This window comes from Saccopteryx leptura, chromosome 1 (genome assembly GCF_036850995.1).
Source record: "Saccopteryx leptura isolate mSacLep1 chromosome 1, mSacLep1_pri_phased_curated, whole genome shotgun sequence".
Lineage (NCBI taxonomy): Eukaryota > Metazoa > Chordata > Mammalia > Chiroptera > Emballonuridae > Saccopteryx > Saccopteryx leptura.
Window position 1 is genome coordinate 157,569,390 of NC_089503.1, and position 136,019 is coordinate 157,705,408.

The window sequence follows — 136,019 nt, forward strand, 5'->3', positions numbered from 1 at the left end:
TCTCAATGACCTTTGCAAAGTTATATCTCCAGATATTAAAACTGAACAGTTATTCTTGATAGCCTGGGAAGAAAAGAACAATTTCTACAGTAAGTCTAATTGGGAATAGGTTGGTCAGGGCCACACATGATGCAGAATGATCTCTCCTCTCTTCACGCCATAATCCATGCCACTGTGCACGGGACACTGTACAAGCCAAGATGCCACATTCTGAGGGGAGCTCACCCCCAGAGCTTCTGATGACACTGCTTTTTCTTGACAGGGGCGGCTGACCTTCCAAAGTCAAGCAGACCCCATCGGTAAAGGGGTGCCTTTTCTACACGGGGTAAAATGGTGATGCTTCCCACATCAAGAGGGTGAAAATATCATTTGGGATTGAAGGAAATAGTTATTTTTAAGTAAAATGTTATACTGTGGCTTACTCAACTGTAATGAAAAGTTTCAACATTGGCTGTCTCTGCAAGTGACAGCCTTAGTATATATGAGTTGTAATATATGACCTTAGTAATGAGTTGTGATAATGGGTATACTGGAGTTAAGTGGCAGGAAGTGAACCTAAATGCAACCAGGCACCTTCTGCCACATTCACCCTTCAGTCCTGTGGATAAAAGTGTTCCTGGAACCACCTGGAGCTGTTCAGCAAGGTGAACCACATTCAGTTCTAGAAGAGGGCTCAATGCTGTAGGGGGCAGGGAGAGGAAGGGGGCTAGACCACCACCTGCTGGTGGGTCCTTAGCACTTCTTGGAGGAACACTTACTCTCCTCTCACCCTCCTTCCCTCATAGGAATGTGTAAGCCTGAACTCCTAGGGTTTTATTGAGAAATAATTAAGAAAAAATATTTTGCCTCAATACAACCACTCAGCTATCACTAAATCATGCTCTTTCATTTTGGGGGTAGAGTGGAATGGGAAGGGCCTGCAGACTGGTTTCTATTTTGGCATGGGGAGAAGGCAGAAAAAAATAAATTAGAATCAATAATTATTTTCTCACTGGACTATAAGATTATTTCTGGTTGATTGAATCTTTGAAGAGGCACATCTTAGCTCTTTCATTGTCCCCATGGTGTGGCAGTTATTGAAACATGTTTGGAAACAATGAAATTAATTTTAGACACTCATGCAATGGGAGGAGTCCTTGAATAGGATGCTGGGTCCACTAGCTGCAGATACACATGTAAGAACCAGGTGAACATTGCCAGATCTTTCTAGAAAAAGAGCCTGGATTGAAACAGGGCTTCCTTTAAATTATCAAGGTTGTACTGCACAATGACAGCAGAACACAGACATGACCAAAGGTGATATCCATATGGGTATCCCTTGTAACAAGTGTTCTCTCATAGAGGCCCTCAAATGACCTTACCAACTATAATCCTTCACTATCTAAGTGGCTTTCTTATTTCATTTCTGGCGGGATAGGATTTGAGCCATTCTGCATGGAAATAAAGATGTGGAAGAGCATTGCCTAGAACTTTATTGCCCTAAGAAGTGGCAAAGGCCAAGATTTCCAGTATGGAAGGACATATTTATAGACAAACATTTCACAATACAAATTAAATAGAAACAAGAGGCTCATCTTACAAAACATAGTTCAGGTATAAACTCTCAACACTGACTTAGGTGGCATTTATAGGGTAGTTTAAAAATACTTGCTATACATTATGCTTGTGATTAATCAAAGCTAATGATTCACAGATGAAGAATAATTATTATATACTACAAGTAAAAAATGTTAAGATATATTTAGACATGTGTAGGTTATTTGTTCACTCAATAAACACTTGTTGAGGGACCACCATTTGACAGACCTTGTGTAGTATCTATATCGGAGGTTACAAAGAGAAATAAAATATTAGTTTTTTTCATTGTGGAACATCAAGTTTTAGGGGAAGAAACAGATAAACATCCAAGCATAAGTACTAGAGATAAATATGTATTTCCATGAGAACATGTAGATAGGGTCAGTTAAATTGGTTGTGGATGATGATATTTGAGTTTGGTATTAAGGAATGAATATGCCAAATGGAAAATGGTGAAAGTGTTTTACAAGCATAAGACATGGCATGGCAAAAGAACAGCAGAAGGAAAGACTGTGTTGAGCTCAGAGGCTAATATTAAGGTATGTAGTGGGAAATGGTAGAAGGGTCAGTCTAGAATGGTGGGTTGGGGTTTTATGTATTGTGCCATGGGTTCTATCCTGCAAGTAAGGAATGTGATCTGATATGTTCCCAAGAAGAAGGTGAGGCTTAGTCTGGATATCTGCTGAGCAGAATAGTTACCCAAGTAGTCATAGGACTATTGCAAATCATGTTCAAAAGAGAGTACACATGTTCAACATTAAGAAAGCAGAATACATCAAGTTTGAGAGGTTGAGCATGACAGAAGAAATGAAGAGCATCACAAGGCAAATGGTCTCAAAAATGGGTGGATAACAAAAAGCAAGGATAGAGTAAAATCAAGGGTCTCAAGACTGGGAGAACCAAGGATTGGCTTAATTGGCCTCAGGCTAGAACATGGATGAGTTGGCCTGGTTAAAAGGTATGCAGGTGGGGGAGCTTTCACTCAGGGAGACAGCGATGGTTGTTAAGCAAGGGGCTAACATAATCAGGCTGATATTTTAAAAGGATTGCACTAGGGAGTAGGGAACGATGGAGGAAAGAGGCAGTCAACAGGGGTCAGGAGAGCATTCTTTTGTGAAAGTGAAAGAGGGAAAGGCTTAGTTGAAGGTCTGATCTAGGGCCATGTCCATGGGCTGCTGTAGTTTAATCAAGAAGGGGAAAGGTGACATTATGCCAGAGTGTTTGGTCATGATGTCAGGGTCACTTGCAGGATGGGTAGAATTTAGCTTAATGGTGAGGAATAAGGAAGGGACTCTAGATTGGAGAAAAGGAGAGCAGAACACTACAGGAGAGCCGATTTGTCAGACTCCTGAGCCTGAACCCATCTGGTGCCAGATGGGCATTGATATTCACATCTGGTTCCTGGTATGAGCTCCATCTCCTGGAAAGAACTTGTAAATGAGCCATACTGCCTACTGTTCCATGGTTTCCTGTGTCAGTCCTTTTTAGAAATTTCAGTGCAAATGCCTGTGGTTGGAAACAGAAACATTAAGAGCTACTCAGTGGGCTTGCATTTATTGGAGTCTACTGAGACACTTCCAAAGGTCCTCCACTCTACATTCCCACCATGTCCACAGGATATGAGCACTCCTCATCTGTGGCTGACCTTTTGTATGGGATTATGTGCCATGGTCTGGTGGGGAAGAAAACAAACAAAAATAAAACAACTTGAGCTTTAACCACATATTAGCTAAATGATGGATGAAAATTATCTTACAAGAGGAAAAGATGTCTGTCTGTTCAAAGAATGGCCTTGGTATCTGCATGTTGAGCTTCAGTTGCTTCCACGGAGTCATTCTGCAGACTGGTCACTGCTTTTTAATGATTCCACTGACGTCAGACTCTGTCTAGTGCAACCAGCTATTTTTATATATCAATTGAAAATGCAGCAGCTATCCCTCCCCTGAATTAAATCACAGAGCAGCAACGAAGCGTGTGCCTCGGCCGTAAGGTAGCTGAACAGACACTTCTGGGTTCTGTTAGAGAGAATATGAGTTTTTCTCAATCTGCCCTGGGGCAATGGTTTCAATTGTCAGTTGTACAAATCACACGGTGCTTTTTTCTTGAAGTATTTGTAAGAAAGGAGGAAAGGGAATGTTTTGCTTTGCTGATCATCTGCAAGAAAGTTGAGCACAGTTGAGCACAGTGCACAGAGCAAACCAATCTTTGGGGGAGCAGCAAGGTTTTAGTGAGAGACAAGGACAGGAGTGAGCATTAAAATGGTTGATGTTCTTTCCTCGATCTTAACGATGATTCCTTTGATGAAAAAACAAGTGAGTGATTAGGTTCAGGGCCAAGGAGATTATCTGGGCCCCAGGTTCTGCAGGTGTACCTTTATGACTTTTTAGGCTACGATTTTCAAAGAATTTCTCCAGTTGGATACATCTGATGCAGATTTGCTGACAATTCCTGTGACCAGAGAGGAATCTCTGGACTAGAAACCCTTATGATAAGCACATAGCACATCACGACTATCATTGGTATTCTGAGCAAGATCCCTAGAGTAGCTCTGAAAATGTTTACATGTGCTTTCATATTTTGATTAGAAACAAAGCAAACAAATGATCAACAAACAGCACATGATACATGTTCAAGAAAACATTCCTAGCTATGATGGCGAAGGTCATCTAGTAGATTTTTAAATCTCCCTATTTAAAATCAGTTTCTTTTACATACAATTTTGTGTGCTTCAGAAGGTAAAACTCATTATTTCATAAACATTGAGGGGGAGTGAGCTGGGGAGGAATAAATATTCCAGTTTAAAACCACCAGCTTTCTGTGGCTCCATGTTGTCTTCCCAGGTAGTACAGAAGTTTCAGCAAGGCCCTGTGTTTGTTGGGCTGTATTATATGACTGCACTTTCACATACTCTGAATTTTAAATTGCCGATGATAATATCAGCTCCCAAATGTCAGATGTCATAATGAATTGGCTTTTCAACTTTTCAAGACATTTATTTGCTTTCCTTGCTTCTGAAATGTCAGAAGGCTCTTGATAAGAAAGCTGTGCAAACTATGCTATTTATATAATGTATTTATTTATTTTACAGCAATCATCATACTTAACGGACAATTCTTCCAAAGCTTGTTTTATATGTAAAACCTGTGTTCTTTGTTTGATATTCTAATTGTTCAGACTGAATCAGCTTTTAGGTAACTAATCAATAAAACCAAAACCTCCCAATATAGCACATTTGACATGATTGATCTCACCACTTCTAGTACCGAAATCTGTGTTTTAAGAAAATGTCGGTATAACAGTGTGGTGATTATGGGAGGGAAAAGAAGGTGGAGGAGGTGGAGGAGGGTAGAGGGGGATAAATGGTGATGGAGGGAGACTCGACTTGGGGTGAACACACAGTACAATATAGAGATGAGATATTATAGAATTGTACACCTGACACCTATATAATTTTATTAACCAATGTCACTCCATCAATTCAATAAAAAATAAAAATAAGTGAAAATGTTTCATCAGTCTTATAAGGTCAAAAAATGTCAGTTTAGTGCTTAATTAATCTCTTATTTTTAATTTGCCTTTTGTTCCAGACACACAGCTGTTCCATTGCCCTTTTGAAAGTGAAGGTTGAGTCACTAATAAAAGCATTTCAAGGCTCATTGAATTTTTCTTTGTTAACATCTCAATCTAGCAAAACTGACATAAGAATTGCACCTTATATCTCAAGGAATGCTATTAGAAAGCAGGATTAAAAATGGACTGTGTTACCTCTCTTCTGTTTTAATCAATGCTCAAATGAAAATGCTCATTGTTGAAAGTACAGAAATTAAACCATAGATTGTGCAGTGGTTGGCTGATTTACTTACGTACTCATTTATTCAGCATATTTCTAGAGTCTCCACCCAGTACGACTAAGTTGGGCAAGAAACACATGGATAACTAAAGCACAGTTTCCGGCTTCAAGGAGTTAGAATTTAAGGTGGGAAGAGGCTAGATCATAGCCATAGGTAATAACTCGATAGGTCACAGACTATGTCTCCTTATGTCTCCTTTGTGTCCTTAGTGTCTCCTTCTGGACATGCCTTTCATATTAAATTTCTGAAATTCTAAAACTGAATAATACACGAGTAATTCTTGAAAAACCCACCTAAACTACGACCTACTGTAGCTCTCCCAGACTACTCCCCTCTGTTCAGCTCACTCTACCTTTCAGCTTCTATCCTGCAATTCGCTTGTGCTGCTTCTATTTTAATGTGTCCACTTCCGTGAGGCTGGGCACAGTGCCCTAATACCTTCCACAATACACACAGACACGGATTTCTAACGGTGACCCTCAGCAAAATGGCTGTCTGGATTGCTCCTTTTTCAGCAAAAGGAGCAATATTTCCCCATTTTCTTCTCTTCCTCTTCCCCCTCTTCCTTTGTTTTCATGACTTTTCTCAGCCTCTTTAATGTCTACCATCCCCAGCTTCCCATTCACCTCACCCCGACCCCTGCCTTTTCTCTTTAGGCTCAAGGTCGTTCAAAATCTCAGGGAAGCTCCCTTTGTCAACTAAGTCAGGAGAACAATATTTTTTAGAACCTGCAGGTGGTACATGAACATCGGTTTCTCCTACCCTCTACTCCTGCCCTTACCAACCAAGTAGAAATAAATATTTTTATAAAATTAATTAAAATCCACGTAGATATATGAAAAACATGTAAAATGTTGTCTCTTCTATCTGGCTGTCTCCATACTGACCTGTGATCTTAGGTGAGGCCGCAGATCTATGAAATCATTAGGTGCAAAGATGACATAAGAGCACACATTGTCTTAAAACTGAAGGTGGTCAGCCTCCCTCATCTGCCCCCGAGATGTCAGCAAGAAAGGTGCTCTCTCTTTTTCCTGGTTAAGGACTGCTTGGGTCATGCAATTTATTCCCCATCCGAGACAACCAGTAAGTAACCTAAGAAATTAATTTTTCCCTTCCTACTTTAAAAAAAGAGTATCAACATTTTTCTACCTGAAATATCTTTTATAGAGAATACTTCTGTCCTGGCCTGATTGAATCCAGGCTTAACTATTACACTAAAATGATGCTTTAAGTGAAATATTAGTTATATGTTTCAGGAAGGAGTGCCTTTATTTTAAGCAATTCTCTACTTTGAGTGGGTGCCAGAAAAAATGAGTCTAAAATCAGAGTAAATCTATTGTAAGAATCCTAGGAAAAGAAGAAAATATCATTGTTTAGTAGAATTCATGATTGTATCACCTTTTCAGATCTCATTCTAAAAGAAAATAAATATACTTATTGCTTTTCTTTTAAAGAAATTTGGGGGCCCTGGCTGGTTGGCTCAGTGGTAGAGCATCGACCTGGTGTGCAGAAGTCCCGGGTTCAATTCCCAGCCAGGGCACACAGGAGAAGCACCCATCTGTTTCTCCACCCCTCCCCCTCTCCTTCCTCTCTGTCTCTCTCTTCCCCTCCTGCAGCCGAGGCTCCATTGGAGCAAAGTTGGCCCGGGTGCTGGGGATGGCTCCATGGCCTCTGCCTCAGTCGCTAGAATGGCTCTGGTTGCAACAGAGCAACGCCCCAGGTGGGCAGAGCATCACGCCCTGGTGGGCATGCCGGGTGGATCCTGGTCGGGCGCATGCGGGAGTCTGACTGCTTCCCCGTTTCCAACTTCAGAAAAATTTTTTAAAAATTTAAAAAAAAAAGAAATTTTAAAGAGATTTGGGAGATGTCTTTTATTAGAAATGTGTATGCTGCTAGGAAATTAAGGACAATATAATTGTATCACTAAATTGGGTCTGTCGTATTTGACTTCTTTAAACCTCTTAATGAAACTCACTGTAGAAAGTTTATATAGAACATCTTCAACTCTTATTTAAAGTATGTATTATGTAGTTTTATGTCTTATCTCTCCAAATATACTTCCTGCTCTTTGAGAAAAGGAACCAAATCTTATTTAATCCACAGCATTTGTCTCAGTATGACAGATAATATATCTTCAAGAAATGGTTGTTGCCTGACCAGGTGGTGGTGCGGTGGACAGAGCATTGGCCTGGGATGCTGAGGACCCAGGTTCAAAGCTCCGAGGTTGCCAGCTTGAGCATGGGGTCATTGGTGTGATCATGAAGTCTCCAGCTTGAGTGTGGGATCATAGACATGACCCCATAGTTGCTGGCCTGAGCCCAAAGGTTGCTGGCTTGAAACCCAAGTTTGCTGGCTTGAGTCCAAGTTTGCTGGCTTGAGTCCAAGTTTGCTGGCTTGAGTCCAAGGTTGCTGGCTTGAGTCCAATGTTGCTGGCTTGCACAAGGGATCACTCACTCTGCTGGTGACCCTCTTCTGCCCCCCTATCAAGGCACATATGAGAAAGCAATCAATGAACAATTAAGATGCCACAACAAAAAAATGATGCTTATCTCTCTCTCTTCCTTCCTGATTGTCCCTGTCTGCCCTTGCCCCCACCACCCTCACTAAAAGAACAAAGAAATGGTTGTTAAATAACTTTAAATAACTTGAGAAATAGAGTTGAGAAACTGTAGGAGTTAGCATAATATAGCCTGGAGGAGAAATAGTTGGGCCAGTAAGAAAAAGCCATTCCTTAAGGCAGGGGTCCCCAAACTACAGCCCGCGGGCCACATGTGGCCCCCTGAGGCCATTTATCCAGCCCCTGCCGCACTTCCGGAAGCGGCACCTCTTTCATTGGTGGTCAGTGAGAGGAGCATAGTTCCCATTGGAATACTGGTCAGTTTGTTGATTTAAATTTACTTGTTCTTTATTTTAAATATTGTATTTGTTCCTGTTTTTTTTTTTTTTTTTTTTTTACTTTAAAATATGTGCAGTGTGCATAGGGATTTGTTCATAGTTTTTTTTTATAGTCCGGCCCTCCAATGGTCTGAGGGACAGTGAACTGGCCCCCTGTGTAAAAAGTTTGGGGACCCCTGCCTTAAGGATTAGTATCCTTCAAAGGAAAAAAATCAATTGAGTGTAATAAAAAAAGAAGAAGAAGAAGAAGAAGAAGGTCTGCTTTGTACACAGAGGAAAATATTCAATCTACCTGCTTTTAAAAGTAAAAATGTTTATTTATTAAATGTGTAATACACTTAAAAGAAAAGTAAGCTACTGTAGTTCTCAAAACATTATTGATTAAAGCAAGAAATGTAGGGAAGCAGAAGAATCAAAAAGTAGCAGATAAGGGGGAAAGCAGGTGAAGGTGAAGGTGAAGGTTAAAGTAGATCATGGCAGGAGTCAGAGGCAGGAGCATGCAGGGCGGAAGTGAGGGTATAGACAAGTGGACATTTCCAAGATGTTGGGTGGTTGCACATTTTAATTGTTTATTCGGATTGTGAAGCTCAGAGAAAATGACCATTAAGTAGCTTACCCAGCTATTTAATATTTTAAATGACAGTTACTACATTGCCTTAGTAATGAATTAGTTAATTGATCACTCTTCCGTGTTCACCTGCTCGATTCTTGAATCAGAAGCTGCTGCTTTCCACTGCTGCATTATGGGAACAGACAAATACAGCCCCTTGTTCCCATGAAATCACCCCCAGAATCAACCTTTCTTGAGAACTAGCTTGCCATCACCACAACTCATTCCCCAAATTGAGATTCAGAAGGCCTCTATATTCAAATGAAAACTCTTCTGCATCAGAAGAATAGAGAGTCTCATTTGCTGAATGAGGGAAGCAGTATCAATTGAAGGTTGTTAGTCTGATAACGACCACCCATTAAATGACTAGCAGACGATAATGTACTGACTTCCAGGTCCTGTGATTGGCTATTTGCATTCATCATCTCATTTCATCCTCACAAGGGATCTCATTTTCACTGCTACAATCCAAAAAAAGAGCCAGGGGGCGGGAGGTAGCCTGATGAGATATGCTGTCCTCAGAACCTGCCAGGGAGATCCCAGTGCCACCCAGCCGCTCAGGTCAATGCAACTTCCATATGCAAAGATAACTTCTGTAGCAGGGCCAAAGATAGCTTTATTACTTTATTTTTGAAATAGAGAAGCCAGAAATATTGTAGGGGGTGAGAGGGTTTTAGAGGGAAAGAAATGAAAAGGCAATTGCTAAGAAAATGTCTCCAGTGGTTTGATGGCTAAGGAACCGTTAGGGGCGGGGCTGAGATGTGTCAGCACCAGGTCACTGGTTTCAAGATGCTTACACCTCAGACCCTCAGAGGCAGAGGTGGAACTGTAGAATTTGTATAAGTTTCTTTTCTGTTATCTGTTCTTTCTAGTTAAAATAAAATAAAATAATATATATATATATCTAGTTAAAAAAATAAAATTAAAAAAATATATATATATATATCCAAAGAGGAGAGGAGATGATGGCTGTTAGATTAGCTTCTTGTTTTGTTTGAGACTGTGCTTTATAAATAATTCTTTTCTGCATGTAGGAGTCAGAATCCCGGCTCTGACACTTGCTAGCTGTTATCATAAAAGTTCATTAGGCAACATCAATTAATTTGTACCTGTAAATAGTCATTTTTTAGGCTACTGAGTTCTGTGTATACAAAGACAGCAACAGCATAAGACCTTTACTTATACTCTGGATTGTTTGTGTAAATGTATGTCGGTCATTCCTGACTTTGATTTGTTTGGTGAGAAGAGAGACTACCCTTGAGCTAAGGGAGATGATGTAGTAGCTTTAGGATGTAAATGTCAGTGATTTTAAAAATCCCAGTTCACTTTTCTTGTATTATTCCTTTCTAAAATGCAATCAATCATCTAATCAGTAGATTATGCTAAAACTTGTGAATACAGTTTAAAAGAAAATGTTTTCTGGGAAGTTTAATGTGCAACTGCACTATTCAAATGGGGGTGAGCTACCAGACATGGGGAAGGGTTTTGGGCTGGGCAGGGAGGCATGGAAATTGTTGTGTCAGCAGCCGAGGGCTAGAGTCACCACTCCAAAGACTAAAGGGAACCCTGCTTTTCCTGGGAGACAAGGCCAAAGGCAGCAAAGCAGTGAGATACGGAATGAACCATTAGTGGGAAAAATGGTCTTTTCCGGAACGGAACTCTGTAAGACACTTAACATACTATCCTTATATGAGAGACAAACAGCTAGATTTGCTGCCATAAAACTGGAGCAACTCAGATAAAACTGGTTTGAATATATTAGCAGCTGTCTCTCATGTAAAAGAACATGAGACACAAGGAATCCCATCTTGTTTGGAAAATCTTCATGGCATCATGGAGGACCCAGTCTCCTATTTCCTGATCCATCATCCTCAAGATCTGTGGTTTCCATCCTCAGTTAGCCATTACGTCCGAGTTTCAGGCTGTCAGCAAGACAGAGTAAGCCCCAGTTTCTTCCTGTGTAAGAAAACTTTCCAGAAATTTCGCACAAAGCTCTGCATCTATTTTATTGGCTAGAATTTAGTCACATTGTATGAAGATGCAGGGCTGGCTGGGCAATTTAGTCTTTTTCTGGGTGGCACCACTACAAATGCTTGACAGATCTTTAGGGACTTGCTCCTGGTATAAATACATTGAAGAGAAGTGTGGGGTGATTTTCACCACATTATACAAAAAAATTGCAAAAAGTACAACTTCATTTTCATTAGAACATGGTTCTGACTGTGCTCTTTGTGGGTGGATAAAGTTGTGCTTGCAGCCGATGATTTTGACAAAGCTGCTGTCAATAGGAAAAGAACGTTACGTTTCCTTAGGGCAATCTCCTACTCCAACTCAAAGATTTTTTTAAACGGATTATTTGGAAAACAACTCAGTAGAGCAAGGAAGGGTATTTTTTTCCCTAAGAAATATCCTGAAAGGTCAGAGTGATAAAGGGCTTAACTTCTGGACCTACGTTCCAGTGTCCAGCATTGTGTTGGGCCCTCTATCTACCCCTCGGTCAGCACATGCCTTAGGTGATGATGTCACGCTTGTTTTTCAGTGTCCTTCACTGGCGACTCTCCAGGGCAGGGATGACAGCACAGTGCTAGGAGAATACATGTGTAGTGGGGACTCAATAAATGCCAGCATATTTAACCTCCCCAGGACTGTCCAGAACTCAGCGGATAAGAAAGCAAGTCAGTTGATTTCCCAGCCTAATACAAAAGGCTTATGTCACAGAATCTGAGATGAGATTCACATGTAGGGAGTTTATTAGAAAAATAAAATATGAGTTTCTAATTTGAGTCCTTCTGGGCAGTGCCCTGCGCACACCCACACTTGATCTATTCTTTTACTTAAAGATTTACAATCTTCCTCTACATTCTCCTCTACTAGCCACTCATGTTTATTTAATTACGTTATGTTTTCCTAGCTTGATGTGGTTCTTGGTCTTTTGACTACCCCCTCCCTCTAAATGAGTAGAAAATTAACACACTCCTTCATTGATAAACTAAAAGTAGTTCCAACAGCAATAAAAATAGGACATGCTAATTAAATGTTAAAGATGATTGGGCAGGTGGGCATGAATGGCAATCTCCCATAAGACCTGGTCCCACTGCTGAGCCCTCAGGGCCTAAGCACCAACCCCCATAATGCATTTGCCATCCTGTTATGGGAAGCATATAAAGTATGAGTGTTTGTTAGTAAGCAATTATTCTAATTAAGAAAGATTAGTCTAATTAGTCCTTAAATGGATTGCCAATTTCCAAAGAATTTAAACACAATAAATAATAAATGGGAAAAATATATTGTGCAAATGATTTTTTTCAAAATCCAGAAAGCAATTCCTGCTTATATGTAGAGATTTTGGCCAACCCTGGAACATAATGTTTTCAACTTGAACTGGAATCAGTTTTATATAACAATGGGAATTGCTATGTTCAGACAAGCCAGTAAAAAAAGAAGTACCAATAAAGGACTCATTATATTTATTCAACCTTGAAAAAAGTATATAGATATGGAAGGAATGGAAGAAAGACACTGAGAAATAAATAAGGCATGATGCGGTAGTATCTATTTTTAAGTAGCTTCATCTAATAACAATTTATTAATATCAAACTATTAGGATATCCAAGTAGAGACTCTGTAGGAATAACAGGATATAATACCTGGATTCTACCCTAAAAAAATCTTGAGTGATAACCTACTTATGAAACAACAATATATTGGCAGAATAAGACAAAACACACAAGCCAAATTACAGGAACACCCAGAAACTCTTTATAGGTCAGAGGCAGGAGAGTCTTCTTCTGAGCAAAACTCATAGGCCACCACCTGCCCTGTGGTGGCGCAGTAGATAAAGGATCAACCTGGAACACTGAGGTTGCTGGTTTGACACCACAGGCTTGCCTGGTCAAGGCACATACGGGACTTGACGCTTCCTGCTCCTCCCCCCTTCTTTCTCACTCTAAAGATGTATAAATAAAAATTTTTAAGAAACCTCATAAACTTCCAAGAAAGGTTAAATAATTTTAACTGAAGCTAAAACTTCAAGAAGTCAGCCCATCCTGCCCTCAAGCTCCAGTTCCCACCTCCCTCCCCAAACCCAATCTTACTCCCTTACTGCTCTCATCAGACCAACATATTTAACCTCCCCAGGACCATCCAGAACTCAGTGGATAACAAAGCAAGCAAGTTGGCTTCCCTGCCTAATACAAAGGGCTTATGTCACAGAATCTGAGATGAGATTCACATACAGGAAGTTTATTAGGGAATGTTCCTGGGGTCAGCAGTGGGGAGAAGGAATCAGAAGTGTAGAGAGGGGGAGTTGGGGCCATGATGCATTCAGTGCAAGATCTCAGCCAACCCCACTGGAAGTCCCAAATTTAGCTGGGAGTCCTTAACAGTTGTTTCAGGTTGGATCAATAGGCCCAGGCCATTACTATCCCCAGTCGACTACTCAGTGGATCAAGCTACCCTGAGAAAGGGTTGTGATCTTAGGCAAGGTTGGCTCTCTTCAGTCAAGGGCAGACATCTCTCCACAGCTTGGGTGTTACCAAATCAAAGTCCTGTGCCCAATGCTTCAAAAGGCCAAGACCCAAAATATCAGGGTTTGGAATAAAGAAATGATTTTTGATTGAGAAGGCATCAACCAAGAAGATAAGAGACCTAATCGTGTCTCAGATCCATCTTGCTCACTGGACCAGGCCAAGGGTTTTTAAGGAGCGGGAGAACAGGTATGTGGAAATGCTGGTGGGGCAAGTTTGAATTGGAGGAACTTAGAACTTGGCCACTTATGGTAAAGGGATGTCAACACCAGATCTTCCTGGAGAACAGGCTCTTGGCTTCTGAAAGGGTTCAGGGTTTCAATTATGTCCTGGTCCTTTGGGTCCCTGTGTGTGTTGGGTGAGAGGAGAGTACCAGACTTTGGTTTTCGATGTAGCTGGTTTTCAATCTTCTCTTCTTTGCATATGCTTCAGCTGTGTGACATGTGATTTTGGTCTGTGGTCTCTGAAAAACAATTCAGCACCTCATCAAACTGAATAGTTCAGCAATTACAGAGGAAATAAATAAATTTTTCGGTCCTGCGGGGGGAATCAGAGTAGCACAGACCAACATTCACTTGGTTATGCATTTTTTCCATTTAAATTTCCCTAAGTTGGTTGATATTTTTAGAATGTCTTTACTTACTTTACGCATGTACTCGATATATTGATGTCTTCTGAGTAACATAATTAACAATGCTAAGTAATCAAAAGTATTATAACCTTATAAATGATAAAACTGGAAAGCATTGGGTCATTATACTTTCTTTTTCAAATAGAGTATCTTTTTATTCTCTCTGGCCCAGCTGTTGCTAAGTAATTTACAACTCAAGAAAGGCTAATGGAGGTCTAAACAATGCACAGATGTCTCTGATTTCTTTATGGTATTCCTCTGGGAGACATTACGGAAGCCATTCCTCAGCTTTGCCTCAGTTCCTTGTGGAGGTCGATCATAGGGGAAGGGAAGTGCATGTGAACAGAAAGTAATCCCACTCTTCCTGTCAGAGGAGGCAACCAGAGGTGCTAGTGTCAAGATACCATTAGAAGTTGGACTTCTGGGAAATTATTTCATTGAGAACTTAACTATGACATATAAGCAACCATTTGTACCACAGAACATGCAGAAAGATACTAATAGCTTGCTGAGTTTCTCAATCACTTTCTCCATTATTAACAAGTTTCTGTGGGCCCACTAAGAGAGTTAGAAATACAGTAGTAAATACAACAGATACACCGACTGTTTTCGTGGAGACTACAGCACAGTGAAGGAAACAAACACTCTAACTAAGAAACACCATCAAGTCCACAGTGACACAGGACACAAGCAAGGCTTCTAATCTCCAGGGGGAAGTGACATTTAAGCTGAGACCTGAAAAGTGAGTTGGATTTAGACTTTTAAAGAAGTCAGGGGCAAGTGTGTCTTAAGTAAAAGGAATGACATGTGCAAAGGTCCAGAGGAAATGGGAGAATGACATACTTTAGAAAATGACCAAATAACACTTTTTTCAAGGGCGATATTGAGGGGAAGGAGTTGGAAGTCACAGGGGAGGGAGGTACTGAATCATGAAGGAAACTGTAAACCACATTAAAGGGTTTGGACTTTATTGTCCAAGGGACATAGGGAAGCCATTGCAAGATTTAAAGCAGAGAGAAGGTGTGACCACAGTTTAATTTTATTAAAATTACTTTGGTGGCAGTGTGGAGAGTAAACTGCGGAGAGCAAAACTGCAGGTAGAAATCAGGAAGGAGGAAAGAGATAATGATGGTCTTCATCAGGGCACAGTATTGGAGATGGAGAGAAGTGATTATAGTGAAGAGATAATTGGCAATTGGAATCTGAGTGCTTAATGATTGTTTGAATCATGCGGGGAAGGGGAGGGAAGTCAGGGAACATTCCCAGGTTCCTGATGAGGTAATTCAATGAAGACTATTACCATTTACTGTGTGTCGGGGAAGGCTGGGAGAAGGAAAGATTCAGGATGGAGCTGACAGGTTCACTTCTGCACTCGTTCTTTGTAGTCGAAATACCTTTGAGACATTGAAAGGTAGCTTTTCAGTAGCAATTGAACATCACTCTGGAGACTCGCTGGAGTAGAGCTGTACATTAAATTCATGTGAAAGATGAGAGTGACCAGGGAAAGTTCAGAAACCAAGAAGAGTAGCAGACTTAGAACTGAGCCATGAAGAAAGTCAATGTTCTAGGATCAGGCAGAGAACAAAGTCACAAATGCATCCGAGAAAAAGCACAGGAAGAGGTAGGAGGGAAATGTGGAGAGTTAAAGGCAGGCATAATTCGCTGAAGACCAGCCTGCTTCTTTTTCCTAGAACTTTTCCAATCTCCCAGGCATTTCAGTATTACCATCTGGTTGAGTTCTAACTAAAGAAATAGGAGCAAAAGTGATAAAGGCCATGTTCAAAGCTGACACATAAAAATCTCCCCTAATGATCTCTCTCTTCTCCTTCTCATGGTTCAATGTCAACCCCTAGAGGAAGCTGGAAAACTTCCTTATCCCCTGGAAGAAAACATTATTGGACTTCACATGAGTGAGTAGTAAACTTTTTGTGTTAAGCTGCTGAGATTTGGGGGTTTATCTGCTGCAGCAGAAGAATGACGTTCACTTATATAGTGTGGAATCCCAGAAGGCAAGAAAAGAGACTATTTCAAAGAGGATGGAGCATTCTACAATGTCAAATGGCTGCTGAGAAGCCAAGCAATTAAGTACTGAAAAGGGTCTCTTAGGTTGAGCAACATATAGGTCCTGAGTGACTTGCATGTATCAATATTTGCAAATGAAGATCTTTAGGATAAACTGAAGCATATCTACTACCTTGATGGTAGTGGTTGTTTTAAAGATATTTCTGCATTCATAAATCAAAAGTAATTATTTTGACAAATTTTGTGTATGGAGTGTTTCGTCATTTTTTCAGTCCAATAAGACGTCTTAGATTGGTTACACAATTGGATTGCGATTCATTGTCCTCAGTTTCTGACCAAAACTAGATTACTTGTCTTTCCTGAGTAGATTTTTTTTACTTTCTTGAGTCAATTTGGATGGAGTAAAAAAAGGCTATCCAATCTGGCAGAGAAAACCCTGAACTCTATACTAATCAGTCAGTCAGTGACTGGTTTGCCTGACTACAACAACCACACCTGTTGTGAATTCTCTGAATTTTCTAAATCAGTGATTTAAACCTAAATTTTATACACACAGTAAGCCTTAGTGTGTTTAACAGACGTAAGGACCTTGTTTAAAATGTAGAGGCCTAACCCCCCACATCTAAATATTCTAATTCAGTAAATAGACCTGGGGTCTGAGAACTCACCTTTTTTAACCAGTGCCTCAACTAATTCTGGTCAGCTTAGTCCTTAGCCCACACCTCACTAATCAGTGATACACATCTATTGAAATGCTTTAAAATTTATTTTCAGAAAAGAAACTAGCACTAAGCCTCAGGTACTTAGCACCAAAGTGAAAATTTGAAAAACGAAATTAGAAAAGTGTTTTTGTCAAAATAAAATGGAAGGGGGAGTTGCAAAAGGCAATGTCACATTTTCTGCCCTTCTACATTTACAGCATTATTTTCTCCATTTTTATACAGTACATTGTTCCCTGTAAAGCCAGTAGCAATGGCCACCATCACAGCTGTCTGGCTTGTACAGGTTCGCATTTGATTCCAACAGATGGTAATGAAACAACGGAGCCAAGAACTGGTGGGCCATTACCTTTAATCCTAGCTTGCACCCAACAGGTGAGAAATACACACAGTGGGGAAACACTTCCCTTCCATTCAGGGCTCCCAAAGCCACTGACTCATCCGAGTTTCCTAGAATCAAAGATTTCTACCTCACCAGCCTTATTCACCTCTGTTCCCCATCTCCTTCTCTCTGCACAAACTGCACAAACTGGCTTCTCCTTCAGCACTCTGCCATCTTGGCTGCTTCTCCTCTGCAATGCTAATTTCAAAAACAGAGAAAGAGAGAGAGAGAGAAAGAGAGAGAGAGCGCCCCTGGTCTCCCTTATTTTATAGTGTAGAAATTAAAGCCTTTAAGCCAGTATACAAATAAGGAAGTCTCTGATACAAAGTCACTTATCTGAAGCATAAATGGGATTCCTCATAAGAGTGCAACATGACTGTTCCTCATATCATGCAACAGTTAGGGGTGTGGGGAAAAGCTTAGTGTTGAAAAGATCTTAGTTTTAAAAGGGTGGGAAAGACTTAGTCTTAAAACTAAGCCTTAGGCTATAATGACTTTGCCAGTTTACAGCCTTTCTCCCATACCCCATGCAAACTATAAGTGAGCAAACATATATATCATATTTATAAACTTATTTGACCTACATTCCCTCACTGTGAACTTTTAAATAAGATGTTAATTCAATGATGACATTTTCTTCCTTCAGAGCCCCAGAATGCAATTAGCAGGTAACATGCAAGCTCCTGTAGTACTTGATGCATTATGAACGCATGAAAACAAGAATGGTTTTTACTAAGCCTCAGATGTACAGAAAGGCAGTCGAGGACAATATCACCTCCGTGTTACATTCTGCCTGAAGCCTGTGCTGTACACAGCTCCCACAAAGCCTGTTTACCATTAAAATTTCATTTACTCTCATTAAATCAATTTCTGAGAGAGTTTATCCACAGAAATGTCATGTAGAGGAGTAAGCAACTGAGACGTTAAGAAGCTTGTGTACACAAGTTTTATACAAAAAGTGTCCATATTCGATGTCTGGTCTGGTTTTGTGCAGAATTTACCTCTGTAGCTAATCCACTCTGGAAAAGGAAGAAGGGAGGGAGGGAGAGAGAGAAGGAGAGAGAGGGAGGGAGGGAAAGTAAGGTAGGAAGGAAGGAAGGAAGGAAGGAAGGAAGGAAGGAAGGAAGGAAGGAAGGAAGGGAGGGAGGGAGGGAGGGAGGGAGGGAGGGAGGGAGGGAGGGAGGGAGGGAGGGAGGGAGGGAGGGAAGAAGGGGATAGTTTAGCATAAAGGACAGTATAGCAAGTCTTCAGGCCACTAAACCAGCCACTAGATTGTACTAAGGAAAAACATTTGAGACTTTTTAGCTTTTTCTTTTCAACCTCTTCAGATATCATTAAAGTTCTGTTTTAATTAACTGTGAAAAAGGTTACTTTTGATCATTTCAAACAATGACTACAATGGGCCAGTTTGTTTCTATTTCGGGCTGACATCATTTTCTAATTACCAATTGCATATGAGTTAATTTGCATTTAAAATACATGCTGTAGTGGAACAGACTGTAAATGTAATTTTAAAATCCAGGGACTTTGAGAATTGCACTATAATAAATAGTGTATTAGCCTGACCAGGCAGTAGCGCAGTGGATAGAGTGACGGCCTGGGATGCTGAGGACCCAGCTTAAAAACCCCAGGTCCCAGCTTGAGTGTAGGCTTATCCAGCTTGAGCGCAGAGTTGCTGGGATCATAGACATGACCCCATGGTCGCTGGCTTGAAGCTGGCTTGAAGTCCAAGATTGCTGGCTTGAGCAAGGGGTCACTGGCTCGACTGCAGCCTCCAGTCAAGATACATATGCGAATACAATCAATGAACAACTAAAGTGTAGTAGCAAAAATAGATGTTTCTCATCTCTCTCCTTTCCTGTCTGTCTGTCCTGTCTGTCCCTCTCACTAAAAAATAAATAAATAAATAAACGAGGTCTTAGAAGTCCACCCCCTCCCAATATTCTTTTAAAAGTGGCTTGAGCTCAATTATTCAGAGCTAAAAACACTGATCTTATTAGAAGTTGGGAATGGCGTGTGCGATGGTGCACCCTGGTGGTAAGCAAAGGGCGGCCAGACTTGGTGTATTTGATTAATATACTCACCACAGAAAGCAGCTCTATTGTTTTAAGTTTCTTTGTATCTCAGGCAGTAATAAACAAATAATACTCCGCTCTGAGCTTTCTCAGAGGACATTCTTTCGTTGTGTTTTTTCCTTCCTTTGGTCATCACTCATTGCTTGTTTTCTTTCTTTCTCATTTCTCCTTCAAAACTGGGAAAAAATAAAAGAAAGAAGGAAAATGTGAAAGATTTCTACTGTCTTAAAAGCAGAAACTGTTCTCCTGAAAATTTTAGGTCCAAGATCCTTAGAGGGGAACTAATGGGAATGTGCTATTGTAATAAACAGCAGTCTCGAATACCTTGTGAACCCTGTTTTTTTTAGTTAAATATTTATTAAAGTATATCATATGTACAGAGAAGTGAGCATATCCAAAGAGTACAACTCAATAAAATTTCACAAAGTGAATATACCTGCATGACCAGCACTCTGATGAAGAAATAAAATATTATCAGCTCTCAGAAGCCCTCCTGTTCCCCTGCCAACCACCCCACACCCTGTAGGAAATGTCATCCTGACTTCTCACACTATACCATGAATGTAATTTTTAGTGGCTTTCCAACAGTCTATGAATAGACCATATTTTATGTAACCATTTCCCATTTTTCTAATGTTGGACCTGGAAGATGCTTTTTTATTTTTAACCGCGACACCCTCTGGGCATACATCTTTATTGTGGACCCTCTTAAGGATAACAGACATGCTCCTATAGACCGCTGGTCACACCCACTCTTCCTGCTCTTTGTTGGGAAGTAATTATCACAAGATAAAAGGGAAAACCAAGGACTGCTGTGGATAAGACATCAACTGCTGTGCTGGCCACAAGAAAAGAAGTCTTGTTATGTTTTCGGCTTTTGTTCTGTGAGCTCTGCAGCCGCAGCCTCCATAGAGCAGAACCACGCTCTGAGAATCCCAATGACAGAACAGTCACAATGTAAAACCTAGCTCACCTCACTCTGCCTCTCCACAATCAGAGGCTATACAAGTGTCTTTCAAAGGGATAGTTTTTTGAGATCCTACATCTTATCTTTCAACCTACAGGTTGGGGCAAAAGTAAGAGAAATATGAGAAATAACACAATAATAATCCATAAATAATAATACAAGAATAAACTTTGTTTTGCGATGCACAGCTGTAAGCCTACTTTCTTAGACTAAGTGGGGACTTGCTGAGTTGTGCATAGGTGATGTAGATGGGACATCAACAGTGTTAGTTGTGATCATTAATAAAAGAGAAGGCAACAGATCCCAGGAGAACACAGAGCTCAACCCCTTTTCAAATTAAGGGAAATCTAGTGGAGGAAAGAGCATCCCACCACAATGTACTTAGAGAAGGACGGCCCATTTGGACACATTTTGAATCCCTTGGTCCTTGCAGCCATTTCCCATGGCCTCACCACTTGATAGGTGAAGTCATCACTGTCGAGATTTCATTTGTCTTATGTCTCCTACACTCCCTGAGCACCAGAACTCTACATAATAGTGTCAAGACTCTGGCCGCATGATCCCTGAGACCGTATTTCTTTTTCTTTTCTTTTTTTTTGAGGTCAGTTAAAATTGTCAGATCTAATGGATAAAACCAAGTCCTCATCTGGCTGATGTCTCTATTACATTTGGCCTAAGTGTCCAATCTCTCAGAAGTGTTGCCCTCACGTCTTTTTTTGTGGCCTTCCACCCACAGCTCTCTCTCCCATCTTCACTCTGATTGCATGTCCCTTCATTTCCGCCTCTCTCAGCAGGACAGCCCTGTCTTCTTATCCACGAGCACTACATGCAAGCATTTCTGCAGCTGTGTAGCATGAACCTGCTGTGGTTTTGGTTTGGCATGAGGTCAGAGCTGACATGAGGTCATGTCATGGCATGGCATGGCCATTTGATCCAGTGTACAATACCGTATGGTCACACAATCACCAACCACATTGCTTAAGGGAAATATCTGGGGTAGAAAATCTGCCGAGCTATGGTCGAGCTAAAGGAGGGAGTGACTTCGGGCCAGGTCTACACCAAGCCTAATCAGTTATAGATGGCAATGGGCATGCTACTCAAACGGTAGGCCCCATGAGGAGCACTGGGTGAAGGCCAACAGGCTGCTAGTTTATGACATAAGCATTCTTCACCCTGGGCCCCCAACCCATCTCTCTCACAACCATTGCTTACCTGTCGTCAGTCTCCCGCCCTGCCCTTTGCTTCATCCACAGTGGACATTTTGCACTTTTGCCCTACTTTTTCATGCCTCTGCCAAGGTCGTTCTGTCACCCTGAAATGCCCTTTACCATTTTCTTGTCTGCTAAAATGATCTTTTAAGTTCTAGCTTCACCTTCCCTGGGATAACGTCCCCTACTTTTGCGGGCACTGGTGTTCACCTCTATTTTCCAATTCTCCTGTGTGCTCACTTCCATTTTAGTAGTTCCTATGCCCTACAGGCCCTATTTATCAATACAGCTATCATAGTCACACAATTTTTTTCACTTTGAAGAAGATAATGTGATTTAGGTCTAATTCAACCAGTGAATAGTTGCTGAGTAGTTACTGGGCATTTTTCTGTCTGCTCAGTTTTATGTGGCCTGCTTTAAAGTCTAGAGAAGGCCTGTTTTCATGAAAATATGCCACTGTGACTTATTTATTTTTAATTGAAAAAATGATCTCGATTTGGCCTTAAAGAAGAATCCTCCTCCTTGGGTTGGGTCTCACAAAGGCAGAAACTCCATTCGAGCTATCTGTGTGGCTTTGAGCAGCTTAGTAGGCTTTTTGTTTTTTTAGCTGCAGAATTTATTTAATTAATCTTTACTTAGTACTGACTCTAGATCTGTAGTGATCTAAGTACTATGATACAAAACAAAAACAAAAACCCCAAAAGACTGTTTATGCCTTCAACAAACTCACAAGGAAAGGGGGACATTCATAAACAATTATGGTGCAGTTTTATAACAGTTAGGACTAAGATCTCTTTCATGATTAAAGTTATGTGACTCTATGAGTTTTAATTAAGTTGTAAGTAGTTTACATGTAAATGAGTGTCTTTGAAGACCTTATTCTCTTAAGGATTTAAAATATGCATCTGTACAATTTGTTTACATTTCCAATTCGTAATTGGCTGTTTTGAAATCTCTTCTCATAAGACTCTAAAACTGTAAGTGGTTGGGGATGCATCTGCTCCAATCCCTTCTTGTACAGATGAGAAAACTGACACATGGAGAGGCTGAGGGACTCACCTTCCATCGGACAGCTTGTCACTGGCAAAGGCAGACCAGACCGGCAGGTCCCACACTTCACGCACCTGCTTGCCTATAAAGACGATTCATCCTGGTACCTCTTTGCCCGCTGAGGTGCCCTGTCGGTTTCATTGCATTTTGTTTACCTTCTCCAAAATTATTACTGTGCCATTTTGAGGAGTAGATCTTTAGTCTTCACATATTTTGAAAATTATACAGTGAAAATGTTGATACGTGCTCCTTTAGCCAGGGAGGAAGGTCCGTAACTAGATCCTCACTAAGACACAGTTACAAATTCTTTCTACAGTGTGTCTGTAAAGTCATGGTGCACTTTTGACTGGTCACAGGAAAGCAACAAAAGATGATAGAAATGTGAAATCTGCACCAAATAAAAGGAAAACCTTCCCAGTTTCTGTAGGATGATGTGGCAGCATGTGCGCATGTGCAGATGATGACATAACACCGTGTATACAGCGGAGCAGTCCACGCCATGCCAGTCAAGATGTGGACGGTACACAGAAAAGTTCAGTGTGTTCTGCGGCTCGCTAAATTCGAATCTGTGACCAAAGTGCAACGTGAATATCGGCGCGTTTATAACGAAGCACCACCACATACGAATAATATTATTTGGTGGGATAAGCAGTTGAAGGAAACCAGCAGTTTGGTGAAGAAACCCTGTTCTGGTAGGCCATCAGTCAGTGACCAGTCTGTAGAGGCTATACGGGATAGCTACCTAAGGAGCCCTAAAAAATCTGTGCATGAGCCCACATCGAACTGCACTGAATAAGTATGAAACTGGGAGAGTTTTCCTTTTATTTGGTGCAGATTTCACATTTCTATCGTCTTTTGTTGATTTCCTGTGACCTGTCAAAAGTGCATCATGACTTTATGGACACACTGTATTTGGTTGTTTACAAATACAAAAATGTCTTCATTACTCCAACCACAGTATTATCCTAATTATTTTATTCCTCATAACCAACAAGATGTACTGAAGACATGGTATTTATGAGTCTTTTCCTCTGAGCTGTCAGGAAGTATAGATTTCCAGACTATTGGCCTTACAAGGGGTCTTAGAATACATGTAAGCTACTCTCCACGTTTTAGATGTGAAAGCAGGTGCCAAGGGGTTAGAACCTTTCCTAAGGGCCCATAGACTGTCACCAAAGCTTAAACCGGGGTCCAGTTTTCTGATTCACAGGCAGTGCCCATGTCTAAATCAAAGAGTTCTACTGAAACACTCTCAGAAAATAGTAGTCTCACTTTGGATGAATGCAAAAAACTGCAATTAAAGCTATTTTCCTAAAAAGAAAAAAAATCTGCTATCTGCTCTACATCACAGCAAAGCTTTGGAAACCGCTCCTAGCCTCTCATTCATAGTTATTTTCTTATCCAGTGGTGCAACGGATCTATATGTGTTCACCCTGGATAATAGGTAAACATTTGATTTGTCTTAAATGAAAGTAGGAGAAAAAGAGTGAAACATCCATGTTTGCCTTAATGATTTTTGTTGTTGTTATCAAAATAGCTTGTTATAAAAATTCCTTGAGCCATATTCTTGTCCACAGATGGTTTCCTCAAAATATTCCAAATAAAAAAAAATTGCTGACATTATATCTTAAGGATAAATAACTGTACAAATAAGATCTTCCTTTAACTTCAGCCAAGACCAGCACGGACACACTATGGGCCAGAGCAGCCTCGCAGGAGGCAGCCCCCGACCCAGCAGCTGCGAGTTCTTCTGTGCTCAGTACCAGCATCACAGGTCTTCTTGCTACTTCTCTTCAGTTAGCCCCCCAGAACATCAGATCTTCCTGTCTGAGTCTCTTCAGCTCCGGCTCATTCTTCTCTCGAAGCATCTATCTCCTATCTCACTGCGGCCTTTGTCATGTTTTCTGTCTCCTCGGGCATCAGTACAAACCTGTGCTAAGACAGGACGTGTTCAGGTGCCACCAAACACTTATATCACATAAACCAGCGAATTCCCACCTTTATCATCTCATGGCACACTAAACTAATGACTAAAAATTCTGCAGCACACCAAAAACTATTTTTTGTCAGTCTGACCAAAAAAAGAAAAAGTATCATTTTGATTGATTCAGGCACATGAGGAAATGCAGGACAGAACTATCCCAGTCTTCGAGTCTTAGCAGATACCTGATCTAGCACAGTTACGGTGGGTCTTTTCTTGGATAACTTCGCTTGCTGTCTGCCACACTCCGGTGTCTCTGGCTGACCGTGGGAAGTTGGGACCACTGCGCTTTGTGCCCTATCTTCTCTCCACAGCACGACCGTGGTGGAGACGTAGGACGCGCCAAGGCCCTGAGTGACGGTCCTTCGCTGTTATCTGGTCCTTGGCGCAGCTGCGTACCTCACCTGAGAGCCTGGCCTAATAGCTTTATGCAGTCAGATAATTATTCACCAGACTATCTCCACCCAGCACATGCTGGGGAGGAAAATAATAGCAGGAGACAGAAACATTATCTGCCTCAGTTTCAAAATTGGCTTCCAGGGACTGGATTCTGGTTCGTGTTAGGAAAAAAAAAAAAAGAACAGTCTGCCTTTTACTTCTGCTGAGCCCCTCCCCCATAACTGCACCACCACACACCAGGAAATGCAAGTGATTCAGGGCAGTTCCCAGGGATGGGGATGGAGATACAGAAACCTCAAAATTCCCCACTTGCTCTACATGTCTAGGAGGCCTCCAGGAGTGTCAGAGTGTGAATGGACAGAGCCCCTTCCCGTGGGGGGCTGGGGAGGGGGTGGGGGAGGAGCGGAAAGCAGGATGTGCAGGGCGAAGGCAAGTTGGTTTCAGGTGGTGCATTTCTCCTGGACCCTTACACCACAGTATAAACCTGAGCTCCTGCACCGTATTAAATTACTTTAAGCAGCTTCTACCACCTTAGAGTTTGACAGCGGACTTTATAAACTGTCTGTTTGCTGCAAGTTTCTCTCTCTTTGTTTTCTGTTGTACTGTTCCCTCCTCCCCTCCCACTTTAGCTCTTCAATTCAGGTTTTGAGAGACATGCATTAGGAAAAGTGGATTTTGAAATGAAGGAAAGACAAAAGAAGAAAACAAGAAAGAGAGGAAGGGAGGGAGGAAGGGAGCGAGAGAAAGAGAGAGAGAAAGGGGAAAAAAAAAGAATTTATTTGCTGCCTGACCAGGCAATGGTGAAGTGGCACAACAGATAGAGCTTCGGCCTGGGATGCAGAAGACCCAGGTTCAAAACCCCAAGGTCGCCAGCTTGAGTCCAAGGTCACTGGCTTGAAGGGTCACTTGCTATGCTGTAGTCCCCTGATCAAGGCACATATGAAAGAGCAATCTATGAACAATTAAAGTGCCACAATGAAGCACAGGTGCTTCTTATCTTTTTTCTTTCCTGTCTGCCTATCCCTATCCCTCTTTCTGTCTCTCTTGCTAAAAAAGAAAGAAAGAGAATTTACTTGCTCACTTACATAGTGACAAGACTTTTTGCCACAAGTTTTTCTCCTTAGAAAAGGATTTCTTGCTTATTACAGCATTTAATATATTTCATTCAATGAGATGTTTTCTAATTATTTTCTGTGTATTCCAAAAGCCAGTCAGAAACACAGAATTTGAAAGGTATTTTGAAAGCAGATAAAATCACCTTCTGGTATAGGGATATTGGTATTTTTAAAAACTTATTAAATATAAAATAAACAATGTTAATAATTTTGGGATTGGTAAGTGATCATTAAACAATGTAGAAACAACTATTTTCACCATTTGTAATTTTTAAAATATTTTTCTACATTTAGTGAAAGGAGAGGAGGCAGAGACAGATTCCTGCATGCACCCCAACCAGGATCCACCCAACAAGCCCAATAGGGGGCGATGCTCTGCCCATCAAGGGCCCTTGCTTCATTGCAACCAGAGCCATTTTTTAGCATCTGAGGTGGAGGCTATGAAGCCATCCTCAGTGCCTGGGGCCAACGTGCTCCAATTGAGCCATGGCTGCAGGAGGGGAGAAGAGAGAGAGAGACAGAGAGACAGAGAGAGAGACAGAGAGACAGAGAAAAGCAAGAGGGGGAGGAGTGGAGAAGCAGATGGTCACTTCTCCTATGTGCCCTAGCCAGGAATTAAACCCAGGACATCCACACACCAGGCCAATGCTCTACTACTGAGCTAACCGGCCAGGGCTGTAAATTTTAATTGTAAGATTTTAAATATTTGGATGTGACTCCAATATTCTTTTCCTGAATTTATGATTTTTAAAAATAAAGTAGAAAATCATTTTATTTTTAAGTATATTTGTTTTTTAAATGAATAAATAAAATCTAAAAATTTTTAAATGATGGGAAGAAGAAATGTAACAACATAGTTATGCCTTTGTTTGCTCTACTAATATCTTTTAGAGAAAAAAAACTTAAAAATTTAGACATTTCAAATTGGGTTTAGAGTATATAGAAATTTCTCCCTAAACTATATTTGAGTCTCTCTTACTAATATCTTCAGCTTAACACTTATTAAATTTTATTCTGACACTAAGTCTAGAAAACTGGAATGCTTTTGCAGAGAAATGCTTCAATAGTTTAGTATGTATTGAGATTCCTGACAAGAGTCTGTAAGAAAAAACATGAACTTAGTCACTCGGACTAGGCTGTTGTACTGAAGTATTTGCTGGTGTTTCTTCAAGTCATTGGTAAGTTTTTTGCTTCTTCATTATTTTTCTTCCTTTATTGGTGAGCATGCGTGTGAGGTTTGTGTTTCTTGGAATGGCTGGTTACAAAATTTTTTCTAGATGAAATTATACTAAGTTCTATAGGCTATGTTTTATTAATACATAGTATCCTTTATAGTATGTGACTGCTAGGTGACAAGGGCTATGTGAGGTGACTGGAGATTTCATTTGACACGTTTGGGAAGCAAACCTTTGTACAGTGTGTTGTCATCACTAATTGAAGTGCAATAATCTTGTCAAATCTAACTGGTTAATATGTTCATTCATTAATTCTGTTGTTTCTACTTAGTGTTCATCTTTAAGACTAATGTTTAAGACAAGAGAAGTTGCGGGGTTATTGGGCTCATTTTAGTGAACAATTCTGAACTCTGAAAGTTGTGATGTAATGTTATATATTCAAAACTGAATTTCTCACAAACTTGCCATGTGTCCTTTCCCTGCACAGAATTACGTGACTGAGTCACCCAGCTGTTGTGTGTGTATACCAGCTCAGTTTACCACTGGGGAACCACATCATTTGCCCATACTAAGAATTTAAAAAACATTTTTTTAGAGCTTATGTTAAGTGTGGGGTGGAGTAAAAATAAAATGTGGACCCGAGTTACCCTTAAAAAAAATTAACCTTCGGGAAACTTTGGCTATAATTTGAGAATAACGTAGAAGTCATCCTCTGTATGTGGATAATAAACAGATACATTAAAAAATAAATTAATTCTTCCTCTTCTGAGGGTTAGGTTTCTAGATGGGGTTGTTTGCTCCCAAGAGGACATTTAGAAATGTGTGGAGGTGCATTTTGATTGTCATAATGACTGGGGACAGCCCCAGGCATTTAGTATGTGTGGACCAGAAACCCTCAGTGCATGTGACATTATGGCTGATGAAAAACTGTCACATCCTAATGCCAATAGCACCCCTGTTGAGAACTGATGGTGGCCCTATTCTTAGTAAGTATGATATATGGGGAGATATTAGGAAACCAGAATGTTTTTCCTTGTTCTTTCTTCTTTCTTCTTCCTTTTTTCTTCCTTTCCACTTCTGCAGTATAACCTCAGGCCAAAAAAATGAACTAATTAGGATATAAAAACTTCCTTCTTGCAAAAACTATAGTTAACACCCACTAGAAGCAATTGGCAGTCTAATGCTCAGTGGTTGTGCCAAAGGGCTTGATGGTTTTATGTAAGACGGTAATGTGCTACAAACAGTTTAAATCTTATTGTAGGAAAACAGTGCTATTATCTCGGAAAACAAAAGATTTTTTTAATTTCAAATGCTCAAAATTAGGACAACTGTGGAGGCTTAAAAACATTGAACCTGAAAAATAGGATTTAAAATTCAAGTGAACCCTGTTAAGAGCCCAGATACCATTGTTATGTTGATATGGAACAAACATAAGAGACTCTAGAAGCCCACACATATGTTAAGGAATGAAGTGGAAAATCAACCATGTGTTCAGTTCATCCTTGGCCAAGTAAACATTTTTATTTTTTGTTTTCTCCATTAAAAAGAACTAAGGTTGGATACACATCTTTAAAAATTTCATTTTGGTTAATCTCATTGTATGTATATAAATACACTTACTTTTATTTAGTAAGTTTCTTGCTTTAAAACCTATTTATTCATAGACATGACCCCATGGTCCCTGGCTCGAGCCCAAAGGTCGCTGGCTAGAAGCCCAAGGTTGCTGGCTTGAGCCCAAGGTCACTGGCTTGATCAAGGGGTCAGTGGCTTGACTGGAGCCCCCCACACCCCGTTAAGACACATATGAGAGGCCCTGGCCGGTTGGCTCAGCGGTAGAGCGTCGGCCTGGCGTGCGGGGGACCCGGGTTCGATTCCTGGCCAGGGCACATAGGAGAAGCGCCCATTTGCTTCTCCACTCCCCCCCCCCCCCTTCCTCTCTGTCTCTCTCTTCCCCTCCCGCAGCCAAGGCTCCATTGGAGCAAAGATGGCCCCGGGCGCTGGGGATGGCTCCTTGGCCTCTGCCCCAGGCGCTAGAGTGGCTCTGGTTGCGGCAGAGCGACGCCCCAGAGGGGCAGAGCATCGCCCCCTGGTGGGCAGAGCGTCACCCCTGGTGGGCGTGCCGGGTGGATCCCGGTCGGGCGCATGCGGGAGTCTGTCTGACTGTCTCCCCGTTTCCAGCTTCAGAAAAATACAAAAAAAAAAAAAAGACACATATGAGAAAGCAATCAATAAATAACTAAGATGCCACAACGGAGAATTGGTGCTTCTCATCTCTCTCTCTCCTTTCCAACCTGTCCGTCCCTGTCTGTCTGTTTCTCTCTCACACTTAAAAAAAAAAATAGATTCTTGTGAGCCTTTGGGTTTTAATTGTGCATTTCTCTGTTCTTAACTTTTTGAACTATTATGAAAAAACAAAGTGGATACTAAAAAAATTACTTGGCTTGTGACTGAGTTCAGGTTATTACACTACATTCAGTTGAACTGTACTTTAGTTTTATGTTATAAAACTGAAATTATCACAATAACCATTCAGGTTCAATGGTATTATCACCAAACAGAGTGTCAGAGCACTAAATGACTGGGTCTCAAGGTCTAACATTTGGAAAGAGGCTTATCAGCTTTCCATTTTGAAGCTTTTTCTGTAATATTATATAAGCTTCTCATTTTTTTTTAAAAAAAAGTGATTGTCTCATAATTTAGCTAATAAAAGCATTACAGAAAATTATGGGACTACTCCAGTGCAGACACCTAAACCTCAAAAGAAAATGATCTTTGTTGTCTTCCATACCTCTAAGCCTAAAAGAACACTGTATTCAAATGGACTGCTTCAAAACTCACCTATTAGAAAAGACTGAGACAATGCAATTACACAAAAGGTCAATTTGGCATATTCTGTCGTGTCAAGGAAAGGTATTTTGAGCTCTTTTCTTGAAGGGTAGGCTATTTGGTGCCATGTCCACGCTGTCTTGGGAGTTTTGCTTGGTGACTTGGCATCTGGGATTGCTCATCAACCCGGCTGGCTGTATAATTGCTGTTCCCCACTGATTTCCTCTAAAATCACTGGAGATAAGACCAGGAAAGAAAGCACTTATTCAAGCACCATTCCATTCAACCATCCAGTCCTTGTAGAATAATGAGTTCGCCCCAGGTTTATGACTCATTCACTGCTGCTCTTTTTGTTCTCTTGCTTCCTCTAACATGTATTTCCCAAGTGCCATTTGGGGTAACAATACCTATTAATTCCTAAATATCACCCATAGGAGAAACCAGAAAAAATCAAAAAGCATTTGTTTATTACAATAGCGCCTGAGGCAAGTTCAGCTTCAAACTGAATGGACATCTCTCCCTCACATTCTCATGAATGAGAATCTTTATATCTGTAATCTAATTGGATTGAAAAGCATAATTTAAAAGTGAATATCAAAAGGATTTATGCATGTTTAAGTTTCTAAAGATGGGAGGAAAGATTGGGGAAAGTAATTAGATGAATATGGTTGAAAGGTTAAATTCATTCCCATCTAAAAGGCTACATGAATTTCTATTGAACAAAGCAGTTGGTCATATGGGGTTATTTCATCAATCTCTCAATATAATAAGAAAGAAATATTGTAAGCCCCAAAAGGACAAGGAGAATGGAGGTGATCCGAATAGGCTACTATGCATTTTAACAAAGTTTGGAAAATAGCAAGCCCATGGAAGAATAGCGCAGACTTAGAGCACAAGAAGCAATGTGCTAAAAGGCACCCAAGGTGAATACCAAAGAGAGGGGAGTCAGTTTTCCCCTGCAGACCACTGTGCAGGCAAAAGACTGGAGGGACCAGATTGCCTCTCCCAAGATAAGTAACTACCTCCTGGCTTTTCCCCAGCAAGAGACTCTAGGCTTGGGGACACAGGTCTTACACATGGAATGAAGAACATCAGAAGTGATAAATATGGATGACGTATATAAAAATGAACTATTTCTTCCTTTCAATTTCTCTGAAAAACATATTTTAAATTACTTTCCCAACCTTTTTTAAATTATCACCCCCGGTGCCCCAGTAGAGCCCGAGCTCTACATCAATCAGACGTCCCTAATTCGACTTCCCCATACAGTGGGACACTCCTGCTTAACAGCGGAGCTGGTGGCCTCTTTGAGACTGTACTTGAGGCAGCTATGAGGATTCTACTTATTGTACCAAGACCAGTCGCCACCTTAGGAAAGACATGACCAACACACAAGTTAGTTGCAAGAATCACACAGGCAGTTTATTACTCACAGATCCTGTGGCATGCCTGGGTACAGTTTAAGGGGGCCCCACTGGCTTGATCCTCTTAGCTGTCCTTGGTCAGAGCGGTATGGAGACAGTCCATGTTCAATATTGGAGTCTGGGTGACTAACTGCAGCAGGGGGACCCCTTACCTTAAGTACCTTTTCTGGCCTATGCCTTCTAACAGTTGTTAATCTATTAATTTTATAAATTACAATTTATATAACTAAATAATTACATAAAAATTTACTTAGCAATAATCATGCAGTTATAAAGTTAAGTTATATCTTAATAGCCTTTTAATTTTTTAACTTAACATTCTGAACATTGCATTACACAAAAGAATATACTGTATATTTTTCTTGTTATGTATAAAGCACAGATATATATACAACATATAAATATGTATTCAATATATCTTAATATTAAAATATATCACATCAAGCCACTTTTAGGGAGTTTCTAGCAGGGAGCTCTTTTTTATCTATATAATTTCACACACATACTAGCTGGGCTCCACACAAAAGGGATATTCTTGCCTATCATATCTGTACACACTAGATTAGTTCCCACTCAGAAGGCATAGCCTTATTCACTTGCTTTAATGGCTTTCAATATTATATTTCTATATATTATATTCTATATATATCCTATATTCTTATTTCTATATTATCTTCTATATTTTTCTATATTTCTATATATCTAATTACTATGACATTATATTACTGTAACATCCAGGAACTCTTTTAGACTTTCTTCCTCCTAATCACTCACTGTCCCCCCACCAAGTAAAATTTTAATATTTAAGATATATTGAATACATATTTATATGTTGTATATATATCTGTGCTTTATACATAAAAATAAAAATATACAGTATATTCTTTTGTGTAATGCAAGGTTCAGAATGTTAAGTTAAAAAATTAAAAGGCAGAGCAGCTACAGCTTGGGCACATTGAACCATCTAATAGCCCATGGAATACACTTCCATATTTTGATCTTGTTGCCTCCTAGATTATCAAGGGGCATAGGCGACCCTTACAGCTTATAGGTTTTGAGCCTCAAAATTATGGTTGTTCCTTTTTTCAAAGGATCAACATGGCTCTAGGAAACTTCCACTAAATGGCAAATCACTTCTGCAAATCAATGGACAACTTTATACTGAAACAGTCAACTTAAAATCAGCTTAAAGACTAGAATTATATGCCATTTTCATGGCTTTTCAGCATTTGCCATATTTCTCCTTTAATCTATATACAGACAACAAATATTTACTTATGGTTGTTTCCACTATAAAGACTGCTGTCTTAGGGACAAATGCTGATGAACTATTTCAGCAGTTCCTCCTTCTTCAAAGACTTGTATGTCAACATAGAGCTCCATGTTTTATAGGACATACTCGAGCTCACTCCATGCTCCCTGGAGCTTTAACACAAGGGAATGCCCTTGTTGATCAAGCTACCCAAAAGAAAATTATTTGGAGCAACCATGACAGATCGAGCAATTCAGTCTCATACTATTCATCACCAGAATGCTGCAGCCCTGTGTAAACAGTTTCAACTTTCTCGGGAAGCAGCACACAGATTGGTAAATCCTGTCCAAGGGGTCCTATACTACAATATGTCCCTTCATTTGGAGTTAACCCTCAAGGACTCCAACCAGGACAACTTTGGCAAGTGGATGCTACTCATATACCTTCATTTGGCAAACAGTCCTATGTCCATGTTACAGTAGATACCTATTCTGGATTTATAGTAACCTCTGTCAGAACAGGAGAGGCTGCTAAGCATGTTATAGCTCATTGTCTATATGCATTGTTCTATTATTGTATTTCCTAAACTGGTTAAACTGACAATGGTCCTGCATATGTAGCAAAAGCATTTACTGTATTTTGTCAAACCTTTCGAATTATGGGTATTTCTTACAAACTTTAAAGTCAAGGTATTATTAAAGTGTACCCAGAAAATATTTTAAGGTCAATTTTAAAAAATTTAAAAGGGGGGGAGTCATATTCTGGAACTCCTACGGGTCTACCATATCATGCTTTTTACTTAAAAATTTTTAAATTTCTTTTGAATGCTGATGAACAGGAGATGCCAAATTTTTTTCTCCTACAAACTTCTACCTCCTTTTATTTGACCCAGCTAATAACACTGTTTTGTCTCTTTCCAAATAGCTCCAGATATATGGAAAAGGTTTATATAGGCAGATGGGGATCCTCAAACCCCTCAGCGAGATCTTCTGAGCATGGCTTTTAAGGTACCAAGAGGCAGAAAAAGCCCAATAGAGATCAGGTGAACTACCAGCTTTTAGGATACTCCCTTAAAGGCTCCAATGCCCCAAAGGGGTCTCATAGGCTTCCATCTGGGTCTTGCTTCAATAGTGAATAGGAAAGTTATTGAGTTAAAGCCTGCCAGGCTTACATGCCTTTGCTGTGAGGAAAAAGGGACACTCGAAGGTAGGCTTCCCTCTCGCTCCTCTAAGGGAGAGTTCAGTCTCTTCCAGCCCTGCTCCAGCCACCTATGACCTAACCTTGCCCAGAATGCTGGGGTTTGCCACTGAAGGCTGAAGGTGCCCAGGGCCGTCGGCCCCATCTACAACACTGTGGACGAGCCTAGGGTATTTCTTCCAAGAAGCAGGTAAATTGATCTCATTTGCACAAGGGCCACTTAACTATGTCTTGCCTGAATAGTCAGGTTTTTTGTTCTTCCCTCGAAGATCTCTGTTGTGGGTGTTGATAGTTCTATTTTCTGCTGCTTTGTTTAATATATAGTGTTTCCTTTATTCTCCTACCTCAATGCCCCACTCATATTTCAGGCTGGGACCTACTCCTAATTTAGAGCTCTCTTTCCCCCTTTTGCCAACTTCTATTATGAATTTACCTTTGCCACCCAGCTGAGTGTATCCCAAGGTTCTCTTTACCATGCCACAGTCACAGAGCTCCAGGGAAAAGCAACCTGGTCTCATCTCTCCAGGCAGAGGAGAACAGAAGCTCCATCTCCACACATGCTGCAGATGGCTTTTCAAGTCTACCTGAATCATTACCAGCTAGAAGCAGCAATCATTGGGACTTGGATGTGAGCTGCAAAGTATAGAATTGTGACAACAATTCCAGTGCCATGTGGACTTTTCCTGGATGTGGACTTCTCCTGGACTCCTGCTCCTTGTGACAGCTCCTAACGGACTGAACTGGGGTTGGGTTGCATTTGCAGGGATTTGGAATGGTGTTGGTGCCAACTTGGACTTGGTGAACATGTTAAGGACACTACTTTTTTATGGATTCTTGCTGTACTGGCCAAGAGTTTGCTTAAAGGCTTTAATCACTGTAAAAAAAATAGAAAAAGAAGATGGATAAAGAAGATGTTGCACTATGGTATACTACTCAGGCATAAGAAATGATGACATCGGATCATTTACAACAAAATGGTAGGATCTTGATAACACTATATGGAGTTAAATAAGTAAATCAGAAAAAAACAAGAACTGCATAATTCCATACATTGGTGGGACATAAAAATGAGACTAAGAGACATGAACAAGAGTGTGGTGGTTATGGGGGGGGGGGAGGGAGAGAGGGGAAGGGGGAGGGGCACAAAGAAAACTAGATAGAAGGTGACAGAGGACAATCTGACTTTGGGTGATGGGTATGCAACATAATTGAATGACAAGATAACCTGGACATGTTTTCTTTGAATATATGTACCCTGATTTATTGATGTCACCCCATAAAAATAATGAAAATTTATTTATAAAAAAAATTAAGAGGATATTAAGATACTAGAAAGCCCGGCGGTCATACGAAATGACCGCTGTTCTAGATATTATAAATTGTAATTAAAATGATTTGTGCAAAAGTGTCTGCTAATTCAAACTGAATTACCCAGGGCAGGCGGCAAGGATGCCCCTTTGCTTACTGCCCCATGGGGTTTCCCCCTTCTACTTGCTTAATTGCTTAAAGTAGAGTGCAATGAAGGAAACCACTGGCGGTACATTTCTTAAGAGCCACCACTAGCTCAATAAATAAAGGTGATTTAAATAATAAAATGTTAATTCACATGTCAAAGATCTCTTTGTACACAACATTTCTTGTGTAGATCTTTCCATCATTTTTAAGCTCGCCTTGCAGAGGACCATCAATTATTTTTAATTTTACGTGCGTTCTTTCACGAACTCTTAAACAGGCAACATAAAGTTGACCATGTCCAAATGCAGGCTCAGGTAAAAAAATGCCAACACGCATAAGCGTTTGGCCCTGAGACTTATTGATGGTCATAGCAAAGGCAAGTTTTACAGGAAATTGTCTATGTCTCAATTGAAACGGCAACCTGTTTGAGATGGAGCCAAATCAATTCTTGGAATGACATGTATTTCACCTTTAGAGGAGCCAGTCAAAGACTTAGCTATTATGACATTATTTTTCAATTGGAGAACCTCTAGTCTTGTACCATTGCAAAGACCCCTTCTGGTGTTAAGATTTCTTAACAGCATAATAATTGCTCCAATCTTTAACCTCAATTTGTGAGGTGGCATGTCAGAAGGCGAGACTACTTGAATGCCGTGGCAACTTCACCCCATTGGCTAGTACAGTTACACAAGCAACCAATAAGCTATTGGCGACAAACAGACACTTAAGCTGCATATAATAAAGATAACAGCTTTATAACTGCATGATTATTGCTAAGTAAATTTTTATGTAATTATTTAGTTATATATAGTAATTTATAAAATTAATAGCAAATTAGCAACCTAAGTAATACACAATAAGAAGAGCTTATGAAACTTAATTGTTGAAAAGTAATATAATTTAAACATTAGATTTCTTAAAATTATTTTTAATAAACAACTTTAATTTTTGGTTGTTATGTGAAAATAAATAGCTGCTAGATAGCAATTTAGATATAGGCAACATTTTTTTTCAACACTTGACATAATGGGTTGAATTTTTTTTTTTTTTGTATTTTTGTATTTTTCCAAAGTGTGTGTGGGGGGTGGGGGGTGGATAGACAGACAGACTCCCGCATGCGCCCAACCAGAATCTACCTGGCATGCCCACTAGGAGACGATGCTCTGCCCATCTGGGTCGTTGCTCCATTGTTGCTGGAGCCAGTCTAGCACCTGAGGCAGAGGCCACAGAGCCGTCCTCAACGCCCAGGCCAACTTTGTTTCAATGTAGCCTTGACTGCGGGAGAGGAAGAGAGAGACAGAGAGGAACGAGAGGGGCGGGGTGGAGAAGCAGATGAACACTTCTCCTATGTGCCCGGGCCAGCAATCAAACTCAGGACTTCCACACGCCGGGCTGATGCTCTACCACTGAGCCAACCAGCCAGGGCCTGGTTGAATCATTTCTATAGAATTGAATAATAAAATACAAAATATATTTTATTTAATTATCAAAGCTTAAGTCAATAGCAGCCAATAGATGTGAGTAGGCCACCTCTTGCCTCAAAACAGAACAATCAACAGAAAAAAAGGCATCTACTCACCAGGGTTATTTAACACTGACTTGTGTACACTACATCCATCTTCTACAAACTCAATGCCACTTGTGTGATCTGTAAGAAAGCCCAACAAAAGAAATTAAATTCTTAGGAATAAGGTTCTGTTGGGTAGGGTTAAGCTTTGTGGGGCCACAGACTACTGTAATACCTAAGATTTTTTTGTCACCCCCACCAACAGCCAATTTCCATTCTCATCCTTGTAAGGGCGACGATATTCCTGTTGTGAACGCACAGTTTAGAGCAAACATGACAATATTTGTGGGGTTTACATGGAAACTAAAGCATCAAGACCCATGGCCGGGATTAATGAAGTTATAGAGGTACTGGTACTAAGAAAAATGGAGAGAAAAACAAAACAAAAACCCAGCTCTAAACTGAAAATGATTGGAAAAAGGACCCGAGAAAAGATGGAGAAAGTGGGCAAAGGTGAGAAGCAATGGCTTTGGTTTGTCGTCAAAGACTTTTGTTTCTATTTTTTAATTATGTAAATAGATGACTTTAATAAAATAAAGAAAGTATTTTAATAGAATATTAAAATTAAACTATCAAGAATGTTTATTATATCCTTGCCCTTTTAAAAAAATCTAGTTTATAAAAATACCTTTTTTCTAATTACACTTAAAGCATTAGTAAGTCCGTTAAAAGAAAATAGCATAACAGAATGATTTGGGTGCTCATGGGAATATTGAATAACAACAGAAACTAAAGAAAACAAGTTCCACTAGAGAGCAGCAGATGGCTAATTCCCCTTTGACCACTTATTTTTTGCATTAAGTTGGATAATCACTGAAGTACACAGAACCTTAGATTCTCCTTTCTTTATAATACTACCTGCATAAAAATTAGGGCTTTACACACAGCCAACAGGTACATGAAAAGTGTTCAATGTCACTAATCACCAGGATAATACAAATTGAAACCACAGTGAGATATGACCTCACACCTGTTAGAATGAGTATCATTAAAAAAGAAAGAGAGAGAGATAACAAGTGTTGACCAGGATGTGAGGAAGCATTGTTGATGGGAATGTAAACTGGTGCAGCCACTATGAAAAACAATATGGAGATTCCTCAACAAATTAAAAATAGAATTACCATGTGATCCAACAATTTCACTTCTGGATATATAAAGGAAATGAAATCAGGGTATTCAAGAGATCTGTGAACTCCTGTGTTCACTGCAGCATTATTCACAATAGCCAAGACATAGAAACAACCTATGTCCCTCAGTGGATGAACGCACAAAGAAGATGTGGTATATATATACAATGAAATATTAGTCAGCCATGAAAAAGAATGGAAACCTGCCATTTGTAACAAAATAGGTATATGCAAGTGAAATAAGTCAAACAGAGAAAGACAAATACTGTACCATGGTATCATTTATGTATAGAACCTAAAAATAAAAAAATAATAGAGCCTAATTCTTAGAAAAAGAGAGTAGAAAAGTGTTGCTGAGAGCTGAGGGTGAAGGAAATAGAGACTGGTAAAAGTGTACAAACTTTCAGCTGTAAGATGAATGGTCTGAGGATCTGATGTGAAACATGGTTACTACAGTTGATAACACCGTTTTATATAATATAATGGAAATTTCCTAAGAGAGTAGAACTTGAATGTTCTTGCCAAAAAATAGAGGTATATGTGGTGATAGATGTGTTTATTAACTAGAATGGTGAGACTCTTTTCACAGTGTACATATATATCATTAAATCACCATGATCAATACTTGAAATAACTTACAATTTTATTTGTCAATTACCCCTCAATAACCTGAAAAAGAGGGGCTGTCACAGTGAAGCTTACAAAGTCTTTCTAAGCTTGAAGAAAATAACTCCATAACCTTTTATCTGTTTTCTTCTATTCTACTTACTAATTTTTTTCGTCTAATAAAATCTCAGCTCAAATGTTTGCTCTCTATCCTTTCATGACCTCCAAACTAAACTCCATGTTCTTCATACTTTCTCATAACATTATTATTTTTATGGCACATACCATATTTTATTATATACTTTATAAAATTATAGCTTAAAATATGATATACTTTAAGTTATTATATACTTTTTGTGCATTTATTTGTTGGAATCACTTTTACTTAGTATACTGTAAGCAAACTCATGAAAGCTAGGCTCATAATCTTGTTTTATTCACAATTTCTTTAAGGATTTAATTAATTCTCTCATCTATAGGAGGCACTCTATGAATATTTTAAAAATGAACCTGGAAAACAGGCTTTTAAAATAGTTCCAAATTAAGGGTAGATTGATTGGGAAATAGTTTAAGTTCCTTATAAATTCTCTGGAGAAAAAATTTTTATAAATTTGTAAGAAAAAGTGTTTTTTTATCAAGTCATACAAAGAATAAACACAGCTAAATGATCAGTCCCATATTTGCAAATGTTTGCAAAACATATCAAGAAATCAAGAAACTCTTTGTCCATGTCAACAGAAGTTGGGTTTTTTATACATTTACAGAAAATACTACTATTCATCAGAGTTTGGTTTTTGTAAAATGTGACCTTGCCAAAAACACTTTTTAATTTGTTCCATTTCTTTCATTTTTATCTCTACTTGGCCACAGACCTAGTGAAGGGTAGACGGGTGATTGGGAACTGCTGTCTCCCAGTGTTGGGGTAAACTTCCTGGACATGTGCTATTAATGTGCTTGATAAGCTTCCAAGCATTTGGCTGAAACAACGTCCTCCTTGAAGAACTTGGAAACAATTGATAAGCCAAGTCTCACTGCCTTTTACTCTCAGACGGTTGTTAGAACTTGGACTTGTCTACGTGACCCAACACAGCATTTCTTCCTTTGCCTTGCAGCCATAACTGTGCTCGTGACCCCAGTGACATGGGACCTGGACTCATTTCTTCCTTTGTTTCATGCCTCAGGTATCATCCTTTGCCCAGAGGATCAAGCCACTGCTCTCATTTGCTTTGCAGTAGTTTTCCATAGCTTCAGAATTCAGAATGAAAGCTTTCTCTCGGAGTGCCTTGTCACACCTGTCTCAACGACTTCACATCTGCATTCATTGTTTTATTGCCTCATTTATTTGCTATTCACAACCCAGAAAATAAACAGTGCTTCATGCAGCCCACACAAAGCTCTCCCAACAACCAGACCTGAACTTGGGATGACCTTCTTTTCTCAACCTCTTCTCTTCCACTTGATAGACTGACCTTCCATGACCTACATCCAGAAAGCTGTCCTGATTTGAAAGAACAGTTTCTACCTTTCACTTTCCACTCTATCCTAGGAGAGAAAAGAAATCATTTCTGCTAAATATTTCACTGATTTATTCATTTCTACCATTGCTGCTGGTTGTATGTAGCTCAGAGAAAGCAGGCCCGACACACCATCCACTTAATGGCAGACAGGGCTCAGGGCTGACGTCAGCGCGGACACACAGGGTGAACTGGCTAGGGTACATTTCGATTGAGCAGTGCCATGCCACACCACCATGAAGGTGTTCAAATATCTCTTTTCAAATTGTTTAAAATCACAATTATTTGAAATTCACAAAACTTATCTTAGTTAAGGATCATTTGTTTATAAATAACAAATGTACATTCAAAGAATCACAGGCAAGAAATAAAGACGATTTATCAAAAGGAAGCGGTATATTTTATGGAAACCCAGGATAGTATGCCTGGGCCTCGTGAGGGACAACATTTACGTTCTCTGGAGCTGCGTGATCTCACATCTGTACATGTCTTCAAATTTCCACTTCATTCTTTCTTTCTGCAGAAAGGCACTCTGCTTCTCCTTACGTGTAGCTTAAGTAAGCTTCGCAGTTTGTCTAACTAGAGTCTCAGTCCCCATCCCCAGTCTTGGCACATGAAGTCTAATTGGCTCAGTCCCAGTTCTGGCCCACAGCCTCACCAAAAGGCAGAAATGTGAGACCTGCAGCCAACTCAGCAGGCCCCACAGCCCACAGATCAAATTTTCTTAGACAAGACTGGGCAGGTTTTTCTTTTTTTCTTTTTTTTTTTTTTTTTGTATTTTTCTGAAGCTGGAAACGGGGAGAGACAGACAGACTCCCGCATGCACCCGACCGGGATCCACCCGGCACGCCCACCAGGGGGCGACGCTCTGCCCACCAAGGGGCGATGCTCTGCCCCTCAGGGACGTCGCTCTGTTGCGACCAGAGCCACTTTAGCGCCCGGGGCAGAGGCCAAAGAGCCATCCCCAGCGCCCAGGTCATCTTTGCTCCAATGGAGCCTTGGCTGTGGGAGGGGAAGAGAGAGACAGAGAGGAAGGAGAAGGGGAGGAGTGGAGAAGCAGATGGGCGCTTCTCCTGTGTGCCCTGGTCGGGAATCAAACCCGGGACTTCTGCACACCAGGCCGACGCTCTACCACAGAGCCAACCGGCCAGGGCCTGACTGGGCAGGTTTTTCTCCAAGAAAACCTCCTAGCACAAAATAAATAGAGGCAGAGAGAATGGCCTGCATTTTAAGAAGATACATTATTTTAAAAAAAACATTAAATAAATATTATATTAGCTAAATATTACATAGCTCCTAAAAAGCTATGTAATTTACATATTTACTTTGTTTGTTTTCTCTCTCGTCTGCCAAATAGGCTGTGAATTCCACAAAGGAAGCATTTCCTTTCTGTCTTATTCACTGTCCAAGTGTCTGGTCTAGTGCCTTGTACTACACTTTTGCTGAACGTGTGAATAAAAGGCCTTGGGTAATGCCAGTGGTAATTACAGTGAGTATGACCTGCAAAAGAGAATAAGTGACCACATACACAGGGGAGGCTATAATTTCTGTGACAGACTTCTTATATTTTCACTTCTCATATTCATGTTCTTGTTTCCAACTATCATTATCTTTATTTTTTCTCTTTCTCAGCGAGAGGCGAAGGGGTGAATAAGCAGGGACAGAGAAGAAGGGAGAGAGATGAGAAGCATCAACTCATGTTTGTAGCTTAGTTGTTCATTGATTCCTTTCTCATATGTGCCTTGACTGGAGGCTCCAGCTCGGCCAGTGACCTTTGGGCTCAAGCCAGTGACCATGGAGACATGTCTATGGTCCCACACTCAAGCCAGCAACCTCAGGGTTTCGAATCTGGGTCCTCAGCATCCCAGACCGATGCTCTATCCACTGCGCCACTGTCTGGTCAGTGCCCCTTTAGCACTTTGAAAAGTATTTTGCATGCCATAAAATGCTACCCACATAGTAGATTGTTGTCATAGTGGAACCTTAAGAAAATGTTATATATTAAATGCTTGTGTCCTCTCCCCTCAATTTATATGTTAAACCTAGTCCTCATTGTGGTGGTATTTGGAGGTAATTAGGTTGTGAGAGCAGGGCCCTCATCAATGGGATTTGTGCCTTTTTATAACATAGACCTCAGAGAGCCCTCTGGCCATTTCCACCCTGTGAAATAGAGAGAAGACAGCTGTCCACGAACCAGGGGGTGTGCTCTCCTCAGATGCCGAGTCTGGAGCACCTTCAACTTGGACTTTCTAGCCTCTAGAACTATGAGGAATGAATTTCTGTTGTTGATAAGCCACCCAGCTTATGGGAGTTTTGTTTCAGCAGCCTGAATAGACTGAGACAGAAAATTACCTTGGTAACAAAGGATAAGACACATGGGAGAACTAGAGGTCAAGGAGCAAACTAGGAAGTTGACTCAGAGTTTACCATATTTCCCCATGTATAAGATGCACCTTAATTCAGGGGCCCAAAATTTGAAAAAAAGACAAGCACAAAAATGCAGGATATGCAAGTAAAAAAAATCTACAACCACTGTATAACATGCACCCGGTTTTTAGACCCCAAATTTTTAAAAGGTGCATCTTATACATGGGGAAATATGATAGGTCAGACCTATTTGACCTTAATCAGCATTTTTTGTTACCTTTTCCCAGAAAGCCCTGAAATTAAAATAATCCAGATTTCTCTAGAATCCTAAAAGGGACAAGAAGTTACAGAGGCATAACATAGAAATCTCAAAATAGATTTTTATGACAAAGGTGTTTATGTTAAGTCAGTTTTAGATTAGGATATTAAACAGCAGTGCATTTTCTTTTCATTCTAAAGAATCCCCAAAGGGTTTGTTCCATTCATTAATGTGTTACACAACAATTCTTAAAATATCTAAATAAAAACAATTCTTGGAGCATTTTGATACAGGAAAGATTATTGCTTCATTCCAAGTGAGTGAGAAGCTACATGGTGGAATTTTAGCTAAGGGCATGTATGTAAAGGCATAATGTAAAAGTCAGCATTTTTCTTGCAAATTCATCATGTAGACAACTCAATTAAACCAGAATTTATTTAATTTCTAGTTAATTAGTTACAAAAAATAAATATTATTTAGGTCCTATTATTAGGAACTTTGTATCTATTCAGTGGAGGAGGAAAGAGATGATAATATACCATACAAATAATCATAATACCTGGCAATTTCAGGTGAGTTTTATGTAAGGAGGTAGAAAGCTAGCTAAGCTTAAAGAATGGAGCAATTATATAGTATCTGATCTTAAGAGTGAAAGTGTTTATAAAGGACAGGAAGATTTAAGAAGGAAATACATTTGAAATGGCCCTTGAAAAAAAAGATACACAATGCATTAATATTCCATAATTTCAAATTAGGGAAGAAACATTTTTGAAAAAAGCTACATTGGCAGAAGAAACTGTAGCACATTTTGAGGAACAGCAAGTTGTTCAACCTGGCTGGATGCTGATTATGCAAAAAAAAAAGGAGAGAAAATAAATGTCAAGAAGTAATATAGGATCAGAGGATCAGATTGTTCAGAGTTTCAAGTGTCAAGTATTTGAATTGTGGACAGTCTTCTGAAAAGAGAAACATTAAGATTGTGAGTAGAGTTGGTCACTGAGACGTGAGCTCTAGAAGGAATAACCTGGCAGAATAGTTTAGGAAGAATTAGAGGACTAGTGAAGTCACTGATGCAATCTCTGATTTGTGCATTCATTCGGGCTGGACACGGAGCTGTAACCATGGACATGGTGTGGAGGTGGAAAAGATAGAAAGTACGCTGACAAGAGACACTCCCGAGATAAGAGCTGCTAGACTTAGCATCCAGTAGAATAGAGGAAGTGTGGAAGAGAATAAGACATCTCTGTGACAAGGTTTTCTGTTGGGATACTATTAGCAAAGGACACTATTAATAAACATTAGAAGACAGGTTGGCAGACTAGGAAGCATTCAACACGAATGTGATGGCTAGATCCATGGAAGTAGATAAAATATCTGATGAAAGGAAAGAGGTTGAGGACAAACTTCTAGATGGGAGTAGGAAGAGAATCATAGTGGGAGGAAAGAGAAATTTCCTGAGTGTTCAGAGAAAAAGATGCTTCCTGTGTCAAAAAAAACCAACAGTGGATTGAGAAGTGGCCATTCCGTTTGGCCGTGAGGAGGTTACTGGTGGTCCCTGAGAGAACAGTTCTTGTGGACTGTTGTATTTATAACCCAGATTGCAAAGAGTCAATGAGGAGTAGATGTAAGTAATCAAATGCAGCCAATTCTGACTCTCCTAATAATTTTAGTAGTAAAGAGAAAGAGAAAAATCATGGTGGCCTGAAACCCAACAAAAACTTCTATTTTCTTCACCTGAGAGTTTTGATCTATGAAATAATTTACAATTTCACTGTATCTGCTCACACATTGAGTGACAAAGTACATGCTAAAGTACTTGTGAAGTAGATGGGGTCATCAGCCTTGGCTCTAATGAGAAATCACAGTATTTTTGCTGCAATGATTAGTTGGCATGTGAACACTTAGCATATGAAAGCCTTCAGGTAATCGGCAGCGTCCACTGTTCATTGTCTTATGCTAGGGTTATTTTCTTGGTAGAAAACGCCATTTGTCTGTAAATCTATCCTCATTAGGAGAGGAATAAAGATTTTGAACAAAATACATATTCTCCTTCTAGAAAAATTATAATGGCCCCATCTTAACTTTCCTATACCCTTCTGTTCTTTTACAATGAAAGGCTTTTTCCACTGGTCAGTCTACATGTGAGCTCACCAGCAACTTTCTATGTTATGAAAATAGGGAGTATTTTGTGGGAAAATGATATTCATGTCACCAGCCAACACATTAGAGGGCTCAGCTGGTGAACTTCGTAGGATGTGCTGCTTCTCAGCAACAGGCATCCAAATATTGCATAGAGCACTCGTGTTCTTAGGCATGCCTGAGCGTAACTGCACATGAACATTCAATTCCTAGCTCTGGAACAATCATTCATTCTTTAGTCCCAAGTAAGGCTACTTCTACCTCCTGGAACTGGACACTGTGGTTATATTGATCAGACCAGAAACTCAGAAAAGTTTTCCTGTAAAGAGCCATACAGTAAATCAGTAAATATTTCAGACTTTGTTGGCCACACGGTCTCTGCTGCAGCTACTCAACTCTTCTGTTGTATCACAGAAGAAACCATACAAAGTGACGCTGTGTAACTTTATTTACAGAACAGGTAGCTGGCTATAGTCTGCCAAACCCTGCTGTAGAAAAGGACCCTGAGTGGACACAGCCATAAGGACCCAAGATGGGGGACCCAAACATACACCACTGAAAAGAAGCTAGATTCTCAGTTGATACCATGTCAGTTGTACACTTGGATCACAGATGTTGGCACTGCATCTGAAGAATTCCTCCATACTACCCTCAACTCTCTCCCCCTGGGTTTTCCTATGCCGAATGAAAAGCTCACAACCTTCTCACTTCTCTGTCCTTGTAGCCCGTGTTGCTCAACAATACTATGTAGGCTCATCTTATTGGCTCCTGACTTTCATCTTTTTAGGTTATGACTGCTAGAATTTTCCTTGAGCGCTAAACATCATGACCTATGGAAAACGTATTTAATTTTAGGGCCTCCAAGAACCAACTAAAAAAAAAAGTGTATTCACCAAATATTTTCCCTCTTTATTTATCATCTCTGATAGTCAAGGTGAAACTGCTACACCAGCCCCAAAGTGTCTTCAATCCACCACGCTGCCTTCCTTCTTAGCCTGAGATTTCAATCTTTACAGTCTCATTCCAGTACAAGAGAAAGAAAACAAACTGGAAATCAGATACGTGTATTCTGGTTCTGATTTACTCTGGTTTGGGACAAGTTACTGCCATGCATGTTAAAGCGTGTTGCTTGGAGTAGTGGTTCCCAATTGTACTTGAACAATCTTTAGACCTCTTGAGGTACTCATTCCTCACCACATGGTAAAAATTTCAGTTGTTTGAGGAGTATTTTTTAGCTGCTTCCCATATTGAGAATATAGTTAATACTTTTTAAAGAAATTTTCTACTATTTGAAAAAGTGTAAAAAACACTTTACAAATGAGAAAACAGTTCCAATGAAGTCAAGTGACTTATTGAAGAGTGCACAACAGGTTATTGAAGAATGAAAAGGCTCCACATTCTCAACCCCTACAGTTTTCTTTTCTTTTTTTTTTTTTTTTTTTTTTTGTGTGTGTGTGTGTGTGTGTGTTTGTGTGTGTGTGAGAGAGAGAGACAGAGACAGAGACAGGGACAGACTGACAGGGAGAGAGATGAGAAACATCAATTCTTCATTGTGGCACCTTAGTTGTTTATTGATTGCTTTCTCATATGTGCTTTGACTGGGGGGCTCCAGCCAAGCCAGTGGCCCCTTGTTCAAGCCAGCGACCTTTGGGCTCAAGCCAGTGACCATGGAGTTATGTCTATGATCCCACGCTCAAGCCAGCAACCCCACACTCAAGCTGATGAGCCCATGCTCAAGCCAGCAAGCTCAGGGTTTCAAACCTGGGTCCTTTGTGTCCCAGGCCAACACTCTATTCACTGCGCCACCACCTGGTCAGGCCACCCTACAGTTTTCTTTTTCTGTCACATGATTTTGTTCCCTTTTACCTTCTTTTACCCTATTGTAATATGCATATTAGCCAACCATAAGCTATGTTGCAAACCTTTCATAGAGGCATAATTATCACTAGATGCAAAAAAACAAAAACAAACAAAAAAGCAACCTGCTTGACCATTGCTATTTAAATCTTTCCAAATTAAATATCCTATTTGTTTTTGCTGGTATGTAGGAACAATTTTTTTTCTATAATAAACTTGGACCCAGCAATCTTACTAAATTCATTGATTGATTCTAATATATGTCTGTAGATTCTTTGGGATTTTCTACATACATGTTCAAGTTGTCTACATGAAATAGCATTTTCTTTACTTTCTTTTCAATGTTATACCCTTTATTTCTTTTCTTTCCTATTGCACTGGATAGGGACCAGCACAGTACTGAATAAAAATGGGGCTAGCAGGCATTACTGCCCTTCTGATCGTAGGAGGACCAGGTTCAATAATTTTCCATTAACTACGGTGGTAGCCTCAGTTTTGTATAGATACTCTGTCAGAGTAAGAAAGTTGTCTTCTTTTCTTGATTTGATGAAAGTTTTTATCAGAAATAAGTTTTGGGTTTTAGTAAATGTGTTTCTGCATCTATTAAATGATAAGTTTGGGGAGGTTTTGTTTTATTTACATTATTCCATATCACACCTTTGACAGTGTAACAGCAGAAGATTAAAGAACAGCATATAAAATAAAAACTATAATTTATTAAGCAAAATAATTCCATAAGCAAAAAAAAAAAACTATCTAAAGCAAAAGAAAAAATAGAAGAAAAAAACATATTAGATTACATTAAAATGAAGGTTCTCCTCTTCAATCAAAGACACCATGGATAAAATTAACATGAGTGAGAGAAGAAATCTTCAAAATCTAAAATTTACAAGACATTTATAATTAGTATCTAGAATGTATGGGGCATACCTGAAAATCGGGCAGCAAAAGTAACTAAAGAAATACAGTAGAAAAGTAGTCAGAAAATATGAATTCTTAATTTGCAGATAGAAAATTAGAATGTCTGGCAAGAAAAAAAAATTGCTGAAGTTCACTATTGATCACAAACTATTTAAACAACCACGAGATAACACTTTGCATAGGTCAGATGTAACATCACATGCTAGGAGGAACTCATTAGTGAGAAGCCCTCAGAGGCGTGGTAAGAGTGTAAAGGTGTATAATTTTTCTAAAGAGCAACCCGGAAGTCTTTAGACACTTTCTGACACATTCACAAGAAAAACATACACTGTATTTCAACCTGCAGGGAGCTGAAGGCAAGAGAAGTACACAGGAAGAGAGTAGGTAAATAAATGTGGTTAACACAGTGCATGTTCATGCCCCCATAGAGTTGCATTCAGTAAGGCTCAGAAGCACAATGTTGAATGAAGAAAGTCAGAAATCAAATTAAACTTTCAGCAAAATACCAATTTCTGTAAACCACAAAAAATACACATGGAAAATGAGACGTTGTATTTTTTAAGGCTACACATATATCTAAATAATCATATGTAAGGATAAACACCAAATACATTAATACATATAACTAATCTGGGAGAAGAAATGAAACAAGATCTTGGGGGTAAATAGTGAAATAAAATAAGCAAGAAGATTTTGCAGAGGTCCATGATGCTATCTATGGTTCTATAACCTATGGAATGTGATCAATTCTGTACATTTAAATCTTTAGAAAAGTGTGGGGTGGCATTTAAAAGTTATATATTATGTGTATTTATGTGAAAACTTATACAGAGAGACACACACACTAAATGACCAGAAGTATCTATTTCAAATATTAATAGTGGTTTTATCTGATTATTAAAAAACAATTTTAATTTTCCTCTTCACACTTTCTCATATTTTCTAAATCCCCCTAAAGAAAAATTAAAAAACAAGAAAAAATAAGAATCTATACATATTGTAGTTAAGTGAACAATCCTAAAGAACAAGAGGGCAATTCTAAGCAATTGACTCTAAAGAGTTTTTAAAAAATGGAATCAAAGATTTCTTTTCTCTGCAGTAGCAATACTTACTATAATACCCCTTGAATGGGAAAATCATTGCAAACTCAAGTCCCTGTGTCATATCTCACTCTTAAGAGTTTCCAGGTAACTGCTGGTTGAAGCAATCATTTACAAAGTCCAGAGTTCCCACAGACTCTTTATACAGCACACTCTTGGTGTGCTTGGTATCTGTGCTATGACTGTGCTACCTTGTGTTAGCTGGAATTAGGGGGAAAAGGCTTGTGGATTTTCATTTAAACCCTTTTTATTGTGAGCACCTATTGTTTCATCAGGCATTTTCGGATTTGCTCCCTGGCCATCCCAAACTCTGTTTAAAGGTGAGTGACATGACGATTTCATTTGTAATCTTAATATTTCAAAATTATAGATTGTGTTCCCAACAAACTTATCTTTTCACGTGTAAAAAATACATAACTCAGATTAATAGTCTTTTTTTTTTTTTTTGGTCTTTTTTAAAAGTAAGCAGTGAATACTTTGTATGAATTTCAAAAGAACCAAAGGTTCATGTTACTTAAGGAAATTTTTTTCCAGAGAACTACCTTGTTGTTTATGATTAAAAGTAAAGCAAACATAACATTTAGCTAAAAAATCAGTCACATGGCCGGATCCACAGTCTGCGCTAGCAATGATAGATATCATTTCTTGAGCTCCTGGGGTATGTGTGGAAGAAACAATTAAGAAATAAGAAACTCAAGAAGTTTACAAAGAGATAGGGGGAAAAACCCACTTATATTTGAGAGCAAATTAGTTTATCCTCTGAGCTGCCTTACAGACAAATTGGTCTAGGGAGGGTAACAGGTCAAAATCAGATGGACTTCACTCCACACTAGAATTCTCTAAATGCTCACAAAGCCATTTCCAGTGGTTCAGTGGGACTACTGATTGTCAGAGTTTAAGAGGGGCTGCCTGTTTCTTATGAGAAATGGGCAGAATTGCTGCCCTTCCTCATGGTCCTGCAGATGTTTCTTATCTTCCTCTCTCACTGAGTATCCTTTTGTTCCATGTTCATATGAAAACCGTCTAGTATGGGTAAAATGTCCTCATATAATTTTAGATATCCCCAAAATGCCTAGAGAGATTGGAAATTAACAAATAAAGAAACATTTAATATTTGAATAGAAATTGTTCAACATAAAACAGTTACTCCTCATAGCAATAAAACATTATTTAAAAAAAGACACTGCTAATTAGTTCTTTTAAGAGCTTCTCCTCAAATAAGAAGCTTTGACCTACCACCTTAATTTAGAGCCATTTCCAAAATGCTTCAAAACAGTTAATGCCAAAGAGATCAGAATATTTTTAAGGGTTCTGTTCTTGCAGTTTTTGGTGATAACTGGAATAAAATCCACTATACTTTTCAAGCTCTGGGAAGTTAAAAAAGAGTGGTGTCTTCTGAGAACTGAGAATTGATACCTTCTTGTCATTCAGCTTCTCCCAGTCCCTTACACACTGATCATGTAAATTGCTTTATGAATTTATTCTCTCTGCAACTGAAATAACTATTCTGGAAGATATCTATTTCTTCAAAATCTATTAAGAAAAGAAACACAAATAAACAAACAACAGCAACAACAACCAAACCCTCTGTTTTACTTCCCTTGTTGAAGCAGTCCTGTATAAGAAATCCCAGTTTGTGGGTGGGATGGGAATGGTGGTCTGTCTGGTCATTAAACCAGGAAACTTCACATTGTGTAGAAAGCTCAGCTCCCAAGGATCTTTAGGAAAACCATCCAAACTGGGGCTCAGGACTGATGTTTAGGCCTTAGACTATTCTATCTGATCACAGCCTAAATTCTGTCTGAACACTCTAGCCCTGATGTCCTCTGGTTCTGTGCTGCTGGGAAAAACGAGAACAGGTGACTTACCAGTGAACTATAAAACAGGCAGGAGCAGTGATCAGTATGATTGAAATAACCTAGGACTGTAGCGGCTTATCTATGAGCTGGATAAAATTAGAATAGAATAGAATAGAATAGAATAGAATAGAATAGAATAGAATAGAATAGAATAGAATAGAATAGAATAGAATAGAATAGAATAGAATAGAATAGAATAGAATAGAATAGAATAATAAAATAAAATAAAATATTGGATAAAAAACATGGGAAGCATCTTTAGTCTCTGTCTACCCTCCCCAAACAATGGTAATAAATTATATTTCTTTGTATTTCACTCTGTGCCTTGCAGCACACAATGGACATTCAAATGTGTGCTGATTCCTTTTTAAACTGAAGGACATATTTAACCACGTCAATGAATTTAGTTGATTTTATTCCAGCATTCTTCTCTGAGCTTGTAGGAAAGGTTAAAAAGCTTATTGATTTATTAAGAAGAAATGCTCTAATTTTTGAGCATATGAGAGAAAGAATCTTTATATTTGATCTCAAGGCTTAAACAAAAATTTATAAAATGATGAACCTCATGTCATCACAATTAAGAAATGTAAAAGAACCACATCAAAATATAATCAGCCTGAGTGTTGATAGCACGATGGGTGAAGCATCAACCCAGAATGCTGAGGTCACTAGTTCAAAATGCAAGGTCACCAGCTTGCGGAAGGGGTCACTGGCTCGGCTTGAACCCCAGGTCACCAGTTTGATCCCCAGTCAAGGCACATATGAGAAGCAATCAGTGCACAACTAACTAGTTCAATGAGTTGATGCCTCTCTTTCTCTTCTTTCTCTTCCTGTCTCTCTCCCTCTTCCTTTCTCTTTCTATCTCTCTGTGTGAAAAAAATCTACATCTATACAGATATCTAGATATAGAGATACAGATATAATCAGAAATTCACCCTTGAAGAAGCCATATTTCAGTAGGGCAAACTGACAATAACTATCAAAATTTTAAATTTACATATTATTTGAGCCATTTTGCTGCTAAGAATACAACCGATGACCACATGGATATACATGGATGTACTACAAAAGTATGCTAAGATATATTACAAAGATGTTTGTTGCAGTGTGTGTATAAACTAAATGTCCACAATTAAGATAGTGGTTAAATCTAATATAATACATCCATATGGTACAAATCTATAGAGCCATTAAAAGGAATTAAGTAGATATGCATGTATTAGTATGGGGATATCTTCAAAGTATATTATGGAGTGATAAAAAGCAAAGTGCAGAGGATATATATGTCATATGAACCCTTGTGTATATCAAAAACATGCACACATGTGTATATAAGAGGTGGACTAATTAAATCAATTACAAATATTTAAAAATAAATCTGAATCTCTTGAGTTCTAGTTTTTTTTTATTACAATCAGCTACTACAACAAGCTAGACATTAACCAGATTATTACTCTTGCTAAAACAATGAATGTCAACTAAACAGGCAAGTTCATTTCTAAAGTCGATGAAATATTTTTATTTCTGGCAGAAATATTGAAAGTAGTATTACAGAAGATCCTGTAATAACGGACTCAAATTACATTATTCAGATTTGAGGAAAACCCATTTGTAAACTGTTTCTTCTACTCAATCAATTTAATAATATTTATTATTTTTTTTAAATTTTAAGATTTTATTTATTGATTTTAGCAAGAGGCAAGAGAGAGAGAGAAAGGAGGGGAAGGAGCAGGAAGCATCAACTCTAGTAGTTACTTCTCTTGCCTTGACTGGGCAAGCCCAGGGTTTTGAACAGACAACCTCAGCATTCCAGGTTGATCTATCCACTGGATCTACACAGGTCAGGCACAATATTTATTATTATATACTATGCTTACTCTCAGTCTTCTAAATGCTAAAATGAACAAAACAGGCAAAAATGACCATACTCATGGTGTTTCTATTCTAGTGAAGAAGGAGAAAGGAAAGAGGATATATTCATTAAAACTTAAATAACAATTTATGTATAGTAGGGAAAGTATAATAGAGAAAAATAAAGAAAACTGAAGAGGGTATGGGAAATGCTGGTGAGAAATTGCAGTTTCCAATAAGATGGTCAGGAATCTGATTTTGTTTGTAAGATGAAAAGTAACTAAAGCCATATGTCCAAATCACTTTGAATATTTAATATCAAAACATTCAAGTGTTTAATATCAAAACAAACAATTAAATGTGCAGCACTCTTAAGTGTTATGACTTATTTTAAAAGCTAATATGTACTGAGTGATGATTCTACACCAAGGATCATTTTCAGCACTTTATATGAACTTTCTCACTGTATCCTAACAAAGTCTAATGAGAAAAATAAAAGTATTATTCCTATATATCCTATCAAAATAATAAAACTGAGGCAGAGAAATAAGGCAAAGGGGGTTTTACTTGTTTAGATGAAAGTTACTATATTTCAGAAGTATTTTCTCTATATATTTAATCATGTTGCATGTTGTTAGACATAAAGATCAAAATGGCAATATTGGGGGGGGCAGAGATGGTTTTGCAAATTTCTTTCAGTAATTCATAGATCCTCAGAGCTCCACAGCACACAGGTGAAAAGTACTGGTCAAAGTTTTCTCTGGCGTTCAGCCACATCTGGTCTGGGTTATAGGGCTCGCGTGGTCTGGGTGGCAGGGCTCACGTGGTCTGGGTGGTGGGTCTCCAAGCATCAAGAGGTGCTCCAGTAACACACTAATTAAGGTTACTACAAATTCAGTGAAAGGGTGTAGCTCATCTAAGATCAAAGAGTCTTGGACTCGTCCTTGTCATGTAGCCTCAATTTCATCACCCCCAAAATGAGGGAATTTAACTTGCAGACTTCAAAGATCTATTCCAATTCAAACTTCTGACTCTGAAGGTCACGGCAGTCGGACAGGGAACTTTCTTCAGCAGGTTTCCAGGCTGTCAGGAACCTGAATAGAGCTTCCCACAAAATGGCCCTAACTTATTCCTCAGACCCAGAAAAGTATGAGAAATGAAAATGTACTGGAGGGTCCAGCCCACACAAAATTAGAAGTTGTTTTGAAAAGTATAAGGTTGTATAAGAATTCCCATTTTGGAATGAAATGGGTTACAAATGGATCCTATTAGGGACAGGCTACAAGACATACTTTGTCTTGCAGCCTATCCCTAATAATTTGGGAAACATACTTGTACTGGGGGCTGTAACCACAGGAATACATATCCTAAAAATCTTTAGAAATAAGATTTGTGCTTATGAACATGTAAATTTGTGTTTGCCTGCCTAAGGGAAGGCAGGAAGACACCTACGATAATATCTGAGCCTCTGACTGAGAATGGTTTGCACAGTTTTACCCCTAACGAGTCTTTGATATGTATTTTATATCCTTCCTTTTCAGGGCCTGGAGGCTCTCAAAGCATGGCCAAACACTCCATCTTGTATTTCATCCTGCTGAGTGTTCTGGTTGATAAGAGCCACGCTTGTTACTGTGATCATTACCCGTGGAGTGAATGGTCCACCTGCTCCAAAACCTGCAACACTGGAACCCAGACAAGATTTAGGTGGGTGTGGGCTGTGTGTGTGTGTGCGCATGCGCGTGTGCACGTGTGTGAGTGCAAGCGCCCTGGGAAACATCGAGGACGGAGTTAGCAATATCAAAAGGGCCACACGAAGCAATGGGAAAAAAAATAGTATCTATCAAAATGAGAACTCGTAAATTTGGATGAAGTTTGAGGTCTTTTCCACATAAAGTTGAATGGAAGTCTACTTTTTTCTCTGTGTAAAATTGAGGAATTTCAAAGAAATGTAATTAGGAATATATGCAATATTTTCAGTCGACTGTTTACTTAGAATCACTACTCAAGCTTTTTATTCAATCAGCATATAACTCTGCTCACCACCCTTGAGTTAATTGTAGAGAATTTTCTACTCATTAAAGCAAGTCTAGCAGGACCTCAAGCAAGTGGCACTGCGCTATTAGCTGATTGTTGGTGAGCCCGGGAAGGCGGGAGAGCTGCATCCGCTTGATAACATTGAATAATTCAGTCTTTTCACCAATTCAGACTACTTGTCCCCAGCAGTTTTTAAAAATCTGTTCGGTGTTTCTGTTCCATGAAGATGTTCGCATGACTTGAAGGAGAAACGCGTGTATTTAATGGGTTTTAGCCATTTTAGCACTTTTTAGAGACCTATTTTAGAAAACTATTTTTACCTACATAATGTGAGTCCCATTAAAATAACCAGTTAACTTCCCTAATAAACCATCTGCTAAGTATGTAAACACAGACATGTCTTAATACGTGTCCTACAACGGAGTCCCTCCCTAGCTCTCTGACCGCGGGACCCACGAAGTGCAGCAGGAGGGCCTGTTGTTCCTGACCTTCAGGCCCGGGGCATGGCTTCTCCCTCCGGCCCTGCACATGCGGCCCCTGCACACGCTGTCATTGCACACGCTGCCCGTGCACATGCCACCCTGCACACACTGCCACTGTACATGCTTCTCCTCCTGCTGCCCCTGCACATGCCGTGCTGCACACACAGCCTCTGTACACGCTGCCCCTGCACACACCACGCTGCACACACAGCCTCTGTACATGCTGCCCCTGCACACGCCACCCCTGCACACACTGCCACTGTACATGCTTCTCCTCCTGCTGCCCCTGCACACGCCGTGCTGCACACACAGCCTCTGTACACGCTGCCCCTGCACACGCTGCCCCTGCACACACCACCCCTGCACACACTACCACTGTACATGCTTCTCCTCCTGCTGCCCCTGCACACACCACGCTGCACACACAGCCTCTGTACACGCTGCCCCTGCACACGCTGTGCTGCACACATGACCTCTGTACACGCTGCCCCTGCACACACCACGCTGCACACACAGCCTCTGTACACGCTGCCCCTGCACACACCACGCTGCACACACAGCCTCTGTACACACTGCCCCTGCACACGCCACCCCTGCACACACTGCCACTGTACATGCTTCTCCTCCTGCTGCCCCTGCACACACCACGCTGCACACACAGCCTCTGTACACGCTGCCCCTGCACACGCCACCCCTGCACACACTACCACTGTACATGCTTCTCCTCCTGCTGCCCCTGCACACGCCGCGCTGCACACACAGCCTCTGTACACGCTGCCCCTGCACACGCCGTGCTGCACACATGACCTCTGTACACGCTGCCCCTGCACACACCACGCTGCACACACAGCCTCTGTACACGCTGCCCCTGCACACACCACGCTGCACACACAGCCTCTGTACACGCTGCCCCTGCACACGCCACCCCTGCACACACTGCCACTGTACATGCTTCTCCTCCTGCTGCCCCTGCACACACCACGCTGCACACACAGCCTCTGTACACGCTGCCCCTGCACACGCCACCCCTGCACACACTACCACTGTACATGCTTCTCCTCCTGCTGCCCCTGCACACGCCGCGCTGCACACACAGCCTCTGTACACACTGCCCCTGCACACGCCACCCCTGCACACACTGCCACTGTACATGCTTCTCCTCCTGCTGCCCCTGCACACACCACGCTGCACACACAGCCTCTGTACGGCTGCCCCTGCACACGCCACCCCTGCACACACTACCACTGTACATGCTTCTCCTCCTGCTGCCCCTGCACATGCCGCGCTGCACACACAGCCTCTGTACATGCTGCCCCTGCACACGCCACCCCTGCACACACTGCCACTGTACATGCTTCTCCTCCTGCTGCCCCTGCACACGCCACGCTGCACACATGGCCTCTGCACATGCCGCCCTAGCCACAGGCCCGGCCTCTGTTACCTGCAGAATTCTCATGAATTTTTCATGCTATATTTCTCATGTCACTTTCTCTTGGATTCAGTGGCCCAACACCACTCTAATTCCATCTCAGTCATTGTACTTATCACATGTATTGTCCTCTTTTAAGCAATTTGCGGGAACTTTCTCCTCTTCCGGGAATTGCATCAGGACCAGCTTCATGATATGGGACCCCACACTGAGCTGGGCTAAGTGCCTGGCTCAAGGATCTACCATCACTGTGTTGAAATTCTTGATTTTTGAGTAAGAGCTGCCCCCCCCCCCGGTCATTTTCCACTGGGCCTGGTAAATTACATACCCAGTCCTGAGTTCCATGAAATGGTAAGAACTGTCCTTATGCCAGCCTACCTGATTGTTCATAAAAACCTTTCCTTTTTTTCTCTATAGTTAACACTCAGTGACATTTTTCTCATTGGGCTGGAGCCACAGTGAACACACACACTCATTCTAAGCAGACTTTCCCTCACTATTCCAGACAAGTAACAATAAATGACTACTATGTGACAAACCACTGCAGCCAGCTTTGCACCTTCCAGGAGACCAGAGAATGTAACTGGCAAGCCTGTCCTATCAACTGCCTCCTAGCAGATTATGGACCATGGTCCAACTGTGACCCTTGTGTTGAAAAACAGGTAGGTGGCACATGGACATAGTCAGGAAATCTGAGTCTCAATGAAAAAGGCTCAGATTCCCTGAAAAGCTCAATAGCCACAGAAATGCTGAATTTCTTCCATTTCTGAAAATAAACTTTCCACTTTCCATTGAAGCAAAATTTCATGTAGCAATTTTGGGGGTGGTCAGTTGGGTTCATCTTACATGTTTCACTATTGCATGGCCACTGAAAGGAAATTCAGTGCAGGACCCACACTGCAGCTGCCCAGCTCCGTGCCCTCTGAGGACACAGGAAGCACAAGCAGGTGCTGGGAATGGGGATTCCAGTCCAAAGGTTAAATCAGACAGAAATATGAGGCATTAACGAAAAGCCTGACTCCCTGCCCTTCCTCTTAGTTCCTCCTCCCCATGGGAAAGTCCCTCAGTTTGTTTACTGTTCCCAGAGGCAATATATACCCACCTCAAGTTCGTTCCTGTAAGGACATTGCCCGTGTGAACCCCAGACCGGGCGGGTGCAGAGCATTCACACGTTAGGGAAGAAAAAGAAACTCATCTGTGTAGTACCTGCTCTCTGAGCCAAACTGTTCAAGGCCCCTTACACACACCAGCTTATTCAAACAGACAGCACGTTGTGGGTTTTTACCCACTTTACAGAGGAGGAGGTTATGGGCCATCAGGAGTACACCCCTAATGAATGTAGGAGCTGCCCTGTGAACTCAGATTTTTCTGACGTCACAGTCAGTACTTTATAATCCTTTCATACTTTCATACTTCCCTGACTCTGTTCTACTAGTCAACATTTAAAATCTTTTCAAGTGTAGAGAATGTGTCCACATTGGTTGCATGGTGACTTCCTGGGCAAGAAAAGTCCCAAATCCTCTCAGAATTATTGTTCACACCACACTGTCTTTAAGATGTGGAGGGGCCATTATTAATACCTGGAAGAATCTGCGCTCAGGAGATAGTCGGTAAATAAAGGTGCATTAGATTTCAATCTCATTTAGAATCATATGCTTTTAGAGTTGGAAGTCTTAGAACTCTTTTTGCCCACTTCCTCATTTCAGGAACACTGGGGCCCAGAGAGGCGACGACTTCCTTAAGGACATACAAGAATGGAATCAGAAAGATTATTCATTAATTCGGGAACAGTATAGTAGAAAATCACTATGTGATTGAGAAGCCCAGTTTTCTTAGATACATTTTGGCTTTGACCTTTCCTCAGAGTTACTCATCTTTCTCTCCTTTTCTTCCAGTTTAAGGTCAGATCTGTTTTGCGTCCCGGCCAGTTTGGAGGACAAATGTGTATGGAGCCCCTGGTGAATTTTCAACCATGTATTCCATCCAAACTCTGCAAAATCGAAGAGCTTGACTGCAAGAATAAATTCCGTTGTGACAGTGGTAACGTACTTTTGAAAAATGTTTAGCCTCTACTAAAAATGACTTGATGGACCTGAAGTTATTCCAGTTCACTCCGGCAAAAGACATGCTATAGAAAACCCACCATATTTTAACTGTGGAGATGGAGGTGTTCTGCTACCAATTACCAAGCTATTCATGTGTGAAATGATAGCCTTCAATCATTTAACCATCTCAATGACTTACCGGATTCATTTGCTCATTAAGTATGGTGTCCAGATCCCTACATTGGTATAAAGATGAGGGAGAGAAAGGAGGAGGAGGAAAAGAAGGAGGCAGATACTTTTAGAAGTTGGCTATTAATAAAGTACAAATTTATAATCAGGATAAACAATTGAAGCAACAGACTAAAAAGATTTTTCATATAGTTTATTAAGATAAGAATATTAATATTAAGACATTATGTCAGGGAGCTAATGAGAGATGAGGTGACAAATTCTATGGGGTGGCCCACTGAATGTCTCCAAAGGAGGAGACTAAAAATGATCTCAACAATGGCAACATTCCCTTTGAGTCCAATACTCATTCAGATTTATAAATTTGGTGAGGTTTCACTAGATTATCATCAAGTCTTGAATGTACTATTTAATCTAGGTAGTATCTTCTTGCTAATTAATAGCTCTTCAATGCTCACCATTTTGAGTAGTCCAGATCAGATTTCTGCAAGCGTTTTTAATCAAGACCCAGATGGTAAATATCGTAGGCCTTGCAGGTCATCGGTCTAGATTGCAAGAACTCAGCTGTGGTGTCTTGGCATCCGGGCTGCAGTGGACAGTACATAAACAAACGAGCATGGCTGGGCTCCAATGAAGTTTTATTTACGAGAACAGGCAGCAGGTCAGTTTTAGCCCATGGGCCATAGTTCACTGTCCTCTTATCTAAACAGCCCATTTGAAGTTAAATGTAGAGTTCAGATGAATAGTTTGCATCATTTCTCTGTGCTCTGGAATACACTGAAAAGTAAAGCGTTTATAACCAGATCGAAGATTTCAAATCCCATAGAAAATGGACCCAGACCCTAGACTGAAGGTCTCTCTCCTTTGAATCCTTGCTTCCTGTCTTCAGTTTTGCCAATCTTTTCTAAATGTCAGACAGAAAGGTTGGTGTCGGGGTTTTCCCTCTGTGCCCTGCTCCCCCAAACCTTGAGTTCTTATTGGATGGGACAAGGGCAGATCAATACACATCATGCCTATATGAGTCAGGTCATGTGAGATACTGACAAAAGAGTGAATAGGAGAAAAATCCCGATGGCAATGGCTGAGAACAGACCTAAGCATCATATCCAAAAGGTTAAGATAAAGATTTCGAACTGAAGAACAAAGATGGGATGCTTGAAGGAGAGTTTTTAAGACATTACCAGGAAAAACTCCTTTATTTAATAGATGATCAATTCTATAAAATTTATTACAGAAGAGCTTTGTTTAAGCCAAACATATTCAGAAGTTTAAGGCTTTACATACATCCATAGGCCACCAATGCATAATGAGCAATTTCAGGAAAGTTGGTGGTGTGCACACAACTGAACACCAGTTCATCAGCAATATGTCCACAGTCATTGATAAGAACAGAAAACAAACAGGCAAAACTATTGAAATGCATCTGCAGTGGTTAGTAAGCAGCTGTTACCCCGAGCTCCCTGGGTAAACTACTGCCCAGGTCCCTTCACCAAGAATCCCTAGGTCTTCCCAAGATTCATTCATTCATTCACTGGTTAATCCCTGGTACAGATCCCTGGTACAGATTTGGTTGGCAACCATTCTCATTGGGTGGTGTCATGGGAAATTGGTTGTTAAATATTCTACTAAAGGTGATTTACTACTATGCTCTCCTACAACACCCACCAGTGCCACTCTCAAAGGGAATAAAAGGTTGGATGAACCATCACTTATCTGACTCAGGACAATATCTGGCCCTCAATTACTAAAGAACTGTCTATCCCTAAGCGTTTTCTTCTTTCCTTTCCTCCTTCATAGTTTCTGTTCAGAGTTCTCCAAAAGGCCTCCAGACTGTGTGTATTAGTTTAATGAATGCTTGAGAATTACCTATGAGGTTAACCTCCATACACTGTGCCAACGCCTCTCTCAAAATCCTACTTTTAAGCATAGGTGACTAGAGAATTTGCAGCTGGTTTTAAAAATAATATGTCATTGCAGTAACAAAAATCTGTGTAAGTACATAGGAAAAAACATATACAGTTTCTAAATGATCACATGGCTCCAGGTGTAAGTGTGTATGCAGTATGTGTATATGCTGGCTAACTGCTGACTTCTGCAAATCCTATGCTGTCCAAGTTGCCCTTCACCTTTCCCCTCCCTTCTTTGATATAGGATGCATGTGTGGCTTACAGTATCTCTCCCATGGTGCTTCCTACTCCATTGAGTTTTTTTGGCCTGGAATTATTTTTAGCAGTGTCCCATTGGACCTATATCACACCTGCCACATTCCTAACATCACTCAAGAGATGTCCTCTTGGCCCTGGCCAGTTGGCTCAGTAGTAGAGCATCAGCCTGGCGTGCAGGAGTCCCAGGTTCGATTCCCGGCCAGGGCACACAGGAGAAGCGCCCATCTGCTTCTCCACCCCTCCCCCTCTCCTTCCTCTCTGTCTCTCTCTTCCCCTCCCACAGCCAGGGCTCCATTGGAGCAAAGTTGGCCCGGGCACTGAGGATGGCTCTGTGGCCTCTGCCTCAGGCGCTAGAATGGCTCTGGTTGCAACAGAGCAATGCCCCAGATGGGCAGAGCATTGCCCCTTGGTGGGCATGCCGGGTGGATTCCGGTCGGGCACATGCGGGAGTCTGTCTGACTGCCTCCCCGTTTCCAACTTCAGAAAAAAAAAAAAAGAGAGAGATGTCCTCTTGCTTTTATCCCTCCCCTTGCTAATAGGTCTTCTCCATAATGGTAGAGCACCAGCATTCCTGATTACAGGCTAGAGGGTGAGGGACAGGAGGGGGCTGTCACTGTACACAAGGCATTTCAGTTTTTGTCACATATATAGACTGATCTCAAGTATCTTTAGGAAATTCAGCAAGTTTAAGAGGGAAAGAAATTATCAAAAGTACATGAAGTCTTTCTTATTTCTTAAACTCATGAATTTAAGCTGCTACCTAATAATGTTGTAGCATCTAGGCATTTATTTAACTTGTCCAAAAAAATAATTAGATATGGTAAATTATACATAGCAAAACAATTATATGCAGTAATTATAATGATTACATAATATAAAATGTAGTAATTTATGTATAGTAAAACAGTTATAAATAGTAAAATGCACAGATAATAAATGTGAAATTTAATTTTGATGAATGTATACACCCCCCAATAATCAAAATATAGAAAATGCCCATAAACCTAGAGAAATCCCTGTTTTCCTCTTTCCAGTTAACCCTCCCTCTTGTTCTTGATCATCATATAAAGGAGTCACGTGGTATGACTTTTAATGTGTCTGGATGTTTTCAACATAATATTTTAGAGATTCAGCCATGCTGCTATATGTATGTGTGTGTGTGTGTGTGTGTGTGTGTGTGCGTGCGTGTAAAATTACAATTTAAAAAAATAAAACAGTGACCTTGAGTTTGCTGTCCTGGGTCATATCAAAATTCTGAACCTACTGTTCATTTTCTCCTACAGAACATGATTCTATAATATTAATGAACTTATGCAGAAAGATTCTATAATATTAATGAGAAAGATTCTATAATATTAATGAGCTTAATTCTCTTATTTAAGACCATCAGCCCCACAGTGACTCTGAATCCTAAAAAAAATATAGGAGAAAAATATCAATTTATCATTTCCACCTCCGTATGTTCCTAAATCTTTATCAAAAATGGTGAAAACTGGCCTGACCTGTGGTGGCGCAGTGGATAAAGCGTCGACCTGGAAGTGCTGAGGTCGCCGGTTCGAAACCCTAGGCTTGCCTGGTCAAGGCACATATGGGAGTTGATGCTTCCTGCTCCTCCCCCCTTCTCTCTCTCTCTCCTTTATAAAATGAATAAAAAATAAAAAATTAAAATTAAAAAATTTAAAAATAATGGTGAAAACTTAGGTGGGTGCTAGATTTCTTGAGCAATTACTTTGTAAGTTATACAAGTGTCTAACCACTATGCTACACACCTGAAACTAATATAATATTGAATGTTACCTGTGACTGAAAAATTAAAAAAGATTTTTAAATGTAAGGCATGATATTGAATAAGTCTGTTAAAAAAAGTGAAAACTTGCTTTTAACTTTTCTTTGAAATGTAATGCCCTAATGTTTCAAATGAATGGTGTCGTAAATGATCATTTGTTGTGATGCCGCTGTTTGCTTTTCTCTACCAGGCCGCTGCATTGCCAGCAAATTAGAATGCAATGGAGAAAATGACTGCGGTGACAATTCAGATGAAAGAAATTGTGGGAGAACAAAACCAGTGTGCTCACGGAAGTATGGTCCCATCCCTAATGTCTTTGCGATGGGCACTGGGTAGGTATCGTCTTTTTACCATTTGGGGGAATAGAAGGGTCAAAGAACCAATGAGCTGGAAGCAGTGATGGAGCAATGAGACCCGGTCTGCCTTCTGCACTGAGCTCCTCCTGCTGTGCCTAGCCTGTCTCCGGCACTGGGCTGCCATGCTCAGGCCTCCTGTGGCCATGATCCTCACCCCTAGGGAATAAAATTGTTTAGCATGTTCGCTTTTACTTTGTACCAGGCAATGTTATAGGCCCTTCATACTTGTTGCTTGTTTTCTTTCTTATACATCCTTTCGGCAGCTCTGGAGAAGATCAGGGCAAACTGTTGGTGGGGGGGGCAGGATGGGTTCTTGGGGCCTGGTTTTGAGTGGGTGAGTAACCACTTACTCAGAAGTGCCAGAAGATCACAGAGAACAAGGGTATCAGGAAACTGCCTATGATTGTGTTGACAGTCAGAACACGAGAGAAGCAAAACCAGCCTTCAAGGGTTTGAGTCCAGCCCTGAGTCAACAGTGAAAGATCATGCCAGGGGAAGGACTTAGGCAAACACAGGAAAAGAGGGTGATGAAAAGCAATGGTGTGAGGAAGTTAAGAGAGTTAGAGGGGAAATGAACATGGCTAGGGCGTTCAAAACTTTTTCTCACAAAACCCATGGGAAGGTCAGTACAGTTAAAAGCCAAAGGTCAGACCTGCATTACCATCTGGTTTTGTTCAGTTTACAAACTGCACCTCAGAAAGATTTAATAACTTATTCAACTCTACCAACTAGTAAATAGCAAAACCAGGATCCAAACCTAGACTTCAAAACCCAGGCTCTTTCCATCATTGTGTGCCAATTCAGGACAATAACCAGCTTAACAGCTTCCATACTGGAAGAAACCTCAGGACACCCTGCAACCTTCATCCCAATCTTTGAGTAGTGCTCAGAAATTCTACTGTGCATCTTTCAAGTCATGAGGGCATTAGATGTTTGGCAAGGGAGTCTAAATTCATTATACTGAGCCAGTGTCCTAGAAAGCTTTAGAAAATGTGAGAGAACTCAATGGAAACAGAAGAAGGAAGCCACGGTTGGAACCCTCAGAACAATCAGTAATGATAATCTCCTGTTCCCATGATAAAGAAACCTCATTCCGATTTTTGGCCATAAGGCAAATAGTTTGCCATTCGCTTTCATGGCTTTGTATTGGGCTTTTTTAAAGTCTCCACTCATGCTGCCAGACTGATATAATACGAAGCCTTGAGGCACCAAAGACAAAGAGCAGCCATTGCAAATACAGCCTCATTGGATCAGCATGAAAAGCGGAAGCTACTGAACCAAATTCAAGGCCAGCAGTACAATGGGACTGCCATTAGCTTGGACCTGAGGGAGCCAGGTTCTAGACCTGGTTCTGCATCAATTCACTGCATCATAGCCAAGTTATTGAACATCTCTGGGCTGCAGATCCCTCCCCTCCCCCTCTAAGTTTCTTATTTGAGGCTCTGTCTTAAGAATTTCTAATTAGAGTTGATTTCAGTGACAGTGTTTCAACAGCATCATCTTATCAATGTGCAGAAATGTTGTTTTTTTTTCCCTTCCCCTGAAGAAAGACCTCAGCCAAAACTCCCACTTGATAATCCTGTTTTTCTGACGTTCTGGTTGATGAAGGGTGACCTGACAAAGCCACCTCTTGCTCAGTTGTTCTAGACTCTAGGGTCGCAGATGGGGGCGACCACATGCTACGCGTACTTTGACAGATGGACTGTGTGGGCCGCTGCCAAGCAGAGCTGTTGTCCCAAGGATTCTCAGAAATGAGCTAAACCTGCTGGCTCGGGACAGCTAGTCCTCTCCTCGCCTCCCCAAGAACTGAGAGTTTTGAGACTGCTTACTGGAATCTTTTCCTAATCTGCTGGCCTTAGAATCCCTGCCTCCTCTCTGACACATTTCTACCACAAAGGTAGCTTCCCTGGTGGCTGAACCTTTTTTAAAATGACATCTCCCCAAGGAAGAATTTAAGAAGACAGAACAATATTCTTACGTTGCCAACATCAGTCACCAGGTCTTACACCTGAAGCAAGAATCAGTGATATTAGCAAACTTTATTTTTTTCTCAGGTTCAGCCAAGGTACAAATACACACATACACACACACACACACACACATTCACACACAAGCATATTTATATATGTATATATGTATATATAATTTTTAAGTTAGTGCAAAGAGTTAGAAAATATATGTTAAACCATATTAGATAAAAGCCCTTTAGAAACCTATAATGTTAAAATTCATGATGCATTTTAAAATTTATGATGCATTTGAAACACTAAAATATTTAAAGCCAATTTAAATACCAAAGAGGAGAGGAGAAAGAACAGGACAGAGTTGACTTAACTGGTGAAAGGTTTGTGGGGCCTGGCCTGGCGCCTCCGTGGAAACCCCAGCTCTGGGCTCTCTGCAAGCAGAGACTTCCGACCCCAGATGTGTGGGAGCTCTGCTACCTTCTGAGTTTCCTTGTGACCTGGGAGCCAGTTTGTGACAAACTCATAAGCTGGCTGCATAAGGCAGTATAAGGTTAGCAGTTCTTTTACTTCATTGATCCCTCTTAAGTCAGAACATGAAATGATGAGCCTGCAACACCTGTGTTTGTCATGCTGACTTAAGTAGTTTGGGAACTTCTCCTCAGACCAGCCCCTCATACTTCCTCCCTCAAGGACCCATTTTGATACAAATTCAAGTGTGAATAAGAACACACCTCAGATTGTGCTCACAGCTATTGGGGAATAAGATGCATCTCACGGGACCCACAGGAATCACTCCGCTTTTTGGACAGCTTCATTGGGCTCTATTTCCCCTACCAGTTCTCCTACTGTACCTGTTTTCCCCTCACACCACCACCAACTCACACTTCTGACGCCAGATGTGTGGGAGCGCCCCCCATAAAATAATTCCCTGCGGCACCAGCTGGGCATCACTGTATCTACCTGGATACAGTGTCAGATGCCACAGATTAAGGGCTCAGTCCCCCAAGACTGCCCCCCGACTTCCGGTGCCACTTCACCCATGCTTCTGACACATGGAAGTTTCCCAACGCCCCCCCCCCGCCCCCGCCTTGGGTTTGATTAACTTGCTAGAGGGGCTCGCAGAATCCAGAGAAACAGCTTACTTACTGCTTCCCAGATTATTATGAGCGGACACGGTGCAGGATGCAGAGAACACTCAGTGGGAGGAGGCTCGGAGCTTCCACACCCTCTCGGTGTGACCCTCTACCAGTACCTCCATGTATTCACTAGAACTCAGCTCCCTGAGCCCTATACTGATGGAATTTTTTTTTTTTTGGAAGCTTCATCATGTAGGCCTGCTCAATCGTTAACTCCATTTCCAACCTTAGCTGGAAGGTGGAGCTGAAAATTCTAAGCTTCTCATCAAGGCTCGATCTTTCTGCTCACCAGTCCCCACCAAGAGCCCACTAAGAGTCTCCTCGTTAGAAAAAAAGACACTGCACATATGGGTACTAGATTTATCAGGGTGATTACTTTGTGAGTTATAGAAATGCCCAATCACTGTGTTGTACACCTGAAATTGATATAATATTGTATGTCAACTATAACTGAAAAATAGAATTTTTTTGAAAAGTAAAAAGGACACTACTAACACCCAGGATATTCTAAGGGATTTGAAGCCCTGTGTCACAATCTGGGGTCAAAGACTAAGTATGAGAACAAAAGATGCTCTTAGTGCTCTTATCATTTAGGAGATTACAAGGGCTTTCAGAGCCCTGTGCCAACAACCAGGGGCAAAGACCATTAGATATGTTTTCTATTATCTCACTATATGTAATCCAGCATTACCAAACTTTCAACACAAAACTTTTTTGCCACAGAATACATATTAATATCTATAAGAATTTGGAAAACTATTAACATCTGGGAGGACTTTCTCATCTACCAAAGAATAATTTTCTTACATACTTAATTTGTGCTAAGCTAATTAATCTATATGCTTCAATTTCCTTATTTGTACAATGGTAATTATATGTACTTCACATAGTTATCATAAATATTAAATAAATAGAACATTAAATATAGATCAAACAGTGCTTGACTTACAGTAAATAGTACGTAAGCATTTGTTAAGTAAGTTTTAAATGTTATCAGTTAATAAAAACATTACTACAGTTTATTAAACTCTTGCTGTTAACATGTTCTTATTAGCTTTATAGCTTACTGAGAGAAGGGGACGACCTACAAAGGCATTAGTTATGTAATAATTCATTTCATACTCTGCATCCAAAGTGCGTGCTGGTTGTACAAGACATGAAGACATGACAGAATTAAAAACGCATGCTTTATGTTATGCGAAAGCCTACAACAAGTGAGAGAGGGGAATGAGGAGAACCTGCAGGACCAGGGCGCTGAGTTCTGACTTCCAGCCCGTACCAGTGCTTTGCCTCGACGAGGAAAAGAAGGGCTATTCTTCAAGTCACTTGTCACGCGTCAGACATGTCCAGGAGAGGGGTTTCTTTCATATCAGCAAGGCAAATTTTAGAGATTGCTCTACATCTACTGAATTCTTGATGATTACTTCACTTCTAGGTTTAATCTCCTGGCAGGCGAGCCCAGAGGAGAAGTCCTGGATAGCTCTTTCATGGGAGGAGTGTGTAAAACTGTCAAAAGCAGTAAGGCGAGTAATCCATACCGAGTGCCCGCCAACCTGGACTATGTCAACTTTGAGGTATGACAGCCTATCGTGGTGGCATTTCAACATCAATGGGGATTATAAGCTAAATTCCCAATGAAAAATTAGTGATGCATGAAGGGACAGAATATAAAAGGTAATGAACATTGTTCATGGCCTGTTAGGTGTTTGTGTTGAATCGCTCTATAAACCAGTGAGGTCAGTGTAATTATCACCAATTTACTGATAAAAAAAAAACTAAGCTAATTAATTGGCCCAAAGTCAAACAGCTAGTAAGTAGCAGATTAGAGATTCAAATCTAGATTTCCCAAACTCCAGAGTTCTTGCTTTCCCGGTGAACATACAGCTGTTCGTATCTCCAATAGAAAATAAATGGTTTGATTTATTCAGAATTTTCTCCTACCATAGATAGTTCTCTCAGGAAACCACTAAACTTAAACATGAAGGAATGTATGCCTTCTAAAAACTCAAGATGACCCTCAGTATAAGGGGATAGCTCTGCCAGTTCCTTCCTACTTTATTAGTTGCTCTGGTTTTCTGTGTGTTTTCCTAAGTGGTAATGAGCGTTACTGCACACTCCAGAAGCTAGCCCAGGCCTTCCTCATAAGGGCTCCCTACTTGTTGAACTGAACAATCTCTTTCTTTTAATTTATGGTAAGAGAAACAGAAAAGACATGATTTTCATAGAAACATTCATGCACACACATTGATATGCTAGAAAGAATTTCAGGTTTAATGATTTCTGAGACCACTTTATGGAGAGTATGAATTCAGCTAAAGTCATTGAACCCTCATCTTTAGAACAACTTTGATATACATATAGAGACACAGGCACTTTCTCCAATGTGATAAACTCAATTTAGCACCATCTAATCAACATTAATGGTGCGGGGAATGTCCTCAGGGTCCAACTGCCAAATTCAGACACCTTCTGGGAGACTTACCCTGAAAGCCTCATGTCTGTCTGAAGATGGAAGAGACAAGAGGACTAAGTGACCGCTGATCAAGTCAAGGGACCACCCAGGGATAGATGCTAAATAACACTAGAGGGTCCACTCCCACCAAGGGAGGTGGTATGCTACAAGCTCTGCTAGAATGCTACACAGTAACTCAGAAGAGACATTTTCCCAAAGAAATAGTAGCATCAAAATTCTCTCAGTGATGGTACTAGGGTTAAGATGTGTTATACTGAATAGGCTTTGCAGCCAGAGCTAAACCCCAAATATTTATATACAATATGGTTCTGTTGGAGGATGCTTTCTAGCTCTCTAACAACCAATCCATAAGCTTGCTTTCAAAATACAATAATTTCCAAAAAATATTTACTGCCAGTATCCTCCGTATCTATTTGATGCGATTTTACAAGTCAGAGAGGTTAAGCCCAGCACTTAGAGGTTAGGACCAATTGGGCTCGGATGACATTTCACACTTACAAGACATGTTAGAGTTTTCAAAGTCCTTGCATATATTGTTTTACTCAATGCCTCTCACAGCCTTCCCAGAAAGGTAGGAGAGTATTGATATCCACCTTCCCAGTAGGAGATTTGGGCTCAGTGAAGATAGGAAGCTTTCTCAGAGCTGTGCAGCCGGTCAGCGGCAGAACAGGGTGAGCATCCTGGCTCCCACTCCTGTGCACAGTGCGAGATGAGGCCCTGCTGCTTTTATCAAGAAAGACGTCAACAGCTGTGCTATGCATGTCAGGTCTGAGGACCTGCAGAGAACTATCGTTTAACTATCGTTTAAAAGGTGTCACCTGGGAGATTCACCAATGGAGCCAGGCCCTCCAGTTTACAAGGGCTAATTGTTAAATTTTCATAAATATTGTGAGCTGATTGTGAAGCACAGCCATTATTAAATAGTGCATATATAATCTTACTAGTAAATAAAAATATTACAAATATGGGTGGTAGTTACTCAAAATGTATCACTTTTCAATGGTGGTGTTCCATTTACTCTCACTGCTGCTCCTGAGGCTACCTGATATCTATTGTACCTGTGCCATGAAAACACTATATAATAATTTGCTTCTATGCCTCGTTTCCCCCGTTGGAATTCAGAGGCACCACGTAGGTAGGTTGAAAGCTATGGTAGGAGTGTGTCCACCATGACAAGAGGCAAATGCTGGAGTAAATCATGTCATTTTCCCCTCCCAGAGAGCTGGCTGTTAAACATTTACCAGCAGACCCCTGGAACTACCCATGGAACTTGGTAACCCAAGTCTGCGTGGCAAGTTATATCAGGAAAAACAGCCTGAAAACCCCCATTCAGAAGAGAGTAGACTCATTGCATTATCAGTGTCGTTCTAAAACTTGTCGAAGCTAAAGAACCTGATCTCTAATTACATGTTGTTGAGTTCTGGGAGATATTCAGCTGCTGATGAAGATCACAGAGCTATGTACGTCTTCAAACAATGATTTGGAGATGGCCAAACCCAAGGTCGCAATCTATTGGGTTACTTTTCACTGATTTCTATATTTTTATGCCTTTGGCAGGCAAGTGCAAATCTAAGCTAAACCTTATTTAAAAACGATAGAGGAGGAAAAATTCAGCAGGCATCTGACTTCCCTTCTCCTGCAGGATTGGTGTGTTTTGTTTTTTTTTAAGACAGATGATATTATGGGCTAGCTATAAAGAGGCTCCTGAAAGAGGGGTGGGGGGAGGCATTGGACAGGAGGTAGGACTAGGGGAACATAGGAAGAATTCTGCCTCTCTGGGTCCCCTAACTGCCAAATGAGGAGCTGTCACCCAGAGCCTGGCATCCACCTCCACAGGTGCACTTACTCAGGAATCTTGTGCTCTTTTCTTTGCTGTTACTGCTTTGCTACTGGCTGTGTGCTGAGCATTTGCTGTTACCAGCAGAATGTAAGGCATGGTGACCACTACACTTTGACTCTCACCAAGACACTGACCTACCTAGAAATGGACCCTTGCTGCATCCCTAAGCCTGGAAAATTCACAGCTCTACACTCCTTCAGAGCCTTCTGAAATCCCTGGTAAAAGTCTTTAGCCTGACCATGTAGTGGCGCAGTGGATAGAGCGTCAGACTGGGACACGGAGCACCCAGGTTCAAAACCCTGAGGTTGCCGGCTTGAGTGTGAGCTCTTCTGGTTTGAGCAAGGACCACCAGCTTGAGCCCAAGGTCACTGGCTTGAGCAATGGGTCACTTGTTCTGCTGTAGCCCCCCGGTCAAGGCACATATGAGAAAGCAATCAATGAACAACTAAGTTGCCACAACGAAGAGTTAATGGTTCTCATCTCCCTTCCTGTCTTTCTGTCCCTATCTGTCCCTCTCTCTGTCTCTCTCTCTGTCTCTGTTACACACACCAAAAAAAAAAAAAAGTCAAAACTTCAGGCTCTGTTTCTGACCCTCATCACCTAGGAAACCAGGTGCCACACTGTCCCCTCTGTCCCCCCACCACCACCCGTTCTCTGAGCACTCTTTTGCCCTTTCCTACATACTTACCCCCTTTCTCCAAACACAAAAGGAAAGGTGTCAATGCACACGGAGCTCCAGGTCATCAGCTCACAAGACACACAGATCCCAGAATGGGCTCAGGAAGAACCTCACAATAATGTGCAAAATGGGAATTAGAACCTTTCCCCAGAACTTGGTTAACATGTTTTCCTAGGAAAATGTAGGAAAAAAATGAAATTTATCAGAGCCCACCAGCTGTTCCTTACATGCCACTAAAAGAACTCATCTTCCTCCTTTCAAGTTATCTTGGCTTTCCATATTCTTGGCTATCCCCTCTCACATCATAAAACAGCGCCCCCCCCCCCTGCTGCCACCGCCCCATCTGCTCTTGAATATCTTTTCGATCTACCCAACCACTGCTCCCCTAGACCTGGCCATATCCTGTCCCCCTTGGCTTATTACAACAGTTTTTAAAAGAACCTCCTTGCTTCCACGTTAGTTAACTACAGTTCAGGTGATTTTTGCAAAACACAAATATGGTGGCAACACTCCCAATTTTTCATTCATTCTGTTAATAATTTTAAAGATCGTACATGCAAAAGCTTGCCTTTGAATCCAATCCAAGTATTTTAGCAAGGCTTTCAAGACCTGGCCCAGTTCCCCAATTCCATTTAATTTTTCATCACTGTGAGTCGACCCTCCCACCAAGCTAATCACTATGGTCACATTTTCTCTGAGCCTCTGCCCAGGATACCCAAGCCTCTTTCCTTATGTGTTAATATCTGTTAATATCCTTTTTTTAAAGCTGACACATGTATTCTTGTGCGAGAGCTAATTCATGAAACCAAATATTTATAATCTTAGGTTTTTAGAGAAGTGGTACAGAAATGTCAACAACTATATCAAATATGACTACATTGCTTCGGTGTGAAGAGCTTTATTTGTAGACATTTTAAATGCTAACTGGTATGCAGCACGACATCTGAAAGTGACATCGAACTTTTGACTCCATTTTACTGTTGTGCAAGACTTTATTGCAGCTGAGTTATTTTGTCTTTCCTTGACTAATTGTGCAAGCTAATTAATTGTGACATGCGGTGTGCTTCACAGTGTTTTTGAATACTGAATATTTTAAAACAGTAAGAGATTTTTCTGTGGCAAACCAGACAGGCATCTCTAACATAAAGAAGTACACTTCAATTTACTTTGCAACTTTAATATATATATATATATATATATATATATATATATATATATATAATCTCCATTGTTCTCTTCTTACCAGCTTACCCATAATGAGGATTTGACTTGTGCTTAAATCCAGCTCCACTCAGCTCCAATCAAGTCTCACTGGCTTTTCTCCTCTTCTAGACCATCAGCACCCAGGCAGAACCGATTATTTGTCCTCTGCCTTGTAGCGTGCTGATGCCCAACACTGAATAACGCTTAGGGGATGGGAATGATTCCAGAGCAGGATCAAACAGGACCAGCTCTTGCCCTTCCTAGGCTGTAATTTTCTGAATGCTATCTGAAATTAGATTGCCAACTGCCTCAAATTCACAGGCAGGCTAGAAATAGTCCCGATAGCTTGTTTGCCCATCGAGTCTCAGCTTAGGAGTCATTTCCTTGAGCTAGACTTTGCTGGTGTTATCTCTTTGGGTTTTATAGTTATTTGTGGCAATTCCGTTGGCAACACAACATGTCATATATTGAATTAAGTGTCTGTGAGTGCCTTTCTCCCTGACTGAACCATTGACTCCCTGAGGGCAGGGACTAGCGCAGGGGTGGCCAACAGTTTTTGCCCCTGGGCCAGATTAGAAAAAACTTTTTTCACAGGCTGGATGAAATATTAAAATTAAAAAATGTTAAATATAAAAATGATTCATTTAAGTAAACAAAATTTTATTATGTAATTTTTTTATGAATAAATGTAAGTAATTTAGTACAACAAATTAACAAAAAATGTGATGTGTTGAGGTGCTTTGCATCGCCTATTATTTTTTTAATATCTGGCTCTATATTTGTAGTAGCTATTCTTAACACAGCCTCCAAATGTAAATCATTTAATCTTGATCTTGTACTTTTATTTAGATTCATTAAAGAAAAAGTTTGTTCACAAATATAAGTTGAGCTGAAGATTACTGAAGATATCATAGTTTATGTATAATGATTTAGAAGTACCACTTATTTCATTTCCACAGTGCGTCGTGCGAAGAATATTAAAAATTTAATCGCAGTCCACATAAACTCATTATGCAGGCCGCACGGGCCGTATGTTAGCCATGCCTGGACTAGTGTAATCCCATGTTCCCTAGCAAAATGGGTCTTCAGGAAAGATTTATTGTTATATAAATGAATGATCATTGTATTAGATTTACAAGTAGCTCCCATATTTCCTAAATTGTTTTATTTCATATGGATTTTTTCCCTTCCAGGTAGAAACTAAAGAAGATGATTTGAAATCAGATTTCTATAAGGATTTAACTCCTATTAACAAGAATAACGACAGAAAAGGCTCGGTTTCAGGCGTACAGAAGAGTGGTACTCATGTGCCAATTTTTTATTCCTCAACACGAAGTCAGTCCTCTACCCAGAATTCTGCCTTCAAACAAGCCATTCAGGCCTCCCACAAAAAGGTAATAAAAATGGCCCCTGGTCTTTTTATTCTTCCCTGAAAATGAATACCACCGATTCCAGTGATCATGCAACAAGAAGGGGGGAGCTTTAATATCCAATCAGTAGGATTTTTAATTCCTATTTTTAATTCCTATTTAATTCCTATTTTAAAGCCAAAAATGGCTTTATTGTTTTTTTTTGTGGTGGTGATGTTATCCCACTTCAAAAATTTTACAGATAATATATATAATGATGCTTCTCTTTTGCATGTGTTTGACTGTGTTTACAGTTTTGGAGTTTTTGTTTTTCTTTTTTTATTATCTTACGGTTTTAAGTGTATGTGTTTCTTACAAACCACATGTAATAGAACTTTGCTTTTTAAATGTAGTCTGATGGTCTCAGGCCTTTGCTAGGGAAATTCAGCCAACTTACATTTAGTACAGTCACTTGCTCGTTTTCCTCTCATTCTTTTTTCTTACCCATTTCACTTGGTCACCATTTCTCAGGTCTATATTTGTCCATCTTTGTCACAATTCTGTTTCCCCTTTTTTCCTTGTGGTCATTCTGGAAGTTCCCCTAACTTTAGAATTCTGCTTGTGGTTACCTTCCCTAGTTATAAAGCATAATAACAGCCATGCTTTCCTTTTATCCCATTCAGTATTATCTATAGCCCCCAGAAGGTGTTTTGTTAACCCGTTCCCCACATCCTAATTCCACTATATCCCTGAGACAGCCACAACCCCACGGCTTCCCTCTCCTCAATGTCATCACAGGCCTCCCCAACCCCAGCTGTGTTGAGATAGTACAAAACCTTTGTGTCCCATAAAGATTGTTTTGTCTTGGCTTTTATATAATATATATACATTTGTATTTTATTCTGACTCTCATCTTCTCTACTTAAAGATCCCTCGTATAGCACTTACAAATTACAAGTTTTTGATTTACTTTTTTTGTATTTTATGTTTGTGTTATAGTTATATTTTATATATGTACCTGCATGTTAGTGCATATATGCTACTTAGACTATATTCTACTTAGTCATCACTGTTTTCTCTCCCATCATCTTCCCTTTCTTGAGATCCTTCTTCTCATTTAACTGTCATATATGTTTTTACTATGAAACACTTCACAAATTTGCGTGTCATCCTTGAGCAGGGACCATGCTGATTTTCTCTGTATCATCTCAATTTTAGTTCCTGTGCTGCCGAACTGAGCACAGTTGTCATATTTTTAGTATTACTTTCAGGTAGGGTGCCTGAGAGATACATTCCCTAAATCCTTACAATATATATATAAATGCCTACATTTCCCCCTGAACGATAAAGATAAAGAGTGTCTTGGCTAGATATGGCATCTGGGATAATAGTCTTCTCCTCTTGATGGTTGGTAGATGCTATTCCACTGTCTCCTACTTCCCATGGTTGCAGAGGAAAATCACATGGAGAGCTGGTTTGATTTCTTTTGGCTCTGTCTGGAAATTTACAATTTTTTATGCTTAGAATTTAGGTTATGTCAAAGTATTGGACTTTCCCCATTAATCTTGCCAGGAACTCATAGGACTCTTTTAATAAGTAAAGGTACATCTTTATCCATTAATCTTTCTTCATCTGTTCTATTTTTCTCCTATTATTGCATGTCAAATCTCGAGGATATTTCTTCCACTCTTAAATGACTTAGGGGAGAGATTTTTCTATTAGACACTTTCAGACATTTACGGGTATCTTTTAAAAGAGTATCCGTTCCTGACCACTCTTAGTAGTATCTGTTCTTTCCAAAGAGATGGATGGGGAGACCAAGCCCCGAATCACAGAACTGGACAAGGGAACATGAAAGAGTAGAGAGAGCTACCAACACGGGAACCAGTGGGGCCAACACCTGGAGGTCCCATGTGTTGGGACCTGTAGAACTTTATAGATAAATATCATAAGCATTTCATTCACCTTCAAAAGGATCCTAAGAGGTAGTCAGAGTAGATATTTTTGGCACCATTTTGCACATGAGTAAGATGAAGACCATATATTTATTTTTAGTTCGACACACATTTGTCCGACACCTAACGTGCCAGGCACCGCACTGATGTCCCGGAGACTAAGTCACAGGCAGTAAATGCCAGCGCTGGGAATTGGAATCAGTTTGTGGATTTTTGGTCACTCTTCTTACCCACTGCATTACACTTCAAACTATTGCTTTATGTTTTCATTCATTTATTTGTTGTTTCAACAGACTGTGAAAAGAGTACAGCTCTGATAGTGAACATAGGAAAAGAAAGGAGAATAAAATGGATTCTTTTTATAACACAAAATTGCTAATTCAGTTGAAATGGGCTGTGGGTCATAGAATGTTCCTCAAACTTCCAAATGATATTCTTAAGACAAAGTATCAGAATTACTAGGAAGTAAAAATACATCACCACCCCTAACCCCACCCACATCGTGTCTTTCCCCTAGCTTACTGATTCAGAATATCTAAAGGTCATTCTGGCCTTTTGTTGTTGTTAAGTCCCCCAGCTCATGCTGATATTATATCCAGGATTTAAAAAAAAATGCCTACAAATAGAGTCAAAGGTGGGGAAGGAAATGGAGATGTTGAAGTATATATAGACACTAAGATTTGCTTTACAGAATTGGTTTTTAAACATGGTTTCAAGCATGCTAGAGAACACTTATCTGTAGGTAAACAGCTGTTATTTGATCCTCTAATAATCTGCTCTAAAGTGGAAACATTTAGGGCTATGACAGTATCAGATTGAAACACATGAAACTTCTGATAGTCAAACATTTCTAATTCACAAAATTGTCAACTTTGTATGGTTTGACCTAATATCATGACTTCTGTCTTTGATTAAATCCAAACATAATCAGGAAGTCTTAGTATAAATAAGAAATATTGCTGCAACTTCTCTTCATCTTCAAATATTGAAAACAAGGTCTCACAAACTTGAAAATCAATCCAAGCCCTTCAGAGGAGCTCAATGCTTTATTTATTAATTTTTTCAATCACAGACCTGACTAAACATATTTGTTAGGCATGTAGTCTGTTTAAAAATCAAAATACCAATTTTCTCAGTAAGATTTAGTGCTTTTTAGGCCCTGGCCAGTTAGCTCAGTTAGTTAAGAGTGTCCTCTCCAAATGGCAAGATTGTGGGTTCGATTCCCAGTCAGGACATACATGGGAAGCAGCCAATGGGTGCCTGGATGAATAGAACAACAAATAAGTGCTTCTCTTTCCCCTCCCCTTTCTCTCCCTTTCTCTCTCTGTCTCTCTAAAAATCAATCAACATATTAAAGAAAAAAACAATTAAGCCCTGGCTGGATAGTTCAGTTGGTTAGAGCTTCATCCTGGAGTTCAGAAGTTGCTGGTTTGATTTTCTGGTCAGAGGACATATAGAAGCAGCTCAATGTTCCTATCTCTCTCTTGAAAAATAATAATAACAATAATATATAAATAAATAAGTAGTGCTTTTCTAATTTACTTTACATAAAAATGATCTCACAGAATGTTGAAATAGATTATACATGGTTAATAAACTACTTTTATGTAATTTTTTAGTCCAAAATAACCAATTCAAGCCATCATGCACTGACCAGTGAAGGTACATGTGCTGAGCTGAGTTACCAAAATTTCACTCGCATTTTCTACAATTTAGTTTCTCAGGTCACCTGGAAATTTTGAACCACTCGTTTCAAGGCCCAAATCTGACCGTGCACTTCTTATTAAAATCACAGTGCCCCTCCAACTCTCAAATGCATGGTTTGATGACAAACCATGGTTATTGTTTTTCTTTTGAGTTAGCAGTCATTTTGTGCCATAATGATAGCATACAGGAAGATAGCTGTTTAATAATTTATAGCTATAATAAAGTTCTTTTGCTAAAATATGCTTCTCTTTTTGTTTCTTTTACTCACATTTTTCAATTGCTAAAATTGGGAGCTCAAATAAAGTATATAAAATTTTAAAAAATTATTTACAGCAAAATGGTGGGATCTTGATAACATGATACGAAGCGAAATAAGTAAATCAGAAAAAAACAGGAACTGTATTATTCCATACGTAGGTGGGACATAATAGTGAAACTAAGAGACATTTATAAGAGTGTGGTGGTTACGGGGGGGAGGGGGGAATGGGAGAGGGATAGGGGGTGGGGAGGGGCACAAAGAAAACAAGATAGAAGGTGACAGAGGACAATCTGACTTTGGGTGGTGGGTATGCAACATAATTGAACGACAAGATAACCTGGACTTGTTATCTTTGAATATATGTATCCTGATTTATTGATGTCACCCCATTAAAAAAATAAAATTATATAAAAAAAATTTTAAAAAAAATAAAAAAAATTTACATGGATACATTGATAAAACTCAGTGGCTATGTAGAAGAACTTAGTGGCTGTGTAGAAGAGCAATTTAATGGAATGAGATTTGGGGCATTATATCAACCATCTAATCCTAAATCAAACTGGCATAACAAGAAATGATTTTTAAAAATTATTTCTGCTTATGGATGGAAAAGAGAGAATATAAACAATTCTGGTTAATTTCACCTCTTAGTAATTTTGAATCATAGCATTTTAGTCGATACTATGCTGAAGGGATGTGAAAAGTCTGTATTGCACAGCCCCCGTCTGTGCACCTGGTGACATTTCACAAGTAACTGAGGCATAAAGAATGTAAGTGCCTTTTCCATGTAAGTGATGAAGCTGTGACTTGAATCTCAGTTGCATAATTTACAGTTGAAAATTTGTGGCATGATCCTTTTTCAATTACTTACAGTAGCAAGGTTTTCTAAATAAAAACTCAGTAGGGATGCAGCCATGACTAACAATCAAGAAAGAAGACTTACTTTTCTGATAATTGATCCCTGATAACTGGTAGAGAATGTATGCCTTAGTCACACAGTTTACATCATTGACTGTTCAGCACTTTGGTCATCTCAGGAAAATGTACTAGACAATAAAATGAACATGATAATTTTGTATATGAGGACATGCAATAGAGTTTTTTTTTTAAGAGAGTGGAGGGGAGATTCAGAGACAGACTCCCACATGCGCCCCAACCAGAATTCACCTAGCAGCCCCCATCTGGGGCTGATGCTCACAATCAAGCTACTTTTTAGCACCTGAGATGGAGGCTCCATGGAGCTTGGGGCTAACATGCTCAAATCAATGAGCCAATGCTGCAGGAGGGGGAGAAAGAGAGAGAGAAGGGAAAGGAGAAGGGCAAAGAAGCAAATGGACACTTCGCCTGTGTGCCCTGACCGGGAATCAAACCCAGGATTTCCACATGCTGGGTTGACGCTCTACCACTGAGCCAATCAGCCAGGGCTGCAATAGACACTTAAAATTGTCATTATATTAAATTGAAATAAAGCTAATAACAAATTAATGATATTTGAGTGCTTGATACCTAAAAATAAGCTCTCATTACCTTTAGTCATCTTTTTCTTTGTACTCTTTTCTCCTCTTCCATTTAGGATTCCAGTTTTATTAGGGTCCATAAAATGATAAAAGTCTTAAACTTTACAATGAAAAGTGAAGACCTGCATCTTTCTAATGTCTTTTTGCAAGCACTTAACCATCTGCCTCTAGAATACAACTATGCCCTGTACAGCCGGATATTCGAGAACTTTGGGACTCACTACTTCACCTCCGGCTCCCTGGGGGGCGTGTATGACCTTCTGTATCAGTACAGCCGAGAGGAACTCAAGAACTCAGGTACGCTTTCATCAGCTCTCATTTCTATGAACTGATCTGAGAGCATGTGATGTGCTTCTCTCTTACTTTACCATTTTAATTCTTTTTATTAACTTTATTTAGACCTTACTTTGTTTCCAAACTCTGAAGAACAACCAAAAAGTACACAGTCAAGCAAATGAAACAAAAATAGAAAAGTAGGACCAAAAAAAAGAACAACTAAACATGATTAGCCTCTGATGGGGCATCCAATTTATTTCTGAATTTTGTGATATTTGGAAACATCATCAGCTACACATCAGAGGCAATCTAAAAAAAGAGCTACTCATCTCTCTCTTTAGGTCACCATGCCCTTACTGCAAGGAAAGCTAAATTCTAAAGCATAATTTGCTTACAGCATTTTTAAAAGTGATAATAATTTTACAGAACAATCATTACCACAAACTCACTAGTACTCTTTTTTCTTTTAATGATTTTTAGCTAAAAGCCAAGGGCATAAGATGAAAGAACAAATAAGGTCTCGACAAGGAACTAAGTTAATGTGGGCCAGATATGCAGCTACTGGTGATAAAACTTAAAAGCAAATGAGAAACACTTTTATTGGAGGAAAGACCACGACTTTGTATCTTGGTATATAATAATTGATGTTTTCCTGCTCATATATAAAATAATAATACAAACCTTGGTTTGTAAATAAATCTTGGTGTCTACCGTGAATTGCAAATATCAATTACTACTACAGCTTAAACACCTTTGAAATAATTTGTTGCAGAGTCCTGTGGCAAATGGTACAGGGTCCCCGTGATGCTTCTGTCATGTGTCTCTTGAGAACATGGTTAAGAAGTTGAGTGGTGACAACAATTCAACTGACCCATTTCCCCACATAAATCATAATTCTGATCATGTAACTTCATACAAAAGAAACCAGGTATTTATTTTAAAAGACAACATCAGAGTCGTGAGAGTGTCAATTTCTCTGTTCTTTCATCTTGTGTTCTTTCATCAAATTACCTGAGAGAGGCGGTACCACCTCAGCCTGCAGGTAGTGAGACCTGCTTCCCTGCCCTGCCTTGCTCATCCTCTGATGTCCGCATAGATTTTAGAGTCATTGAGAATAATGGCAAGCACCATGGTGGGAAAGAGTGATCCAGGTGACAAATCTTCAACAAATGATGCTTGGCAGTTAGGTAAAAGACAAGGACAAAGAGGACTAAAGGTATTAGAACAGGATGGCCTAAACCCCAGAGCATCGGAGTTCTTACAAGATTTATGAAACTGTGAAAAGGCAGGCTACAGAGACAGCACTGGGAAACAAGGAGGAGAAGGTCAACCCCACCTCCCACAACGGGAGGGACTGGGGATGAGTCAGGACCATCCTCCCTTAGAGACAACAAGAACGTATTCGATGCAGGCTTGAGTTCAGATAAAGAGAATGAGAGAACAGTCAGGGAGGATGTTGAAAAGAGGAGTTCACATGTCAGAAGTCAGAATTTCTGAGAGTACAACTAAAGGCTTTGGGAGGTAGAGGTGGGCTGAGTAGCCGAGTCAAGGAGAGGAAGCACAGATAAGTTTGAAAAGAGGGGTTCAGAGCAGAGTTGACCAACAAGACTTACATGTTAAATGATGAACAGGGAAAAAAAGTAGAGTGGACTGAGGTCTTGGAGAATCAGCCGTGGCCCAGGAAGGTCTGACAGCGGGGCCCCAGACACAGAGCACATGCTTGTCTCTTGATGTGCAGGGCTGCCCAGTGGCAGTGGCCAGCAGGATGGGCAAGCATAGAGGTTCAAATGTCAGCATAAGCCCCTGGGACGGGCCCCATATGTGCCTCTTAGGGCCCGTGTTGATGGGAAAGATTGCAGGGACTCATAAATACTTGTGTTTAGGATCATCTCAGAGTCTGTGAGGGACTGCGTCTGTAGGTAAGAGCTGTCATGCATTCACACTTAACGGGATTAGAGAAGATGGCGGCCTCTCTGGCTCCCAATGTGCCTACCTAGAGCCTCGTGCTCCTCTCTGAATTCTCAGGGGTGCATTCTTAGGAGTTTTTGTTTGTGTTCCATTTCCTAGGTTTAACAGAGGAACAAATCCAAAACTGTGTCCGGATCGAAACAAAAAAACGTATTCTTTTCGTTAAAAAAACAACCGTGGAACACCGGTGTGTCACAAACAAGATGTCAGAGAAATATGAAGGTAACTGTACTCCCTGTCGGCAACTTGCCCAGTGTGTCCTGCCGCTGACAGTAATCCAAGTACCACATTGCACGTGACTGTACTGTCTTTAACTTTTCATTTATGTCATTTGTCTACTTCAGAGCCAGAGGCAGATTTAACAGCGGGCACACCAGGTGCACACCCTGGGCCCCAACTTCTGAAGGGCCTTGCAAAACCCCAACTTTACACTTTTTTCTAGTGTAAGAGGCCCAATATTTTCTTCTGCGCCCGGGGCCTCAACTGACCTTAATCTGCCTCTGCTCAGAGCCATATCTAGTGGGGAGAGAGTGCAAATAAGATATCATTAGTACTACTTAAAAGGGGAAATAATTAAAGTTTCTTTTTATCTTATATTCAAGCTGTTTAATTTAGTGCACACCTATTGATTTTTCCCCTGAGCAGAACCCAACATTGAGCATTGTGATGTAAAGATGGGTGTGAATCAGGCCCTTCCATTAAGAAGCTTACAAAGTAATGATATGTGTAAACAACCATTAAAAATACAGACAGATAAAGGTCTAAGTGATTTATGTCAAAAAGGTTCAGGCCTGACCAGGCGGTGGCGCAGTGGATAGAGCATCAGACTGGGACGTGGAGAACTCAGGTTTGAGGCCCCGAGATTGCTAGCTTGAGCACGGGCTCATCTGGTTTGAGCAAGGCTCACCAGCTTGAGCCCAAGGTCACTGGCATGAGCAAGTGGTCGCTCGCTCTGTTGTAGCCCCCCCAGTCAAGACACATATGAGAAAGCAATCAATAAACAACTAAGGTGCCACAACAAATAATTGATGCTTCTCATCTGTCTGTCCCTGTCTGTCCCTCTTTCTGTCTCTGTCACACACATACACACACAAAGGCTGAGCAATCAAGCCAGAAACCTGAGTGCTTTCTTTTGTTTGCTTGTTTGTTTCATCTTCAGTCTTGATGTGGCCTCCACTTTGTGTCTTATAGGAGTTCTGTCCAGCTAGTTCACAGGTGTTTCTCCAGGTTGATCATTCTGTAATTTAGCTGTAATGTTGATGTGATCATGGGAGGGACAAACCCAGTGTTCACCTCCTCCGCCATCTTGACCCTGAGTGTTAGCTTTGATTTCTCCCTCTTTCTAGTCTCTGACCCACTAAGTAATCACTCTATCTCCCTTATATTCCTCCCAGTGACCCCCACCCATCTCTTCATTTTTGTGGCACACCCTCCGTTTACTGTTTCCAACCGGAATCACTGCAGAAACCTTCTAACTGGCCCCTGGCTTCTAGTCTGGCCTTCTTCCAATCTAGTCCACCCATTTTCTGAGGAATCTTCTCCAAGACAAATCTTATCCTGAAACTCTGATGCTTTGAACATGGCATGGCTTCACAAAGCCTGAAAGATAAATTCCTCCTTTTCTCTGCCTAGCTAAACTGAAGGTACTCACCTAAATAAGTCCTGCTCTCGCTTGTGCCTTGACATTATAAATAACTCTTTTTCTCTGTGTAAAATTTTCTTGTTCCCTGACTTCACCTGACTGATTGCTACTCATTCTGCTCAGGACAAAAGGAAGCAAAATCACAGAAACTTCCAAAATATGAAGTTTATCTTCTCATGGGGTGACACATAAGGAACAAATAAAAATATAATATTTACAATCATAATAGGTAGATAATTTAAAATGTCACAGCATATAGATGGTTTCCATGCAGATGCCCATGTTAAACATGAGCAAAATACAAAGAACTGATTTGATAACTATGCATTCATATTATATTAACAAAATATAAGTAAAAAAGAAGAGGAAGAATAAGGAGACCAGCATGAAAACAGATGCATAACCTAGTAAAAGAATGCATACACCCTGACAGGTTGGCTCAGTGGTAGAGCATCAACCCGGCATGCAGGAGTCCCAGGTTTGATTCCCAGTCAGGGCACACAGGAGAAGCACCCATCTGTTTCTCCACCCTTCCCCACTCCTTCCTCTCTGTCCCTCTCTTCACCTCCCACACCCAAGGCTCCATTGGAGCAAAGTTGGCCCCGGGCGCTGAGGATGGCTCTGTGGCCTCTGCCTCAGGCACTAGAATGGCTCCTGTTGCAACAGAGCAATGCCCCAGATGGGCAGAGCATTGCCCCCTGGTGGGAATGCCGGGTGAATCCCAGTCGGGCACATGCAGGAGTCTGACTGCCTTCGAAAAAATACAAAAAAAAAAAAAGAATGCATACAAATTCTTTACCAGTTTTTCATGTAATCAAATAACTGAGTAAGAGTGAAAATTCAATAAATTAAGAGCTCAGAGACAGAAAGGTTAAATATAAGAATTAACTAAAAAGGGAGATTTCAAAGCTAAGGCACAAAGACAAACAAAGATTGAAAAATATCATCATTTTAATTATAAATAAATTAATCACACAAATAACAAAATGTAATTGCCATATTTCAGAGATGCTAATTCCTACATCTTAAATTATATTTCTCATTTCATTTTCATTAGTTTTTCTTTAATAATTGTTCATGTCTGAATTGTTTTCTCTACATTTATTATGAATCACTTTAAATAGTTTCTGTGTGTAACTAACTTTATTAATTTTACTTTCAGACAATGATATTTTGTCACTGTCAATTGGTATATGACCTATCGGCAATTACTAATTTCTGTCTTATTTTTATATAAAATAAATACAAAAATCTCTAAAATTTTATTTTGATACACCTCAGTGTTATTTTACCTGCCTTGCTTTGAAAAGGGTCATACTGTTCTTCATAGGGAGAGTACTTCACCAGTTGTTCCAATCATTCTAGACCCTTCTACAGTAGGGGTGTGGCTATTCCTTCCCAACCCTGAAGACTCAACATCAAATCCAATGAATGCCATTAACTATCACCCATATCACTCGCCTCCTCTTCATTTGACTTTATTTCTTACTATAATTTCCTATTGCTCAGTTCCTATTCTTCTTAAAGACACCATTAGTTAAGACAGATTGTTTTGAAAACAAATCTGTGCTATGTTTATTGAATGCCATTGTCCTCTAAAGAAACATTGTGCCAACTCTTAACTCGAGGTTTAAATATTTTTCCCTTTGGATAATTGTGCTTTTACTCTTGTCTTTAAGCTTAGAAGCATGCTGTCAACTTTTTTCCGGTACTGGAAGTCTCCGGCATGGCAGTCCACTGATTAGATAGTGGGCTCCCGGGATAATATAAACATATTACACAGATTCCACTATCGTCAGGACTTGGGCTGCATTTGCATCCCAGCCCCCCTCCCTCACCCCTTCTTAGTCACCACAGTTCTGGACCAAATGACTTCTAGCTTTAATGCCCATGTTTACGACAATACCTACTTAGGATAAAGTTTGCAAAGGTCTAAGTAAATGGTAGCTGTTGGCATTGTTATTATCATTTCTACTATTAAACTCCCTGTAGGGACCAGGAGCGGAGTTCTCTTGCCCTTCACTTAACTTACTTAATGGAGCTTCATAACTATCCTATCTCCTTCTGTGCCAGTAGGCTTTTCTCTAAAGGTTGAGTTTGCAATAAAATTGAATAAGTCAATTTCTTCACACTCCTTGCAGGTTCGATTTTGCAGGGATCAGAGAAATCCATCTCCCTGGTTCAAGGCGGAAGGAGTGAGTACGCAGCAGCTCTGGTGTGGCAGAAGGGGTCCTCCGGTCCAGACGAGAAGGTCTTCACTCAGTGGTTAGAATCGGTGAAGGATAATCCTGTTGTAGTTGACTTTAAGGTAAGATTAAAAAGTATCATAATGAAAAAGCAAAAGTCATTCTCTGGCAGCCCAAAGGAATTGTCACAATTCTTTTTCCATTTTTCTCTCTGGTGATAAAGGAAATATCTTTCTTTAGAATGCATACACAATGGACCTTTTTAAAAAAAAATGTTAAATTACACATCTATTGTTTTTGCTATTCAAACAAGCATTCTCTAATATAGTATCTAGAATTTCTAGCATACAAGAATATCAGGAAAGGAAATTTGGTAAAAAAAAGAAAAAGAAAAGAAAAAGAAAACTCAAACTTGCCTTGAGTAGTGTTCCTCATCTCCCTGATATATACAATAAATTTGATTTCTGTATTTTTTGCAACTCTATTTGATGAGCTCTCCTAAATCTTTATTTATAACTCTGTTGGATAAATGAAATTTTAGATCTATTTGGCTTTCTGGTTCTATCACTTCTGATTAAATTTACCAGTCTTACATTTGTTGTAATTATATAAAAATATGAATTTTGTTATTTATGGAATATTTTGCCTACACATCCATCATAGGCCATTTGGAACCAGTTTTGCCTAAAAGTTGAGCACATTTTAAAATACCCACTAACAGGCTATTCTGATCATTTCACTTAAATGAAGACAGAGGAGTTCAATCATTATGAAAGTAGAATAATTTACACGCAGCATGAAGACACATCACGCTCCCCAGATTGCAGTGGGAAAATAAGATACCACCACCCACCCAGGCACCTGTGAGTCATACACGGCACCAGTCATTCCTTTGGGGTTTTAAAATATTAATAAAATGAGCTCTGGTTTTATGTTGGCCCCATTATTTGTTACTGTCATTCTGTCTATCAGTGAGTTCATTTCTCCACTTTCTCCCACTCTATATCTTCTCCACCAAAAACGAAGAACACAGAAAGCCTCTCTCCACACTCTCTGGATTCTTCTGCGTGGACTTACTGAGGTCTCAGCAGAGCGTTCCTGGGCTGCCTAAGCCTAGCCACCGATCTCACTATTTTGATGCTTAGTAAATAACACGATGCAAAGTCCATATAAGGGACAGCTCACGTAAGGCTTCCTTCATGGTAGGATTCCAGGGAAAGTGAGCTCCAGATACATCACCGCTGCCATACTCTAGGAACAGCAGAAGCAAGCTGATCTTACTGAGAGTCTCATGTACCCACTTTAGAAGGAAAAGAAACTCCCTTGCCCTCCCGTTTTCTCCACTGTTCAGCTGTCACGTGTGCCATACCCAACAATAATCTCTTCGAAACGCGGGATTTCTCATCCCTTACCCCTCGTTCCATGAGAATTGGGCAGTGATGGCAACCTGTGCAGAGGGATGTGACTGTGACTGGACCTCCTCTCCGCCATCTTCTCTTAGCTTGCTCCCATCACGGACTTGGTGAGAAATATCCCCTGTGCGGTGACAAGACGGAACAACCTCAGGAGAGCTTTTCAAGAATACGCAGCCAACTTTGACCCTTGCCAGTGTGCTCCGTGTCCCAATAACGGTCGCCCCACACTCTCGGGGACCCAGTGCCTGTGTGTGTGCCAGAGCGGCACCTATGGGGACAACTGCGAGAGACGCTCCCCAGATTATAAATCCGGTAAGTATCACTCACTTCCTGTGAGGCACGCACCGGGTCCCCTCCGCAGCACATGCGTGGTTGGTCAATTAAAACAAACTTCTACTGGCCTCTTCTACCTTATGCAAACACACAAGGAGAATAAGCTTGTAAAAAGTTAAACTCTAAAATCAAACTAACCCTTAAATGAGTCAGTTATGACCTTCCAGCTACATGACCGTAGGAAATCCACCCAGCCTCTCTCTGCCTCCATCCGTTCATCCATGAAGTGGGGGTAATGTCAGTATGTATCCCAAAATTAATGCATGTATATAAAGGATACATAGCACAATGCCTGTAATATGAAACAAATAAAATAGTAGAAAGTACTACAAAGCAAAGAATGTGACAATATTTTTATAAGCCTTTTGTGGATTGTAATATAAAGTGAAGGAGGCTTTGTAATAGGGTTGAATTAAGCCACAGCCAAAGTTTTCATTCAGGAGTAAGTAGTGTTCCTGGCTACTTGCAATCCTTCTTAGAAAGGGGATGTGTCACACAGGAGTAAGAAAATATTCCATTACCTTTAAACACATAGTCTGGTATATATTCTATTGAAAAGAAGTTTGTATTTATACATATATGCATGCATATACGTGTGTGTGTGTGTGTGTGTGTGTGTGTGTGTGTGTGTGTGTGTGTGAGACGTGCTGCAGAGAGCTGAAAATGATTCACAGTTGTCAGGTTGTGGGAAGAGTTAAAGGAAATCAGGCTCTGTGTCAGGCCCTGATTTCTTTTTATCCTCACAGTAATCCCATAGTATTCCACAAAGCTGAAAAGTAAAGAAACCAAGTTGACCTGGCTCTCTGAGGTACACCATGGTCGGTGGGCGGGGCTTTCTGCGTTCCAGATGCGGTGGATGGGAACTGGGGCTGCTGGTCTTCCTGGAGTAGGTGCGACGTCACTTATAAGAGATCAAGAACCCGAGAATGCAACAATCCTGCCCCACAACGAGGAGGGAAACCCTGTGAGGGGGAGAAGAGGCAAGAGGAACACTGCACATTTTCAATAATGGAGGACAAGTAAGGACCCATATGGGGAAGAATGGGTTACAGTGTCCGGAAAAACACAGACGGTTAAGGTAGGATTATCCTGCTGCTAAATAAAGGAATCATTAGAACGTTGCCTTTCCCAACACAGCATGTTAGTGAGGTATTGTATCTGCTGTTAACCTTTTCTGTCCTTTTTATACATAGTATATGTACACATATATAACATGTATATCTATATATATGCATACATCTATGCATATATTGATACATACCCATGTAAATATGTGTACATGTTTATTGTATTATATATACATACTTATTTTTCCATTTTAGTGGGCAAGCATGCATCAATGACGATGAATATGTCAAAGAAGTAGACCTTCCTGACATCGACTCAGAGGCAGGGTGTCCCCAGCCAGATCCTCCGGAAAATGGATTTATTCGAGTAAGCATCCTGACCTTCCCTTCAGGTTTGGAGTTCAAAAAATAGAACCTGAAAATTATGCTTTTTACTAGATTTAGAGTTATTGTGTTACTAGTTTAATAATCTTCTGTTCACTTAGAAAGTGATGTGTAGAAATGCTTTGCCATTCTTCTACTTTGGATTGCCTGGAGATGTCTTTGTGCTTGGTTGTTAGACAAAAGGATAGCGGGCTCCTTGTGTTTCTTAACACTACTAACTTATATGCTGATAGTATGTTTATGTCAATGGAGAATAGAATTTGAGCATAATTTAAGTTTGGATGACTGGTAGGAATCTGCAACTAAGGTCTGACTGTTTGGATCTGAAAAAAATTAATGTTTTTTTTTAACTGCGTCATATGTATGATAAACATCAATAACCCTGGATACTCCAAGGCCAGCAAATACATATCCCTGGAGCATAATATCTCTGGGCTAATGTTCTTTCCTATTCATCTGAGTTCTACCCTTGAACATGGCACCATGCCGAAAGGTTTTAAGGGGAGAAAATATTTGGGAGGGAGGAAATGACAACTGCCTTTAGAATAGAGCAATCCTCAAGTTCTGTAACGCACTGGAGAGTTTCTGATTCAATAGGTTTTGGATGGGGCCCTGAAAATTCCTGCTCTGACAAGTTTTCAGGTAATACTGATGCTGCTAGTTCAAAAGCCACACTTTGGGAACAAAATCTTCAGAACAGGGTCAGCACACTATGACCCACAGGCCAGATATGGTCTGCCATTTTTTAATTATTATTCTTATTTTTTTAATGAGGTTTTATTAGACACACTTGTGTTTACATAATACTGACCACTTTGTGTGGAGTTGAGACAGATTCTGTATGTCCTGCAACTGACCAGTGAAGTCCTTTATAGGACCAGACAGGACCAGTTTGCCAGTCCCTGCCTTTTAATATTATCCTCAAAATTCCATTTTGTCAGATACAGATACCTAAACAAATTTTACTCTATTCATGCCAACTGCTTACAAATAAATCTGTTAAAATGATCGACATTCTAATTTTAAAAGCACATGAAGGATTTAAAGAGTAATTCACGAGTTTATGATTCCTTTTATAAAGTTCGATGATATGTTTCCATTTTCATAAACAAACTCACTCCTTGTTTTATTTTGCTCTCTGTGCAAGACCAAATCTCAGTCTGACATTGTTTTCACTCAAAAGTGATGCAATTTTAAATTTCCTAATGAACACCTGAAATTTCTGGTAGCAGACTATCCTCCATAGAGAATCAAACAGAGGCGATATGCCTAATTTCAGGCTAGAACAATTATGTCATTGCCCATGAAGATATTTGTTCAATGACCAAGACACAAGTCTACCCCTATGAGCTAGTGACAGTGACTTCAGATAAGGTTTCCTTGTTTAGTGAGGCTAGCTGATGTGCTAGTCAAAGCTCAAAGACTATAATGTACACTCACAGGTTATAGCTTTATGAGAGAAATGGAAGCAGATGCCTAAAGCAATAATTTATTTCAGCAGGAATGCAAGAAAAAGTTTAGCCTTTGAATAAAACATCACATCACTACATTTCTCTTGGAAACAAAGCCACATGCATAATAACCAATAATGGAATATTGTTTTTATATTCAGAAAATTAAGAATTGTCTAGGAGACAAGTTGAATTACCTGGTCAGGTAATAACAAAAGTTGACTATTAACCCTTCACCTGCCTCAAAATTCCCAACTTTAATTCTCAGAGAATACCTTTCTAGGCAGTTCTTGTGTTCCTCTCCCCTCCCTAAGGAAAAACAGTGTTATATCACCGCCTCCCAAAAAAGGATAGTGTTTGCATTCTGTCAGCAAAGAGTTGTTAAATCTTGTGCGTAAAGGATTGTGAGACGGAGATCTGGTAGCGGAGGTGCCTATTAGGTGTTGGGGGGGAGGCTGATAAAGGGGATAAACACCATGAAAATGGAGCTCTGTGAATGTTTCCCCAGAACTGGAAGCATGGCACCCCTCTTGAAGCTGGAGAAACACAGAACGTTTCACAAAGGACTACTTGAGTTGGGTCATTTTTATTTTTTAATTTTTTTATTGAATTTATTTGGGTGACTTTGGTCAATAAAATTATACAGGTTTCAGGGCACAGTTCTACAACACATCATCTATATACTGTATCATGTGTTCATCACTCCAAGTCAAGTCTCTCTCCATCACCATCTATCCTCCCTCTACCCTGCTCCCCTCCCCACTCCCTTTCTCTCCTGAGTTGGTTCTTGAGAGAAAGGAAGAGAGAAAGTGATGGGCATCAAGAGAAAACAGCCAGGTAACCAGGTAAAGACATAGATAAATGAAAGAGAATAAATATTATGTTCAAAGAATGGCAGATGTTTTGCTAGAGTGCAGGTTTTATGGAAAGAAATGGTAAGAGGTGAGGAGAATAGAGTGGGTTAAAGCTAATATTCCAAACCAAGTAAGACCCATTTTATCTTGAAAATTTTAGTGAAACGCCCCCCCACCACTCACACATGCACACATGTACACCTGACAGTAGTTGTATTTTAATTATCCACAGTTGGGAAAATATATAATGACCAACGGCTTCCTAGGAATTTCCACTTTAAAATGATTTGTAGTCAATGAGTCATCACAGCAACCACATGTGTTTGCATGTGTAGGCTATATTATATATCCAGTTTACAGCCTCTAGGATAAGAAGATAGTTTTTTTTTTCTTTTATTCTTGGAATAGTAGGCCATCCCATATATAAGGGAACAAGTTTGTAAATAACAAAAAGGAATCCAATCAATTTAGAGCCATAGTATAGAAAATGGATTAGAAAAGGGACCCGTTAGAACATTGTCCTTGTCAGAGATGACAAATGCCATGAACAAAAGCAGCATGATGGCAGAGGAAAGCGGAAAATTTGAGATATATTTGAAGGTCGAAACTGAAAGGACTCTGTAGATGCAAGAGTGAAGGAATAGAAAGAACCCAGGATTACCCCAAGGTGTTCAGATATATTATTCATGGTGCTCTAATAATTTGCTGGTTTCTGTTTTCATTCTAGAATGAAAAGAAACTGTACTCAGTTGGGGAAGATGCTGAAATTGCATGCTACACAGGATTCAGAATGGTCGGGTACCAGTACTTCAGCTGCTTACCCGGCAGGACCTGGAAGAGGCTAGATGTGGAATGCCAACGTGAGAACTGGGCAGCCATGCCGTGCTACTACTTTAAGGAATGAATGTGTGCAAAATATTGATAAATCAAGCAGTCCCACCTGTAGATCAGTACATTTTACTACTTTTTAATAACTCTGGTGAAAAGGTTTAGTGAAGCAGGAAATAGGATTCATCTGCCAAAATTAGATTTCAGAGTATTTTCACCTTTCCATTCGGCCCCTGCGTGTTAGCCTCACACACACAGGATGGTGAAGCATGTGCTTATGAGGCAATCGGGAAGTCTGCTCGCTGCATCCTGCCACAGATGGCTGCCTTGCCTGGTGCACAAATTGATGCAAAGTGATGGGTCCCAGGGAGCTCATACTTATACCCTTTGTGTATCGGAAATGGGATTTCATGGGCAATGCAGTTTTCTCCTTAGAGCACATTGACATCCTCCCCTGAGAAGGAGAAGATGAATTTGTAGGCTCCACACGTATCTGTTTATAGTAAAGTCAAAATGAGATTCAAGCAAGGCTCACATAGGGACCCCAAAGAGACAGGATGGGATGGACCCCATGAGGCAGAATTGAAACCAGCATCAATTAGAACGTCCTTCCTCTGTATCCCTTGCTTTTGGGAAAACAAGATGAGGGGAGAAGAAGAGGCCCCAGTAATGTAGTGAAAGTTGGAAGTGTCTGGAGCCAGTTCCTTAGCAAGGAAACCTTGGATACTGATACTCAAGGGAAACTCTCAAGGGAATCCTGGGATCCTCAAGCCCCAGGGTTTCTGATCAAGAGGCGACATTAAAGCAAAGTGAATACAATTAATAGCATTAAAATCACCTCTTGGGTTGTACCCACATCTGGTGAGTACCCTGCTCCACTAAACGAATCCGAAATGGTTTTCTGCCTGCAGGGACACAGTGCCTCAAGCCAGCTGTGCAGGAAGTGCTGACAGTCTCACCATTTCAGAAATCATATGAAATTGGTAAATCCATTGAGCTAATCTGTCCCAAAGGCTTTGTCGTTTCTGGGCCATCAACGTACACATGCACTGAGGATTCCTGGGCACCGCCCATTTCAGACTCACTTACCTGTGAACATGGTGAGTAGCAGCTCGGGATTCTAGGATCTGCTAAGGGGGGTGAGGGCTCCCAAGATTGGTAGTAGAGCACCTACGCAGGTATCAGTTTTTGGGTGTGTTTTGGGAAGATAAAGCGGGTTGTATAGATGATGAGGTTGTATGGCATCTCGTATAGATGAAGAGGTCTGGCAGAAATGAGAAGTTACTGGTCAAGTGGCTACCTTCAAATTTTAGAGATTGAGGTCGTTTTTCTTTGTCAATATACTTCAATATTTTGGGGGAGAGCAAACTCATTCATCTAATAAAATCAGAATCGATGGTTCACTGAACATTTGGTTGAAGCAGGGGTCCCCAAACTTTTTACACAGGGGGTCAGTTCACTGCCCCTCAGACCGTTGGAGGGCTGCCACATACAGTGCTTCTCTCACTGACCACCAATGAAAGAGGTGCCCCTTCCGGAAGTACGGCGGGGGCCAGATAAATGGCCTCAGGGGGCCTCATGCGGCCGCGAGCTGTAGTTTGGGGACGCCTGAAGTAGAGGGTCATAAAAAAAGCAGTACACACTACTTTTTAATTATTTAATCATTTTATTTTAACTTGAAACAGAAGGACACATTTATTCACCAATTTTCTGATGTCGGACCAAGCTCTTATTTCTAACAAGTCTCTTAATTTAAGTTCCAAGGTTTCTTTCACATGTGAAACAAATACCTAACTCACCCCATACCAGGTTATCTCACTCCACTTCCTCTGAAACAATGTTTTTTTTACTCTAGGTGGAGCATTTTAAAACACATCCCTCCCAAGCCTCATCCCCTGATTGTGGTGTCATTGAGCTAGGGAGGCCCCAGTATTTCATCTTTGTTTAAAATCTGTCCTAGCTAATTCAAATGTGTGTAGACTTGATAACCACAGCTTTGAAGAGAGGTGCAAACTTAAAGGCACTTTTGAAGCAAATTGAGTAGAGAATGCTTTAAAATTTTTATATATTTTTCTTACTCTTCCTTAGCTCCAGTGTCATTGCCTTATGGATCTCTCCTTACATTTCTCAGCTGGGGTCCCTTTTATGTGATCTCCAGAACCATGTTCCCTTTCTTCGAAACACCTGTCTCAGCCTTTAAGTGTAAACCCGTGACAATGATTATGATTAATGTTTGTTTTCCCACTGTCCCTTAGATTCACAGAGAAATGGACCACTGCTGTTTTTATTCTTTCTCTCTTTCTTTCTTTCTCTCTTTCTTTCTTTCTCTCTTTCTTTCTTTCTTTCTCTTTCTTTCTCTTTCTTTCTTTCTTTCTTTCTCTCTTTCTCTCTCTCTCTCTCCTCTCTCTCTCTCTCTCTCTCTTTCTTTTCTTTCTTTCTTCTATCATTATATCCTAGTGCTAGAATATCATACGGGTATAAACAGCTACATTTCCATGTTGCATTTCTTCGTTGATTCTTTTTATGAGAAAATCAGACTTTCAAGCCATTGCTCCCAGCATCCGTGTGCAGGGTTGTCGTCACTGTTATCTGTATTGCTAAATGTAATGGACAGTATTTTGGTCCTCATCTCCCATGACCTCTCAGCAACATTAAACAGAGTTGGTCATGCATATACGTTCTTTCTTTGGTTTCAAAGATAGGACACTGTCTTCTTTAGATTCTACCTCTCTGGCTTTCGCCTTCTGTTTTTGTCAGGAGCCCTATACTCTCCTGCCAGGGAACCTCACCTATAGCCATAGCTTTGATGATCCCCAATCTACTAATAACAAATTTAAATTTTTAGCACAGCCTTTTCCACTGAGCTTTAGACCTGGCTATCCAAATTCTCCTGTATCTATTTTGTTTAGCTGTCTTAAAGATACCATAAATTCAACAGATGGAGAGAGGAACTCTTGGAAGCACCAATCTCCCCTCCTGAAAACTAACATCTAATACTTTCTATTTCAGTTAAGGTACCAAGTTCTATTCTCTTAAGCAAACCAGAAACCTAAGAATCATAAGTTGCAGCTCTCCTATTTAACTCACAAAATGCAATGTCATCTATTTTATTTGCTAAATATCTCTCACATGTATCTACTTCTCTCTGTTTCTACCCTGGGGCCTTTGATCTGAATTAATATCTTCTTTCACCTGAACCATGACAGTAACCTCATGGATTATCTACCCATAGCTCTCTTGACCATCATGCTTCTATATCCTCCACACAGAAGCCAGAATTAATTAATTTTTTTAATCCAGATCTAATTTTGTCACACCACCCGCTACTTAAAACCCATCAAAGACTTTCCACTGCTTATAAAGTAAGGACAATAGTCCTTTCAAAGCCCTATAAGATTTTTTTGTTCACGCCCTTCATCACCCTGGTCTTCAGTTCCAGGAAAGTCACGTGCTGCCTCTCTTTTGAACATTCTCATGCCTGATGTTTTCTTTGTTTTGAACACTTTTCCTTTTCTCATTTTACCATTTCCAACCTTCTTAGCTACATCAGTTTTCTCGATTATATGCTTTCTCTTTAATAGCACTAAGAAGGACAGCAACCCTATTTGTATCAGTGTGTTTGTTTGATTAATGTCTATCTGCCTCCATCAGACTCTAAGCTCAGTGAGTGTAGGATCTGGGTCAAATTTTGCTCAATATCCTACCCCTAAAACCTAATGCAGTGCTGGGAATACCATGGTTGTTCAATAAATATTTGAAAAAACAACTGAACAAATTTTAGTGGTTCCATTTTCTTTAGTTATCTGAACTTAATAGCAATTTTAGGTTGAGAAATGACAGCTCATGAGAGCTAAGAAGGAACATTCAGGTGGAATACCTTATGAGAGCTTATTTGGAAAAGCCAAATGCATGCTCCAACTGCAAGAGATAAATAAGAACCTTTCACCATTGCTTTTGCTCCTAAATTCAGGTTTATTACTTGGAATCTGTACCATGCACTGTTCTTTACTCCATTTTCTCTTCTTTCAGACATTCTGAGAAAATTACAGGGCCGATGTCAACCAGGACAAAAAGAATTGGGATCTGAATGTGTTTGCATGTCTCCAGAAGAAGACTGTAGGTAAGAGATACTCTGCGAACTGTGTTTGGAAATTGGGGAGATCAGTCCAGTAAAGCCAGCTTGACATGAAGGGCTGAGCTTCTTTAAGCATGAACATAAAACATACTAATTTTTCAAATAACTGATACTCCCTGTGCTCGGCTAAATTCCTTTTTCCCCAATCACTGCAAGCTTTCTCATCATCTCTCATCCGGGTTCCCTAAGTTCTCATGGCTTTTGTTTATTAAAACAGTCTTGTTTTGATGATAAAGACTTAATCCTGTCTCCTTTATGACCTCAGACTCAATGACTTCAAAGCGCTCCTCTTTCCCAAAGTACTCGGCAAAGTTGTGACTCCAGAAACTTGAAGTAGAGAAAGTTGTGTGAGCATGGAGTTCACACACACAAACACACACACGTACTCATATACACCTTTGTCGGTTTCATGCAGAGAGCATGAAGAATAGCAATTATATCTCTTCACGTGACTGCCATAACTAGTCAGCTCTCTCTTCTTTGTTGCCATAACCTCTTTCTTTATGTGAACAAACCCAGGAGTGTTGAGGGGACTCATTAATCGAAGGGTTCCTTTCAGCTGAATTTAATTCAAAATAGCATTAGTTTAAGAAAAAACTTTGTGCCTCTGCCTCACAAAATAAACCCAGGGGTATGAAATGTAGGGCCAGTGGGTTTAGGATAGCCTGAGGCTCCCTCTGCCCTCTGGTCTGCCACCTAGAAGTGGTCTCATGGTTCAAGATTGCTCTACCGGAACAGGAAGAATAGAAAGCTGAAAACAGGCACATTCTCTCTTTCTAAGGAGAGTTCCTGAAAGACCCATCATTTACCTTCATCTCCTTAATCTTCTCTTATTCACATGGCCACATGTCTCTGCAAGGGAGGCTGTGAATGCAGTTCTCTGGCTGGATGTGCAGGCATTTTTGAATAAAATTAGATTACTGAGGAAAAGAAAGAATGAATGTTGGGTAAGAAGCCAACAAACTGTGCCCAGTTGTCACACTTTGCTTTAAACACTGACCAGCTCTCATGTTCCTCTGTGCTGTAGGTGAACAAATGCTTTAGATACCCATTCATTTATTCATTTACACACTACAGCATCATTTTCTGTACAACTCCCTGACATAATTCAGCCCAAGGGTGGCTCTATCTACCCTCCTTAATGTCCACCACAGTGGTCCACCATGCAGCTTCCCACCCAGGAGTCCCTTCACGCAGCACACGGCCCACTGAGTAGTACTTACAACATTCACATTGCCCATTTAACCCAGAGGGGACTTCCTTCTTTATCTCTGCAATATCAAACCATGAGAATACAGACTGCCCTCTGTAACTGTCCAGATTTCAGGGCTCCTCTACCTGTCTAACCTCTTTCTGCAGTCCTCAATTCTCTTTTCTATGGTGGTGAAGGTGTTTGCAGGAGTGGCTTGGCCCCTAGCCTAAGTTCTCCAAACTTCGTGAATGGCCCTTCTTCTCAGCTATGGGCTCTAGTTTCTGGAAACAGTTTTACCTGCTGGTGCACTGGCTGCAAACTTGAAAATTGACATCAGATTTCGAGTAACCAAGGATTCCTTGTCCTCTCAGTAAGACAAGGGCTGTGGCCACTGGTTACCTTGGTAGCAGGATCCATTACGTATTTAGATTAAGCAAGTTAACAAAAAATAATTTAATCACAATACAGACACACTTGCAAAGCTGTATAATGATATGCGATTCTGGTGTCCCAATGAATGAGTGTGACTGAGTTCAGAAGAGGTGCAGACGACCATAGGCTAGGTCAGCCGGGGTTAGTCTCAACACAGACAGGAAAGGCAGTGCAGTGCTGACCGAGCAGGGCATGGGGTGGCGGTGGCAGCAGCAGAATCTTACCAATTTAGAGAACAATCAATGCCATTGTCAAGTGAGAAAGAAGAATTGTGGGGGATGGGAGGAAAACTCTAAACAGGCAAGTTGATTGGAGTCAAAATACAGAAGATCTTCATTAGCCGAATTGAGGAATTCAGATTTTTAATTCAAAGGCAATTGTCAGTAATACCAAGATGAAATTCCAGAACGATGAATCCCAGAGCATGCAAGGAGTCAGAAAGAAGAGAAATTGGGGTGGGGGTTCAGGGGAAAGATAACTGGGTAGTAAGTTAACATATTACATTGTCTAGATGCTATTTCTCATTTTCTGGTCCTAGCAAATAAATGCTTGCTTTCCTCTCTTGGGCAGCCATTATTCAGAAGATCTCTGTGCGTTTAATTCAGACTTCAGCCAGTACTTTACTACACCAGCTTGTAAATTTTTGGCCAACAAATGTTTAAATACTCAGCCATACCATTTTCTACATATTGGCTCCTGCCAAGATGGTCCACAATTAGAATGGGGCCTCGAAAGGACAGAGCTTTCGCTCAACAGCACAAAGAAAGAACCTTGCGGCTACGACACCTGCTACGACTGGGAGCGATGCTCAGGTAAGCTCCTGTGGCAACCGCATACATGCTAGACATGCTCTCGCCTAAAATTCATCTCGGCTAGTGAGTCTCCTTCACATTCCTACACTCTCTCTAACATTAACTCTTCCTTAATCAGAACTGATTCCATTTTACTGTAAAAAAAATTGTTTTAAACATAAAAGAAAAATCTAACCTACCCTCAACTGGAAATAACTGCTTTAACAATTTTGGTATGACTCTTTCTAATTTTTTTTTCCTATGTCTATACAATCAGCACCTCCATTAGAGCCTAGGAAAAAGAGTACTCGTCCTGGTTTCACACTTCAAGCAGCCTTCCCCTACTCGCAGCTATACGCAGCCTTTGGCATTTGGGCCAGCTGGGGCCAGCATAGGTAGAGTGCTTTGAGCTTGGACTGGGTTCCTCATGGACACCAATTAATGTCCTCTTGTAGTGCCTAGGACTCCCCAAAACTGGCAGTGTCTTTCAGGCAAGACACCCTGGACCCAGATAGAGTCCCTCATGGACTCAGGCACCCTTTCTCCCTGTGGGACATTCTCTGACCATCTACTGATTCTCTCTTCCACCATGCATGCGGTCAACCAGATGTTGCAAGGGATCCCATCTATATGGTTAACCCTGGCTCGGAGCTAGATTCCCATTCCCAGAGAGCAGCCTGCTTGAGATTGGACTGCTAGTATAGTCCTGACACTATAATTTAGAATGACTTTAATCATTTAGATTGAGAGGCATTCCATTAAAAAAATTTCTCCAGGGGTAACCCTAACTATGGACTAATTTTTAAAAAATAAAATAGGATTCTAATCTACATCCTATATTACATATTGCTGCTTTTCACTTATATCCTGAAATTGTTTCTGTGTCATCCTGCATTATTCTGCCACATAATTTTAATGTCTGCAAAAGCCCATATGGACATTTTGTAATTTATTTATTTAACCAGTCTTCTGTTAGGCATTTGGATTTTTTCCCAATGTTTTGCTATTATAAACAGCACTGTGACAGACAAATTTATCACAAATCTATAATGGAAGATTTTTTTCTTAAGATGTACCTTAGAAAATGGAATTTCTAGTTAAATATTATTTTAAATTATAAAGTCTGTTGTATCAATGTACTTTCCAGAAACGTTTTTACCATATTCTATTTCTGTCTACAGTGTAGGATAAAGACTGCCCTCCCACACTCTCACCAAACCTGAAGTACTCACTCCTTTAGCTTTTGACAATTTGATATTTAAGTGGCGTTACTTTTTCATTTTTTGTAGTGTATTGACTTTGGCTATTTTATTTGTGAATTGCTTGGAAGCAGAAACTTCAAAGAAGTCCCTTTACTCAAAGATGAAGTTGGACCCTGAAATAGCCTAACTAAGCTTCATATAATACACAAATATGGGTTGAAGGTTAAGATTTTACAGAACTCAAATTGGCAGCTAGATTTCCCATGTGACACTCTTCAAAATCTTATGTTAAAATGAGGCATAAAGTACACAATAGAAACTGATTAAACTGTTCATCTAACTTTTGTTAACACTACCTTACTTACGGGAGGAAAAAACCCAAAATCTTATTGTTGCCATAGACTCCTCTTTCATCATCCAGCCCAATGTTCTCCAGCTCAGTCCTAGAGAGACCTTATTACTCAAACAGAGATTCGTCCTGATCTACTTAAGGCTGATTACCAAGATTCAGCCCCCTTGACAGAGGCAGGATTGACCTCATGACAGAGGACCGACACAGGAATGGTGGTCAGCAGACCTTCTGAAGGTTGCAACTCAGGAGGTCAATGTCTGGGGCTTCCAAACTTGAGCCATATCTGAACAAGGCAACCGCACTGTGAGAGACAGCAAACTGGGGCCTGATAGGCACATTGCCTCATTTTAATCACTATTAAATTATTTACAGATAAACAGTATCTGTGGCAGAAAAAGAGCTGGCAGTTTTATACAACATCATTTTGTATTTAAAATATAAAGTTTTTCTTTGAAAATTGTAGTGTAAGAACGTTATTGTCAAAAAATACTTCCAGAAAATAAAAGGAATTTAGACCGAATATTAAGTGAAAGTGGCACCTGTCTAGAGCTCAGGCACGTAGGGGTGTGTCCCGTGCTCGCTTTCACTCCTCATATTACCATGGAGAAGGGTCTTCACAGAGCTCTGCTACTGCACAGGACTGTATTATATTTATTTTTTTGCTATTTTCCACAAATTATTTTTTTTAATCTGTCTGAGTAACAAATAAGCTATGGCTTAAAATTTCATAACAATCTGCCTTTACTATTTCTTTACTATTAGGTCTTTCTTGTACATAAATCTAAATCCCATGGTCTCCAGAAGCCTAAGTTTGTCCAAAAACAAACAAACAAAAACAGTAAAATGTTTGAATACCCCCATATTGCTCAAGTTAGCAGAATGTCTTAAGTTAATCACAAAAAAATGTAAATGTTTCCTAATAAGAGATTTACATTATTTAAAGTATTCTTTGATTCTGCACACAATCAGAAAACAGAAAGCATTTTCTCCCCAGTAGATATGGTCTGACTCTCTCAGCCTTCTCTAATTGGTGAGCAAAAGTCAGTGTCACAGAGGACTTAGTTCAAGAAGCACTATAGAAAGAACAGCATCAACGTACAAACCACAGTGATTATAAAGAAAGAGAAAGCAAAAAGGTATTTTATACCCAACCCACTCACAGCAAGTGGGGATATTATTAATCTTGAGTTGAACTGAATGTCACCGTGATTTAAATTGCATTCTTGATTACATTGTGTACTTTGCTACTCATTTCCTTCTCTTTCTAAAGAGAAATAAGAAAAAGTTTCAAATGGAACTGCAAAGTAACATGACGTTCACTTTTCAAAAGTTAAGACACAAACAGTTTTGCAAGGAGCCTATTTTTATGAATATGAGGTGTTTTGTCTGAAGTTCCAAACTGTCCACCATCAGCCAGCAAGAGGGGCAGATTTATTCAGCAAATAGCCATGTAGCTTCCAATAGGTGGAAGTTACTGTACTAAGCATGATGGGGTGTCCGAAGATTTAGGACCTCTGTGCACTTAAATTGTTCACTGTGATTGGAGAAGAAACTTTGCACTATTATTGCAGGAATGATTTTAATGCAACACCATATGTGATAAGAACTGTGGGAGAGAGAAGCATCTATTGTCTTGAAAGGATGGCATAGGTTGAAAGCACAAGAACTGAGTGTTGGAGGATGAATGAACGGAGGTGATAGGGAAAGCCTCTGGTGCTGAGGCTCTGAAAATAACCTTGCTGAGAGCGTTTCAACCGTAACTACACTGAGTGGCAACCGAGCCTTTCCAGAAGCTTAGGGAACTGACTTCTTAGCCACCATAGAACAATCTCCTGTCCTTCACCATACCCTGTCATTTCCAACAATGGACAATGCTTTCCACAACTAGAACTTTCTCTAGCTGGTTGCCAGAGGGCATGGACGGGAAATGCATGCTTTTTCATGAAATGTCCCTACCAAGGGCAGAAATCCTATGCATATGAGTATCTCCCCACTTTCTCTTCCTGTTTTCTCCCATCAGTTGAGACGCATGGAATAGAATTAATATCTGCCTCAAAGAAGCTACTTACTCATTAATAAAATGTTGGATCTTAGGCTGACTTGGATATTTTGGCAACATGTATTATCCCAAATCCATCAAACACATTTTCTTTTGACTACTTATACTTGCACCCCAAATTCAGAATCTGAAATCAGTTGACGAAGCAGAATTAACTGAGCACCATTGTAAGAGCTGCATAGGACATGCCACTGAGCCATAGTGACTACTATTAGATAAGCCTTGTCATTGTCTTGGGAGAAAGACATATGAAAAGCTAACTAATCAGGAAAGATTAAAACGTCAGTTATAGTACTGACAAGTTTATAGCATTAAAGTTTAGTAAATGAAGCCCTGGCCGGTTGGCTCAGTGGTAGAGAGTCGGCCTGGCGTGCAGGAGTCCTGGGTTTGATTCCCGGCCAGGGCACACAGGAGAAGCGCCCATCTGCTTCTCCACTCCTCCTCCTCTCCTTCCTCTCTGTCTCTCTCTTTGCCTCCTGCAGCCAAGGCTCCATTGGAGCAAAGTTTGCCCGGGCGCTGAGGATGGCTCCATGGCCTCTGCCTCAGGCACTAGAATGGCTCTGGTTGCAACAGCGCATTGCCCTAGATGGGCAGAGCATCGCCCCCTGGTGGGCATGCCAGGTGGATCCCGGTTGGGCGCATGCGGGAGTCTGTCTAACTGCCTCTCTGTTTCCAACTTCGGAAAAATACAAAAAAAAAAAAAGTTTAGTAAATGAAAGTTTGATGTGGGGAGTATGTGTCTATGAAATGCTTCATGGAGGAGGTAAGACTTGTAAAAACTGCACTGTGGGGAAGTAGGAAAGAGCACATTAGTCTGGTAAAAACAAAAAAGTGGGGAGAATGTTATGGGTGAAGAGACAAAAACAGAGAGACGTTCACCTAGAATGGAGAAAGCGGAAAAGATAATGTTGGAAAGGGAAGTTGGGAAAAGTCAGACAGTGGAGGACCTTGAACTTTGATTAAAGTATGTGTGTGTATAAATGAGCCTGTGTTCCTATACTTGAATTTGATATAATATACTTGGGTTTGGCAACTTTATTCCCGAATGATTATTTTAATACTATTTCATAAACACAAGATTTGTATGAATTATGAAATGGTTAGGTGGTTCTGAAACCAGGCCTCATAAGAGAATCACCCAATTAAATGCTTCTTAAAAATGCAGATTCCCAGGCACAACCAAGGGATATTCTATTAAGAAATCATAAACTAATGTATGAAGTTAAAGAGTTCAGGCCCAAGGGTCATTCAGGATTTAAGACCTACCTTTACCACTTACCAACCATGGGACCACTGAAAAATCACTTGATGTCTCTGAGCTCAGTTTCCTCAACTGTATAATTACTATGTTCACATGTATTTTATATGTTTGATGTGAGGATTAAATGAAATAAATCCTGTGAAGTGTTTGGCATATCATGTGGGTTTTATAGTCCATGCTCGATGCATGATAAAGATAAATGTAGTTAGGCAGTGCCAATGAGAAAGGAACATAAGGGACTCGCTGACGATGCTGAGGAAGGGGACTGACCAGATGGAACTGATTGGGTGTGCACAGCGAGCGAGAAGGCGATGTCAGAGATAGCCGGCGGTGGGATCCGGCTGGCTTACCATGCCCTCTACTCTCTTACATACAGGCCTCTCCCTTCAGCCACAGTTGGGTATTTTGGGTCACTGCCTTGGTTTCAGCTTTCTCTGCATCCCAGTCCAACACTCTATCCACTGAGCCACCACCTGGTCGGTTTCAGCTTTCTCATTTACTGCCACCAAGGAACTTACTACTCTTAGGACAAGTTAGGTAAAATCAGCCCTGAGTACCGTAGGGGGTTACATTTTCTCCCTCTCTCATTGCAGCCTCCACTTCCAAATGTGTCTGCATGTTGACCAACCAGTGTATCAAGGGCGGAAGCCAACTCTACTGCGCCAGAATAGGCTCCCAGACGAGAAGTAAGACCGTGAACATCTGTGAAGTAGGAACTGTGAGATGTGCCAACAGGAAAGTGGAAATACTGCATCCCGGAAAGTGTTTGGCCTAACACAGTTACTGAGAAACAGGTGTACTGTGCAAAAATTATCCCTACTAAAGGACATTCTTGTACAAATAGGAGACGGCCATGCCCAGAAATTACTGACAAATTATTTTGTGTTAGTTTCTTATAATTATACCCCCTCCTTGCCTCTCCTGACTTAACTTTCTCCTCCAGTTCCAGCCTGTGACGCCCGGTAGCATATCCCTATACCTTTCATATCAATCTAGTAAACTCTTCTGTTCATGTTGCATTAAAATGATGAGACTTTGGAGGACCTTGTGAAGCCTGTGTTATTAAGCATCCTCACAAGTAGAAATAAGAACAAACACCATAATTTTCTTCCATGAGTCAATAAACCTAAAAATCTACAACTTGTAACACGCGTTCTTGAAACCCAACCTTCCTGCATTTGTTCAACAAATAATTCTACGAGGTGCCAAGAACTGGGTCAGGTGCTGGTGAATCATCAGTGAAAGAAGAAACAAGCAAAAGCTCTTGTCTTTGTGAAACAGTCATGTGGAGGAAGGGACACAGAAAATAAAATAGGCACATCCATTCTACAGTACATTTGATGGTGATAATTGCTCTGGAGAAAAACAATGCAAGGAAGGGTGAGTCTGAACCTCAGGCCTCATCTCATGCAAGGAAATACTCCACAGCAATAAGCATCATGGTGAGGCTGACCGGATCCAAATGGAAATTGTCTGTTTAGAGTAGTTAATAAATGTCTGGAGTTCTAGTCTCCTGGGAAAAAGAAGAGACTCTCTCTGCCTCAGCTGAAGTGCATCACAGAGGTTTTATGCCGAAGCCCGTGCTAGATGGAGAGTCATCAGAGAAGTCTGAAGTAATAATTTTAAAGTAAATCATAGCTTTCAGATGAGGTCATACAAAGTAGACATCCTTTTCTTAGAGAGGCTCGGGTGCCATTTTGAGTTGGGGGAGCGAGGTGTCTGGAACCGCAGTCCTCAAATATTAGTGTGCATCGGTATCACCTTGTTAGTGCAGGGGCCTGCACCCCACCCCCGTTTCTGGTTCAGCAGGTCCGGGGGGAGGGCCTGAGGATTTATATTTCTAAGAACTTTCCAGGCAGGACTGCTGATGATGATCAGGGGATCATATACTGAGAACACTCAGTTGAGAAAGGCAGTCATCAGACAGCTAATCCTGATTTCGGAATGGGTCTCAAAACCTTAGCCAGCCAGTCTCAAAGCAGGTGAGTGGAATGAAGTAGATTCCCTTCCTCTAAAGCTCATTGGGGCTTCCACCTAGTGGAAGGGGCTACGAGCCACAGCCACCTGGAAGCAGGCATCTTCACTAGACCTTATGCATTAAATACAGCTCCTTCTCCATCTCATTAATCACAGGATGTGGACAATATCTAAAACATCTTGTGGTGTCAAAGGAGAATGAGAGAGCAAAAAAAACCCTAGAAACAGGCTCTGGCTGGTTGGCTCAGTGGTAGAGCATCAGCCCCACATGTGGATGTCCTGGGTTTGATTCCTAGTCAGGGCACAAAGGAGAAGCAGCCATCTGCTTCTCCATCCCGTTCCCATCCCTTCTCTCTTCTCCTGCAGCCATGACTCAATTGGTTCCAGCACATCACCTTGGCCCTGAGGTTGGCTCTGTGGAGACTCCACCTCAGGTGCTAAGAATAGCTCAGTTAGGACCATGGCCCCAGATGGACAGAGCATCTGCCTGAGATGGGGGTTGCCGGGTGGATCCCATTAGGGGTGCATGTGGGAGTCTGTTTCTCTATCTTCCCTCCTCTCACTTAGAAACAAACAAACAAAACAAAAAACTAGAAACAGAAAACATGTTTTCCTGGTGTAATGGTGGCTGAGTGGGAATGTTTCTTTCCCCAGGAATTGGTAACCTGTCCTTGTCTCGGCCATGACACCCACCTCCCTTCTCACTACAAGAGTAGTACAGGTCTACAACACTCCCCGGATGCCCAACGGAGGGCAAGGATGCACTAAACACTCCCATATCCTTAAGCGAGCCACTAACAATTGCACCAGGAAACTTTCCTTGGGACTGAATTGGCTCTGCTCCACCATACTCACAGCAGCCCACACCTTTCTGGGCTACACACCAGATCTGGGGGTGGGAGTGGTTGGGGATCTGCAGCCACATGAATGCAGTGCCCATAGTGAGAATCCTAGTCCTCCCTGAATCCTCTTCCTTCCCCTTGCTGAAAATATCCACTGAAGCCAGGCAACTGAAGACCCAAGAGAGTCATCTGTATAGTGTGAGGGCACCTGTGGCAAGAATATACCAGGATGCCACCCGCTGGGGAGCCCAGTGCTGGAGGAGTTCCCAGGAGATGCAGGTCCTCACAGGAGCTCTCACTGACAGGTGCATGAGACTACACCCTGCTCAGAGCGTGCGGACGACAGGAAAGAGTGGCCAGTGCTCTTCTTCTAGTGAGACGGGAAGAGACAGGTGCAGCCTGTCCTCCACCTGAGTCCCAAGGTGAAGGGGAGGAGCAGCTCTGCAGGAAGGAGCAGACAGAAGAGGAAAGCCAGGAGCTCTGAGGCCAAAATGCCATCCAAAGGAAACACAGAGACCACCAGTAACACTGACCAGGTTTAGCAAGAACAAGTCCAGAGGTGAAGCCCCATCACTTGACTGTTACATCAGACACACCTGGCATGTCACCTCATCCATTTCCCTGCTTCCAGAGCCAGAGAACCAGACCCAGCAGACACAGGGGAGGATGGTGTCCTGGAAGGAGACACGCCCTTCCTTGTCACCTCCATGATGTTGGAGGGCTTGCAAACACGCGAGCAACCCTCTCCACCAAGTCCACTGACCCACAAGCCTGGTTGATACTGGAGGCCAGGAAGGTGATGAGATGTAAATTGGATAAGAGCATGGAGCCTTAAACTGAACCAATTTCTGAAAACAGAAACTGACTGGAAATTTATATTATCTGTCCTAAATTTGGGGGGGACAAGAGAAAAATGGAATTGGGCAGAACACGGTAAGCTGTGTTAGTTTGTGGGGGCTGCTGTAACCAGTACCTCAAACTGGGTGGCTTACAACCACAGAAATGTATTGTCGCACTATTCTGAAGGCTAGAAATCTGAAATCAATGTCTCAGCATGGCCATGTTCCCCTGACACCGGAGAGAATTCTTCCTTGCCTCTTCTGGCTGGTGGTGTTTGTCAGCTGTCGGGAGCCGATCCACTAATGCTGGCTAACTAGGTCACAGCAGGAGAAGATCCACAACTGCTGGTTGACAAAGTCACAGCAAAAGAAGATAGAGTCACCGCAGTAAGACCAACAGCTGCGGGTTGACAAAGTCACCGCAAAGGAAAGGCACGATACTTCCCCCTTTAATCTTTTGAATTAATCTGGCCTTATATTCCCCCCTTTTCTGGGTGTGTGCTATTATTTATGGCACAGGGATAATAGTACCGTACTTTCCCTGTAGATTTGTAGTAATTTCTTTGGAAATGAGACAGAAGGTGTAAGTTCCACAGAAAAGCCTGTAAGCCCCTTGAACTGGGCTCATAAACATAAGAGGCTGGTCATGATATCCCTCATAAAGGGTTAAGTTTGTAGGAGAATTTCTTCTTATTAATCATGTTAGAAAGAATAAAGTTAGAACTTAGCTAGTATATGAATATAGTAAATAAATAAAGTTTAACTAGACATTAGAATCTTAGGTAAAGTGTAGTGGAGTGGCCTGTTGCGTGGCCTTGGATAGGAGTGCAGCTGGCTAGTAAAGAATGTCTTGTTAAAAGACTTGTTTTGTCACTGAAGACAGTCACTGGGCTTTTCTCAGTAAAACATTCTCATGAGTTTTTTGCATTTTCCAAGAATAAGGAGAGGAATGTGGTGGGATTCATAGCAGCAATAGCAACTAATGCCTTCTGATATTATGTTGCTACTAGCTATCTTGCAGGTGCACTCTATGTATCTTTAAGTAAAAATTACTCTTTATACTATGTCAGTTTCTTAATAGCAAGCCTTTTGTAGTCTTGTGAGAAAAGAATTAGGACACTACATGAACTCAAGGCTATTTGCCTGAGCAAGCGGTGGTCCTTTGCTAGTCCTTGATGATTTCGTCTGCTATCTCTTTCTGCGCCCTTGACTCACAACAGCAGTAAAATAGAGTTATTAATTAGTACTAATCTTTTAGAAGTTTGTACCAATATTATTATTACTATTGTATAACTGTACTTTGAATAACTTACCACCTGACTTATAGCTTATAGATATGAATTAACTGTTATCTGGAAATATGTAACCATAGTGAAACTAAAACAATGATGTATTCAAAATACCATGTGATTGTAACTTAGTGTGTGTGCATAAAAAGTAAAGTTAGACCAGCCATTGAGGGAGATGCCTGGCAGTAAATGCTAACCAGAGAATAAAGAGAAAGAAAAGAATTCGGCTCTCCCACTCGATTTTCGCCGACGCCGTCTCCTCCTGTGGGACCCCTGGATCCCCCCCCGGGGCTGGACCCCGGCAATCAGCATCCTTGGTGTTCCCTGGCTTGTGGATGCATCCATCCCTCCAGTCTCTGCCTCTATCATCAAGTGGCTCTGTTCATTATCTTCCTCCTGTGCGTGTCTGTCTACCCAAATTTGCGTTGTATTATGAGGACAGCAGTCAAGTTAGATTAGGCTCACTCTAATGACCTGATCCTATTTAGATTACAACCACAGAGACCCTATTTCTAAATAGGGTCACATTCACAGGTACCAGGGGTTTCCTGTTTTGCCAACACAATTCAATCTATAGCACTGTGATTGAAAAACGCATGTTTTCTGTTTGTACCCCATAATAGAATCAAAGGCTTATCCTGGCAGTTACATTCATAGGTTGGTTAAAATGAGTCACATTACTTTAAAGTATTTTATTCTTTTACTCATAGCAATCTTCTCTTTTTTTTTTTTATACCACTTTACCTTTGTGGCAAAGAACTTTTTGAGTGCATTAATCCATTAAAGTTTACATTAGGTTACTTTGCATACCACTTACCAGTTGAATTTTCCACACTCTGATATTAATATTAATAGAGCAATTTAGTACAGTAAGTGCTAAGAGCTAGTGATAAAACCCATCAGCATGAAGCAGAGAGCAAAACTGAAACATTAAATACCTGGAATTTTGGACCTAGAATTTCCACTGCTGCTCTGAAAGATGAAATAACTTCTAGATCAAAGGTGAAAACTTTATCCTCTTAGTCTATTAGAGATGAATGTGATAGAGTCATCCTTGTATCTTAAGTAACAGAAAACCGATTCAGGTCCTTTTTTAAGTATGGGTTTTGGCTTTTGCTGATTCTGCGAGATACCAACAAAGTAAATGGGCCCCTGGTTTAAAGAACTTTATAAATGCCATGCTTTTACAGACCTTTTACAGATGTCCTGGAAACAAAGTTCTAAGACTATGGTTTTTAAACTCCAGTGGTGAGTGACATTCAAGCTTCACTAATGAGTTCTTCGTTTGGGCAGTCTTCAGTAAAGCTCACTAACTTTTAGAATATTTCACTGTTTTGTTTTTTTATTTCTACAAGTGCCTTTAACTTGAAAAACCAAGATTCTTTAGTTTTAAAGGTCGTGTCTCTTCTGTTATTTGCAGAAGAGCACCCAAAAGCTAAACCTAATCTACATCCTTTCATAAATTCCAATTCTGAGTAACAAGAGTCTGACAGGTGATGATGTGTCTGGTTAGTGTTGGACACCAAACACTCTGAAGCTTGATTAATTGGGTTCTAAATGGCTGGCTGGCTCTCAGGTCACCTTCAGTCTTTTGGAATTCATCATGTGTGGAATCAATGAGGCATCAAGCTTCTAACCAAACAAATGGCCTGCAAAATTATAGTTGTGTGTATTTTATTTTGTGGGAGTGAGAGAGGCCCTGCTACTCTATTTGTCTTCTTGACAAGCTCTAGCTGTACAGCTTCAACTCCACGGGTCAAATGTCAGTCGGGGTGTGTGTCACCAATCAAGAGAGTCCAAGGGACAGATGGTGCCTTCAAAGTCATGTTCACAAAGATTTATATAGAAAAATGTGCATGACTGCATTATTTATAATAGTAAAAAAATGACAGAGCCCAAATGTTCAATAATAAATTATGGCCCCTCCATAAATGGGAAGCGTACAAGACCACCAACCAGCATCTTTTAGAAAAGATTTTAAAAGACATAATAAAAAGTGAAAACCAAGCTATAATAATTACAGCTATGTAAATTGTGTGTGTGTGTGTGTGTGTGTGTGTGTGTGTGTGTGTGTGTGTGTGTATAGTGCTTTTAAGAAAAAACAATGACTGGGAGGACAAATCTCTAAAATTTGGAGTTGTTTTAATTTTCTTATTGGTATTATTCTTCATTTTCTAGATTTTCTACAATCAGCATGCAATTTTTTTTCATAACTGGGCGTGAAAAGTCCTTCTAAAAATTTTCTCTTCTACTTAGTTGAGAAGTGCAGAGAGTTCATCTGCTTGTCTAGACACGCTGATGGCAAATTGGCCTGCCCCGCGGTCTGGTCTCGCCCACGTGAGGCAGATAGTAGCTCTCAGCCAGACATGTGAGCCTCCCATGCTTGTGTCTGTTCATTCACAAGCATTCTCGGGACATCTGCCAAGTCACAGGAGTTAGGTTTATAATCCAGGAGAGATTTTGGAGGCGCTTATAGTATGTATACTGGAAAGATTTTAAAGGTATCCTTAAACCAGTCTTATACAAAATGAAAAGCTGCAAGTTACTATGTAAAAACTACAGTAAGTTTTTGTTTTTTTTTAAACCTGGGTGATTAATATAATCAAGTCTAAATTCTCAAAGTTTGATAATAGCTGGAGACATTGAGGAACTGCTCGCACTTAGTAAAACTCCTTTGGGACTCAGTTTCCTCACATGAAAGTGGGGATACCACCAGCCAGCTCACTCTACTTGTTCTGTGAACTGATTGGAGAGTGTACGTACATTACAACTATGTAGTAAGAGCCTAAGTGAATTGTGCATTTGACTGCTTGGGGATTATTATTATTGTTTAGCACCAATGGAGAGAGTGGCTGGACTTCATCTGTCATTTCTTATCACATGAGACTTTCTCTACTGCCAACCTTGCCATTGAAGCCTGATTTATTAAGGAGCCTATAGGTGCACTTAGTGGTCACTTAGAGAAATGGCTGGCATTTCGGACTCCATATCTACCTAAGCCGAGAAAAGGTGCTTGTTTGCTGTGCGCGTACAGGCATGACCATGATGATCAATACCAGCAAGAACATTTTTAAGTTCTCTTTGGAACGAATCACGCTTCATGTAAAACCAGTGGAAATGGCCCAATGTGTGCCACATAAAACCTAGCAATCTACAATATCAGAGCAATATGGACAGAAGACCCATGGATAGGTGTTGTGAACCATTAATGGCAGGAAGCCATTATAGATTCAAGGCTTAGCAAAAGGCTAAGTTCTACCCCCTCCATCTCCATATTTGGCTTTGATGCTGAGTGTTTGCACCCACTCCACTTCCTTCCTTGGGTTGCAGGAAGCAATATACATGCCCTTCCTCTGACTCTTTGTTTCAGATGTTTGTAAATTTCACTAATGTATCCTGTTTTTGCCTTGGGAGAGTTCCTGTCTTAGCCTTTGATGTGCAACTTTGTATCAGGGTCCTTGATTTGCATAGGTCTATAAAATAAAGTGAACTGGGGCTGTGAGGTGCTCAGATACTGCCAGGCAGTTTGAGGAGTCCTCCCGGTCCCATCGGTTTTGTTTTGACAAAGTGTGTTTCCTTAATTCCGCACTGTTATTTGGAGCCGCCCTGGTTCGCGGCAAGTGGCGCCTGAACAGAGGACTTGAGTATGAGTACGAGGAAACTAAAACTGAAGGAAGGTGACGGAACTCCCCAAAGTGAAGTGCGCACAGTGAGTAAAGAAAGTTTTTGGGGAAAGTGTAGTTGGAAGTAAATATGGGACAGATAGGGTCAAAAGTAAGGGACCTTTATGTAGAAATGTTTCTGTATGAAGACAAATCATTGTCTGAAGAGTATCAGGGTGAGCTGGAAACAGAGGGATGTGAATACAAGGATAACTTGGAGTCTGAGGATGACAGGGGGGATGAAAAATCCGTGGCTATGGCTGCCTTAGCCGCAGGGCCTCCGCTGCCCTCAGCTCCTTCCTCCATTCAACCCTCTGCTCCTCCGTTCCCTTATCAGGCTGATTACCAGGCTCGAAATGTAGGGGAAACAATAAATGATGGCTTTACCCATTTTCCTGTTGTAGAAATACAGGATGATACAGGGAGACTAGTGCAAGAACATGAACCTGTACCTTTTAAAACTCTGAAAGAGCTTAAATTTGCTTGTGTTCAGTATGGGCCTACTGCCCCTTTTTCACTTGGTTTATTAGATACTATTAGGGCAAAGGCTCTTCCCCCAAATGACTGGAAGGTGATTGCTTGTGATTGTCTCTCCGGTGGTGATTATTTGCTGTGGAAGTTGGACTTTCATGAAGGGGCTGTTGAGGTAGGAGAAAAATCTCAGCATAGTCAACCTGAGCCGCCAGTTACAGCGAATATAGAATTTGAGAATGGATAGGAGATTCAGGTATTAGGAAACTTACAGCTTTTTCTGTCATGGGCTGATTTTCTTCAATGTTTTGACTGAGGTCTTCTGAACTATCATTTTGTTTCTTTCTTGTTCTTTGCCTGGAGGTTGAGGTGGGGGACCTGTGTTGGATTTGACTATAGGAAATATCCCAGCAGCTGCCAAGAGCAAATTTTCTCGGGGAGATTTTATTTAGTCACATCCTTCAGTCTCTGTCAGAAAATGCCCTAATAACAGGCAGGCATCTTTCTAATCTGGATGTGCTCTGAAATCCCGGGTTTCTCTCTGGTTTGTCTGGTTCGTCTAATTCTTGTCTCTGTTTAGTCTTTGTTTAATGTTGTCAAAATGTGTCTGTTTTTAAGGCCTGAATTAAGTTTGTTTTTGCATGCAATAATTAGAAATGCTGGCTCTAATATTTAGAAAAAATGGGGTGTTTTTAGAACTTGTAAGGAGCACTCATTTAAATTTAAAAAGAATAGAATGTAGATCCTTAAGTCTTACTGATTTGGTTAGTGCATTGTGAGATGTGTTCAGAGTTAGAAGCAAAGTTTCCTACTTAAGAAGCAACTTAAGTAGGAAACGCCTGCAAATCTTCTTTGTCATGCTCTTTTTTACTTTAAGTTTTTTGAATACTGGCATACAGGGTCATTCAGCAGCAGAGAGACTCTGGAACCCTGCAAGGAAAGCCTTCCCTGAAGTGCGATGGAGGGACCCGCTCACAGGAATCTGGCAAGGGCCAGACCCTGTTCTCTTATGGGGCCGAGGATATGTGTGTGTTTTTCCTAGGTCTGCTGAAGCTCCTCAGTGGATCCCTGAATGGTGAGACACCATGATTCTAGATGAGAGACTCACTTCACAAGAGCAATTGTATGAGGCTTATTTTACTATGCTCTCTTCCCTTTCTCAATTATTATTATCTAATTTTTTAATGTTTTAGATCATTTTATTTCCTTTCTGCTCCATTGCTTGAAAAGAGGGTGAAAGGGGGGCCTGTTTTGGGTGTTGCTGAACAGAAATCTCATACAGCCGTCTTGAGATTTTTTGAAAGAGATCTCTGTTTAGTATACATCCTTATTACGTTCCTATTAAGTTAGCCCTACTTAAGATCAAGCAGGCCATAGTTTAATCTCTAAAACCCCGGGTTTCACTCTTGATTTGTGTGATTGTATGTGAAGTCTTTGTATAATGTCTAAGTGTTTTTGTTTATAAGGCCTGAAAAGTAATGATGATAATAGTTTTGGAAGTGCCGGCTCTAGTATTGAAAACAAAATGGGAATAATTTCATTTCCCTATATAAATATAATTTTGTTTGGAATAAGTAGAGCATGCTCATTTTGGATCCAAAAGACTTGCTGGTTTGGCCAGGCTGCTCCAGGCTGCAAGTGGAAGGCTTGGGACAGCATAAATTTACATAATAAAAGTGTAAAGATTTTTTTTACTATAAAAGAATAATGAAGATCACACTGGGATTTTTTAGTTTTGATATGTACTCTTTAAGGTACCTGTTAATTAATATTAAGGGGTGTTTTGATAAGTGTGGGAATGTTGCTTGAAGGTGCATTTACTCTATTTTTGTTAAAAGTTAACAAAATCAAGAATTTCTTGCAATCTTTGAAGTCAAAATATTGTAAAGTGTGCTTAACATTTGCTTGAAGATCAATTGTAAATAATATAAAAAGAAAGGGGGGGGTCATGTCCTGGAGCCCCTGCAGGTCTACCCTATCAGGCTTTTTATGTCAAACAGTTTCTTTTGAATGCTGATGTACAAGAGATGCCAAATTTTTTGTCCTGCAAACTACTACCCCTTTTTTATTTTTATTTGATTCCAGCTAATAACACTGTTTTGTCCTTTTCCAAATAGCTCCAGATATATAGGCAGATAGGGACCCTCAAGCCCCTCAGCAAGATCTTCTGAGCATGGCTTTTAAGGTACCAAGAGGCTGAAAAAGCCCAAAGGAGATCAGGTAAAATACTAGCTCTTGGCATACACCCTCAGAGGCTCCAACGCTCCAACTGGAACTTCATCAGGGCCCTGCTTCAATAGTGGAAAGGATGGTCATTTGAGCCAAAGCCTGCCAGGCTTACATGCCTTTGCTGTGAGGAAGAAGGGACACACTGGAAGGTAGGCTTCCCCCTCACTCCTCTAAGGGAGGGTTCAGTCTCTTCCAGCCCTGCTCCAGCCACCTGTGACCTAACCTTGCCCAGAATACTGGGATTTGCCACTGAAGGCTAAAAGGTGCCCAGGGCCATCGGCCCCATCTACAACACTGTGGATGAGCCTGGGGTATTTCTTCCAAGTAGCTGGTAGACTGGTCTCATTTACACAAGGGCCACTTAACTATGTCTTGCCTGAATATTCAGGTTTTTTATTCTTCCCTCGAAGATCTCTGTTGTGGGTTTTGATAGTCCTGTTTTCTGCTGCTTTGATTAATATATAGTCTTTCCTTTATTCCTCCTGCCTCAATGCCCCACTCATATTTTAGGCTAGGATCTACTCCTAATTCAGAGCTCCTTTTTTCCTTTTTTGCCAACTTACAAATTTACCTCTGCCACCCAGCTTAGTGTATCCCAAGGTTCTCCTCACCACCCCATGGCTGTAAAGCTCCAGTATAGGACCCCTGGGTTCATCTTTCCAGTTTGAGGAAAATGGAAGCTCCGTCTTCATGCGTGCTGCAGATGGCTTTTCCAGTCTACCTGGGTCATTGCCAGCTGGGAGCAGTGGTCATTGGGACTTTGACACTAACTGCAGAGTGTGGAAGTGTGACAGCAATTCCAGTGCCATGTAGACTTCTCCTGAATGTGGACTTTTCCTGGACTCCTGCTCCTGTGACAGTTTTTGATGGACTGAACTGGGGTTGGGTTGCATTTGCAGAGATTTGGAATGGTGTTGGTGCCAACTTGGACTTGGTGAACATTAAGGACATTACTCTTTTACAGATTCTTATTGTATTAGCTTAAAGAGTTTGCTTAAAGGCTTTAATCACTGTGATGTATTAGTATACTTGTTTTTGGGTATCTGTTAGCATTGGCTATACTAATTTTGTGTTTGTTCTGTATTTTTTCCATCTGCCTCCAAATTAGAATCTGGGAAACTAGGAAATCAGATAAGTGCAAATCTCAGCACACAAATTAAAAATAAAAAAGAAAAGGGGGATATGTTGTGGACCATTAATGGCAGGAAGCCATTATAGATTCAAGGCTTAGCAAAAGGCTAAGTTCTACCCCCTCCATCTCCATATTTGGCTTTGATGCTGAGTGTTTGCACCCACTCCACTTCCTTCCTTGGGTTGCAGGAAGCAATATACATGCCCTTCCTCTGACTCTTTGTTTCAGATGTTTGTAAATTTCACTAATGTATCCTGTTTTTGCCTTGGGAGAGTTCCTGTCTTAGCCTTTGATGTGCAACTTTGTATCAGGGTCCTTGATTTGCATAGGTCTATAAAATAAAGTGAACTGGGGCTGTGAGGTGCTCAGATACTGCCAGGCAGTTTGAGGAGTCCTCCCGGTCCCATCGGTTTTGTTTTGACAAAGTGTGTTTCCTTAATTCCGCACCATTATTTGGAGCCGCGCTAGTCCCCGGCAGATAGGAAGTGAAGAGGAAATTAGACTGGGTAGCTGTAAATACAATCCAACGATTACTGGATTGAAACCACCCATCCTAGAATGCAGAGACATTGTAGGTTTGGAAAAGGCTACGTTTTACCTAAAACATGACTCTTAACATGAGGGTAAAGCCAAATCAGAATTCAAAGCCGTGAGACCAGAATCTACTGTGCTTCATGAAATTGTATTTGTAATAACATGCGGGTATATAGAGAAGCATTTCCATTTTGTTTATAACAACCAAAAACTAATCATTGCTTTGGGGCATGTCTCCTCTGCAATGGGAAGGCAGTGATATCTTTGTAGCTGTCAAAAACACTGATCATCAGTGTTGCTGGCTCTCTGCCTCTCAGGGACCCTCTCAGGGACCGGGTTTATAGTTCCTGGCTCCCATGGGTTGGGGTGCCATGTCCTCGATTTTGATCAGTGGAATGTGAGCAGAGGTGCAGTATAGCTTCTGGACAACACATATCCTTGCTGCTGTGACTTGCCCAGAGCTCCATTCCCCATGACATGTTTGAAATTGTGGTCGCTCCATCAGCCAGAGTCCTCCGTATGCTGTTGAACTTCTATGGGGATGTGGCATGAGCAAAAAGTAAAGGTTTCTGAGGAGGGTTGGGGATGGTTTATTTGTTATATCATTACCTAACATGCCTGTCTGGTGTCAACTATAAGTGTATAACAAATGACAGCACAAGCTGATCATCTCTTTTGCAACTGTTTGGGGATTATTATTATTATTATTATTATTTAGCACCAATAGAGAGAGTGGCTGGGCTTCATCCGTCATTTCTTATCACATGAGACTTTCTCTACTGAAGAACTCTTTCTGTTTTCTTTGGGAATGACTGAGTAAATAAGGATTGTTATTGCTTTGAACATGCCTATAATCACTAGTATATTTGGGGGAGGAAATGCAGAGACAAATTAAAATTGGAAAAGGGGAGTGATTACTTTTGGTTCTTAAACACATTCTTAATTGCATCCATCATTTCATAGAGAAATGCATTAGCGGAAAATTAAAGTTACAAAGAAAATAAATCCTTATAGAGAGTGTTTACCTGCTAAGACTAAAAAGGAACATAAATGCAAAAATGGCAAACACTCTTCCAAGAAGCTCATTATATTTGGGACATTTTTTAGAACCATAATAACGTTTATTTTTAAAAAAACCATTTCAATGTTAATTAAATCTTCTTCATGTTTCTTGATTACCAATTCATTTCTATTCTATTTTATACAAATTGCTTATCAAAACTGTATTCTAAAGAATTTCAGGCATTTACTAATGATGCAAATATACAAAAGTGGATTCTTTATTCCAATTTCTAATGCTTGGATATAATTTAAAATCTATTTAGCATATTGTAGCAGATAGTATTTACTGCCCTTTCCTCCAAAAAACTCTATTCAGCCCTCTAATGCTGGTGGTTGAGGCCAGGCAGGTTCTCACTGGATTCAGGCAGACAGTAGAGGAACTGTGGAGCCAGAAAACATCAGGCCATGCCTGTTTATTGGAGGCTTGCAAAGACAGGCCAGCAAACAAACAACAAAAGGAAAAGAGCTAATAAACAAAGGAAAATCTGCTTTATGCAGTGAGGGGTCAGAGAGCAGGAAAAACCACACCTCATGGTGGCAGGAGAGCGATCTGGGAGAATCATCCTGAGGGAAAGCAGCCACAGCCGTACATAGACCACACACATGTGGCACTGCTACATGCCCATGCGCCAATCAGGCGAAGTGCTCGTAGCAGGTAAACCAGTGAGCAAGCCTAACACAGTTGTTTTCCCCACAAGTCCCCTGCTAATGGTTAGTGTCTTTGAAGAGGATGCTCTCCATCCCAAAGCCAGACCCAAGAAGTAACCCCCCTTGGCTTAAGTCAATCGAGGCTGTTTCATTTCCCTCCCACATGTGGTTTAGATATGCTCAGGTGATTTAAGTTCAATGAATGAGAGCATCTTCTGAAGGACTTTTGAGGGGTTTCTCTTCAAGAGTGCACAGAAAGACAGGTCTCTCTAAATGTTGCCATGTTTGGGTGTGATGCTTATAACTACTACAGCCATTTTGACACTATGAGGAAATTTTCTTTTTTTTTGTCTAGGCCAATGGATGGAAGAGGTTCCAGTAGAGACATAGGAAAAGCCCTTTGTGAACCTTTTGTGAAATCTTCGGGCCACTGAACTACCCAAATCCAGAATGTCCATGCTTCTGGTCCTCTTGTTATAAAAGAATAAATGTTCTTTATTGTTTAAGATATTTTGTGAGTTTCCAGGAGTAGTCAGGTATTAGTTTTGAGGCTTTAGACATGGGTGTCAAATGCAAATATCTTCACAGCCAGGAAACAAAAGACAGGTAAAAATCAGGTCACAGAGAATGGGGGGAGGAGGGCCCTTTTGAGGAACCTGCAGCATCTGTACCATGTAATGGCATTCAAATTCAATTTTTAGATTATTCTTAATTACTCTCCTGCCAATTAAAACTGATTTATATGCAGTGTACCAGCTCCTGCTAATTTAAAGCAAATATGTTTGGTAACACCTTATTTTTTTTGCCTTTGAACGCAAAAGATAGGCAAGTTCCGTTCAAGGGCTCTACCCTTGTTCGGCCACTTTGGAAATAACAATGTTTCTACCTTCATGAATATTTGTATGTAAAATACAAGTCTAAATTTTGCTCCACTTATAAACAAAACTAAAAGAAAGCCATGCTTAAACCAATAATGTTAATAAATTGTGATTCAGTAATTACGGTTAATCCAACCTTTTACAACTAAAATCCAAATGAATTAATCAGATTATTTCACCTGATGCATTTATTGTTACCTTGAAATATGATGCCAAGAACCGTCAACCTCATCACCTGGGAACAGACAACAGAAAAAGAAAAAACAGAATGATTACAAAGTAGAAGCTACTGGTGATGCATGAACATATGGGTGTTCAACAAGAAATCGATGGGAAAAAGTGTGACATAGAATGAACTGTTTTCCACCCATTTTAGGAAATGCTTAATGCTTAGAAGAAATGTTGAATTTGTTTCTGCGTCAATTGTGAAGGCATTCAACTTTAATGTTCCTTGCCATGTTTTTGATTTCTAAATGTGTTAATATAGAACCAAATTTGACAGAGTATCAGTGTGGTGTACTTTTGATAAAACGCCTATCTTTTATATGCTCAGTTTTTTAAAATGTATTTAATGAAAGGTCAAAATTCAATCTATTATGTAACCCACAAAAGACAGTAATTAAATAACAATGCAATATCTTGAAAACATATGAACGAGGGATTGTTGTTATCAAGTTAAGTTAACCTTTTAGAATTTTTATTATTACCTTTGTAGATGTTTTTTCCATAACACTTTATATATCTGTTCTGACTTATTTACTTCCCTACTCCTTAATAAAAGTGGGCAATATATTTTCCTCTGCTATTTTGTTATAAACAAAAGCTTTAATATGTATGAACATGGCTTTTTCTCTTATCTGCTTACAAAAATATATGCAGGAACATCAAAAAATATTATTGCACATATAGAAAATCAAACACTGAGTTTGCAACAGTTCATATGAAAATATCTGAGACTTCTAAGTGCTGGCAAGTTTAAAGGGAGCCAACATTGCAATCATTACTACTGCTATTTCTGCTGTTACTACCATCAACAATAGTAATTAATACTTCATTCTAGTCAAAGTAGTTTTATAGGATTACTCACAAAGTCAACAACATTGTTATAAACACAGAACAAGACAAATAAAATATTTGCATATATTTTTAGAGTTATCATTGTGAATTTAAATGATATTAACTAATTATTCATGAACCAGAAAAAGAATTAAATTAGTTTAGGACCACAGACCTAGTGAGAGTCAGGATGGACCTAGAACACACATCTAGATCAATTTCTAAGTGGCTAATTAGGAACCATAATACCACATACATCTTAGATAACCAGGGTCAGTTTGGTGGCATGGATTCTGAGAAGAGCTTGCCATGAACAAAGTCTTTCTCTTAAAAACTCATCCAATCTGGAGAGATCAGCAGCATTTGAGATCCCAAAGTTGGGTCAAGCTAACCAGTTGGCTTAAGAAATGAATCTTTGATATTATCCCAGCTTAATAGACCCATGTTACCAAAATAGAATCTGGTTCCACGATGAGGATTGCAGCATACTCGGGAAAGCCAGCTGTGAAATACTAACAGGGAGATCCGTGCATGGTGAGAGAGAAGGAAAACACATACAGGTGCATACACACCCACCTACATGTAAATACTTCACAGGGTAAGTTTGCAGATAAAAGTTTCAAAGCACATGGGGAAAATAAATATCAAGAAGTTCAAAAACCAGAAGAAATTATTCTAAAATAATAGCAAGTATTAAAAGTCTTCTAAGGACTTTAATATCTCCATAGAGCTGATGAAAGAGGAGGAAAAAGATAATAATAACATCAACAACAAAATATTAGCAGCTGAAATGAATTGAACACTTCTGTCACTATTCTAAAGTGGACTATTTTACTTACTACCAAAAATCACAGAGGAAAATAAAGGAAAACATTGCAATTTTTACCTGCCCCCTGTTAATCCACTAAAGTTCTGCTTAAATTCTCAACCTCTTGATTTTGGAATTAGCAAACACCTTAAGAGAAAAAAAAATTGGTGCCAAAGGCTGAACATTTCTCTGTGAACTTTCACTTTCTCCCCTGAACCTTGCTCTCACCTCTTTAATGCAAAATCAGTAATTAGGAAACAAAGACAGGAAGTGTCAACCAATGGTCAGTGGTCACTGGCGCCAATTCAACACCAATAGGAAGCCAACAGGAGTTGCCAATTTTGGGCGTGGTGAAAAGGAAACTTTATTCAGTGGGAAACAGCTCAACGGTGACCCAGCTCTGCTATAGGATAGATTCATTGGCAAAAGTAACAGCAGAGGGAAAACGAGAGTTCACAGGGAATCTCAGATCACGGGCAGACCTGCCACCTGTGGAAAAGTAGCTCCAGGAGGAGGACTGCCGTGGAAAAGCCCAGACAGTGGCACAGCTCGGATCACGTCTCGGCCAGGCTACAGGAGCTCCAGCAGTTGCCTGCCAGCTGAGCCACACCCCGCACAGGACAGGAGTGGCCCCTCAACACTGCCACGCTTCTCATCGCTGGGAGCAGCATAAGTAAAGGGCGACCCTGGGGTGAATGCAGTGGCTGACCCCAAAGTAGTTGCAGGTGTCAGCTAAGGCACTCCTGCAGCAGCTTCTTCCTTGGAGACAGAGCTAAGTGACACACCTGTTAGATGCCACAGTCCCCCGTGTGTGCTCTCTAGACCCTCATATTTGTGCATCTTAAAACTATTTTTTATTTTATAGGTATTACTACGATGAACAGCTCTGTTTCGTTGCTTATTTGTGAAAGCACATCCGAGGGGCCCAGGGTGAGCCCCGCTCGAGCCGTTGCTATGTGCTGCTGATCTTGGTGACACTTTCTAAATAGGACATCGGCTGACTTGAAAGGAAACCTGTAAAACAAAGGGAACTCGAAGACCAGAAGGTTCTAACACTGTAGGAGCATTCCAGAACGAGGGTTTGACAACCAGAAGGCGCAGGTGCAGCGCATTAACGTTTTAAAAGAACTCGTTTATTCTACTTCGTTTCCTTTGATACTCCAGACGATTCTGGGGGAGTAGGACAGTTACAACCATCGCTAACTTGGCCAAAACCAATTGTGCTGGCGTGCCAGCCCATGCTGGGGAGGACCCTTGACCCAATTTAGCTTATAGCTACAGCTAAAGTAGAAAATTCTCACGGGCCTCAGCATTCCTAATCTTACTAACAGAGGCAAGATGCGTTCCTTGTGCGTCAACCCTGCAGATATTGCAGGAAGGTGGGTTATTATCTTAGAACAGTGTATGCTTGTGTGCTTTTGCAAAGATATTGTACAAACGTGCTGAAGTAACTGTAACCTTGTGGTCCTCGTCTATTTATGCCTCTCTGCCCCCGGGCTCATCACTGTTCGTTGCTTCCCCACGCAGTGGACAGACCACCGGCTGGTGAATAAAAGCTCCCCAAGTTCCTAATCAATCGGACTCTGGTTCCGTTCCTTATGGGTCAGCCATAACACCAACCAGTCATGATATAAATTAATCTGTTATACACGGAGGCCTGTGAGTCCACAAGCCCTCTTCTTGACCCACGGCTTTCAGTGAGATAGAGTTGTATACATACACACTAGTCAATACTAACTCTTTTTAATGAATGTTGCTGAAGTGTTGTTCTCATGCTTGTGCTTAAGTTTGATATTACAAAAAAAAAATGGTTAACAGGAGCTATTTCTGACTTGAACCAGATAATGGTCATTCTATCGTTAAAAGTCAGGTGGCTTTCATCCCGTACTCACAAGAGTGCTCCAGGAGCTAATGAGTTCACACAAAATCTCAGGGATCCTTTTCACCTGTAATATAATAACAATAATTGTATCACACCTTCTCAGCTTGTGGTGAATAAAAATTGCAGCACTCAAGAAAAGGAAAATATGACAAATAGGCCTAAACGATCATAGAAAGAGGGTATATGTTCCCAGTTACTTTCTTCACTTTTTGAGTGGAACATTCCTTTGGGCTTATTCTTTCATTCTGCCTCAACAACACAAAATGGTGTCCTTTCCCAGCCGAAGACTATACGGCTGGTCCTGGGTGTCCATGGGTTTTGCATTCATGGATTCAGACAACCATTGATCCAAGACGTTTGGAGGGGAAAAAAATACCAGAAAATTTCACAAAGCAGAACTTGAACTGGCCATGCACTAAGCACCACACTGTATCCACACGAATGGAGTGATGGATAGGGAAATCCTGCTGTAGCCTCTATGCAAATACTGTACAAGGCACCCACGCAACCTCGAAGTTTGGCATCTCAGAGGGTCCTAGAACCAAGTCCCCTGCAGACACCGAGGGACAACTGTATTCTTCAGCACTGAAAATACTCCTTCTAGAAATCGACCATTTCTTTTATTTGTGTGAGAGGCATTTCATACAGTCCTTGACAGTTGTGCCATGACAACAGATGTGTTGCCGTCCATGTCACCCCATGCATGCCCAACCTGCAGTGTCTCTCTCTTGTTTTAGACTGTGGTCTGCCGCAGGCTCAGAAAGCACAGCGGTATTTCTGTAATTCATGTTTATTTTTAGTTATATGACTCTCATCCGAAATCACAAATCTATCCTAACGCAGTTTAGACTCGTGTTCTGACGGAAGTGTTCATGCCAGGAGAGTTCCAGTGAGCAGGCTTTGAAAAGTAACAGAAGGAACTGTTCCCGGGGAGGCATGGTGATGGTGGGTGTGCTCCTCCGGACCCCTCTTGTGCAGTTAAAGGAGTTCTTCTCGCTGTTTCATCCATGACTCCAAACAATGTCCGGTGCTGGTCTCTTCAATGATAGCGATGACAAAATGAGTCTGATAAATAAATCACAGCCCGTAAAGCAAGATGAGAGCATATTTGAAACAAAGTGTGTGTGAAGAGGGAGGACATCAAACTCAAAACCATGCCCAGCGGGTTCCAAGCACTTTCTGTAACATAAGAAGTAAGTATTATTGCTATTCACATTTTAGAGCTAGAGCGGAGCTTTAACAACTGAGTAAATAAAGAGCAGAGCCAAGACGTGAATCCAAGTCTGTTTAAATCCCAAAACCATTGATCTCTTGGGGATTACGTCCTGTAGTGTACATGCTGGATGACAGTGCCATCTGCTCTCAGTGATAGATGGCACTAACGCTCCCACAGTTTCATGTGCCCTTTGCCACGTCACTTCAATGGGCCCTCTCACTATAAGCAGACTGACCCCTATAGCCTAAGTCTGGTCTCAGCCATGTGACTTGCTTTGGCCAGTGAGACATTAATAGATGTAATGCAAATAGGAGTCTCTGCCACTATCATGGGAGTGACTCACTGGTCCAGGGCAGGATGGCAAAAGCACGAATATCCACCCAGCCCGGATCACCTGGATACAGCAATTTGCAGACACAGGAGTAAATGTAGCCAAGACCAGCAGGGCCATCCAGTCGCACCTAGCCTAATTCAACCACCCTCAGCCAATCTACGGACCGGTTGTTTTAAATCACTGAGCTTCGGGGTGATTTGTTACACACAGTTTTGTGGCAGCAGTTGACTCATCTATCCTCCATATCCTACCGCAACATGGTACAGGAATTGGGTCATGCTTTTCCTTTTAGTTCTGTAGGTTGCAATTCCTACAGATGATTGAGTATTGCTGCTATGCACAATTGAAGAAAAAACTTTCAATCAAACAATTCACTCTAGAACTGTTCTCTAAAAGTTCTTGAAATATTGAAATAGCCACACTACATACACAGGTAGGCAACTGTGAAAAAGTACACCCTAAGATCACCAGCTCTTGGCCTTCCCAGAATGTAATGCCATTCCGGGGACAAAGGTGATGTGCTCTTAAGAGATGTTGATAAGCAGTGACTCTGAACGTAAGGGAGTACATAAAAATGTCAGTCTATGAAAATCACTCTTTAAAATAACTGAAAGAGAAAGTTTGAGTCATTTTCATTTTTTATTCCTATAGTTTCTCTTCCCCAGAAGACCTCACTTAATTCTCATTTATGTGAAAGAGAAAATGACCAGGCCAAAATGAAAAGATCAGTTATAAATACATCTTCCCATTTCTCTTACTACTGTCCTTGTACTCCCACTCGGTGTGCTTCTATTCTGCATATTCTTTCCTGCCTGCAGACCACTTTTTAGGCTAAGACATTTTGGCCACATGGCAAGCTTTCACCCACGCGCTGAGACTCAGTTCCAATTTTCACTCTGTAATAGAGTTCCATAAACTCTTCTCTCTTTCTATCCTAATGACTTCCACTACCCAAAAATAATTCAGCAGATCTCCCCTGCCAATTTATTTGCGCTTCTTTTTAATAGCCTCTTAACACTTTCCAGTTGGGTCTTGAGGTAATTTTGTGATTTTGACCCATCTGCTACCATAAATTGGACTGCCTCCAGGAGCCAGAGGGTAATGATGAGTAAACAGGGCTGACAAACGGCTGTGGGTGGTAAAGATTCTGCCAAATAGAAAGGGCCTAACCCATCGGACAGGGAAGAGCTACGCAGTACTTGGGTCCACCTAACGTCTTGTTAATAAGAGGATATAGACCCAGAGGTGACAAATGCAATCAGGTCTTAATTTTACATAAAAATCAGACTCCAGATTTTTATGTAAAATTTCTCAGCTCTATGTGAAAATCCCCACTTTAAAATGTTATTGTAGAGATTTCATTATTGTTCTGAGTCATACACCCATGAGAAAGGGCTTGGCTATGTGATTTGCTTCACTGAGTGAGTGGACGGTTGTAGTCCACACGTATCCAGAGCTTTTGACATGTCACTGTGACCTCTGATCCTGTAAAGCCAGTATCCACTGCCACCAGCACAGTCACCTGGCCCATGCAGGTTCGCATTAGATTTGGACAGTCGGTAATGAAACAACAGAGCCAAAAACTGGTGAGCCATTACCTTTAATCCTAGCTTGCACCCAGCTGGGCAAGTAAAAACACACACTAGGCTCCAAAACCCACTCATTCAGTGCTCACCAAACTACTGACTTATCCGAGTTTCCTAGAATCAAAAGTTTCTACCTCACCAGCCTTATTCACCTCTGTTCCCCATCTCCTTCTCTCTGCACAAACTGGCTTCTCCTTCAGCATTCTGCCATCTTGGCTGCTTCTCCTCTCCTCCACGTGGCCTTACTCTGCTCTCCTCTCTCATGGGCTCCTCCTAGAACATAATCACTCTTCTCCCCAACAATGTGATCTCTCTTCCTTTTAAAACCTTTTGGCGCGAAAGCCCTTTCCCAACACATATTAACATAATCACACCCATCCCAAGCAGTCACCTGGGTGACAGGCTTTCATGTGGGCAGCACCATCTTTAACAAAGTGAGCATAATATATTTTATCTGCCCAACAATCCACTCCTATGCTCACTTTACTACCCACAATCTACACCACCGGCATTCTTGTGCAAGGTAATTAGGCACACTACACAAATTACAACAACATGACAAATCATACAATTTCAACAATTACAAAACATTTCACCAATCTCTGAGCACTTTGCCAAAAAGTGCAAAATGTCCTTGGCTTTTTTTCCAGCTGTTTGAAAGGCTTCCCGGGGCAGGGGAAGGGCCTCCAGCAAAGCCGTCCCCCACCCCCATCAGGGTATTTAACATTGTCCAAAATCCATAAGTCTATCCCACAAAGGAGCCAGTGCCCACTCTAGTCATAGTCCAGGAATCAGTCCATGCACATGGGACCTCAGCCATCCCCTCATCCCTGCCGTCCTGGCAGCCTTACACTGTCCCAAAAAGGAGCACATGGCAATGGCAGTCAGCATTTCCATCTCTGCTCCAGAGAGCATGATGGCATTCACCCCTATGTCCCAAGATCACAGACCTACCAGGGGCATAGTAAGAACTCCTTGCTGCTGGGCTCTGATCTTCTGGAGACTGCGGATCGCAACTCCAGCCTGATTCTCCTCATCCCCCAAAGAGTAACTGGAAACATCAGCTCTCGCCACCAGGCTTGAGCCCCGGGCCGCTGCTGCCTTCTGCTTTGCAGATCTTGCAGCCCCCGCTCTGGCCTCAGCCCCAGCATTCTCCCGCTGCTGGCTCTCCACAACATCGAGGGCAATCTCCAACTCATAAACTCCTTCTCCAGCAACTGCTCCATTTCCAGGCGAATCTCACAAACTTGGCTGGCCTCCTCCAGTGCTTGCTCCAGCTCCAGGGTCAGCATCTCTTTCTCCCACATTTGCTCCAGCTCCTTCCACTGCTCGGTTTGCAGGTCCTGGGCAGCCTCTTCCACAGAGCTCTTGGTTTCCTCACACATGGCTGTAAAAGTCAGCCAGCCTATGACCCCCAAAAGGACAGCCATGGGGAACCATAACAGCAGCCAGCCCTCTAGGCCAGTGGTCCCCAACGTTTTTTGGGCCACGGACCAGTTTGATGTCAGAAAATATTTTCACGGACTGGCCTTTAGGGGGGTACGGATAAATGTATCACGTGACCGAGACAAGCGTCAAGAGTGAGTCTTAGACGGATGTAACAGAGGGAATCTGATCATTTTTTTCAAAATAAAACATCATTCAGACTTAAATATAAATAAAACAGAAATAATGTAAGTTATTTATTTTTTCTCTGCGGACCAGTACCAAATGGCCCACGGACCGGTACCCGTCTGCAGCCCAGGGGTTGGGGACCACTGCTCTACTCCACCGCTCAAAGGTGGTGGTGGATTCATACTCATCTGTATCAAATCCTGCCAACTACACCAAATGTAAAGCCAGTATCCACCGCCACCATCACAGTCACCTGGCCCATGCAGGTTCGCATTAGATTCGGACAGCTGGTAATGAAACAACGGAGCTAAGAACTGGTGAGCCATCAACTTTAATCCTAGTTTTCACCTGGCGGGCAAGTAAAAACACACACTGGGCTCCAAAACCCACTCATTCAGTGCTCACCAAACTACTGACTTATCCGAGTTTCCTAGAATCAAAAGTTTCTACCTCACCAGCCTTATTCACCTCTGTTCCCCATCTCCTTCTCTCTATACAAACTCTGCACAAACTGGCTTCTCCTTCAGCATTCTGCCATCTTGGCTGCTTCTCCTCTCCTCCACGTGGCCTTACTCTGCTCTCCTCTCTCATGGGCTCCTTACAACATAATCACTCTTCTCCCCCAACAATGTGAGCTCTCTTCCTTTTAAAACCTTTTGGTGTGAAAGCCCTCCCCCAACACATATTAACATAATCACGCCCATCCTATGCAGTCACCTGGGCTACGGGCTTCCACGTAGGCAGCGCCATCTTTAACAAAGTGAGCATAATATATTTTATCTGCCCAACAGATCCCAATATGAGAGACATGGAGCAGGCCCAGCCTGAAACAGCCGTCCCAGTGGAGCTGCAGACCCATCAGCAAGAAAAATAAGTATTTGTTTTTGCATGCCACTGAGATTTCTCGGGTTGTAGTTTACATCATTATCATATCCGAAATCTCAGTAAAACATTTGGACATAAAGTTTAAAAAACATTAGCTCAAACACTCTAGTAACCAAGCGTGGCTCACAGTCCTGCAGATTTCCACCTCCCTTATTGGGAGTTTTTTGAGGGGCATTCATAGTGGGTCTATTTCCATTTAGACTCCCTGTCTCCTATCATTTCAACACCTCATATCATCTATCACTGAGCTTAAAAAAAAACAAAAACAAAAACTTTGTACTTGATAATAATCTGCCACTCTGTGTCAAACCTTTTCTTATTAAAAATAGAAACTTCTTGTCTAGAGTCAGATTTGGGGGAGATTAATCTATGAAAGTTGCTGAGTCACTATGAAAATAAACTAGCTCACATTTCCACACACCATTTCCCCTACATAAACACTACAATATAGGTAGCACCCTTGAAGGGGAATTTGAAAACACCCCTCCCAGCATTGACTTTATTTCGCAACAAGTTGACATTCAGAGTTAAATGCAATCTTAACTCTGAATAGTTAAAGATGTTGTGCACAGACAAGCTGAGTTCTCTCAACATAGTTTTTGTTTGGCTGTCCTGGATGGTACAGAGACTCAAAAATGTCTGGAACAGGCTTTTCCAAAACACTTTTTGGCAACACCCTAATCCTCAGGCCAAAAACAACTCACCATAATAATCTGCATTCCAGCCCAGAGGGAGGAGAAAGAAAAGAGAGGTCAGTCTCTCCTTCTAAAGGCATCTTTGCTCACATCCTATTGGCCAGATCATTGTCACATGATTCTTTGCTGCTAAAGAAGTCTTGTAAATGTAGTCTTTTTCTTTTTGTCTTAATAAATTGTTTACTGTTGGTATTGATCCTGTTATACTGACAATACAGAAACATGAAATAAAAAAAATGAGAATAGACCTCACATAAACCATGAGTAAGTTTCCTATATAATTTACATGTAGAATTTTTTTATTTTTTTATAAATAAATTTTTATTAATTTTAGTGGGATGACATCAATAAATCAGGGTACATACATTCAAAGAAAACATGTCCAGGTTATCTTGTCATTCAATTATGTTGCATACCCATCACCCAAAGTCAGATTGTCCTCCGTTACCTTCTATCTAGTTTTCTTTGTGCCCCTCCCCCTCTCCCTTCTTCCACCACACTCTTGTCCATGTCTCTTAGTCTCATTTTTATGTCCCACCAATGTATGGAATCATGCAGTTCTTGGTTTTTTCTGATTTACTTATTTCACTCCGTATAATGTTATTAAGATCCCACCATTTTGTTGTAAATGATCCGATGTCATCATTTCTTATGGCTGAGTAGTATACCATAGTCTATATGTGCCACATCTTCTTTATCCAGTCCTCTATTTTTTTTTACAGTGATTAAAGCCTTTAAGTAAACTCTTAGCCAATACAGCAAAAATCCATAAAAGAGTAGTGTCCTTAACATGTTCACCAAGTCCAAGTTGGCACCAACACCATGCCAAATCCCTGAAAAATGCAACCCAACCCCAGTTCAGTCCATTAGGAGCTGTCACAAGGAGCAGGAGTCCAGGAAAAGTCCACCTCCAGGAAAAGTCCGCATGGCACTGGAATTGTTGTCACAATTCTATACTTTGCAGCTCATGTCCAAGTCCCAATGACCGCTGCTTCTAGCTGGTAATGATTCAGGTAGACTTGAAAAGCCATCTGCAGCATGTGTGGAGATGGAACTTCTGTTCTCCTCTGTCTGGAGAGATGAGACCAGGTTGCTTTTCCCTGGAGCTCTGCGACTATAGCATGGTAAAGAGAACCTTGGGATACACTAAGCTGGGTGGCAAAGGTAAATTCATAATAGAAGTTGGCAAAAGGGGGAAAGAGAGCTCTAAATTAGGAGTAGGTCCCAGCCTGAAATATGAGTGGGGCATTGAGGTAGGAGGAATAAAGGAAACACTATATATTAAACAAAGCAGCAGAAAATAGAGGAAATGTAGTCTTTATTAGCTGTCCAGCTAAAGCTTCAATGACTATAGAAGAAAATATATGTATTGAGGAGACAACTAAGTCTCTGTAATATACAGATAAAGAAGGAACATTTTGACAATATTTTAAACATTGTTTCTACTTTGTTCAGTGCATGTGAATTTATAAGAAAATCTGTTTGTATGTATGCTTCTTTAATAAAAACCACCTTTTCCTCTTACTTCCACTATGTACACATTAAAAAAAATTTAAATAAATTTAAAACAGGGCTATAAATGATTGACTTCCCAAAATGGCCAGAGAATTTGATCTAGCCTCCTCCTTGCTCACCACAGGATTGAATGAAGTGTGGGTACACTGAAATAAAAGGGGTGAATTTCACAAAGGATACTCAGGCAGGTGGTCTGTATTTTATAGTAGTAGTTAGTGGTATCTATTTATTGATGGACAACATGCCAAGGCACTTTGCTAGGCATAGGGGATACAAATGGATAGCAGAGCACACGTGGTCTTTGTCTGCATGGAGAGAAGATAGACAGCAATCACATAATCACAGAGAGGTGTGATTACAAACAGATGCATGTGCAGGCAGAGCTGATTCAGAGTATGGGCGATGGGGACATGAAATCAAACAAGCCCTTGGAGAACACCAAAAGCTTCTCCTCTCACACTCACCTCTAGCTCTTTCTGTGTACTTCCTGTTGTGAGGGGAAACCTAAGGGATTGCTTAAGAATATGCCACCAAGTAATATAGTTGATCAGCTTCCAGGCAGCACAGTTATGCCTTTGAAGAGAATTCTATTGCTATATCAATTAATTTTTGCTCTAGTCTAGTTTTCTACCCCCTCCCCCCAAAAAGCTGAGTAGTTTGTATGAATAACAATAATAGCTTAGGGATGTGTTTGTCCCAAGCCATACTCTCTGCTTCTCTCATGGAGGTCCTGTTGAGCTGCCAAAATGATAATCAACCTCATTAAAAGCATCTCAACAGTCAGTGCTCAGCAGAAATTGAAGAGGATGCTGGGAAAATGCTATTGCTGTTCCAAGATGCTGGTCTCATTTAAAAGGAACAGGTTTTCCCTGACAGGGGAATAAGGTCCAAAATAAAGTAATGTCTCGTGATTATATTTTATCCGGAATGTTTTAAAGATGTATGGTTTTTATTGTTAGAAATTTTTATGGTGCATACTAAATACATTTTTATTTTATTTGACTGTCCTATGGCTATTGCTTGTACAAACCCTACCCAGCAGCCCCTGCCTCCTGAGCAAGTAGCCCTCTTTCTGCACGGCTGCCTCCTCCATGACACTCACTCTGCTCTCATCTCTGCCTTCCAGCCCCACACGTGCCCTGATCCGGTTCTGCAAAATAACAACATTTTTAAACACTCAACAATTTCATTTTCTAACACACACTGAGCAACTGCTGCTTCAATAAGAAAAACAGGAAAGGGGATTATTCCTGAAGGCAGGAGACAGGAGCAAAGTGCCCTGTCTGCGGAAGCCTTGGGCTCCTCAATGCTAAAATGTATTTTACAAGCAGCTTCCCTCCTTCTCTCCACGGGCTTGAATGAGGTGAGCGCGCACTTGAAAGGAAGGTGACAGTATACGCTATGTAAGCCCAGGGCATAAGAGTCAGTGTGCCCCGAATACACTGGCTTAGGAGGCCTTCACGACTGAAAAATCGTGCTGTCTTCATGACTTCACCTTTCCCTAAATCTCAGTCTAATCCAGTTTATCATGAAACCCAAATTGTTCTTTTAGACTGAGTCGTATGTCTCCAGAAGTTGCCCTGAAAAGACACAGATCCACAGCATTGGTAACAACTAAATCCTGAGGGCAGGCACAGAGAGCAGTTTATCAGATTACCTCATTTCAGTCAAGCCAAATGGATGAGTTAGTCACCTTAGAGAATGGGATACAACATGAGTAGATTTGGACTGAACAGAGAGAGTTCAAGTTTGCCTGAACTACATATATGCTTGAGTAGGATGCCAGGAGAATAGAAATTAGGAAGAGGGAATAGGAAATGAAGTACTCTAGAGCAGGGTTTTTTAGCCGCCAGTCTACGGACCGGTGCCAGTCTGCCAGGAATTTTGTGCCACTCCACGAAAGGTTTAACCATCCTTATGTATGAAGGTTATGGACTACCTCCCACTGCAGAAATCCTGTTTGGGGCTGCAGGTGGGCACCTGTCCCTACCATGCCCAGGAGGAGGGCCAGGACCCAGAACTGCCCTGCTGTGAGACCCAGCAACCAAGGCACCAGTAGGCCCGCCCAGTCTCTGTACCCATCTGTACTCAGATGGCACAGCAGCTAAAGAGAGAGCACCTACATCAGGGGTCCCCAAACTTTTTACACAGGGGGCCAGTTCACTGTCCTTCAGACCGTTGGAGGGCCAGACTATAAAAAAAGCTATGAACAAATCCCTATGCACACTGCACATATCTTATTTTAAAGTAAAAAAAAAAACAAAAAAAAAAAAACGGAAACAAATACAATATTTAAAATAAAGAACAAGGCCCTGGCCGGTTGGCTCAGTGGTAGAGTGTCGGCCTGGTGTGCAGGAGTCCTGGGTTCGATTCCCGGCCAGGGCACACAGGAGAGGCGCCCATCTGCTTCTCCACCCCTCCCCCTCTCCTTTCTCTCTGTCTCTTTCTTCCCCTCCCACAGCCAAGGCTCCATTGGAGCAAAGTTGGCCCGAGCTCTGAGGATGGCTTTATGGCCTCTGCCTCAGGTGCTAGAATGGCTCTGGTTGCAGCAGAGCAACGCCCCAGATGGGCAGAGCATCGCCCCCTGGTGGGCGTGCTAGGTGGATCCTGGTCGGGCACATGCGAGCGTCTGTCTGACTGTCTCCCTGTTTCCAACTTCAGAAAAATACAAAAAAATAAAAAATAAAAAACAAGTAAATTTAAATCAACAAACTGACCAGTATTTCAATGGGAACTATGCTCCTCTCACTGACCACCAATGAAAGAGGTGCCCTTCTGGAAGTGCGGTAGGGGCCGAATAAATGGCCTCAGGGGGCCACATGTGGCCCGCGGCCGTAGTTTGGGGACCCCTGGCCTACATGGTGCTACCATGACAGGCTTTTGTTAAACTTTCCTTTGTTTTAGCTTTCCTTTGGTTTGGGAGGGGTAAGCCTTTCTTCACACTATCCAGTCTCTTTTTCTGGGTCTTCCTGGGGCAATGCTAATGGCTCCCTCTATTCAATCCCTTAACTGGATTGTCTTGGGTTTTGTGCTCTTATCCTATTCAGTCTTTTCCCCAAATTTCCCAGGTTTGTCTCTTTGCCTTTATAATTGGCATTTTGACTCCTACTGTGCATGCCTCATAGTAGGACCTCCCCCTGCTCCATCTTGGCTTCTGCTGCGCATGTGCTTGGTAGGGGCGTTTCCCCCTCACTCTGTTCATCTGCCCACCCAATCCCAGCCCCCCACTAATCTGCGGTAGTAGGCCAGTTGTTCCATGAGGAAATTGAAAAGTTCATCTTTCCTGTCCCCTCAACACTAATCCCTTTGGCAGTGCTATTGCAGCTGCTCCCTGGAATGCCCGAAACTGTAGTTTCCTAGTTAATCCGGCTTAATTAGATGTCTGGCTCCCTTCTCTTTCGTTAATACCTCACTAGCTGCCTACTGTAACAGAGACACTAACAACAACAGCAACAAAACAAAAACTTAAATCTTAGCCCTAAGTAAGAGAAGTTCAATGTCCACGTCAGTATGGAATGTTGGGATCAGTTATTGGCAGTATAAAGGGGCTTTTAAGCACCAGACAGTATTTAGAGGAAAATGAGAAAGATGGTAAGAGACATGGAAACCACATTATTGGGGGAACTATTAAGAGATCACGTAGAAACTTTTTCCTAAAAAAAAGAAAACTCTGCAAAGTGTAAAATGGTTCTAAAAATCTTACCAAATATTTAAAGTGCTATAATATGGAAGTGAGAATAAACTTTTCTGACTACAAAGGACAGATCATAGGCTTTCGAAAACCAAAGAAACTGTCTCATAGACTGGGCTTTCTAACAATTTGAGTTGTGTCAAAATGGAATGGTCTGACTGTGTCTAGAAGTCTTCTAGCAGAGGCCAAGAACTGGAGGGGGTTGGGGAAGGGAGGAGTTCTAGAGTAGGACATAGGTCACTGTATAACCATCTCACATCCCTTTCGATTTTAAGGTTCTCTCATCCACCTCGTAGCTAAGCAGAGAGAGATGCTCCCCAGGCATTCCAAACACATTCTGACAAGCCCAATGATCCTCCTGCCGTGGAGAAAGCTATGTCAGACAACAACACAGTCAGCACAAATGGAGGCAAATAGCCCTCGTGAGAATTGCTAGTTTAATCGCTTACATAAACTGTTTAAATATAGATGTGCATATGGTACTCATTTAATAAATCTTAAAAGTGACACTTCTTGACAGGCAAGGGAAATATTTAAATGCCAACTTCAGAACCACAAATCTAAATATTATAACTTGTGAATGAGATACTTTGCCAATTTATAATGCAAATAAGGTATACATTAAAGACACAAACATATACACATGCTTTTAAAAGTATTCTTACTTGTATATCTTTGTCTTTATACGGCAAGTGTTTATAGCTGAAATTGTACAATATTGCTGTCTTTCAGCTTATTTTCTCTATTTCCTTAATATTGCTTTTTGTTACTACAGTGTTTTATAAATAGGGAAAACAATTATTCTGATAGAGCCCACGTGTTAATCCACAGTAGGTAGTATTAAATTTTGTCATGTTAACTTTAAACTCATGTGTAATATTGTGATATAAAAACCAAAATACATTTGTTATATAAATTTGGTCTCCAGCCAGGGTTCCTAGCTTAAATAGCTTCCAAAACCCTTGGAATTTCCCAAGTGTTGAGAACATATATATATATGGTCTACCGGAAAGTTCTGTTCGTTTCTATCAACAAGTTTCGACACATAAGCACATGTTTATTGGCACATGTGTGCCTCTCTATTTTTATCACTTAATGTATACATACTGACGTAGCAAATTAACTAAAACAAAGTTGATTCACGTTAGTCTTATGTGTGAAGCGATAGTGTACCCATAGCTACTGATAAAGTTCACTTACCTCACTGTAATTTTTACGAATTTCAACAAGGAAGAAATGCTACGGAAGCATGTAGAAATTTATTGAAAGTGTTTGGTGAAGGAATAATACCAACTATCACTTGTTTTTGTCCTTACAAAATTTTTTGAAGGGCAAAAAATTCAAAAATGAAGAAGATATAAAACAAGCACTGGTTCAATTTTTCACATCAAAAGATAAAACTTTTTTTTTTCTTTTTTTATTATTTCTGAAGCTGGAAATAGGGAGAGACAGTCAGACAGACTCCCGCTTGCGCCCGACCGGGATCCACCCGGCATGCCCACCAGGGGCAACGTTCTGCCCACCAGGGGGCGATGCTCTGCCCCTCCGGGGCGTCGCTCCGCTGTGACCAGAGTCACTCCAGCGCCTGGGGCAGAGGCCAAGGAGCCATCCCCAGCGCCCGGGCCATCCTCGCTCCAATGGAGCCTTGGCTGCGGGAGGGGAAGAGAGAGACAGAGAGGAAGGAGGGGGGGTGGAGAAGCAAATGGGCGCTTCTCCTATGTGCCCTGGCTGGGAATTGAACCTGGGTCCCTCGCACGCCAGGCCGACGCTCTACCGCTGAGCCAACCGGCCAGGGCCAATAAAACATTTTTCAAAAATGGGATATACAAATTGCCTTCATGCTGGCAAAAAATCATTAATAATAATAGCAATTATATTATTTAATAAAGTTTATTGATGGTAAGAAAAATTTGTATTTTGTTTTATTCCAAAAACAGACAGAACTTTCCAGTAGACCATATGTGTGTGTGTGTGTGTGTGTGTGTGTGTGTGTGTGTGTGTGTGTTTTGTTATGTTAATGAAGTGGCTTTTGGAAAATTGCTCAGAATAGGGGCTGGTTGCCAAGGGACCTAACCATGTGATGGTGTTGCTGGTTGAAATGGGGCCCTTCCATGGAGTTGCAAGAAAAGCAGTTCAGGGACCCATGTATGGTCAACATCTTGTCTCCTACTGCACATGCCTCAAAGTAGAAGGAACTGCCCCTGAGCCACCGTGGCTTCCATTGGACATGTGCCCAGCAAGGACCCCCCCCCCCCGCCCACCATAATCCCAGT

The 136,019-nt window shown here is 40.8% G+C and overlaps 1 protein-coding gene, 1 long non-coding RNA gene and 1 other non-coding gene across 4 annotated transcripts; 1 reads left to right on the plus strand and 2 right to left on the minus strand.

Moving 5' to 3' along the window:
• Nucleotides 1-12,429: 12,429 nt before the first annotated feature.
• Nucleotides 12,430-48,878, minus strand: LOC136400967 (uncharacterized). Its single transcript, XR_010750439.1, has 4 exons — nt 48,808-48,878; nt 36,918-36,986; nt 19,299-19,465; nt 12,430-13,923 (listed from the first exon to the last, which is right to left on the minus strand). It is a non-coding gene; the product is annotated as an uncharacterized lncRNA (long non-coding RNA).
• On the plus strand, nt 47,968-103,941 carry C6 (complement C6). Of its 2 annotated transcripts, XM_066378431.1 has the most exons (19): nt 47,968-48,079; nt 49,071-49,115; nt 54,047-54,209; nt 56,956-57,112; nt 58,346-58,490; nt 62,826-62,967; nt 67,527-67,665; nt 73,480-73,680; nt 79,130-79,370; nt 81,417-81,539; nt 85,101-85,267; nt 86,647-86,872; nt 87,741-87,912; nt 88,216-88,327; nt 91,377-91,509; nt 92,389-92,577; nt 95,507-95,597; nt 97,807-98,048; nt 103,495-103,941. In XM_066378431.1, the coding sequence occupies exons 3-19, from the start codon at nt 54,067-54,069 to the stop codon at nt 103,674-103,676; spliced, it is 2,805 nt and encodes a 934-aa protein (XP_066234528.1). In that variant the 5' UTR covers nt 47,968-48,079; nt 49,071-49,115; nt 54,047-54,066; the 3' UTR covers nt 103,677-103,941. The 2 variants fall into 2 exon arrangements, with proteins under 2 accessions (XP_066234528.1, XP_066234518.1); XM_066378421.1 differs by lacking the exon at nt 47,968-48,079 and having other exon boundaries at nt 48,965-49,115.
• On the minus strand, nt 74,771-74,877 carry LOC136390253 (U6 spliceosomal RNA). Its single transcript, XR_010748682.1, has one exon. It is a non-coding gene; the product is annotated as a U6 spliceosomal RNA (small nuclear RNA).
• Nucleotides 103,942-136,019: the final 32,078 nt, after the last annotated feature.

Excerpts from the sequence above, each read along its gene's own strand:
- C6 (XM_066378431.1), top strand. The coding sequence starts at position 54,067 with ATGGCCAAACACTCCATCTTGTATTTCATCCTGCTGAGTGTTCTGGTT. Across the intron at positions 85,268-86,646 it reads CTGTTGTAGTTGACTTTAAG|CTTGCTCCCATCACGGACTT; the intron begins GTAAGATTAAAA and ends ATCTTCTCTTAG. Across the intron at positions 88,328-91,376 it reads CGGAAAATGGATTTATTCGA|AATGAAAAGAAACTGTACTC; the intron begins GTAAGCATCCTG and ends TTTTCATTCTAG.